This window comes from Bufo bufo, chromosome 1, assembly GCF_905171765.1.
Source record: "Bufo bufo chromosome 1, aBufBuf1.1, whole genome shotgun sequence".
NCBI lineage: Eukaryota > Metazoa > Chordata > Amphibia > Anura > Bufonidae > Bufo > Bufo bufo.
In genome coordinates, this window is record NC_053389.1 from 592,483,094 (window position 1) to 592,627,272 (window position 144,179).

The window sequence follows — 144,179 nt, forward strand, 5'->3', positions numbered from 1 at the left end:
AATACAACATTGCAGGATATTATACATGTCGGTCCAAGTTTGTAATCTATATGATTGTTTGTCCCTGCAGTTTGATCTATGTGGGAGAAACAACCATGGAAATTAGGGAGCGTATTAACAAACACAAAAGCACCATTAGGAAAAAAATGGTGGACAAACCCGGTGGCTAAGCATTTTGTTGACTGTGGACACTCTGTCAGCCAATTGAGATTTAGGGTCATTGACTCTGTTGACGTCCGCAAGAGGGGTGGTGATAGGGAAAAAGAGCTGAAAAAAAGAGCTGAAGTGGATCTTTACATTACAATCGTTACAACCCCAGGGACTCAACATTGAATTTAATGTAAACAGTGTAGATAGATAGGTAGGGTTCTATTTATGTCTGACTCAGCATAGACAATGTTTTTAGGTTGGATTATGGTTTATTTGGATTATTTTGTTTGATCACTAAGTTCACATGTCTATTTACAATATATATCTGTGTTGTGTATCTGATACATTGTTTCGTCCGGTTCCGTTGGAATTAAGTTTTTGTTCCCATATCCATTACATTTTAGACGGCCATGCTCTACATGTGTCCGACCTCATGGAACATCCATCTAGATAAAGTGGATATATTGCTTTGCCCCTGTGTTGTTGTCTGTGTGTGAGACATGATTTTGTCCCCATTGACACACACAGGCCGAACAGTTAGGTCTGTTGACAGGACCTTCCAGTTGGTTGTATCTTCATGTGTGCAGAGGACCTTGCGCCCAACACGTGATCATCATGTGACTTGATGACACATTATGCACGTGACTGACGGCAGCGCGTCATGGCGATAGCGCAATGACGTCATGGACATTCACACTGATTGGCCAGACGCCGAGGTGGATGGGAATATGTCTAGCGCTATTGGACGATGTTTTATATGTTTCAGGTACACATTTATTTCATTATATGTTTCAGACAGCCTGATTACTGAAGAGGCTGTTTCTAATTGCACTGATGCATTGAGTGGGCTGAGCCTTCTAACGATTGGCTCCAACATGTGGTGGGAGAGGTCACATATCTGTATGTAACATTGCCAGTTTTTACCTTTTGTATACTTGACAAAGGCTACTGTGTAGCCGAAACGTCGTACTTTGTTTGTGTGTGCACTCAAGGCTTCCAATAAATGACGCCCTGGATATGCTGCTGTGACTACCATCTTTCATTGATGTACAGTCCGGTCACGCCCCCTCTACTCAGTAATCACCAGCACACTGACAATACATTTAGCGAGAGATGTGATAGCAACACACTGAGCATGCTCGACCTCACAAAGGCTGAGAACTACAGGTCGATACCATGGTAATTTATAAGGAAACGCACTGGGTAGCAGAGGAAGAAAACTACTTTTATAACTACTGAACGGTAAATATGTGACATTTACCTTATATTAGGTAATTATTAGTGATGAATTAGTCTAAAACCTAAGTTATATTTATGGTCACCGGAATACCCCTTTAAAGAAACGCCTGAAACCAATAATGGAGTATCCTCAATAATAAAATAAAAATCACTATAAAGTCCTGAAGTTGTGTTCAGCGGTTTTCGTGGTATATGTCTGCATAAACTGAACATATATACAGTATGTGGTCTTACAGTTCCTAATGAGGTTGTCACATAGATTTCCCAGATGAGCAAGGTTAAATTCTGCTTTAAAGCTACACAGTTATATCACCTGCACATCTACACATCACCTGCTTCCCAGTCACTGCATAAAAAGGATAGGTCACTTGAAGTTGCTTTATCTACAGAGGATTTTTCTTTATATTAGGTTTAGACCACACAAAGCACATAGCCAAGCCACACCCACATTTGGCAGTCAATGGGTGCATGATTTTCCATTAAAATCAAGTGACCACAGATTACAGTGGGCGGAGCTTGGTCAGCTTGGTCTTACCCTTAGAGGGACTAGCTCTTTAATTTCCCCATAGATCTAACAATAGGGAGAAAGTCCTAATAGAATATGTATCCATCCCACAAACAGTCCAGAAAACATAAAATTAGGCACATTTTATTAATTCATATTTACAAATATAAAGATACAAAAAGTATTTTGGTACCAGCATCTTGTGTTTGACATTTAAAAATATAGGAATCTTTAAAAAATAAAAAAGGAGACCAAAATACTGCATTTATTTTACAATGTTCAAGCTGCAGGGACAGTTTCTATGCACAAACTCCTTCCTAAATGCGCACTTGAGACCATTCCACATTCCTGTCTATGTACATTTTAACAAGTCTCTTACATACCTTATGTTTGTAGTGTATATAAATGCATCCACAGGGCTACATTGTAGATTCTCAGGCAACAGCGTGTTACCTGTAGCAGCTCCAGATTATATTCCAATGTCCCTTTACCTGAAGAATCATTGTGGGCCTGCACTTAAAGGGGTTTTCTGGAATTAGTACTATGGCTTTTAACAGATATGCTCATGCATACATCTTCCCCATGCTTTTTTTTTTTTTTTCAATTTGGTCTCTCCTGACTTGTTTTCACCATATAGACAAATCCCTCGGGTTTGTTTCCATCCTGTCTGTAGCACTTCCTGTTGCTGTATCCAACCAAGCCCATGATGCACTTCTTTCACCGCTCTAGCGCTGCCCCGAACAACGGCAGTTTATAGCTCCTCCCACCCAGCTAGTTACATGGATACTCTCCAATCACTGCCTCTGTTGTTGCTCTGACCCACCCATGGATGTAACATAACAGGAAATAAGAAAAAGCTGCATGGACATGGTCCAGCTCAGAATAGAAGACAGGAGCAAAAAAAAGTAAAATAAATACTTTCCAAAATTACAGCTACCTTCATAAACAATTATTTTAAGGGATGTTGTTATTTTCTGTAAATTGTATCGGACATGTTGGAAAATGGCTTGCTGGACATCCCTCTAAATTCTACATATGGAACAATAACTTTCAGAGAATGACATATCCTTTAAACGTACCATTTGTTGCACGGACCATAGATCCTACCTATAGCCAGCAAGTGTTCCAATATTTTGCTTTTTATTAATTTTTTTGTGATTGGATTGCTATTTGGGGAAAGTGTCATGCATGAATAGATGTTTCTAATGATTTAATCAATGTTCCTAATTAATAGTTCAAGAAATATATTTCCCCACATTTATTGTTTTGTCAATAGAGGGGCAGACGTGATCAGACTACGCAAAGGTTGTTTGTGATCTGTTACCATGGAGGCGCATAGGTCTGCACTGCAGCTGTAGACACAAAATACAATGTTTTTAATGAAGACCATTTGTTGCAAAAATGTATATAGCCTGAGAGTGCTTTCCTCTGACTTGCATCAAAGATCTAGGCTGGGTTTCAGATTGAATATAATATCTGGGTGTTGATTCTGTCTACTAAACAGCCCATCAAAATACTGGAATACAGCTTATGTGGCGCACCAATGACGGCACACTTGGTCAATTCCAAATTTCAGGAAGTCTTCACTAAGTAAGGAGGTGTTACATTAGAAAAAAAAGCCTAGAGTTTTTCTAGACAAACGGGTAACTTCTAGCATGTACGGTATATAAAATAAATTAACGTCATACCAGATTTGGGTGACTAGCCTTCATGGCATAAATTTAACTGGGTACATGTGGCTTTATGATATATATATATATATATAGGAAAAGAAGAGACAATGCAGCAGCACCCTGCAAATCAGATAAAGTACAACAATGCCATAGTCACAAAAATAATGATTACAAAAATGATGGTGCTAATGCTACGCTTATTTATAAAGTGAGATGCTTGGCCAATGCATTTTGTACAAAACCATCTGAGCCCGTCTGCCAAACGTCAAGGCGATCTCTGTTAGACGGGTCCTAACACTAAATACTACCTGTTATGCGCCATAATGACCGCCATAACGAATGAATTTTATGGCGGTCATTATGGCGCATAACAGGTAGTATTTAGTGTTAGGACCCGTCTAACAGAGATCGCCTTGACGTTCGGCAGACGGGCTCAGATGGTTTTGTACAAAATGCATTGGCCAAGCATCTCACTTTATAAATAAGCGTAGCATTAGCACCATCATTTTTGTATTCATTATTTTTGTGACTATGGCATTGTTGTACTTTATCTGATTTGCAGGGTGCTGCTGCATTGTTTCTTCTTTTCCTCTAGGTCTTTGCCATGGCAGCGTGCACCTGCGCACTGGGAGGTGCTGACTAACCCCCTTTTTTTGCATATATATATTATATATACACACATACACACACACACACACACAGTCCAGCAGGAGTGCAACAAGCTGTCACTAATGCTTATTAAATGGAAACAGGGTTCTAAATGATACCACAAACATGCTATCCCTTATAAATCTGTTTCCTTCAACTTTTATCCCAGTAAAATAATCATGCTCTAAAAGTCAAATTTTCTATAAAAATTTTTAAAAGAAAATGCACCGAAAGGGAAGAGTTCTGCACTTCTTAATGGCCTCGACTGTACCTTTAAAGGGGATAATATCCGTATGCAAAATATAAAACAAAACTAAAAACCAAGCATAAAAAAAATACATAATCAGAAAATCAGTTATGTTCTCATAATAGGAAAGAATGTAAGCTGAGACTGAAGACCAATATTTACCTGTACTTTCCATAGGAAAGCATACTTTCGAGACCTACAAAATTAATGACAGTCTATCACAATGCATAACATGTCTTAGTCAGTTACTTATGTGGAAGGGTTAAAGTACCTGTATCTTAGAGGTGCTAGTTTTACTGGATATACAAAAAAAAAAACATAAGAATTTAACCCATTAATTTACAACAGAACAAAGACACCACCAAGACATAAATAAACAGCCAAAGGCTTCTGCCATGAAGTGCATGATATAGCTTCCCCTTTAAGGCTGTTCATATTTTATGGTGGTATACAAAACATGTACAGTAATATGACACATAATTGTATGAACACACAGCTAAATTACACAGCTAAGGGGAGATTTCACATCACCATTATTTATTTGTTCTTCTGATCCATCAGAACAGACAAAAAAAGAGATAAAAAACAGGATCCTGTAAAAAAAAAAAAAAAGAATGGATCCCATGCATCAGTTAAGCACATTTGGCATCAGTCTGAGCCATTTGCATGCAGTACTTTTTTTCTTCCCCGTCTACAAAAATGGATCTCTGACGGAAATGAATCAAACGGATGTCAAATGTACATAAATGATGCACAGATCCTGGTTTGTTTCTGTTCTTTTGACGGATCAGAGGAACGGAAAATGAAACGGTAATGTGAACCCAGCATTTCCAGTAAATATGCATATAAATCCAAAGTGTAAACTTGTACTACAAGTTATTTCTGAACTTTTTTGGGAACAGTTTTGGGAATCATTAAATTGCACTGCAAAACTTTCCGTTCCCATCTCCCAACAAAAGCCCCATCAATATAACATTTCTCTATCCCCAAAGTAAAACGCTAATGCTCATAAAAAGTAAGGTGGAGCCCAGGACCACAAAGATGGTCTGTTGAGCCCCATTATGTTTAAGTCACTGGGTGGTTATTGCTTCTAGACTGTTATAATCAAATGGCCTGGTGAAATCATCTGCTCTTAAGGCACATAGGTTCTATAAAAGGCACCAAACATATTATGTCCAGGGGTATAACTTAAAGGGGTTCTCCACGAATAATCAGCTTTTAGCAAGTGCCTGCAGCCTGTCTCTTTAAATAGAAGATTCATACTTACCTGCTCCCCAAACTGACTCTTCTGTGTCCATGTTCCAGTGCCTACGGCACCACATGGACATGGTCACATGCTCAGCTGCAGCCAATGACTGACTTCAGAGGTGACATGACCACAAGTGGCAAATCACAACGGAACATGGACACAGCAGAGGCATCACCGAGGACCAGAGCAGTGGGGAGCAGGTAAGTATGAATCTTCAGTTTAGCACTTGCTAAAAGCTAATTATTCCATGAGAACCCTGTGCCCCAGTGTAAAAGGTTTAACAGGGCACAATGGTCTGTCTTCCAGAAGCCACTTCCACAGAAGAAGTTTAGTCAGTACCATCATTAGACAGATGATAGTACCTTATTTCAGCTTGCTCTGATTATACAATTGTTAAGAAATCTTATTTTACTTGGGACAATACATTTGCTCTGTACATAATAAATAATTGTCCAGCAGAACATCCCCCATCAGATAAACCCAAAAAGTGAGTTGAAGAGCGAGCTGCATAGCTTCTTTGTGAACAAACAGTAAAAAGGATTTTGTAATACACTATTGCAAATATTGATATTAATTTGGGTCCAGCTCTTTCCGCTCCCTGGTGAGTCCTGTATATATGTTTGTGTGTGCAGATCTAGGTCTTCTCTTCTGGGGCCTTTGAAGTTGCCTTCTAGCTAGTCACACCTCAGGAACCAGAGATAACTGGCGTCATTAAAGAGTGTCATGATTATCAGATCCTGCACAGTGACATCAGAGGATGGGGGAATGGATATAGAAAGAGAAAGGTTCATAAGGTATGAAAAACCAGGGCTGGGCGTAATTTCTTGGGGTTCACCAAAGTAGTGAAGATTTGTCCTGTTTTTCTGCCTGTCCCAGTACCAGAGCTTATGCCATCTACATGAGTGTTACGTTTCAGGTTTATTTCCTTTTATTTTAGGAAACTGCTGTATATTGTATTTCTGTATGTCTTTTGTTACACCTTTTATTTTATATATACATAAGTATTGTGACTCTTTTTGTCATATTAAACTCCCTTTAATAAGTTCTGTCTTGTGTTCCTGAACGAATCCACGTACTAAGCTTGAAGCACACAAGGCACCTGTTTAGATAATAGTTTGGGAGGATATTGTAGTATTTAAATAATGTAAACTGGGATTATATTGAGATAGGAGGGAGTAACTGAAGAAGTCTTTCTGTAAGTGTGTGAGCTCTTGAAACAAACCTTAGTGGTGGCAGTGTTGAGGTATTACTGGGGAATATTAATAATTTAGATAGATCAGTTGTTTTTGGATTGGCAGCCCAGCCACACCCACACATCATGTAAACTCCAACGAGGGTGATCGTAACATGTACATTCTCCTGTTATTCAGTCCTAGGAAGTCTTTTGTATCGTATTTCATCTCATGTTCGAAGCCTTAGATGAAACATCCATGTTCAGATCTCATTTGACATCTGCATGTGTTTTTGTCTCAGGCCATTGTCAACCAGCCTGCAACTATGATCCACTCTAAATTATTGGACTTAAAAAAAAGTCTGTAAACATGTCTAATTGGCTACTAGAAATCAGAGTCTGTATCCATTAGTTCAGCATCCATCAGGTTTGCCCTGGAATGCATTGGGGGAAACCCTGCTCTTCTAGTCTGAGTTCTTTCAGTACGGTGCCCCACATTCCCCATGTTATATAATTGGGGATTAACATTCGAATGCTGGAAGGTTCCATCACGCTTTGGCTGTGGTATGAACTGAACATTACTCTGTTCAGCAATGGGAAACTCATCAGCAGAATAGGGATGAGACATTAAATTAGTGTGAGTATAACTTCTGTATCCATGGCGGTCATCCCTGGTCTCAACATGGTATAGATTTCCCTGTAGAGGAGGCCATCTCTGGTACTCTCTGCATGATCCTGGAAGAGCGTCTTCTATTTCCTGAGGTTCCCTAGACCTAGTCACTAGACCAGGTTTAGCAGGAAGCTTTGGAAGGCGTGGCACAGCAGTTGATATCCGATGTCGATAGCTTTCCATACCCCTTGATTCCTCCATTGGTCTGATCTCTTTCTTCCTTCTCCTTTTCTTCTTCTTAGTCTTCTTCTCTAGGCCATAAGGGTTGTCTGCCTCTACCAGCCACATGTTCTCTCTCTCTTCAGGGGGCACTAAAGAAGGATAAATGGTTTTAGGCAATGTTAATTTCTGAAAGGTATCATAGCTTAAAAGGGACACTGACAGGCCAAATCAGCATATATAGTTAGATATATGACATTACAGGTCTTATAGAGTCTTTTAAAAGCATATAAGTATCCCCCCTGTCCACCTTATAAAGAGCGAAATATAAAGTTTTATAACCTGCTTGTCCGGTCAGCAATCTGCCCAAGGGGCGGCGTTTCATGTGAAAATGCACCCAGCTAGCCGCTCCCAACTGCCGTTCTTAAGCCCCGCCCAGCTCATCATTATTCACTTCGCTGGGCGGCGGCTAGAACTCTCCCCAGTCCCGATCCTGCGCATGGGCAATTCAATCCTCTGGGACGCACTATTAACCCCTTTGACGATGTGAGTGAGCAGCGCTCTGAAGCGCTGCTCTGAACAGTGCATGGCTGAGGCTGAGGCTGCAGCTGCCTCCAAGACGCAGGCAGGCTGTGTGTGTACGCATGCGCGATCTAACCACGGCGGGGCGCAGGCGCAGAAGATTGGGCATGAACGATGCTAAGAGGATTGAATTGCCCATGCGCAGGATCGGGACTGGGGAGAGTTCTAGCCGCCGCCCAGCGAAGTGAATAATGATGAGCTGGGCGGGGCTTAAGAACGGCAGTTGGGAAGGCTGGCTGGGCGCATTTTCACATGAAACGCCGCCCCTTGGGCAGATTGCTGACCGGACAAGCAGGTTATAAAACTTTATATTTCGCTCTTTATAAGGTGGACAGGGGGGATACTTATATGCTTTTAAAAGACTCTATAAGACCTGTAATGTCATATATCTAACTATATATGCTGATTTGGCCTGTCAGTGTCCCTTTAATGCTCACAGAAAAGAACAAGGCAAATATTAAGAAATATTTAACACACGCACACAAAAAATAGTTTTGGCTTTTTGGGTACACCCATATATACCAGAATTTTATGTTTTAGATGTTTGAAAAGCTTCAAAAGATCTACACCATATCTGCGAAATTTGGTGTGGATGTATTGTGATTTAATGCTTACAATTGTTTATGGTTTGAAATACAAAAAAATTCAAAGTTTCAAAGAAAGAAAAACATTTTTGGGCTTAAAGGGATTTTCCATGATTACTATGGTTTTGAACTGATATGCTCATGTACAGTCGTGGCCAAAAGTTTTGAGACTGACACAAATTTTGGTTTTCACAAAGTTTGCTACTTTATTGTTTTCCAATCTTTTTGTCAGATGTTTCTATGCTATCCTGAAGTAAAATTTTAAGCATTTCATATGTTTTTTTTACTTTTATTGACGATCTCACGTTGACCCTTCTTTTTCAAGAGTTCTGCAATTAGCCTTGGCGTGCTGAATATCCGCTTCTGGGCTAAATCCTGACTGATGGCAATCTAAACAGTTCTTGGAGTTTATCACAATTTCTGAGCTTTTATTTGTCCACCCACTTTTTGAGGTTTGACCACAGGTACTCAATGGCATTTAGATCTGGGGAGTTTCCTGGTTATGGACTCAAAATTTCAATGTTTTGTTCACTGAGCCACTTAGTTATTACTTGCCAAAACATCATCCAAGAGCAACCTCTCCAAATAATCCAGTGATTAACACAGATTTTTCCAGCATGATGGGGCACCACGTCACAAAGGAAAAGTAATAAAAAAGTTGCTCTGTGAACAAAACATTAAAATTTTGGGTCCATGGCCAGGAATACCCCCATACCCCCCTTCATCTTAATCCCATACAAAACCTGTGGTCAATCCACAAAAAGTGCGTGAACAAAAAATAAATAAAAAAAAAACCCACAGAAATTGTGATAAACTCCAAGCAGTGACTGGGCAAGAATGGGTTGCCATCAGTCAGGATTTGGCCCAGAAGCTGATATCCAGCATGCCAGGATGAAATGCTGAAGGGCCAACACTGAAAGTCTTTGTATAAACTTGAAGTATTTGTCAAAAAACATATGACATGCTTATAACTGTACTTCAGTATACTATAGAAACATCTAAAAAAAATAATCTAAAAACACGGAAGCAGCAAACTTGTGAAAAACAAAATTTGTGTCAGTCTGAAAACTTCTGGCCACCACTGTACATCTTCCCCATGTTCCTTTTTTTAAAATTTGGACTCTACTGACACATTTCACCATGTGAACTAATCCCTCTGGTTTGTTTCCATCCTGTCTGTTGCTGAATCCAACCAAACCCATGATGCATTTCTCCTTTCTATACCATAGCTGCAGCACAACCTCTAACACTGCCCAGCTAGTTTATAGCTCCACTCAACTAGCTAGTTACACAGACACTCCCTATCACTGCCGCTGTTACTACTTTAATACGGCCTTGGACATGACATCATATGAAATAAGGTCGCATGGACATGGTCATGTGACCACAACCCAGAATGAAAGATAGGAGCAATAAAAGGTAAAATAAATACATTACAAAAAACTCTTTAATAACTGTAATGACATTATCATACAAACTATGAAAACATAAACAACACAATTAAATAAATCTATGTCTCTCTCTCTCTCTCTCTAATATATATATATATATATATATATATATATATATATATATATAATCAATGAAAAAGACCGGCACTCGCTGTTGATAATTCTTTCTTTGTATTTATTCAGTCACATGTACAGGCAATAAGTGACGCGTGCGTTTCGGTGCTGCCGCACCTTCCTCAGACTTATCCTCATACAAAGAACATTTCATGTTTAAATAGAGCGCCCAAACACAGAGAAATGACATCACACAGAAAACCACACCCACCAATCAGTGTTAAAACAAAAACATATGAGTTCCTTTAAATTCACTTTAGTTTGTTCCTTACTTCTTTCTTCCTTCATTATGTTCGCTGTAAATAATATATAGAAAAAAATCCATTTATTTTCTTACAAAGGATATTTTTGTCAAAAAATTATTATTTTCATTATTTTCTTTTTTATTTTTATTTTTTGTTTTAAAGTTTTTTATTTGTTTTTAATTGCACTATTGCAATACTCAAAAATATAACATTATAGAAAAATTATTATCCTGAGAAAAATATTATTATACCAAGGTGATCTATCAGAGGAAGCTTTGTACATTATACTCCCGGTTGAGTCCGTGGGGCTCAATCGTTCGTAATCGATGTATCCAATAAGCCTCCCTCTGCAGCAATAACTTGTTCCTATCTCCACCCCGACGTGGAAGGGGTACACTGTCTATAATCTGGTAACGCAACTGTGCCACTGTGTGTCTATGTGCATGGAAGTGGAATGGTACAGGAAATAATAAATTTTGCTTGCGGATGGTGGACTTGTGGTTACTAAGTCTGTCTTTCATCCTAGTGGAAGTCTCTCCCACGTACAATAGACCACAGGGGCACTTTAAAATATATATAACAAAACGACTGTCACAGGTAAAAAAATTTTTTATAGGTATGCGTTCGCCAGATTGTGGATGTGTAAAGTGTGTACCCTTAATCACACTAGAGCAGTGTACGCAATTTAAGCAGGGAAAAGTTCCCATTTTAGGAGTAGCCAGTACTCTCTGTATAGATGCAGTTTTACTACTTCCAATGTCAGCCCGTACTATCTTATCACGTATATTTGTGGCTCTTTTGAAGCACATCATAGGTGGTAGTTTAAACTCCACTACTTGTGGGTATGACTTTGACACTACATTCCAATGTTTATTTATTATCCCTCTCAATCTCTGAGACCATGGATGATACTGAATTACAAGTGGAATCCGTGGTTCTTTTAGGGGCTTATCCTGTTGTTTTATCTCAACTCGGTTCCTTTGTTCTTTTAATAAGTGATCGGGATAACCTCTCTCCTTAAATTTCTGGCTCATTTCGTCTAATCTTTCCTTACATAATTCAGCTGTGCCCACTATGCGCTTAACCCTTTGAAATTGGGAAAAGGGGAGGGATTTTTTTGTGGCTGCTGGGTGGTTGCTAGTATACATGAGTAAGCTATTTCGATCTGTATTTTTTGTAAATAGATCCGTGTATAACCCACCTGTGTCTCCCTTAATTACCCACGTGTCTAGGAAAGAAATTTTTTGTACATCAAAATGCAGAGTGAATTTCAACTCAGGCCAGACAGAATTGAGGTGAAGAGTAAATTGTTGAAGGGATCGAACGTCGCCGCGCCATACGCAAATAATGTCATCGATAAAACGACGCCAAAATTTGCAGTGTTTTCTATAGAAATCATTAGTATAGACGAAATCCGTCTCGAATTGTGCCATATAACAATTTGCGTACGGCGGTGCGACGTTCGATCCCATCGCGGTCCCACGCCGCTGCTGATAAAAAGAATCCTGAAATAAAAAGTAATTTTGTTCTAGAACAATCCTCAATAATGTCAAGAAAAATTCACATTCTGCATTGTTGTAATGACTTGGTTGTAACAATGTATCAATTGCTTTCAGACCTTTCTCATGTGATATTGATGTGTATAAATTACATACATCAAAGGTAACAAGTAAATCATCTTTTTCTGAATGCAGAGTTTTAATTTCCTGCAAAAAATGCTCAGTATCACGCAAGTATGATGGAGACAATTTAGTAAATGGCGTAAAGATTTTTTCTAGAAAAATTGCCAAAGGTGAGAGGATTGAGTCAGTAGATGCCACAATGGGAACAGAGTAGCCAGAGAGTACTGGCTACTCCTAAAATGGGAACTTTTCCCTGCTTAAATTGCGTACACTGCTCTAGTGTGATTAAGGGTACACACTTTACACATCCACAATCTGGCGAACGCATACCTATAAAAAATTTTTTTACCTGTGACAGTCGTTTTGTTATATATATTTTAAAGTGCCCCTGTGGTCTATTGTACGTGGGAGAGACTTCCACTAGGATGAAAGACAGACTTAGTAACCACAAGTCCACCATCCGCAAGCAAAATTTATTATTTCCTGTACCATTCCACTTCCATGCACATAGACACACAGTGGCACAGTTGCGTTACCAGATTATAGACAGTGTACCCCTTCCACGTCGGGGTGGAGATAGGAACAAGTTATTGCTGCAGAGGGAGGCTTATTGGATACATCGATTACGAACGATTGAGCCCCACGGACTCAACCGGGAGTATAATGTACAAAGCTTCCTCTGATAGATCACCTTGGTATAATAATATTTTTCTCAGGATAATAATTTTTCTATAATGTTATATTTTTGAGTATTGCAATAGTGCAATTAAAAACAAATAAAAAACTTTAAAACAAAAAATAAAAAATAAAAAAGAAAATAATGAAAATAATAATTTTTTGACAAAAATATCCTTTGTAAGAAAATAAATGGATTTTTTTCTATATATTATTTACAGCGAACATAATGAAGGAAGAAAGAAGTAAGGAACAAACTAAAGTGAATTTAAAGGAACTCATATGTTTTTGTTTTAACACTGATTGGTGGGTGTGGTTTTCTGTGTGATGTCATTTCTCTGTGTTTGGGCGCTCTATTTAAACATGAAATGTTCTTTGTATGAGGATAAGTCTGAGGAAGGTGCGGCAGCACCGAAACGCACGCGTCACTTATTGCCTGTACATGTGACTGAATAAATACAAAGAAAGAATTATCAACAGCGAGTGCCGGTCTTTTTCATTGATTCTACATTGGGACGCCATCCCATAGACTCGTGCACCGTGACCATATACAGCAGTGCCGACCTGTGATTATTATATTATATATATATATATATATATATATATATATAATTTTTGAAGAGAAACTATTAGCTCTCTAACATATCTGATTTCTTAAATATTTCAATATTCCCAATTAAATAACACAACATTCTGGGAAAAGGGCTCCATATTTGTGATGTTGCACATTGATAACTGGGCGATACTATTTTCTGTGGCTGTAGTCTGACTGCCAGCAGTGTCTGCACTTCACGGTCTAGGATACTGAAATACAGAACCTTGAAAGGAGCATCCAAGATTGCTTTGAAACATGGTCATCTAGAGGAATGGCCTTCTCATAAGAAAAGGACCAGTACAATATGCCCAACCCTTTTCTTCCCTACAGGATAAGTAATGCTGTTTGTCAAATGAGCTCTTCATGGACAAAAGAGATATTTTATAGTTGGGAGAACTAACTACTGTACCTTTCCCCCACCATGTCACAAGAAGGCACGAGGTTTGATAAAAAAAAAAAAAAAAGAATTAGCAACTCCCAATTTCTCAGCCTCCTTACTCTTGTTGGCATCTACAGGGGTAATTTGGCGGATTTAATATGGAGTTAAAGGAGTTATCCTGGAAAAGATAATGATGACTTATTCTCAGGATAGGTCACCATTATCACATCAGCGGGGGTTGGGTCCCGTCACCTCCTGCCGGTCAGCTGTATCAGGGACACGCTGGGCTCACTAGAGCTCTGCTAAGCAATAGTGGCAGTGCTTGGTATTGTAGCTCAATCCCATTGATTTGAATGGGGCTGAGCTGCAACAAGCCCATGTGACCGATGTACAGTGATGTTACCGGCCTAGGAAGGGGCTGCTGCGCTCAAGGCCTCTTCTAACAGCTGTTTGACGGTGTTCCATGGTCACACCCCCGCAGATTTGATACTGAAGACCTATCCTGAGGATAAGTCATAAATATCTTTTCCTGGATAATCCCTTTAATGTCTGAATTTGCACTTATAATAAACTAACCGCAGTAACTTTCTTTATGGGACACTAAAGACTGAGGCTACATTCGCATGTGTTCTGGAGGATTTTCCAATAGACACCTTGGACGCGTATGTTCAATAGATGTCACTTATTGGCATCTGACACCTGTAGGCTTCCATATTAAAAAGCCTATACCGCGCAGTGTTTTCTGGATGCCTCTGTATGGAATAGCACATTCTGCACAATCTGCTGCGCTATTCCATACAGCAAAAAAGCGAGGAGAACACATGTATTCAAGATGAATGGAGGCCAAAGGACACTCTTTTGGCTTCTGCCTGGTGAATGAGGGTCTATAGAACTGTTTAAAGCGGTTCTGCAGTTTGTTTAAACTGATGATCTATCCTCTGGATAGATCATCAGCATCTGATCGGCGGGGGTCCGATACGTGGGACCCCTGCCGATCAGCTGTTTGAGAAGGCAGCGGCGCTTCAGGAGCGCCGCTGCCTTCTCACTGTTTACCACTGGCCCAGTGACGTCACGACTAGTATCGACTGGCCTGGGCGCGGCTAAGCTCTGTTCACTTGAATGGAGCTTAGCCCCGCCCACGCTAGTTGATACTAGTAGTGACGTCACTGGGCCAGCGGTAAACAGTGAGAAGGCTGCGGCGCTGCTGGAGCGGCGCTGCCTTCTCAAACAGCTGATCGGCAGAGGTCCCGGGTGTCGGACCCCCGCCGATCAGTTGCTGATGATCTATCTAGAGGATAGATTATCAGTTTAAACAAACTGCAGAACCCTTTTAACATACAGTATGTGCCGGGAGCTTTCCAGTCATATATTGCAAACAGGTCACTGAAGCACAGTGTGAAGACCGAGCATTGATCTGGATTCTCAACAGTTTCAACAATGGTAACTCTAGAAAGATATTCATCTTCCTGGCACATGAGGAAGCCACATGATAATTGTGATGATGAAAAAGATCATAGCACAAATGGGAGTTGTAAATTACCTGGAGTTGCCACTGGAGTTACAGACACATCCTGTGGTAAAATGGCTCCTCTTCTAGCCACCATCTTTGTAACATGCTGCGCCCATGCAGAAGACATGTCAGCAGATGGCTCATTGATGTCAAAGTTTAAACCAGCTGAGGATTAAAAAGATAACACATAATGATACCAACTCCAACACAAATTGATAACCCAGGACAAGGAGATATAGCCACCCACTGGGACCCTTCCCCTGGCCTGTGATGAAAGTGTATTACTACAACACTTTAGTACTGGAGTCGTTTCACATTTTAAAGTGGTTTTCCGAGATTTTTATTCAAAGAGACCTCAAGGCTCCAGTGAGCCCTGAAGCCTCTCCCTAGGCCAGAGACGTCACCTTCGTCGGTCACATCGCCTAGGTACAGCTTACTCCCATTAAAGTGAATGAGGCTGAGCTGCAATACCTAGCAAAGCTGCTATCCAGTGGATGGCGCTGTGCTCGTAGGTTACAAAAGACTATTGGGAGCAATGTAACCTTATACCTTCTTTACAGGTGCTAATAGCTTACTGGCCACCCTTGGCCTCTGAAATAAACTGGTCCAGTGTGTGTATTTTAGCTGACTAAAAGCCACATACAGCCTTTTAATTGTAATGGTATTCTTACCAACCGGTCCTTCATGGGAGACTGTGTGCAGACTAAAAGATAGTTCCTTCTCAGGGTTGTTAAGCAACTCCTTCCGTTTGGAAAATGCCTTTGCAATCATCTTGCTTTTCTTGATTCTCTTAGGTTCATCGTCACTACGCCCCAAAATCCTGACAAGCATAGGATGACATATAAATCAAGGTTATTCCAACCAAACAAGTTATACTTCTTTGTAACACAGGTTTCTTCTATTACGATTGTGAAACTTAACCTTGAGTTTTTCCTACATATCAGACTAGAATGAAAGCTCGTAGATGGCTATCTCTGCCATTCCCAAGGAGATGAGTGGCAGGACACGTGTAACTGCAACTCCATTTATATGGGGGAACACAGAGTCCCTGTTTTCATGATAGGTGAGGGTCCAAATGGTTGGACCCCACTGATCCGACACTCATCCCCTATTCTGGATAGGGAATAAGTGTTTGTCATGGGATGACTCCTTTAAAGAGAACCTGTCAGCACCAAAATGGACCATAAACCGCCAGCAGTACCTTAACCGCCTCCGGACCGCCTAATGCAGGATCGCGTTCCGGAGGCGGCAGCGCTGCGCAGAGTCACGCATATACGCGTCATCTCGCGAGACGCGAGATTTCGCTCAAAGCCGGCCCGCGCATGCGCATCGCGGACCGGCAAAAGTTAAAGAACAATTTTGTCACCAGCCTGCCAGATACGATCATTGGCTGGCAGGCTGGCGATTTTCAAAAAAACGAATCACAAGCCATATAACAGATCATATTAGTAAATATGATCTGTTATATGGCTTGTCTGCTCCTCTGCTGGTCCTTTTCGTCGGTTGGATCCAGCAGAGGAGCAGACTTCACAGTGAGTAGCACCAACACCACACTTTAGCCCCAGATCACCCCCCTGCACCCCAATTAACCCTTTGATCACCCCTTTGATCGCCCCTGTCAATCACTAGTGAAAGACAAAAAGTGATCAGTGTAAACTGTCACTTTTTTTTCCCACTAGTATTGGCTGTTAGGTTTTAGGATAGTTTAGGCCCCTTGGTTAGGTAGTTAGCGATCGGTTAGCGCCCAGCCCACCGCACCGCAGTCACTGATTCGCTGATTAGCGTATCGCTAATTAGCATTTGTACTTTTATAGTATCTGTAAGTGATCAAAACTGATCACGGTCAGATCTATAATAGTATTAGTGTCACTTTAGTTCGCCCTCCACCCAAAACGCAGTGTTTGCCCGATCAGGCCTGATCGGTCGCCCACACGTGCGTTCACCCACGCCCGCCCCACCGCAGTGACAAAAAATATATATTTTTTGATCACTGCACATTCACTTTACAAGCACTGCGGCGATAAAAAAATCAGTTTTGATATTTTTTATCAACCGCAGCGGCCTCCGGTACTTTGCTAGCCTCCCCTTTGTAAGACAGGTTTGCTTTTTTTCTTGGGTAGTCTCAGGGAATACCCCTAAATTTAGTAGTCCAAAATGTCAAACAGGGGGTATTCTTCTGAAGAGGCCTACAGGATTCTGACCCAGTCGGATGAGGAGTGGGAACCCTCATCTGACGAATCTAGCGGGTCAGAATATGAACCTGTGGAAAGCAGTGGCTCTCTGACCCAAAGTTCGGACGAGGAGGTGGAGGTCCCTGATAGCACCAGGCGTACCAGGCCCCATGTCGCTAGACCACAGGTTATGCAGGATCCGCTTCAAGAGCAGCAGAGTGGGGCTGGCGCTGCCGGATCACGTGGTGAGGCATACACCAGCAGCGCAGCCCTCCCTGGACCTAGTACCAGCACTGCCGTACAACATGGTGACGTGGCGAGCACCAGAAGGGCAGTTGAAGCTGGTACGGTGGCACGTGCAATAGTTACCCCGTCGCAGCCACCGCAAAGACAGGCCCGTAGAGCCCCTAGAATCCCTGAGGTGCTGGCAAACCCTGATTGGCAGTCACCAACTTCAGCCGCACCATTAGTTCCCCCTTTCACCGCCCAGTCTGGAGTTCGGGTTGACGGCTCATATCGCTTCGGCCCTGGGATTTTTTGAGCTGTTCTTGACTGCGGAGCTCTTGGACTTAGTCGTGGCAGAGACAAACCGGTATGCCACACAATTTATATCCGCCAACCCGGGAAGCTATTATGCCCAGCCTTTCCAAGCCAGTCCAAGTTTCCGAAATTAAAATTTTTCTGGGCCTTCTCCTCAACATGGGTCTAACTAAAAAGCATGAATTGCGGTCATATTGGTCCACGAACCCGATTCATCACATGCCCATGTTCTCTGCTGCTATGTCCAGGGCACGATTTGAGGCCATCCTCCGTTTCCTGCATTTTAGCGACAACACCACCTCCCGTCCCAGAGGCCACCCAGCTTTTGACCGGCTCCACAAAATTCGGCCCCTCATAGACCACTTCAACCAGAAATTTGCAGATTTGTATACCCCCGAGCAAAACATCTGCGTAGACGAGTCCCTAATACATTTTACCGGGCGCCTTGGCTTCAAACAATACATCCCAAGCAAGCGTGCCCGGTATGGGGTCAAATTGTATAAGCTCTGTGAAAGGGCCACAGGCTATACCCACAAATTTCGGATCTATGAGGGAAAAGATCAGACCCTGGAGCCGTTCGGTTGCCCTGACTACCTGGGGAGCAGTGGGAAGACAGTCTGGGACTTGGTGTCACCCTTATTTGGCAAGGGGTACCATCTTTATGTGGACAATTTCTACACAAGTGTGGCCCTCTTTAGGCATTTGTTTCTAGAACGGATTTGCGCCTGTGGCACCGCGCGAACTAGTCGCGTGGGCTTCCCCCAACGGCTCGTTACCACCCGTCTTGCAAGGGGGGAGAGGGCTGCCTTGTGTAACGAAGAACTGCTCGCGGTGAAATGGAGAGACAAGCGTGACGTTTAAATGCTCTCCTCCATTCACGCAGACACGACAATACAAATTGAGCGAGCAACCCGTGTCATTGAAAAGCCCCTCTCAGTCCACGACTATAATTTGCTCATGGCAGGGGTGGACTTCAATGACCAGATGTTGTCTCCGTATTTAGTTTCCCGACGCACCAGACGCTGGTATAAGAAGGTGTCTGTATATTTAATTCAATTGGCTCTGTACAATAGTTTTGTTCTCTACAGTAAGGCTGGGAGAACAGGATCCTTCCTCAAATTCCAGGAAGAGATCATCGAGAACCTCCTGTATCCAGAAGGTTCCGTGGCCCCATCCACCAGTGTAGTTAGCCGTCTACACGAGCGACATTTCCCCAGTGTCGTTCCTGGTACCTCAACCCAACCGTCACCCCGAAAATGATGTTGTGTCTGTAGCAGGAGTGGAATAAGGCGTGACACCCGCTATTTCTGTCCTGACTGTCCTGACCACCCTGCCCTATGCTTCGGAGAGTGTTTCCGGAAGTACCACACACACAGGTACACCTAGCATAGGGATTGCATCTCACAGGACAGGCACACAGGGCTATTAGGGCCCTTTTACTCACAGCTGCTGCAAACCTCTCCTTTCACCTGGGATAAAGTGCATAACGTACTTCGCCACATCTTTGGGCGATTTGCGCTTTGCACATTGTCCCATGGGGAAGGAGAGGTTTGTTCTATAAAGGTAAAAAAACTAAACAAAAAAAAAAATACCAGTAAGGCTACTTTCACACTAGCGTTCGGAGCGGATCCGTCTGATGTTTCATCAGACGGATCCGCTCCGATAATGCAGACGTTCGCATCCGTTCAGAACGGATGCGTCTGCATTAAAACTTAGAAAATTTTCTAAGTGTGAAAGTTGTCTGAGCGGATCCGTTCAGACTTTCCATTGAAAGTCAATGGGGAACGGATCCGCTTGAAGATTGAGCCATATTGTGTCATCTTCAAGCGGATCCGTCACCATTGACTTACATTGTAAGTCTGGACGGATCCGCTCGCCTCCGCACGGCCAGGCGGACACCCGAACGCTGCAAGCAGCGTTCAGGTGTCCGCTCACTGAGCGGAGGCTGAACGCTGGCAGGCGGATGCATTCTCAGTGGATCCGCCTCCACTGAGAATGCATTGGGGCCAGACGGATGCGTTCGGGGCCGCTCGTGAGCCCCTTCAAACGGTGCGCACGAGCGGACACCCGAACGCTAGTGTGAAAGTAGCCTAAGTAAAAAAGTTAACGTTCAGTTAAAAAAGTTAAAAAAAAGTTTATATGTTCTGTTCAAAAGTTAATAAATTTATTGCATTGCGGCCTGGTTTTTTCTTTTTTGTTTTGTTTTTTTTACCTTCCAGGTGGACCAACCGATCGACTAGCTGCAGCACTGATGTGCATTCTGACAGAAGCATTGCGCTGCTGTCAGATTACATGCAAGTCGGTGTATGCGGCGCTGCAAGACGAGATTTCTCCTCTGCAGTAAAAGATACGTTTGCCGAGGCATATGAGCTGAGGAGGTGGCGGTGTTCATATATTTTGGCAAACACTTTGTATATATAAAAAAAAAAAAATCCCGGCAAGGATTTATTCATCCACATCGATTGATGTGAATGGAGAAATCTGGTTTGCCAGGGCATACGAGCTAAGTGGGTATGGATGTTGGGCGGAGCTCCTATGTCCTGGCAGACGCCTTTCCCCTCCTTTTTCTTTTTTTGGCAAAGATTTTTTCATCCACATTGATCGATGCGAATGAAGAAATCTGTGCCGTTCATTTTTTTCTTTCAGCCCAGAGGCTGAACGGAAAAAAAAAATCTCATTACCCTTATGCTCAATATAAGGAGAATAGCAGAAACTCCTAATGCTGGGCATACATGTAATGATTGCGGAGACCCTCAAATGCCAGGGCAGTACAAACACCCTACAAATAACACCATTTTGGAAAGAAGACACCCCAAGGTATTCGCTGAGGGGCATATTGAGTCCATGAAAGATTGAAATTTTTGTCCCAAGTTAGCGGAAAGGGAGACTTTGTGAGAAAAAAAATAAAAAAAATCAATTTCCGCTAACTTGTGCCAAAATATTTTTTTTTCTATGAACTCGCCATGCCCCTCATTGAATACCTTGGGGTGTCTTCTTTCCAAAATGGGGTCACATGTGGGGTATTTATACTGCCCTGGCATTTTAGGGGCCCCAAAGCGTGAGAAGAAGTCTGGTATCCAAATGTCTAAAAATGCCCTCCTAAAAGGAATTTGGGCCCCTTTGCCCACCTAGGCTGCAAAAAAGTGTCACACGTGGTATCTCCGTATTCAAGAGAAGTTGGGGAATGTGTTTTGGGGTGTCATTTTACATATACCCATGCTGGGTGAGAGAAATATCTTGGCAAAAGACAACTTTGTATAAAAAAATGGGAAAAGTTGTCTTTTGCCAAGATATTTCTCTCACCCAGCATGGGTATATGTAAAATGACACCCCAAAACACATTCCCCAACTTCTCCTGAATACGGAGATACCACATGTATGACACTTTTTTGCAGCCTAGGTGGGCAAAGGGGCCCACATTCCAAAGAGCACCTTTCGGATTTCACCGGCCATTTTTTACAGAATTTGATTTCAAACTCCTTACCACACATTTGGGCCCCTAGAATGCCAGGGCAGTATAACTACCCCACAAGTGACCCCATTTTGGAAAGAAGACACCCCAAGGTATTCGCTGATGGGCATAGTGAGTTCATGGAAGTTTTTATTTTTTGTCACAAGTTAGTGGAATATGAGACTTTGTAAGAAAAAAAAAATCATCATTTTCCACTAACGTGTGACAAAAAATAAAAAGTTCTATGAACTCACTATGCCCATCAGCGAATACCTTAGGGTGTCTACTTTCCGAAATGGGGTCATTTGTGGGGTGTTTGTACTGTCTGGCCATTGTAGAACCTCAGGAAACATGACAGGTGCTCAGAAAGTCAGAGCTGCTTCAAAAAGCGGAAATTCACATTTTTGTACCATAGATTGTAAACGCTATAACTTTTACCCAAACCATTTTTTTTTTACCCAAACATTTTTATCAAAGACATGTAGAACAATAAATTTAGAGCAAAATTTATATATGGATGTAGTTTTTTTTGCAAAATTTTACAACTGAAAGTGAAAAATGACATTTTTTTGCAAAAAAAATCGTTAAATTTCGATTAATAACAAAAAAAGTAAAAATGTCAGCAGCAATGAAATACCACCAAATGAAAGCTCTATTAGTGAGAAGAAAAGGAGGTAAAATTCATTTGGGTGGTAAGTTGCATGACCGAGCAATAAACGTTGAAAGTAGGTTAGGTCAGAAGTGTAAAAAGTGGCCTGGTCTTTCAGGGTGTTTAAGCTATGGGGGCTGAGGTGGTTTATTAAAGTGTAACTGTCATTTATTTTTTATTTTTTTGTAATGTATCGGGGCAGTGATACTGACCATTTTTGTGATATACTTTAATTACTGAAATCGTACATTTCTATTATAAAATAGCTCTAAAGTGGCCCATTTTGAGCCTTTGCAATGCTCCTCTGTCTTCTGTTTACATAACTGTGGAGACTTGCTCAACGCTGACTGTGTTATATAAACAGAAGACAGAGGAGTGTTGCTAAGGCTCAATGGGCCACTTTAGAGCTATTTTTCTAATAGAAATGTGTGATTGTAGTAATTAAAGTATATTACAAAAATGGTCAGTATCACTGGCCCTACACATTACAAAAAAAAAAAAAAGAATGACAGTTACACTTTAAAGCTGTTGACATCAGGTTTCTAATGATGTTCACTGTAAAACAACTTTTATTCCCCTGCAGGTCGTATGCAAATAAGGTTATTGAAGTCAAGCTCACCGCACCCACTTAATGGCCTTTTGGATTCTTTCAGGCGAGATTCTGCACATGCGCTGTATGATCTTGTTTCTGGCACCTGCGCATTGATCCCTGTTCTACTGTACTTGGCTTCAGCAAGTCAATGCACAGGTGCAGACTCACGTGGGCAAACGCTTCAGAGAATATTATCCCGCATCATAGTCAGTCACAAGATCAGAAACGCCTGCGCATTGGCTTGATGAAGCCAAGTACAGTACAGAGGGGATTAATGCGCAGGCAAACAAGATCATACGGCGCATGCGTGAAATCTCAGGATGGAATCTCGCCTGAAATAATCCAAAAGGCCATCAATCAAATGTGAAGGGGTGGGAAAGGGGTGCGGTGAGCTTGACTTCAAGAACCTTATTTGCATACGACCTGTGGGGGAATAAAAGTTGTTTTCCAGTGATCATGCACCTCGGACATCTTACACAAGAACATCATTAGAAACCTTGTTTCCGGCGCCTGCACATTAATCCCCGCTGTACTGTACTTGGCTTCAGCAAGTCAATGCGCAGGCACTTTTGATCTTGTGACTGACTCTGATGCGGGGTAATGTTCTCTGAAGTGCTTGCCCATGTGAGTCTGCACCTGTGCATTGACTTGCTGAAGCCAAGTACACTACAGTGGGGATCAATGCACCTTTGCCAGAAACAAGATCATACGGGACAGGCACAGAATCTCAGGATGAAATCTCGCTTTAAATCATCCAAAAGGCCATCAATATAATGTGAAGGTGCGAAAAGGGGGCGCTTTATGGTCCATTTTGGTGCTGACAGGTTCCCTTTAACCTCCCGCCACATTTGTTTCTACCCTTAGGCCTCATGCACACGACCATATGTATTTTGCGGTCTGTAAATTGCAGATCTGCAAAATACGGATACCATCCACATTCTTTGTGGACCCATTGACTTGAGTGGGTCTGTGGTCCACATTTTGTGACAAAGTATTGGACATATTATATATTTTTCCTGAACGGACATACGGATGTGGAAAGCACACGGATGACCCGTGTGATGAATTTACATCCTCAGCATGTTAATCTATTGCGCCTTCCCACTATGGGTTTCACCCTTTGACATTCTACTGTGGAAAGAGTGCCTAGTGTAGCCAGAACCAGAAAGAAGATTTTAAAATCAGCATGTTTCCAGTGTAAAATGAAATTGTGGGTACACTACTAGGTATCGCTGCTGTGCAAGCAAACTAAGGTGTTCATGAATGATATACAAAACATTGGCCCCGATTTACTAAGCTGTCAAGACATGCACCAGATTTATCACAGGAGCTCAGGCTGGATGATAAATGGAGTGCAAAGATAGATACTTTTCTATGACTATTGGTCAGCTTAATTTGAGACGACAGAATGTTACGGCAGAATTGTAGTGCAATTTTGGTAAAAATGGCGCATCTTAGGTCATGCACCTTTCCTATGAAGCTCCACCCCCATTCCTTTTTGAGCAAGTCCAAAAAAGTATAGCAAGCCTAAGTGTGAAAAATGCACCAGAATCGCCCCAATTTGCACCACTTTTTAGACAAATTCTAGGCACAGTCACATTAGTAAATCGGAGCCAATGAGTACAGCATATGCCATAAGTATAGCGAGTAAGAATCAGGCTATGTAATATTGCTAACTACTGAGCAATCAGTCTGCCCTCTTCTTTGTCTTATGATTTCAGACAATTACTGTTTCAATCATTTTTAAAAATATAAAAATAATTGAAACAAGAATGTGTGTTTTTAATGAACCTCTGATTTCAGACCTCACCTGCACCAGGCCCTCTTCCAAATAATAATTGTTGCTTTGGTCCACACCCATGTGCTCATAGATATGCCAGTTCCAAACATGGCAAAGAGGTTAATCTTCTCTACAAGGAGGCTGGGCCTGTTCTTTATTCCACACTCTGGAACTGGCTTGTTGGTCTCAGTGGCAATGGTCACATTGGCTTCACATCTGAAAAACAGTAGATTGCACATGTCCAGTGGAGGGCTCCTTGAGTAATGCTTTGTGAAACAAATACATATCAATGCAGATAAGTCCACTGCCCCCTCACAGCTTACCACCCACAGCACCGTCCATTGCATTGCCGCTGTGCTTGGTATTGCAACTCAGGCTCATTCGCTTAAATGCGCCTAGACAAGTGACTAATGAAGGTGACATCACAGGCCTAGGAGCAACCATGAACGCTGCAGTCTCTTCAAACATCTGGTCAATGGGGTTGCTGGGAGACAGACCCCAACCAGTCAAATTCTGATGACCTATCATGAGGATAGGTCATCAGTAGTAAACACCCATTTAAAAAACAAAACAAAAAAAAACGCTTTAACACTTTAAACTTGTTACGTTTGATGAATAGAATACTATTTCAGTAACTATATTCAGCCTTTAGAGGGGCTGTCTCACCTGGAATATTGGTGGCATACTGCTAGGATGGGCCACTAATGTCAGATTGGTGCGCGTCCCACCTCTGGGAGAGCGCACTGCGCTGCTGCCCTCCTTTCATGTCTATGGGATCACCAAAAATAGCCAAGCACTGCGCTCAGCTATTTTCATAGAAATTAATGGCGATCACACTGCGCAAGCGTGGCCACCGCCTCCATTCACTTCTATGGAACTGCAATTGAAATGAATGGAGGACGGCCACACACGCACAGTGTGCTCTCGTTCTCTTTGTTCTAGAGGTGGGACCTGCATCTGTCTGGCATTGGTGGCAGATCCTAGCAGTGTGCCACCAATGTTTCAGGTGAGGCAACAAAATGAGAGTATTCCATAGAGGCTTCCATTTACACTGAATAATGATGTCTTGCACGCTGGCTTGTTCTGTTACAATGCCTAACATTGTTATAGTTTGTTATAGTTTTTTCACTATGATATCATTTTGGCTAACTTAACCTCTTGCACACGACTATATGTATTTTGCGGTCCGCATAAAATGGATTCGCTAAAAATACGGATGACATCCGTGTGCATTCCGAATTTTGCGGAACGGAGCAGCTGGCCCTAATAGAACAGTCCTATCCTTGTCCGTAATGCGGACAATAATAGGACATGTTCAATTTTTTTGCAGAATGTAAATACTGACATACGGAAACGGAATACACATGGAGTAACTTTTGATTTTTTTTTGCGGACCCATTGAAGTGAATGGTTCTGCATACGGTCCTCAAAAAAAACGGAACAGACAAGGAAAGAAAATACGTTTGTGTGCAAGAGGCCTTAGGCTGACTATACTGGCCACTTTCACACCTGCATATTTTGGTCATTATTTTTAATGAGAAGCCAAAACCAGTAGTGGAACCTACAGAGAAAAGATATACTGGAAAGACGTTGAACCTCCTACATGTCTTAGACCCACTTCTGGTTTTGGATTACAAATACTGACGTGTGAAGGTGGCCTTATGGGCTACATAAACACAATGGATGACAAGTGAAGTCACCTGTTAAGTGCTATCACCCCAGATACATTCTGAATTGCCTAGTTAATTGCAATACTCACAGAACATATTCACGGAAACTCCTTTCCCATTCGGCTTGGTTGAAGAAGTCATAAAAATGACAGGTGAAGGTGATGAGCACAAAACCAAATGCCAAAAATCCAAATATTCCTGTATTGGAACAGATAATGAAGAAGAGCATTAGACATGTGGCAATGCTGGGATATAGAAGCACTGAGCTTCCATAAGCCCTCCAGTCTTCCACATATCATCCGGCTGGTTCATGACTCTATTAGTGCCTAGTATCGTTATGAATCAATGAAATACTCTTTCTAATGAATTAAAATCATTTTGTGTGAGCATTTAACTAGGCACCTGGGCTGATGGGGTCATAAACCATCCAAATCTCTAGGATCTTCAAATCTTACTACCGAGGTAAGTATAAATTGGTGTTGACAGATACACACGCCACTATAACATAATTTCATAGTAATTTGACCCTTTACATCTGTATTGTGCGCCATTAAATAGATGGATTTCTATGTAGCTTGGGACCAGTAATCCAGCCATGTGCTGGTATACTTTTCCTGTAACATATTTGATAGATCTAATGTTCTAATCCTGGCTGGAAATATGAGTATTACATCTGCATTATGAGACTTGTGTGTGTACAGGATTACCAAAGTCTGCTTAGCAGGCATTAGATGCAAATGCATTTTAAATGTTAACATATGTAGAATACTACACTGGCCATTTGCTATATACAATAAGTCTAATTTACCTGGCACAGTTCCAGGATTACAAGGTTTTATAGAATGGAAAAACAATGGGAGGAAAGGCAGGTTCCCAGCTGTGTGCCCTACTGCTAGTGCAGAAGTCCCTGGTCTGTGCACGTTACAATAGGACAGATAGTTATAGGATGTGTAAGTAACTTCATTGCCTGCTCATGCTCAGCGGCATACTTCATTGGAGGCAGACCACACAACTTCTACGAGGGCCAGTTCCCAAAAGGAAAACTGCATTTTCTTGCAGCCACCACGAGTCGCAGCTCAATGCATAGGGATTATTTTCAGCTTCCGTTCCAGTTAGAGCATTGGGGCCTCCGTCGCAGATTCCGCCAAAAAGAGCAGACAGAAAATTCCTGCATGCAGGACCTTCTTTTCCACTAAAAAAAAAGCAGACACCCGAATGGACCCCATTGTAGTCAATGGGATCTCTTCTGCTCTTCTAAATTCTGTGTAAATTCCTGTGTACCGAGCTCCCCCTAGTGGTGGCTGCAGGCAGTCAGCTTTGTAATAGAACAGAAGCAGATCTATCAATGTATTTTGCCAGTTTTAAAGGTGTGAATAATGAATACATTGAGAAATATGGTGTTCAGCATGAGTGCCGTATTTATGAAGCACCTATTGCACTTTTTCTGGCACAGAGGTTGGGATGAATTTTTTTATTATACTTTTTTTTATTAAAAATTTGTTCCACTTAATAAGTAAAACAAAAACAAATTTACTCAGGGCACTGCACTTTGCGGTGCCAAGGAGTGATCGTAACACATCTATTGGGAAATTTGGAAGACTGGGAGGGGGGCCTACGAAATTTGTGTACTCCCCTGCCCATGCTGTATATTGTACAGTGAAATCCCCTAACTTCTGTATTCAATTTAACGTGAAATCGGTATAAAAAGACTTACAAATGACGCTGAATGTAGATAGAGCTACACCAATGCAGTTTATACAGTAGGACACTGACTTAGGGTCTGTTCATATTGAGTATAGGGTATACATGATGCACATGCAGGACGTATAGCTCATAAATCTGCCACAGACCAATATATGTACACACCATATATTGTGTGAACAGAGTCTTGTCCCTTTTTTTTATATATATATGAGCTACTTATAACATGTACTCTCTGCATGATGCTACATCGTTACAAACTTGACTTTATAATGATTTAATTTGAATGGCAAAGCATTACCTAGCCGCAGCATGGTTTCATTGATTTTACTGGCTGCCTTCTCACTAAGTAGTCCAGGGTGATTGCTTTTGATGGAAAACAGAGTCATCACACCTATAAGAGAACTGCATGTTCAGTGCACTCCATTATCATCATATGGACAGCTCCACAGTGTGTGCGGAGAGACCGACAGCTAACAGGTTCACAGTCCAACACTACAGAGAGACCAACAGTAAATACAAGTCCTTGATTCATCTTATACTAACTGGTCAGAAAATCTCCTCTGTCGTTTTTATTGGTTAAATTTCTCTCTGGGTAACAACCACAACTATTGCCATTTCCTCCAGTGGTCTCACAAGCTTTCCCAAACACAGTGATATATACCCCCACCCCCCGCTCCTGCATCAGTCTATAACTAGGCATATTTGACATTCAGTAGTGAAGGAAAGAAAGGGGCAGACGGGCCTTTCACCTTACAGGGACATTTCCAGGAGGGCCGATGCACAGGGGGCCGTTGGCCAGGTACATAACGATCTGATGCTCTCAGCGTTAATTAATGCTATAAGCATCAGGTACATATGCACTTGGCCAGCAACTGCAGTATCACCATCCTTAGTATGGTGATAGGGCAGTATTTTATGATTCGCTGTGGTATCTGCTTTTCCTGGGGCGGTATTTTATGCTGCACTACAGTATTGCAGGCCCTGCCTACCTCTGTTGTTCCTGCTTACACACGGACTGTGTTGGCCCTGCCTACCTCTGTTCTTCTTTCTTACACACGGACTGTGTTGGCCCTGCCTACCTCTGTTCTTCTTTCTTACACACGAACTGTATTGGCCCTGCCTACCTCTGTTCTTCCTGCTTACACACGGACTGTATTGGCCCTGCCTACCTCTGTTCTTCCTGCTTACACATGGACTGTGTTGGCCCTGCCTACCTCTGTTCTTCCTGCTTACACACGGACTGTATTGGCCCTGCCTACCTCTGTTCTTCCTGCTTACACATGGACTGCGTTGGCCCTGCCTACCTCTGTTCTTCCTGCTTACACACGGACTGTATTGGCCCTGCCTACCTCTGTTCTTCCTGCTTACACATGGACTGCGTTGGCCCTGCCTACCTCTGTTCTTCCTGCTTACACACGGACTGTGTTGGCCCTGCCTACTGTCAACTTAGACCTGTCTACAACTTGGGGCCACTTTTTTTTTTTCAGTTCCCATTACGCCCCTGGGGAAAGATAAATGATGGCCCTATGGGAGTGCATTTCTACCTAGCTTTCTAAGGAACAGAAAAAAGAAACGAATAAATAGTACAATGTACAAAAAGCTGCCTGGGATAGTAACCCTCTCTTTGCAGAGTTGCTTTAAAGATTTATCAAAATAAGACAGGAAGCACAAAGCTACGTAAAATAAAAATATATACCGCCTCTCCTGCGCTGCCACAAAGGTACCTGCCACTCTGATCCCTACTGGGTCGACTGCAGCGGTTATGTGGTATTCCTCATTTACGTGACACTGCATCCAATCACTGGCCTCAGTAGTGACATTTCGTTCAGGTACACATGACCGGTGAGGCTAGGGATTGGCTGCCGTGGTCACGTGAACTATGAATGTGACATCATCAGTAAAGGCCCAACAGGAATCGGGAGCGGCACGGGAGAGGAGGGACATTTTAAAGGCAAGTAAGTTGTTTATTTTTTTATAGATATGTTAGAGAGAGAAAGATAGAGACATATAGCGAGATAGATAGATAGATAGATAGATAGATAGATAGATTAAAAAAACTGTTAGGCAGCTATTGTTTTAACAACTTCAGATATTCTCACCTCGTATAAGGAAGTAACCTCCAGCTACCAAGACAATTCCAATAGGGGCCAAGACAAAGCCAGCTCTATACCTGTAGTTTTTGTATCCCACAAAGCAAATACCGCTCACAGAGTCACCATCCACCTATTAAGACACAAGTGTAAATGTCTCATGTGTGTTCTTCATATTTTTTTTTACTTAAATGTAACATTTTACTAGTATAGTACACTTCAAAGTGACAGATTAATGACAGATTAATAAAAAAGACAGATTAATAAAAATTTTTGTAAAAAGACAAGGCCTTTAGGGGTTGTCTATGATTTGCCTTTTAAAAATGCCCCACCCCATGGGACAAGTGAAGGGAATTATACTTACCCGCTCTTATTTACTGCACCTCCAGTCTCCCCATGTGAACTTCCTGCAGGGACGGGGTCATGTGTGTTACTGCAGCCAATGACTGCCTCAGCGGCGACGTGCCCCCCAAGCAGCACGTTGCATACTGCCGAGTCACGTGCCGTTTGAAGACATGCACACAATTATACAATATGCGTCAAAGCATGGCATCTTTTTTTTCCCTTGAAAATAAAATTCTATGGGGGTCTTATTTGGGATTCATGCAATTCAGATCCGTGAATGAGGCCTAATACAATGTGTTCATTGAAAGACATGGTTGCACAATGCCACCTTGTGGTCACTGTAGAGAGTACACATTGAGTCTATGGGTACATTTATCATTACTCTACAATATTCCGCAGCGCTTAACAGACATTAGCATCACTCACTGTCCCCAATGGGGCTCACAATCTAAGGTCCCTATTAGTATGTCTTTTACATTCACACATTAGTTATAAAAAACGGCTGTTTGAAATGGCAAAGTGGCCCATTTTTTTAACAGATGCTTTATAAAAATAAAATAAACCCCCCCCTCAACTGTATAAGGGCCAATAGTCAGTGATACTGGCCAAAATAGGACTTCCTATGTTTTGACAGATGTTATTAATGGGTCAATAAAAAAAATAGTTGTTGAAATAGAACCATAGATTGCAATGGTTCTGAAAATGGCCGTGGGACAGCCATTAAAAAAAAAACTGCTGTCATATGGCTGTTGTGTGAATGGAGCCTTATTAAAACTAGTGCAGCCAAAAGGTTACCCAAAGAAACCTCATTTTGTCTGCTCTACTTTAATGCATTTCTCAGCCTAGTCTCATCCTTTTTGAAGCCAGTGAAATATGTTCGAGGACTTCATAAATAGTAGCCCATAGCAGCCACTGGAAAAGTGCATTGTAGCCTCATTTCTCCTCATTGCCTCGTGGATTTACAGTACGAGCCAAATACTGGCCACTATTTACTGCAGTCCGTTTTCTGCCTGAATCTTCTGAAATGCTAACAAAAAATGAAGAAAATGATTTTCATTACAGGTAACACTAAAAGGGTATTCTGGTTATAACGGGTTAGGCTACTTCACATTAGCGTTTTTTGCGGATCCGTCATGGATCTACAAAAACGCTTCCGTTACAATAATACAACCGCATGCATCCGTCATGAATGTTTTCTATAGCCTTGAACACCATTAAAAGTCAATAAGGGACACATCCGTTTTCTATTGTGTCCAATCAAACGGATCCGTACCCATTGACTTACATTGTGTGTCTTGCTCCGCACAACATCGTGGACAGAAAAATCGCTGCTTGCAGCATTATTCTGTCCGCTATGGGGACGCAAACAAACGGAACGGAATGCATTTTGGTGCATTCCGTTTCGTTCAGTTTTGTCCCTATTTACAATAAATGGGGACAAAACTGAAGCATTTTCTTCAGCTATTGAGATCCTATGACGGATCTCAATAGCTGAATTGAAAACGCTAATGTGAAAGTAGCCTTATGCAAAAAGCAGATGCTTAACCACCACTCCATGCAAACATCCAAAACCCCCACCGATCTGGCAGTTATCATCTATGCAGAGAGAGGTAAAAACTGCAGGTAACTCTTTATAACCGGAATATGCCTTTAATTAATGGTGAAAGTTATAGTAAATCATGTGGTGTGAAGCACAGCCCTTTCCGCTACGCCCCAGGCCCTTTTCTCGACATTTTGGAAAAGTGCCAAAAAGCTTAAAAAGTCACAAATGATGGTGCACATACGGAGTGCGTCATAATTTGCGACTCTTTATACTACAATAGCGGTGTAATGCCATTCGTAAATGTCTCCCATATTGGTTTGTAGTGTTTTTGCAGCTCGTGGCTGTTTTATCAAAGTGCAGCATGTTCTGGTATGAGACTTTTATCTGGCATATAGGGAAAAAATTTATGTTTTAATTATTACAAAATGAAAAAGGTTTACAACTTATGGCAGTTTTACAAGCGGTTAAAGACACCGCAACGAGGAGACGGCCTGCACAAGAGAACAGGGAGCACAAAGAGAAAGCACTATGGTCCATATAAATGGACCATGAGAAAAGCACTTGTTATATTTGTGCGGTGCTGCTGATTGCATCCCTGTACTATTACTAATTTGATAATACACAAAATGCTGAGATATTAGGTATTTAAAATGTAGTTAAACTGAAAAGCTGACGTCCAAGAAACACTAAAACAGAAAAAAAGCTGTAATATATCTATATATATGATGAATATTTTCACAGAAACAGCGCCTCTCTTGTCCATAGGTTGTGTCTGGTATTGCAGCTCAGCTCCAGTATGCCAGCCACAGACCACTGTAACAGAACTGCATTATGTAGTCTTCTTACCTGAGCCACAGCCAGGATGGCCACAGTCAGCACAAAGGGAATGGACCAAGTGATCAAATGGAAGTAGGAGGTCTTGCCAGAGAGTGGCTGGTGAGTGGTGCCCAGAGCTTTGAAGGATGTGTGCCAAGCGTATGTCAGCATGACAAACCAGATCACCCCTGACATCATGGAGTAGTAAACAATGACAAAGATGATCACACAAGAGAGAGTTTCATTTGATCTGAAAAAAAGCAGAAAGGATAAAAAGCATGAGCTTCTACATTATGTGCTTCATTTTATAGCCATATGCATGTCAAATCTGGCATCAGGATGAAGCTGCGGTGTGGTAACATGACATCACACAACCAGAAAAACAATGCAAGCATCAGTGACTTGTACAGATTGTGTCACCCAAGCAGAACATTCTCTCCAGCTGTTCTAGTACTATAATCCAATGAATGTCCTACAGGCTATGTCTGTATGTTTTTTTCCACATCCGATCCGCATTTTTTGCGGACCAGATGCAAACCCATTCACTTCAATTGGGCCACAAAAGATGCGGACAGCACACCATGTGTCCATTCCGCGGCACTCTCAAAAAAATAAAGAACAAGTCCTATTCTTGTCTGTATTACGAACATGGATAGGGCAGTTCTATTAGGCCCCTTTCACACGAGCGAGTTTTCCGCGTGGGTGCAATGTGTGACGTGAACACATTGCACCCGCACTGAATCCGGACCCATTCATTTATATGGGGCTGTGCACACGAGCGGTGATTTTCACGCATCACTTGTGCGTTGCGTGAAAATCGCAGCATGTTCTATATTCTGCGTTTTTCACGCAACGCAGGCCCCATAGAAGTGAATGGGGCTGCGTGAAAATCGCATGCAAGTGCGGATGCGGTGCGATTTTTACGCACGGTTGCTAGGAGACGATCGGGATGGGGACCCGATCATTGTTATTTTCCCTTATAACATGGTTAGAAGAGAAAATAATAGCATTCTTAATACAGAATGCATAGTACAATAGGGCTGAAGGGGTTAAAAAAAATATTATAACTCACCTTAATCCACTTGATTGCGCAGCCCGGCTTCCCTTCTGTCTTCATCTTTGCTGTGCACAGGAAAAGGACCTGTGGTGACGTCACTGCGCTCATCACATAATCCATCACCATGGTAAAAGATCATGCGATGGACCATGTGATGAGCGCAGTGACGTCATCAAAGGTCCTATTCCTGGGCATAGCAAAGAAGAAGACAGAAGAGAAGCCTGGCTGCGCGATCAAGTGGATTAAGGTGAGTTATATTATTATTATTTTTATTTTTTTTAACCCCTCCAGCCCTATTGTACTAAGCATTCTGTATTCAGAATGCTATTATTTTCCCTTATAACCATGTTATAAGGGAAAATAACAAAATCTACACAACACCTAACCCAAACCCGAACCTCTGTGAAGAAGTCCGGGTTCGGGTCTGGGTACCAAACATGTTCATTTTTCTCACGCCCGTGCAAATGCATTACAATGTTTTGCACCCTTGCGGAAAAAACGCAAACATGGAACGCAATCGCAGTGAAAACTGACTTGTTTTAGACCCAATCCGCAACGCCCGTGTGAAAGGGGCCTTATGGGCGGACGTTCTGCAAAATGTGGAACGTACACTGCCAGTATCCGTGTTTTGCGGATCCACAATTTGCGGACCGCAAAAAGGGCAACGGCTGTGTGCATGAGCCCTTAATCTGCAGACTGCTGATCCTGAATTAAAAACTTCAAAAGAGGTTTCTGAAATGCACAGAGCTTACGTGGGTTCTCCAAGTCTCATGGTGCCATCTCCACGACAAACTATTTCTTTCCGGGCGCCGTCCATGAATTGTGCTAGCCACCCAATGCTGCCCATGAAGAAACAGGCATTGACGTAAAAAAGGATGACTGCAGGGTATCGGTTGGAATTTTTCCAATCTGAAAGAAATGTAGCCTGGCAAAAAAAGAGAAATAAATTAGGAATCTTCTTATCAATCCACTAAGGTGAAGAATGCATGTAAGGCCTCATGCCCGACCGTTGTTTTGGTCTGCATCCGAGCTGCAGTTTTTGCGGCTTGGATGCCCGACCCATTCACTTCAATGGGGCCGCAAAAGATGCGGAGAGCACTCCGCGTGCTGTCCACATCCGTTGCTCCGTTCCGTGGTCCGCAAAAAAAATATAACCTGTCCTATTCTTGTTCGTTTTGCGAACAAGAATAGGCAGTTATATTAATGGCTGTCCATGCCGTTACGCAAATGGCGGAACGCACACGAACGCCATCTGTATTTTGCGGATCCGCAATTTGCGGACGTGTGCATGTAGCCTAAAAGAAACCTTAAAAAGGATAACCTACTTCACATAATGCGGTCACAAACAACCTACCTTTCCATTACCACAATTTTACTGAACCAGAAGTTTGGTTCTGTAGGTCCAGGTCTTGTGGAAAAGTAAGGCCCCTTTCAGCCGTGTGAGTGTCACCCTCTGTTCACTTTATGATGCTATGTAACCCTTTGAGGTCCGGAATGTATTGGATAACACTGGCGGCATTATGTCAGTGTCATCTAATCCATTCCAGAACTGTAAGGATTACGTAGCATCATAAATCAATATAATGCTATGTGACCCCGGCAGTGCTGGGAGGTCAGGCCGGGTACCTCACTGCGAGTCCGGAGGGTAACACTCACTCGTCTGAAAACATACCCATAGACACCTAACATGTCAGGGATACAGTTTGTAAGGGTAAAAAAAAAAAAACATATACCATGCAATATACTTGTGTTTAACATAGGCACCTATGGGTGATGGATGTCTCTCAGTAGCATACGTCTGAGGTTTCCATCGGGAGATCCTGAACGCAGTGTGATAACAGCCTAATATGAACCAGAATATGCAGCCACATTATGGAATCCTAAAACCCGTCTTACAGTGATCTACAATAATCAGTGTGCTCCACTGTCCAGCAGCTTACCAGAGTGAAGAAGGTGAAAAATATGGTGACAGAGCTGAATATGGCAATGTAGATGTGCATCTCCCGATGCTCCTCCTGAGTAAACAGTGGGTTCTCACACTGAATCCCACAGCCTTCCACATCCTCGTACCAGCTCTTAGGATTGTCAGTGCGGACCAGGGGGGCCTCACAACGACCTGAGCTGTTGAACTTGATGTTCTGCACCTCATTCTGCAAACACGGGAGAAGAGGCATTAAAACAAGCAGGACATAAATATGCCCTGCTGCATCATCACATTCACCGGACAGATGTCAGAAACATTTTCCAAATAAATATCCCTAAATAAATTAGAAAAAAAAAAAAAGGTGGCCGGTATAGCATACTGGATGTCCAGAGGCTGAAAACATGGGGCATACTCCTAGAGATTGTATTCTTTTCTTTTTATGTACAGCACTTTCAGTCCAAGTGATGGGATCCCACCAATGTTCCCCATGTACTGATCTTAAAGGGGTATTCCCATATAATAAGGTGATGGCATAACGGCAGGATATACACTTTAAAGGGCATCTGTCAGCAGATTTGTACCTATGACACTGGCTGATCTGTTACATGTGCACTTGGCAGCTGAAGGCATCTGTGTGGGTCCCATGTACATATGTGCCCCCATGGAGCAACGGGGGCGTTACCATTACACCTAAAGGCTCTGCTCTCTCTGCAACTGCCACTTTGCAACTTTGATTGACAGGGCCAGGCAATAAAAACATCATCACGCTTGGCCCTGTCAATCAGAGTGCAGAGGGTGTGGCAGTTAGGTGTAATGACAATGCCCTCATTGCTCCTAGAGGCTCATTTACATACAGTAAAACCTCATTTTTCTCAGCAATGCGGGCACATATGAACATGAGACCAACACGAATTCCTTCAGCTGCCAAGCGCACAAGTAACAGATCAGCCTGTGTCATAGAAATAAATCTGCTGACAGATGCCCTTTAAGGCCTCTTTCACGTGTTCTTATCAGTGAGGACATCTGTGACAAGATGGTCAGTGTCATCTATGAAGATGTCTGTTGGGTCTGTTGTTGATCTGCGTCATCCGTATTCCACATGAACAGCTAGGCTGAAAAAGGGATTTCCAGAGCTTCTCCTACCAATGGTCAGTGAAAATCAGTGACAGAACATGGGCATGTTTGATCCGCACCATGGACCAAAGAAGTGCGTGTATCATTGGATATGTGAGCTGTATGTGGAGGACACGGACAGCACAGGTCCGGGATTCACTGATGTGTGGAAGAGGCCTGGAGAAGCAGTTTTCCTCCTTCTGGAGGAGAGCTATTTGGCATACTTTTCATGTAGCAGAAGCTTAGAACAGAGAGCAGTTCTTCATATTACTGTATTATCAATCGGACTGATTTACGGTACGGCCACACGTGGAATAAATGGCACAGATTCTCCACAGCAGAAAATCTGCAGCATTTACAGTACAAGCAAAGTGGATGAGGTTTCAGAAAGTTTTTCAAATCGCCGCACGTTAATTTATGCTGTGGTATTTACTAGTTTTCAACCTCTACAATGAAAAACCTGAAAGCTGCAATTCCTTCAGACATGGTGCTACGTAGGCCAACCCTTTTCAGGAGTTTTTGTGGTGGCGGATTACGATCTGAACCGCTGCAGCAGACCCGCTACGAGAGGCTGTACCCTTTCTGTGTGACTGACCATTAATGTTTAAAGGGTTTCTCAGAGCGCTCCTATATTGATGACCTATCCTCAGCATGAGGATCAATATCAGATCAGCGGGGGTCCGTCACCCGGAACCCCTGCCGAATAGGTGTATGAGGAGACTCCCTTCTCTCTTCCTTCTCACCGCTGCTGTCTATGGCAAAGCAACGGCGAACAGGAAGAGAGACTGGAGATGACACGTGCGCACGGGGCGCGCCGTCTCCTCTTACAGCTGATCGGCGGGGGTGCTGGGTGTCAGACGCTTCAAACATCTGTAATTGTAATGTATGGTAATCTTTATTTTCTGGCTGGCAATCCCATTACATCCATTTGCCCCTAGGTGGTGCTGGCCCCACATAATATATATAGTGGGGTGTGTCTAGTTTAGAGGAGAGTAGATTAGAATGTAGTTGGTGAGAGGAGGAGAAGCAAGCTCATGGAGGAGAGACACAGGCTAAAGTCACCATGCAGCTGTGTTCCTTTCCTCTGGGCCCTGTTCAAGCCTAGAAGAGATATCTACAGAAGACAAGCACCAGACAGTGAGTCTATACATCAAGATGCAGAGAGCCTAACTATAGCTTATGGACCTCATTAGCACCAGTGACCAGGAGTAGCTTGTGCCTGGACACAACTAGACGATTTAAGGCCAGAATTGTCTTTATCACTAACTAAACCTTCCGGGTAGTAGTGAGAACCTAAACCTTTCTAGAAGAGTTTCCTGCCAAATAATGAAGCAGATGTGTTTGCCTGCCGTTAGGGGAACGCCCTTAAAGGATAACTCCTAGATAAATAGTTATTAGCATCCTTAGTGCCAGTGTGCTGTAAAGTGAATATAGGATTACCACCTGGATCCTTGCCTGTAACGTGTCTACTTTAAAAGGGACAACTGCCATTGCCTGATAATAGGATTACAAGTGAACTTATTACTTATGCTATGTAAGAAGCTTTCCATTGATGAACTGAACCAACTGTCCAGAGACTATTGGTTGTCAGTAAATGTTCAACTGGTTTGCAACTACCGACTCCTCATTCTTACTACCACTACTCTCAACATTTGCACCTAACGGTGCTGTCGTCACGAACCAGGGTCCCAGCCACAAGCACCCTAAACATCACCACCATCAAGGGCACCTCAACCAACATCTGGCTGGTGTTCCCTGCAACAGAGAGTGCCCCGGAAGATCTCCTGCTGTCTTCCCATCCACTGCACTGCCAGCACTGTGAGTACTAAAATTCTCGGCACCTCCTTCACTAGTATGCTCACGCCCATACCATTCTTAGGGAGCCCTGGCACGCTGCACATGTGATATTGATGACCTATTCTGAGGATAAGTCATCAATATAGCAGAGCCTGGAAAACCCCTTTAACATAAAAATTGGTTTGCAAATTTTTTTTTTTATGAAATCATTTTGGGAGTACAAGTAAATTAGTAGAGGAAACCTGATAAGTATTTCTTACCGGACAACCTTCAGGAAATCGATCTGTGGAGCATTTTAGAAAATCAGGCCAGCCCCTCTCACGCTCCACAATAGCACAAGGGCCCCGGGTAGCTAGACACAGGCCTTGACTTGGCAGCTCTACTTTGCCCGCCTCACACTTTGGCATGTACACGGCGCAGAGCAGGGGTTGTATCGCCTCCCAGCAGCGAGGAGCATTCCGTAAACCTGACAAAGAACAGAAACAAGTTTATATTTCACTTATCTTGAGCTAATAGTTCAATCAGTAGTGGAAATAGGGAGAATTATCAAAGCTGGCTTAGTAGCCCATAGCAACCAATCAGATTCCACCTTTCATTTTCCATATGGGCTCTGAGAAATGAAAGGTGGAATCTGATTGGTTGCTATGGGCAACTAAGCCAGTTTTCCTTTACACCACTTTTATTGTATGGGGCTTGTCACACGCAAGAACCTCATAGGGTTTCATATACATTTCGGACACAGACATTTATCCACTGTATGTCCATACATACTCTAAAAACTTCACGTAAAGGTATAAATATACCAGTGACGTAACGTGTGCCGACATTCATATGCTCAGAAATCTATCCTATATAGTGCCATACAGTACCCTCCTCCGAGCAGATAGAAAACATGTATGACGTATAAAGGATGAGTGCCCCATACTGTACATCCCACACCTTTTCTGATCCTTCAGGTCATCCCTTTATACACTAACAGGACCATATAGTTCCCTGTATTCCTCCACATAGTGAGGGACCGAGTCCAGGAAAGCTGACAATTTTCCTCATCGAGAACACAAAGTAAATAAACCTCAGAGGTAGTAGTTAGAAAGTATGTATAGTATAGTATAGTATAGTAGAGCAATCCCAGATCATACATCAGAAGTCAGTGTGAACAGGAGTGAAATAAGATAAGTTAAATGTTGAAGAGACATGTAAAGGAGAGTCTGGTACATCTTCATACATGTCATCTGATAAATTCCATCTGTCCAGTGGATAAGGTATAAATTTATGCCAAAATTTGCCTGAAAGGACTTAAGGGATATAAGAACTGCAATGAGGAGATATCGCCAAATCTGAGTTCTGGGGGCCTAGGACTGGCTGTCGGGTAAAAATGGGTGCCAGGCAAGAATAAGCAAACCAGTTCGGATCGGCCAACTTTGCTATTTTTTGGGAGGCAGACGAACCTGAATCTTTTCAGGTTCGCTTCAGACCAATCCACTAAAATAGCGAGTGGCGCCATTTTAGTGCACATTTCAAGAAAAAAGCACTAGGAAGGAAGAAGAGAGAGGAAGTGGAGGGGAAGGACTTGCTCTGAATGAGCCAATCAGTGCCGCAGCAGGTAGACAGGTGCCCTAGCAGACCAAGCAGAATATCATTCTGTGTTGGGCTGTGAATGAGGATGGTTGGGTCTTACAGTGTCTGCCAGAAATGCCACAAATGATCTTAGGGAGTCAGGGACAGTCATAAGTCACAATAAAGCTTGTATTCTACTGCCAGGGACAGTGAAGGAAACGGCTAGAATTACAAAGACGACAAATTGTGTGTCTAGAATAGGGACAAGCAGGGAAAGCTGTCAGCCAGGGAGTGAGAAGTGAGTAGCTGAGGCTGGGTGTACCTCCTGATACTTCTGCAGCTCCTGCAAACATCAAATGCATCTACCTGCAAGGAAAATACTTTAAACAATTTTTTGTGGGGGGGCCTCATAGAAATGAATGGAGGGCAGCTCCACGACTTTTGGGGCTCCATTATCGGTGCAGGTAGGTGGGACTCGCACCTATCAGACAATGGGCCCCTATTGCCTGAGATAGGAAAACCCCTTTAATGAAACCAGCACATAGGTGATCAGCGCACCAATACACATTAGGGTAACAATTTACCTATGAGTGTTAAGACGATAGTGAGGGTCTATTTCCGTTTATTCTATATCCACATAATTGGAATTTAATTGTTGGGGGGGATTGTTAAATTTTACCAGCATATAGACATGATTACTACAACAAAACACAGGGTAGTGCAGCAATCTACCTGTAAGTGTTAATGTGAAATTAAGTGTCAAGCCTCAATTGTCCGTTTCCATGAATTTCATTTCCACACGGTTTGAATTAAATTTTTGGGGGGATTGTTCAATTCAATTAAACAAGTATATATAAATGATTCACAATTGGCATGTAGTAGGCACTCAGTCCCACCTGAAATAACTTGGATTATAATCAGTAAGTGTCGTTAGTAAGTATCATTTATTATTTTGCATGTGGCAATAAAATGTAATAAAGTAAAGCCTTGTTCACACGTCAGTGTTTTGGTCAGTGATCTCCATCAGTGATTGTGAGCCAAAACCAGGATTGGAGCCTCCACAGACATAAGGTATAAGGGAAAGATCTGCCCCTGTTCTGTGTTTAGAGCCGCACCTGGTTTTGGCTCAAAATCACTGATGGAAATCACTGACCGAACATTGACATGTGAATAAGGCATAATAATGTAACAAGTTTGTCAGCAGGACCCTTGTTGTGTACTAAAAATGAAATAATAAAAAATAAGTCTTAGGCTATGTGACTGCACGTGTTTCATATCTGCATTGCTTCTACTTAGCCCACCACTGTTTCCCGAGTTGACCCCTAGCAGAAGAGGAAAACCCTCCTACATTCCTACAGAGATTCTAGCACGGTTCAAATGGAGGCACTACACCACATTGAGGTGACAACTACAAGGGTCCACGCCTATGGAGGTTGGCATGAAGGCGTGTTACACACGTAAAGTTCTCCATGTGCGTTAGTTTTCTGTCAGTGGCTCTTTGACTAGCAGATCAGTGTAGCATGCTACACCTCTGAATCCCCAAAAAAAAGGAAAACCCTTTAGAAGCCGGTGGGGGAAAAAAAAGATCACTGTATTTGCCAACAGTGATGGCCAGTTCGCATTGTTTGCCCGCGAACATATGCGGGCTGCCAACTTTTTTCACAAGTCCGGCGAGGCACAGGTAAGCCCTTACCTGCGCCTGTGCTGCAAGCCGGTCTGAAAACAAATGCGGTCACCGGGAGCAGGCAGTTCTGAGAACAGCCCGATGAAGGCCCCCGGTGGCTGTTCTCGGAACTGCCTGCTCCCGCTGACCGCACTTGTTTTCAGACCGGCTTGCGGCACAGGCACAGGTAAGTGCTTACCTGTGCCTCGCCGGACTTGTGAAAAAAGATGGCAGCCCGCATATGTTCGCGGGGCGAACAATGCGAACTGGCCATCACTGTTTGCCAATATTCCCATTTTGTGCTGTTAAGTCTTAGGCTGGGTTCATATCATGTTTTTCCCATCCATACAGTGGCATCTGTTTACCATAGAGTTCCATTGTAAAAAAAAAAACAAAAAAAATGTATACTTTTTTTTACTGGACTGTGCTGGATACAAGAATGTGGTGTGCTGCATTATTGTATCTTTTTTTTCCTAATGTATATGTCAAACGTAAGCATTAAATGTGATGTGAACCCACCCTTATCTGTCATGGATACAAAAAAAATGAAAGATAAAAACAAATTTTCCAGTTTGCATCAATATCCCGAAAAGTAATCATTTATGATGGTAGCTGTCATTTTGTAATGTGTTTCTTTTACCTTTATTGCTCCTATCCTCTGTTCTAGGCATGTCCATGCAGCTATTTCTTATTTCCTGTGATGTTATGTCCATAGGGCAGTGTCTATGTAACTAGCTGGGTGGGAGGAGCTATAAATCAGCCAGGCATTATCAGGGGCGGTGCTGGAGTCATGGCAGAGAAAGGAGAAGTGCATCATGGGTTTGGTTGGATACAATAATAGGAAGTGCTACATACAGGATGGAAACAAATGTTTACATGGTCTAAACGGGTCAGGAGAGTCCAAACTGAAAAAAAAAAGCATGTGGGGAATGTACATGAGGTAAGAAACCACATGAACATATCTGTCAAAAATCACTGTAATCCCAAAAAAACCCATTTTTATATACTCTATTTAGAGAATTCTAGGTTAATAGAAGCTTAGGATCCCTATTTCTTGGCCATAGTGGAAAGTGATTACAAATGGCATCTTTTGCTGTAGAGGACCTGAGGCAGATCATTCACTGATTTGAATGGACCCTGTGTAATGTTTAAAGGGAATCTGACTCCAGCAACCTCCCTATCCAACTGTTTACATAGACACTTGGCTGTGGTTCACCTCATTAAAAAGCTGTTCCTCTTGATGATCTGAGGCTATAGCATGCGCCATAACATGCAACTTTTTTACGCCACAACAGTGGCGTAAGGAGCTTAATAAATGTCCCCCTGTGTTTCTTTAGTTGATCTGAGGCTCTGTCCCTGAGTTATGATACATTTTCTTAATATGTATCTTAGGGCTTTGGTCCAATGAGGGCATGACCATTGCTCTTGTCACACCCAAGCGCCACTCCTATTGCCAGCCCCTCCCTGGCTGCTTTGATTGACAGGGCCAGGCAGTGGCAAAGCAGCGAGGGAGGGGATGGCGACAGGAGTGGAGCTTGGGTGCAACAAAAACAATGGTGACACCAACATTGCACCAAAGGCCTCATTCACATATTAAAAAGTATCATAACTCATGGACAGAGCCTCAGATCAACTAAAGAAACACAGGGGGACATTTATTAAGCCCCTGATGCCACTATTGTGGCCTAAAAAAGTCGCATATTATAGTGCATGCTATATGTGCACCATAACTTGCAACTTTTTAGGCTTCTCAACACTTTTCCTAGGTGGCGAAACGAGGGGGTTTAACAGAGGGGTGGGGCTCATAACTTTCGCTAGAAAGTGGCAGAAATTATAGCTGAAGTCTTCACCAGCCTGTAGGTGGCGTAGACTCCAGTATCTGCTGCACAGCAGGGCAGAGATGAGCCTGATTTGTTAAGAGGTATCTACCAGTGCCTCACGCAAGTGCAGGGAGATCAAGACTGGAATAAGTATTGATAAATGTCCCTCACCGTGTTTTAATTAGACGAACTTCACCTGTGTAGCAAGTCTATCAAAATGACTTTCCTCACGCAGTCACTCCCTTTCTTCCCTCGGGCACACCCTAAAGCTGGGACTCCTGCCTGATGGTAGTTGGACTGCCCTTGGTGTTTTGGATTTGGCGTGGATGCAAGGCAGGAGATGTTGGTGCTGTGGCCAACAAATGGTGTTGGAGTCAGTAACCAGGCCAGATGTAGAAAAATAAACATCTCATTTTACTGAAGTGCAAACTGAGGGTTGTAGTCCATCCAACAGTCTGAGAACACAATTCACAGTGCAGGTTTTCCCAGATAGTTTGTATGGGTATAGGTCAGGTTTGAGAATGTGGCACTCCTTCTATCCTCTCCAGAATCTGAGGCGAGCAATTTTTTAAATGCTAGCTGTAGTTCACTACTGCGGCATACAGGTTTAAGATACAACTGGCCAGGTCGTGTCTAGGTGTGGATGGTGTCTTAGAGACTTCCCACTCATAACAATAATGTCTATGGCTTTTGATAGCAGAGTACCTCACTGACTCTGTTTGCTCGGCCGTTACAGATCCTGGAACGTCCAGCTCAGTCCTCTATCTCCTTTCCTGGAGTACTGTCAGTGCCGGACTGGGACAAAAAATAGACCCGGGCATTTTTGACTGAGCAGCCCAATCACATGACCCCCAACAGGCCCCACCCCCTTGCAGTCTAGGGGCGGAGCCAAAATCGGAAGCACAATTGAGGGGCAGGGCCAGCCACCAGTAAGATAGGAAGGCTTCAGCCAACACACAAGCTTTGCAACAACCAACATACAGACCTTGCAACAATATAGGAAGCTACAGAAAAGTCTTATAATATCCTCAGTGGATCTCAACCCCCCCCCCCCCCCCCATCCTCCACACCCTGTACAGGTCAGTGCCCCCGAAATAGCACTCACACTTCTCCAGCAACTCTGGCAAATACCACCAATTCCGTACACAGGCGAACCACAACACCACCTCACTGACAGCTTTTTCCTGGTCTGTCAAAGACAATACTCTATTGGCTGGGAAGTCTGCTGTGATACGCAATTTCCTCTCCAAATTGAAAGCTTTGTTGGTAGCAGAGAATGCTGACACTCAGGTGGATGCTTGCAGAATGTGGAGCTAGCATACAGGTAATAAAATGTTATCAGAGGCAGAGCGTAAACGAGCGCCGGTCTGTCAGGTACTAGTGCAGTATGCATCAGCCTGCTCAGATGACCAACGCTCGTTTACATCTGCCTGCTCGGCCTCTGAGCAGGGCAATGAGAGGGAGAAGCTACCTCAACATGTGCATCGGGCATAACGGCCGTGCCCGGGAAATGGAATATCGGCCGTGCCCGGCCGAACACAATCAGGCTAACCAGGGGTCAAGTCCTGGGAAAAAAAGTGTGGCAACTCACCCAAGTGCCTCCGCGTGATGTCACAGCGCGCGGCGTTCGCAAAGGGCAGGGGAGGTCGGCTGGAGCAAGCAAGTACTGTATTTTTTGCCCTATTAGACGCACCGGCCCATAAGACGCACCTAGGTTTTAGAGGGGGACAATAAGAAAAAAAAAATTTTCATTACACCTCAGGTCAGACCACCAATCAGACCCCCAATGTTAATCAGACCTCATCTAACAGCCCCAATAAGATCCCCAATTTTAATAAGACCTCAGATCACACCTCAGCTCAGACCCCAATATGAATGACCCCCAATCAGACCTCAGATAAGAGCCCCATGCCTCATAGCAGCCCCCAGTGCCTCTCCAGCAGCCCCCCCAGTGCCTCTCATCAGCCCCCCCCCAGTGCCTCTCATCAGCCCCACCCCAGTGCCTCTCATCAGCCCCACCCCAGTGCCTCTCATCAGCCCCACCCCAGTGCCTCTCATCAGCCCCCCCCCCAGTGCCTCTCATCAGCCCCCCCCCCCAGTGCCTCTCATCAGCCCCACCCCAGTGCCTCTCATCAGCCCCACCCCAGTGCCTCTCATCAGCCCCCCCCCAGTGCCTCTCATCAGCCCCACCCCAGTGCCTCTCATCAGCCCCACCCCAGTGCCTCTCATCAGCCCCACCCCAGTGCCTCTCATCAGCCCCACCCCAGTGCCTCTCATCAGCCCCACCCCCAGTGCCTCTCATCAGCCCCACCCCAGTGCCTCTCATCAGCCCCACCCCAGTGCCTCTCATCAGCCCCACCCCAGTGCCTATCAGCCCCCCCCCAGTGCCTCTCATCAGCCCCACCCCAGTGCCTCTCATCAGCCCCACCCCAGTGCCTATCAGCCCCCCCCCAGTGCCTCTCATCAGCCCCACCCCAGTGCCTCTCATCAGCCCCACCCCAGTGCCTCTCATCAGCCCCCCCCCCAGTGCCTCTCCAGCAGCCCCCCCAGTGCCTCTCATCAGCCCCCCCAGTGCCTCTCATCAGCCCCCCCCAGTGCCTCTCATCAGCCCCACCCCAGTGCCTCTCATCAGCCCCACCCCAGTGCCTCTCATCAGCCCCACCCCAGTGCCTCTCATCAGCCCCACCCCAGTGCCTCTCATCAGCCCCACCCCAGTGCCTCTCATCAGCCCCACCCCAGTGCCTCTCATCAGCCCGTAATAACAGCCCCCCAATCATGTGCCAGTAATAACAGCCCCCCAATCATGTGCCAGTAATAACAGACCCCCCCCAATCATGTGCCAGTAATACCAGGCCCCCCCCAATCATGTGCCAGTAATACCAGGGCCCCCCCAATCATGTGCCAGTAATACCAGGGCCCCCCCCAATCATGTGCCAGTAATACCAGGCCCCCCCCCAATCATGTGCCAGTAATACCAGGCCCCCCCCCAATCATGTGCCAGTAATACCAGGCCCCCCCCAATCATGTGCCAGTAATACCAGCCCCCCCCCCCAATCATGTGCCAGTAATACCAGGCCCCCCCCAATCATGTGCCAGTAATACCAGGGCCCCCCCAATCATGTGCCAGTAATACCAGGGCCCCCCCCAATCATGTGCCAGTAATACCAGGCCCCCCCCCCAATCATGTGCCAGTAATACCAGGCCCCCCCCCAATCATGTGCCAGTAATACCAGGCCCCACCCAATCATGTGCCAGTAATACCAGCCCCCCCCCCCAATCATGTGCCAGTAATACCAGGCCCCCCCCCCAATCATGTGCCAGTAATACCAGGGCCCCCCCCCAATCATGTGCCAGTAATACCAGGGCCCCCCCCAATCATGTGCCAGTAATACCAGGGCCCCCCCAATCATGTGCCAGTAATACCAGGGGCCCCCCCCAATCATGTGCCAGTAATACCAGGGCCCCCCCAATCATGTGCCAGTAATACCAGGGCCCCCCCAATCATGTGCCAGTAATACCAGGGCCCCCCCAATCATGTGCCAGTAATACCAGGCCCCCCCCCCAATCATGTGCCAGTAATACCAGGGCCCCCCCCCAATCATGTGCCAGTAATACCAGGGCCCCCCCCAATCTTGTGCCAGTAATACAAGGGCGGTCCCCATTATGTGCCAGTAATACCAGGGCCCCCCCAATCATGTGCCAGTAATACCAGGGCCCCCCCAATCATGTGCCAGTAATACCAGGGCCCCCCCAATCATGTGCCAGTAATACCAGGGCCCCCCCAATCATGTGCCAGTAATACCAGGGCGGTCCCCATTATGTGCCAGTAATAACAGGGCCCCCCCATTATGTGCCAGTAAAAAAAACTAAGTATTGTATATAGTTAAAAAAAAAATTAACACTTATACTTACCTCTTTGGAGCGATGCGATGAAGGCCTGTTCCGGCCTGTGTCCCGACTCCAGCGCTGTACGGCTCAGGCGGCGCGATGACGTCATCGCGCCGCCTACGCCGGCCTCTGATAGGCTGCCGGCACTACTAAAACAGAAAGTCAGTCCTGCGTCTCAACACGGACAGTTACTTGCGCTGCTGCTGGTCCCGGGTTCGTGTGGTAGGTTTCACACTGGCAAAGTCAAGTTCATAGGTTTTGGAACCGCGCTGCTGGGAGCTATGTATTCCGGTCACAGGTGGATGATACAAGGGTGTCAGCCCCTCTCCTCGACAACCAAAGGATATGGTCCTCCCAGACCTCCTCCTCTACAGGGTTTAAGGGGATAGGCAAGATAGTGAAGCACCCTTGAGAAAGTTGTTCTAAAAGGTTTTATTCTACTTACAACAGGTCAGTAGACAAAAGGCATAAAAATACAAGATGATCGTCACGTTCCTGCCCGACCCGGGTTTCGCTACCTCGCTTCTTCAAGGGCGATGACTGAGCATGCTCACAAACGAGCCCTATAAATAGCCCAGCCCTCTCATTATTATTCAAGCGGGTGTGGTTCCCATCCGTATAGGACATTTTCAAAATAACAGTTTTACAACATATAACATAAAATCACACTGATGCAATCATTTTTAAAATACAAACATAAGAATATAAAATTATACACGGGAGTGGATTGTTACTCCCTATTGCCAATTTGTGTAAAGACCCTTTCGGGTTACCGCTGTTCTCAATAGTCAATATATACATTCAGCCTCTTAAAAAGAATCTATCCCCCACTTAATCCTCTCTTGTCCTAGGTGTATCCCAACTCAATTTATTATAGTAGTTCTATCCTCATATACATTCCATCCACTCCTCGGATATTATACCGGTATTCTCCACCAACTCCCGGAGCGTCATTCAGCTAATTTCCACTCCTCCTGGAACATCCCTCCACAGGACGCCATCCGATTCTGGGACGTCACACAGGTAATCTCCGCCCACTCTTAGAACGTCACTCAGGAGGGCGCCACCCACTCCGGTAGCGTCATTCAGGTGTTCTCGACCCCGCCTCCACCCCTGATGTTCCCATCACAAGGCATCATTATCCAATGGAGCAGCCAGGAAACCTGACGTCATCCAAAGGTCCTTAGGAGGCCAGGTAGAGAACAGCCGAACGTCGCCACCGGTGGGTCATTTTACAGTAAACATGGTTTAAGGTCAAATTCAATGTTAAGCCCTCTGGGTTGTAGGGTTCCTAGCTGGTAAATCCACTCCACTTCCTTTCTATTGATTTGTGCCAGCGAGTCCCCCCCACGCCAGTGTGGCTTAACAGTTTCAACTCCAGCGAATTTTAACCCTTGTGGGTTTTTTCCATGTGATAATTTAAAGTGTGCTGATACGCTATGGGTCATTAGGCCTTTTTTGATGTTCCGTAGATGCTCTTGTATCCTAACTTTCAGCTTCCTAATTGTCCGTCCCACGTACTGGAGCCCACAAGGGCATTCCAGTACGTAGATGATGCCCTCATTTTCGCACGAACAATTGTTCTTTATACGGAATTAAGCCCCATTCTTTTTAGACACTATCTGTTTAATATTCACCTGTCGATCTCTGGAGTTCCGATTTTTACAGCCTGCACAAAAGCCACACCAGGTAAATTTTCCTTCTTTTTTCTCCTTCACATTAACTGGGGGTATGGCACTACGTACGAGTTTCTCTCTAATGTTGGTCGCTTTTTTAAAAATAAAAGAGGGATTTGCAGGTATTATTTTTCCTATTGTAGGGTCGTTTTTTAAAACTCCCCAGTTCTTTTTCACCATTTTCTTAATGTTATCTGACATGGAGCAAAATTTGGTCACAAATGAAAATCTGTAGTCCCTATTTTCTTTTATCACTATTCTTTTTGTATGTTCCTTTTTTCCTTTTGTTTCCATCTCTACTTTCTGTATGCATTCATCTAAATTGGCCTCATCATATCCTCTCTCCACAAACCTATTTTTTAACACCCCACATTGCGTTCTATATTCATCCACCTCTGTACAATTACGGGCCATCCTCTTGAACTGTCCTTTCGGAATGTTCCTGAGCCATGGGCCGTAATGACAGCTCTTCATATCAATAAAGGAGTTCACGTCTGTTTCTTTAAAATAGGAGCTAGTAAGGAAACGCCCATTTTCAACCCGAATGCATAGGTCAAGAAAATTAACGCTTGTGTTGCTGATTTCCCCCACAAAACGTAGATTCCAACTATTGTGGTTCAATTGGGAGATAAAGGACTCGAGTCCCTCCTTTCCTCCTTCCCACACCAGGAGACAGTCATCAATATACCTCCTCCAGAAGGTCAATTTGCCTCCCGGAGTGTCCGCTCCTAGTGTGGGAAGGATGAAATTCTCCTCCCAGGCCCCCATAAAAATATTTGCGAAGCTGGGGGCGAATTTCGCCCCCATCGCAGTGCCAATGCACTGTACGTAATGTGAGTCTTTGAACCAAAAATAGTTGTAATCGAGACAATAACTGAGGCATTCCAAAATAAAATTGCCCTGCTGATTCCCCATTTTCGCATCATTTCTGATTCTATTTTCCACCGCTTCCATTCCCAATTTCTTTGGGATAACTGTGTACAAGGATGCCACATCAATTGTGGCCACCCATGTGTTCACAGTGGGGGGGTTAAGGTCTTTGATGAGCTCCAGCACAGACCCAGTATCTTTCAAATGGGAGGGGTTTTGCAGAACATACCCTTGTAAATAAAAATCAATATATTCCGTGACTCTGCACGTCAATGAATTGAGCCCCGAAATTATCGGTCTTCCCGGGGGGTCTACTGGATTTTTGTGGACTTTGGGCAGATGGTATACAGGGAGTGCAGAATTATTAGGCAAGTTGTATTTTTGAGGTTTAATTTTATTATTGAACAGCAACCATGTTCTCAATGAACCCAAAAAACTCATTAATATCAAAGCTGAATATTTTTGGAAGTAGTTTTTAGTTTGTTTTTAGTTTTAGCTATTTTAGGGGGATATCTGTGTGTGCAGGTGACTATTACTGTGCATAATTATTAGGCAAATTAACAAAAAACAAATATATACCCATTTCAATTATTTATTTTTACCAGTGAAACCAATATAACATCTCAACATTCACAAATATACATTTCTGACATTCAAAAACAAAACAAAAACAAATCAGTGACCAATATAGCCACCTTTCTTTGCAAGGACACTCAAAAGCCTGCCATCCATGGATTCTGTCAGTGTTTTGATCTGTTCACCATCAACATTGCGTGCAGCAGCAACCACAGCCTCCCAGACACTGTTCAGAGAAGTGTACTGTTTTCCCTCCTTGTAAATCTCACATTTGATGATGGACCACAGGTTCTCAATGGGGTTCAGATCAGGTGAACAAGAAGGCCATGTCATTAGATTTTCTTCTTTTATACCCTTTCTTGCCAGCCACGCTGTGGAGTACTTGGACGCGTGTGATGGAGCATTGTGCCGCATTAAAATCATGTTTTTCTTGAAGGATGCAGACTTCTTCCTGTACCACTGCTTGAAGAAGGTGTCTTCCAGAAACTGGCAGTAGGACTGGGAGTTGAGCTTGACTCCATCCTCAACCCGAAAAGGCCCCACAAGCTCATCTTTGATGATACCAGCCCAAACCAGTACTCCACCTCCACCTTGCTGGCGTCTGAGTCGGACTGGAGTTCTCTGCCCTATACCAATCCAGCCACGGGCCCATCCATCTGGCCCATCAATACTCACTCTCATTTCATCAGTCCATAAAACCTTAGAAAAATCAGTCTTGAGATATTTCTTGGCCCAGTCTTGACGTTTCAGCTTGTGTGTCTTGTTCAGTGGTGGTCGTCTTTCAGCCTTTCTTACCTTGGCCATGTCTCTGAGTATTGCACACCTTGTGCTTTTGGGCACTCCAGTGATGTTGCAGCTCTGAAATATGGCCAAACTGGTGGCAAGTGGCATCTTGGCAGCTGCACGCTTGACTTTTCTCAGTTCATGGGCAGTTATTTTGCGCCTTGGTTTTTCCACACGCTTCTTGCGACCCTGTTGACTATTTTGAATGAAACACTTGATTGTTCGATGATCACGCTTCAGAAGCTTTGCAATTTTAAGAGTGCTGCATCCCTCTGCAAGATATCTCACTATTTTTGACTTTTCTGAGCCTGTCAAGTCCTTCTTTTGACCCATTTTGCCAAAGGAAAGGAAGTTGCCTAATAATTATGCACACCTAATATAGGGTGTTGATGTCATTAGACCACACCCCTTCTCATTACAGAGATGCACATCACCTAATATGCTTAATTGGTAGTAGGCTTTCGAGCCTATACAGCTTGGAGTAAGACAACATGCATAAAGAGGATGATGTGGTCAAAATACTCATTTGCCTAATAATTCTGCACGCAGTGTATCACCGGCACCAAGGGGAACGGGATGGTAAGATAATTAAACTCTTTTTTAATTTAGTATTGGCTGCTCCATTGGATAATGATGCCTTGTGATGGGAACATCAGGGGTGGAGGCGGGGTCGAGAACACCTGAATGACGGTACCGGAGTGGGTGGCGCCCTCCTGAGTGACGTTCTAAGAGTGGGCGGAGATTACCTGTGTGACGTCCCAGAATCGGATGGCGTCCTGTGGAGGGATGTTCCAGGAGGAGTGGAAATTAGCTGAATGACGCTCCGGGAGTAGGTGGAGAATACCGGTATAATATCCGAGGAGTGGATGGAATGTATATGAGGATAGAACTACTATAATAAATTGAGTTGGGATACACCTAGGACAAGAGAGGATTAAGTGGGGGATAGATTCTTATTAAGAGGCTGAATGTATATATTGACTATTGAGAACAGCGGTAACCCGAAAGGGTCTTTACACAAATTGGCAATAGGGAGTAACAATCCACTCCCGTGTATAATTTTATATTCTTATGTTTGTATTTTACGGTTCAATCATTATTTTATTAAATCGTATAATTGAATAATGTTTAAATACATCCAATGAGTATACAAAACAGTAAAGTACAAGGTCAAGAACTGAACATACCAATAAGTCTGAGGTAGTATTACATTCAATAATTAGTCTTACGGAACAAAATTTCAAGTATTAGTACCGTTGGGGCTTCCATAGATGAATCTAAGAGCATACACGGCATTTATTCTCTAACTTCCAGACTAATAACCACATAAGACCGGGAAGACATCACAAGACATGACAGACCAAAACCAAGACATATACACAAGGAAGGGGGAGGGGGAGGGGTGTATAGGATAGGATAGGAGATTCTACTTAGTGTAGTATTTAGGAGCTATTACCGGGTACAATACCTGTTGTCAACCAATCATGGAAAGATGTGGAGGTACGAAATTGATTCCATGGGTCCCAAGTCCCCCAAAAGGCTGTAGCAGATCCTGAATCCCTAGCGCTTAATTCTTCCATATGAACTAGTGAGTCCAGGGCGTTAGACCAGGTCACTCTCAAAAGACTCTCTGTAGACCTCCATTGACGGGGAATTATCTGTCTCATAGCTAGGATAAATAATCGGAGGGCTCCCTTCTTAATCTGTGAGATCCGCCCTGAGAACATGGATAGAAGAGCTAACGCAGGTGAGGGTGTAATAGTAGCTTTGTATAAGAAATTATATAAGTCAAAGATCTCCTGCCACAGTGGGGCTACACCCGGGCAGTCCCACCAAATATGAGTCATGGATCCCCTTGCATTAAGACATCTCCAACATGCATCAGATACCTGAGGATAAAATTGGTGTAATCGCACTGGGGTCCTATACCATCTGCTAAGGATTTTATAGTTGAGTTCCTGTAAATTACAAGACACCGTTAATTTGTGAGTGAAGAGGAGAGATCTGGACCATTGGTCTACAGAGAAGGTGGCTCCCAGTTCCGATTCCCAATCAGACATGAATTTGAGTTTAGTTCCCTGGATGTCTGTGGAAGAGTCCTCTTTCTCCCCAGAGTTCAACATGGCATATAAATGAGATATAGCATGATCAGGAGCTGACCTCGCTGTGCACATCTTTTCAAATTCAGTTAAGGGGGGACATGACCGCGATCCAGGTATCAGGGATTTAATGAAGCTTCGCAACTGAAAGTAGAGGAGCCAACGCCCAGGGTCTGCAGGAATAATGTGGGAAAGATCCTCCAAAGGGAGTAAACCATTCTGTTTATATATGTCTATTAATTTGATTGGTTGTCTATTATGGTCTCCTAAAGCTGGGAGTTGACTCAAGCCTGTGGGGAGATCTGTATGACCCGTGAGTGTCGTGAGAGGACCAGGAGAATGTATAAGGCCAAGTTTACCCGCAAATTTAGCCCAGGACCTAGCCAAGGAATATAGAAGCATCGGGGATTGCGAATTAGATAATGAATTCAAGGAGGTAGGGGACAACCAAAAGATTCCAGTGGCTAAATGTGGAGCCATTTCATGCTCAATTTCTACCCATAGTTTAGTAGAGCGGTTGTGACATAGATCAAGCACACAATTCATGATTGTCGCTTTATAGTATGAGCTAAAATTTGGTAGTCCCGTACCCCCCAGAGCTTTATAACGAGATATTAAGCTATAACTTAGTCTAGCTCTGGGTGCTTTCCATACAAAAACCGATACCATTCTCCTGATCTTAGCAAAATAGGTTAAAGGGATTTTACATGGGATCGTCTGAAACAAGTATAGAAGACGCGGTAAAATGTCCATTTTCACCACATTAATCCTCCCAAACCAAGAAATCTGGAGTGAAGTCCATTTATGGAAACTGGATTCAATAGCTCTAAGCAAAGGTAGATAGTTAAGTTTAAAAACATGTGTCAAGTTGGCTGGGATATGTACTCCTAAATATTTAATATGTTGGGAGGTCCACTTAAAGGAGAAAGAGTCCCTTAAGGAATCTGCTTCCCGTTGGGGCATGTTTATGTTCAAAATCTCTGATTTCTGCACATTGACTTTGAAGTTACTAAGGCGCCCAATAAGATCAAATTCGCGAAGAATCGAGGGCAGGCTAATCCTGGGAGAGGTTAAGTAAATAAGCAGGTCATCTGCGAACAGGGACAGTTTGTGCTCTTTATTGCCCAGCTTGAGACCCGAGATGGAAGGGTTTGCCCGAAGAGCATTAGCCAGGGATTCCATCACAAGGGTGTATAAAAAGGGGGACAAGGGGCACCCTTGACGTGTTCCATTCCGGATCTCAAAAGGGGCAGAAAGAAGTCCATTAACACGAACACATGCTAAAGGGGAGGAATAAAGAGCTAATATCCTATAGATCATTTTGTCTCCTAGGCCAACGTGGCGTAGGGTCTCCTCTAAGAACCGCCAGCTCACCCTATCAAACGCCTTCTCAGCGTCTACAGCGAGAAGGCATAGTGGAATTTTGGTTTGTTGTGCTCTCGCTATTAACCCTAGCGTTTTAAGTGTATTATCTCGGGCTTCTCGTCTAGGTACAAATCCTACTTGCTCTTTGTGTATACAACCTGGAATGTGGGGATGGAGCCTCAGAGCCAAAAGCTTGGCATACATTTTGAGATCCACATTGAGCAAGGAGATAGGCCTGTAATTAGAGCATGACGCTGGGTCCCTGCCTGGTTTGGGGATGACTGTGATATGTGCCTGGAGTGCCTGTCGTGTAAATGGACAATCTGGTGCGATGGAATTAAAGGTTTCAACCAATAGGGGTGTAAGGTCTTCTCGGAGAATATTATAGAACCGTGAGGTCAATCCATCAGGGCCTGGGGATTTCCCATTCTTCAGGTTCTTGATCACTGACTCTAGCTCAGGGAGGGTGAAATCATCTTCCAACGTGGCTGTATCCTCGTCAGATATAGGTGTAGGGCCAAATTGGGTTATGTATTCACGAGTTTCATCACTAAGGGGTTCTCGTGAGAGAGCGGATGCTGGTAAATTATATAAGGATGCATAATAGGATTGAAATTCCGCTGTGATATCTACTGGGTTGTGTACAGAGCTTCCAGTACCTGTATTAATTGATGGCACGTGAGTCAGAGCAGTTCGGGGATGTAAGGCCCTAGCTAGCCAGCTTCCACATTTATTACCATACTCAAAGAACCCGTGTCTAATTTTATCTCTAAAACATAATGATTTTTGGTCTAGGATCTGCAATATTTGGTGTTGAACTAGAGAAATGTCTGATTTTAAGTTGTCAGTAGGGGAATTTTTGTTTAGGTTTTCTTTTATGGCAAGGTCAGATAGAAGAGATTTCAATTTGTGGGACCGTTCCTTCTTCAGTCTGGAGCCATGTGAAATAAACACCCCTCTAAGCACGCATTTGAGGGCCTCCCATTTAATAGGGGGGGCGGTCAAATCCGTTAGATGATCATTAGTAAAGTTGGTAATAGCTTTCCTGATGTCTGCTAGGCAGGCTACATCTGATAACAGGTTATCATTCAGTCTCCATGAGAAGGGCCGGGTGTAAGAAGGTTGGGAGGAAATAATGCCACACACCGGTGCATGATCAGACCACAGGCGAGTGTCAATAGAGCATTTAGGCCCAGAGTCCAGCAGTTGTTGAGATATGAAGATGTGATCGAGTCTACCATAGCTATTATGGATTGGAGAGTGGAAGCTATAATCCCTGACACCTGGATGCAAAATGCGCCATAGATCCACCAGGCGAAGTGCCATGAGCTCGGATTTAAAACTGCGCAGAGAACTCGGGGAGATCGAGGACTTACCAGATGAGGAATCCAGCAGTGGGTCCATCACCAGGTTGAAATCGCCTCCAAGTATGATTGGGGAACCATCTGCAAATTTGGATAGTTTTTTCAGGATCTTGGATCCAAAAGTTGTTTGTCCCTGGTTAGGAAAATAGACATTAGCTATAGTTATGACAGAATGATCCACAGAGAGCTTAATGAAAACAAACCTGCCCTTTAGGTCTATCTCAGAGGATAAAACTGTATAGCTAAATGATTTGTGGAGTCCTATAGAGACTCCCCCTGATCTGCTAGTGGGATTAGGACCATGAAACCAATTCTGATAATAACGGTTGGCATATTTGGGAACGGCGCCTGCTTTAAAGTGAGTCTCCTGTATCATAGCAATCATAACTCTCTTCTTATGGAGGTTGTATAGAATCTGACTCCGTTTCTCGGGTTTATTGAAACCCCTGACATTAAAAGTGCAAAACGATATGGGTGCCATTTTGAGGAATATTAGTGAGAGGGAAGCATAATCTCCCATATTCTGCCAGTACTATCTGAAATGTAGTAGGAGTATGGGGAAGGACACATGAGGGAAGGAAGACAACAAGGGGAACAATTAAACACAGAGCAGTGCACATATAAAGCATATAAATCTTATTTGGAAGAACCAACATCGTCGGTTCCAAGGGTGCTAGGTGACAACTGAGGTCTTTCGCAGCGGTGTGTGCTGCGGTCCCTAAGTGGGGTGGGGAGAAAGCAAGGACCAACCGTCTCCTTACTGGACTCCAACTTATAATAACGCAGAAATAACATTTGCTGAATATATAACAGGACAGGTGTGTGTATAGGTCTAGGAGACCTATACATAAGAAAATGATATGCACATAATTTCTATAACAGTATAGAACAATAAAGGCAACAGGAGGGTGTAGATCCCCTCAGGTGGGTGAGCGAGAATGTCCCAACAGTCAATCGTTAGGGTTAGGCTCACGTCTAGAGGTCCTCTTCTGCTTAGGTGAGGTCGTCTGCCATCTTTCCCTCTGTGGGATGGGAATGGGTTGCTTCGGACTAGGCCAATCTGGCAACTCCAGCAGCGGGATATCAAACGCTGCACAGAGGTTGGCGAGGTCATCAAGGGATCTGAATACAGCTGACCTCCCTTCTTTAGTAGCGGACAATTGAAATGGATATCCCCATCTGTAAGGAATGTCCTTGGCTTTGAGTGCTGTCAGTAACGGTTTCAGTGCTTTGCGTAGCTGCAAGGTACGCCTGGCTAGATCCTGTAGAATGATGACTTCTTTGTCAGCATGCATGATTTTGCTTGCAGATCTGGCAGCTTTCAAGATGGCCTCTTTATCTTTAAAGAAATGTATACGGCATATGACATCTCTGGGGCGATTAGGATCGCTTAGTTTAGGACCAAGGGCTCTGTGGATACGATCTATTTCAAGAGATTGTCCTGGTTCTCTGGACATCAATGTATTGAAGAAGGAAGTGGCCCATTTCTCAAGATCTTGTGGTAAAATATCTTCAGGAAGGCCCCTAATGCGTAGGTTATTCCTCCTATTTCTATTTTCAATATCGTCTAGATGTGTGATGATATCTTGGATCTGAGCAGAGTGTGTCTGGATGACTTGTTGGTGTGACTCCAGGACCCCCAGTACTTGTTCCTGCATGGATTCTGCCTCCTCCACCCTCTGACCCACCTGCTTTAAGTCATGCTGCAAGGCCTCCATATCTCTTTTATGAGAAGTTTCCAGCCTGGAAAATAAGGCATCTATTTCATGCCTGGTGGGGAGGGATTTGAGGTGAACCTTCCAGTCCCAGTCCTCATCCTCTCTCTGTGGGGTTATGGATGCCCCTGACTCCAAGATCGAGGTCTGGGAGCAGCGGCCTCTAGAAGAATGTCCCTGAGGTGCTGCTGAGAACGACCCTGTGTATGGCGGGGATGAAGCCGCCGACGAGCCGGAGCTTGCTGCCGCAGCATAGGATGCCGGCGAACCGGTAGGTGTACCCCTCAGCTGCTGTGGTGACTCTGGGGCTTGTGGGCCTGAATCTTCATGGCGCGTGGGGGACGCCGCTCTGACCTGTCTCGCCGCCATCTTGGGAGAGTTGTCTTCCCCTCGGTCAGCGTCTGTCTGGCTGGAGGGGACGAAGAAGCGGGAAATCGCTCCCGTTTTGCGGCGTGTCGGAGCGGGCGTCGATGAGGGTCTTCTCCTGCGACCTGTCATGTGGTCAGCGAAGCGGATGGTGTCCTGTCAGGCTTTAAAGTTGGAGTCGGTCGGGAGCCGAGGTAAAGCACGTCTTACCCGGCCATTGGTTAGCTCCGCCCCCCTATGTTTGTATTTTAAAAATGATTGCATCAGTGTGATTTTATGTTATATGTTGTAAAACTGTTATTTTGAAAATGTCCTATACGGATGGGAACCACACCCGCTTGAATAATAATGAGAGGGCTGGGCTATTTATAGGGCTCGTTTGTGAGCATGCTCAGTCATCGCCCTTGAAGAAGCGAGGTAGCGAAACCCGGGTCGGGCAGGAACGTGACGATCATCTTGTATTTTTATGCCTTTTGTCTACTGACCTGTTGTAAGTAGAATAAAACCTTTTAGAACAACTTTCTCAAGGGTGCTTCACTATCTTGCCTATCCCCTTAAACCCTGTAGAGGAGGAGGTCTGGGAGGACCATATCCTTTGGTTGTCGAGGAGAGGGGCTGACACCCTTGTATCATCCACCTGTGACCGGAATACATAGCTCCCAGCAGCGCGGTTCCAAAACCTATGAACTTGCCGGCACTACTAGGCCGGCAGCCTATCAGAGGAACAGGAAAGGGACACACCTCCCTGCCCTGCTCCTCCGCACAGCCTTCTGTTTGTATCGCTGTCCTGAGGACGGCGTTACAAACAGATCACTATGGAGATGAGCGCTTTGCTTCCACAATGAAAGCGCTCATCTCAGTGCCTGCCCCGCCGCCGCCGCACACACTGCGCTGGGGGAAATTTGACCAAACCTGTCCCCTCCAGCCCCCGCATTATTTCCTGGGGGGATCCGTCCCCCCGCTTCCTACACCCATGGTTCCCACCCGTTCCCCCTCGACTCGAGCCCTGAGGCGGCCCGGCCCACCGGGCAAATGCCCGGTCTGCCCTATGGCCAGTCCGGCCCTGAGTACTGTATTTTGCAGATGGTTCTCTCTTGGTAGATTATCCAAGATGGTTAGTCTCTGTAGTTTGACCTAGTATTGAGGAGTGAGGCAAAACACACCCTCTCACTTCCTCTGCAAACTACAAACTCTCTTGAGGACCATAGGACGTATTTGTCCCATGTTTTTAATTGCCTGTATCATCTGATTAAGAACTTAAAATACTTTTTTTTTTGTTTGAGTCAAAATATAAGTTCTTATCAACAAATGGATCTAGCTTTTTGCCAGTTATTTCATGAAATGGCTTAGTTACAGCAACTGAAGTGTACGGACTTCAGTTGCTGTAACAAAAAAAAAAAAAATTTGCTTCTTTTGGCTCTCCATTAAAAGTAACCTAAATAGTCACATTTGTCCCGTGTCATGACTCCTCCCCCAAAAATGACACAAGTGTGGAAATGCTTTTATTTATTGTTCAAATACATTCTTAAATGGAAAAAAATATAATTATTTTTATATTGATGACGGTAATCTTATGGTCCTCAAAGGGTTAAGCCTCATGTAGATGTCCGTGGAACACAGTCCGTGAGATACTGGACTGGCATTGCAGGAGGGCTTGGCGTCATAGCAACCAATGACGCAGTGCGCTCCTGCAATGCCAGTCCGGTATCTCACGGACAGTGTTCCACGGACGTCTGCATGAGGCTTTAGACTGAGCTAGAGGTGGAGCTAACCAGTCTACCTCCCAGCTTCCTGTAGGAGCTGTATCAGGGTTGATTAGCCTAAAGGGGTTATCCGCCTTTTTCTTACTTAAAATCTATCCTTGAGCGTCTCCGTACAGTATTACAATGTATGGGCTCCGATGAGCCGAAGTAAGTTATTTACGAAGTCGCGTGTGACTTTGTTGAATAACTTCGGTAGTCGATTTTTAAAGTGGAAAACCACTTTAAAAATTGAAACCGAACTCGGCTTCGGTTCCGACTAGTACCTCAGAACAGAAGCTGTTCAACGAAGTCACGCGCAATTTTGTGAATAACTTACTTTGGCTCATCGGAGCCCATACATTCTAATACTGTACAGAGAAGGTACTCCGTACAGTATTATTCCGAAGTTTTGAACGAAGCGACTTCGGATGAAGCATCCAAAGCTCATTTTGCTCAACACTAGCCATCAGCATCTGATCAACGGAGGTCCAAAGGAAAGATCATCAGTAGATAACCCCTTTAAATGACATAACAAAAACTAAACAACAAACAATTTGCAAGTACTCCTATCTCTGGGGTACTGCATAGAAATGAATCCAAATGAGCTCTCAACAAGCTCGGACTCTAATGCCACCAGATGTAGGGCAGCTATCCTATAAGTCAATGTTCAACCATTTAAATAGGCATTGAGACATGACTCAGATATTAAACAAGCCAGCACCACATCTGCTGACAGCTGTTTTGGAGTGATTGCTCCTCATCAATGCAGAGAAGAGGGTACTGGTTTACCTGGGTGAAAGGTCTAAGTCAGGAATTGGGGGGTACTATCTCTCCTTGGGGAGATAGTGCCTTAATTGGTGTGAGGAGACCTATAGGCCATACATGTTCCTGTGGAATTCTGGGAAGAAAGGGATGCCCGTACTCTCTGCTCTGCACTGATGAGGGGCAATCACCCTGAAACAGCCATCTTCAGATAAGATGCTGGCTTATTTAATATCCAAGTCATGTCTCAAGGCCTATTTAAAGGGTCGAACATACCTGTGTGAAGTTGGCACCCCATGTTCTTAAATTTCAAAAAGCAATACACCATTCGTTTGTGCTGGTTTGTGCCGCAAAAATTAACGTTTGTGCCACTTTGGTTTCCGAGATATTGCACGCTTGATTTGCTGAAACCCCGCCCACTTTCCACCCCATGTTTTTAACCCTGCTCTAGAACCCCCAGGTGTGCTGCAGCTTGCCCCCCTCCCGCACCCCCACCACAACTTTTTTTGGGGCACAAGCATATTATTTTATTTTTTTATGCATACGCTTACTGTGGCCGGGATTCTTAGTGTCCGGCCACTGTTAGCGCATCGCACACCCCACCGCTGATCAACTTCGGACGGTTGATCAGCGAGTTTGAATAAAAAAAATAATAAAAAATAAATAAAAAAATCAAATTTTTGGGCCTTTTTTTTTTTTTTTTGTCTGTTAGGTTTAGGGTAAGTTCGCGAACACCCGTCCCCCCACACACACACGCACACCAAATAAAGTTTATCACGCACACAAACACTCCCCTATGGCCCGCTGGATGTTCTCGGCTGAGGAGGCATACGCCCAGCTTGCCTCTGAGTCCGAGAGCCCCAGTGAGGACGAGGATGACCCCACTTTCCTTTTGTCATCCGCGTCCTCCTCATCATCTAGCGATGATGAGACCCCACACTACTGTGGCCCACACTAGTACGAGAAGCTCTGGGGCTCGTACTAGTTTTCCGGCCCACCAGTTAAGTCCACCAGAGCCCCCTACCGGTGAACTTGTCTGGTATACTCCAGAGCGTTTTGAGCCCGTGATTCCTGATTTTGTAGGCCAACCAGGAATCCAGATTTCCACAGTGGGCTTCACTGAATACGACTACTTTAGTCTTTTTTTCAGTGACCACTTTGTAAATCTGATGTTGGAGCAGACGAACCTGTACGCCCAACAGTTCATTGCTCAACACCCGGGCTCCTAATGCAGCATGTCCCCCCCCCCAAGGTGATCCTGCCTATGACCGCCTGTACAAAATCAGGCCGGTCATCGATCACTTAGGCCTGCACAAATTTGGCCCCAAAGTGATCGATGACCGGCCTGATTTTGTACAGGCGGTCATAGGCAGGATCACCTTGGGGGGGACATGCTGCATTATCTTCATAATGCAGGCATTTCCGGATGGCCTCAAACCGGGTACGTGTCATGGCCGTACTGTAAAGTGGGGTCTGGTAGAGGACGTCCCCACTCCAGTAATGCCTGACACTAGGTTTCTTGACTAGGCCCATATGCCGCACGAGGCCCCAAAACGTCCTCCTCTTCGCTGCACAGACCGGAGTCCAGCCACCGGGCCTAGCCAAAAAGGAGCTCGGTAGGGGGCTCCGGTGGACTTAACTGGTGGGCTGGAAAACTAGTACGAGCCCCAGAGCTTCTCGTACTAGTGTGGGCCACAGGGTCCCTAGCATGGCGGTCCCCTTGCTCCGCTTGGCGGTGTCTCCGCCGCCTTGGGGTCTCATCATCATCGCTAGATGATGAGGAGGACGCGGATGACAAAAGGAAAGTGGGGTCATCCTCGTCCTCACTGGGGCTCTCAGACTCGGAGGCAAGCTGGGTGTATGCCTCCTCAGCCGAGAACATCCGGCGGGCCATAGGGGAGTGTGTGTGTGCGTGATAAACTTTATTTGGTGTGCTTGTGTGTGTGGTGAACTTACCCTAAACCTAACAGACAAAAAATAAAAAAATAAATAATAAAAAAAAAAAGGCCAAAAAATGTGAATTAAAAAATAAAAAATAAATTCTAACTCGCTGATCAACCGTCCGAAGCTGATCAGCGGTGGGGTGTGCGATGCGCAAACAGTGGCCGGACGCTAAGAGTCCCGGCCACAGTCAGCGTACGCAGAAAAAAATTAAATAATATGCTTGTGCCCCAAAAAAAGTTGTGGGGGGGGGGTGCGGGAGGGGGGCAAGCTGCAGCACACTTGGGGGGTCTAGGGTCAGGGTTAAAAACATGGGGTGGAAAGTGGGCGGGGTTTCAGCAAATCAAGCGTGCAATATCTCGGGAACCAAAGCGGCGCAAACGTTCATTTTTGCGGCACAAACGAATGGTGTATTTCTTTTTGAAATTTAAGAACATGGGGTGCCAACTTCACACAGGTGTCGAACATTGATTTATCGAATAGCTGCCTTACATCTGGTGGCATTAGAGGCAGAGCTTGTTAAGAGCTCATTTGCATATCTTTCTTCCCAGAGCAGCAGGTATGGCCTATAAGTCTTCTCACGCCGATTAAGGCGTTTTCTCCCCAAGAAGAGATAGTACCGCCCAAATCCTGGGGTACTGCATGTGTCTATGCAAGCAGTTGGATGGGGAGGTCGCGGGTGACAGATTCCCTTTAACTTCTACTGCGGTGGAACTGCAGGAAATTTTACTTATTCTGGTCATTTGAAGTTATTCCCTATCCACAAAATAGGGGATAACTATCACGAGAATGGGCGACCTATACCACCCTGAATTGAACGTGGCTGGTTGCACATGTGTGTGTCTGTTCCATTCATTTCTATGGGAGTTCTGGAAATAGCTAAGTACAGCGCTTGGCTATCTCCATAGAAATGAATGGAACAGACACACACATGTGCAACCAGCCGTTCATTTCAGGGGGGGCTGCACGGCGTATGGGGCCACCATGCTAGTGATCAGTGGGGGTCTCAGCGGTCAGTTTTTGAAGCCAAAATCAGTTTTGGACCATAAGCGGAGAGAAATTATAAAAGGACAGATACATATTCTCCTCTTTTTTTAAATTCCCTCCTGGTCTTATGCTGACAAGGAAAAAGGGATGTTAAAAAGGACCAAAACAAAAATATTTATTGAGTCACTAGGTAGTGGGGGTAAACAAATATCGTTGTCCACGCAGGCTGGGCAGGTATTGTTATCATAGCCACAGGGTAAGAAACGCCATGGACCCTGGGCCAACCTATGCCCCAGCCATCTGGACAATCACTGCTGCAAGGTCTCTCTCATTAACAACTGGTCTGTAGCTAATACATGAAGTGTGTCCCGCTACAATGTCTGACCGTCACACAGGCTGAAAGAATGCTTGGACCTAATGAGATACTAGTACAGAGGCCCTAAGTACTGATACAACTCTACATATCTAAGTACTGGTACAGTTCTGCTTGGTACGGCGCTACACGTTTCAACATCAGAAACGATGTCACATCAGGAGCCCGTACTGTAACCAAGACTGCAACTTTGTTTCAATGTACATAGAGATAGAAGGTGCGCGGTCCCTGTCTAACAGGAACCACGCTCCATAGCACCGGAGCATGGTTCCTGTTAGAGAGGGACCGCGCACCATAGACTATCATATATACCCTGAAATGATAGTCTATGGTGTCGCACTGCGACATGCTGCGACTGCGATACGATTTTCTGCAACTGTTGCGTCGCAGCATGACGCAGTGCGACACCATAGACTATCATTATAAAAATTGTTGTGCGACACATGTAGTCGTGTAGCCCTAGCCTTACACGGGCAGATTATCAGGAACAAGCGTTTGTAGGAACGTTCATTCCCAATGATTGGCTACACCTTTAGGGCTTGTTCAGACGACCGTGCGAAGCCCGTGCTGTGGACTGCAAATTGCGGTCCGCTAAGCACGGGCACCTGCCGTGTGGCAGCCGCATAGGGATCTCGGCCCCATTCACTTGAATGGGTCCGCAATCCCTCCGTTCCGCAAAAAGATAGAGCAAGCTCTATCTTTTTGTGGTGCAGAAGCACGGAACTGAACCTCAGAAAGCACTCCGTAGTGCTTAAGTAGTGTTCCGTTTCGTGGTTCCGTTCTGCATCTCCGGATTTGCGGACCGATTGAAATGAATGGGTCCGCATCCGTGATGCAGAATGGCCACTGAACAGGACCCATGTATTGCGGATCAGCAAATGCGGTCCGCAATACGGGCATGGGCTTCACACAGTGGTGTGAACGAGCCCTCAGAAATAGGAATTGTCCACAGAAGAGAACCTCTTTAAGCAGACATTAGATTGCAGATGCTTTCACAGACCTTGGAAATAATTAATCCCAAATATTAAAAAGGAGGGGCTATTTTCAGCCACATTGTGATGGTCCTGAAGCTAGTGTTTGGCTTTGTAAAAGGGTTTTTTCCAAGAGTTTTGCAATATACCATACTTGCTGTATAGACTCTGCCACAGGCCAGACTGGATGTGGCTGCCATCTACAGGACCACCATTCGCGAGGGGTGCGAGGACCTAGATATCCTGTGAGAATACCCCTTTAAGTTACTTTCACATGCATTCCTTTTGAAAACACATACTGCAAAAAGGTATGCAATTCTATGCCGACTGCAAACTTTTTACAACACATCTGTCAAAACAGATAAAGTTGTCATCTGTTTCACGTGCGTTTTTTCCTTTTTTTTTTTCTTCATTCAGATCCAAATGTATAGGCTATGTTCATACAGTAAGGCCTCAGGCATACGACTGTATTTTTGGCCCTTGGCCGATCCACATTTTTTTGTGGATTGCACACAGACCCATTTATTTCTATGGGTCCGCAAAAAAATAAAATAAATTACAGCACACGGATGTCATCCACGTGTTGTCCGTATCTGTGTCGCTGGGCCACAAGTTATAGAACCTTTCCTATTCTTGTCAGTTTTGCGGACAAGAATAGGCTTTTTGACAGTGGATTCCCATTTTCTTGGCTGCAGCAGGATGCCTCAAGTACCACTATGTCACTGCCGGATCCGGCCCTGAATATTCCGGCAAAACGGATCCGGCATTGCGGTCTGGGCATGACAAATGCAATCAGTTTGCATTCTTTTTGACGGATCCGGCCTGCCGGAATCCTCTGCCGCAAGTGTGAAAGTACCCTAAGTGTGAAATATTATACAGACTGATACTGCACAGTATCCATCAATATCTGTTGCACAAACATGCATTAATGCATGTCAATGGGAAAAAATGCCGGCAAGTGTTCCGGAATTTTGGACGGAGATAAAACCGCAGCATGCTGCGGTATTATCTCCGTACTGAAAAGTCAAAAAAGACTGAACTGAAGACATGCTGACGGATTGCTCTCCATTCAGAATGCATTAGGATAAAACTGATCAGTTCTTTTCCGGTACTGAGCCCCTAGGACGGAACTCAGCGCCGGAAAAGAATAACGCTAGTGTGAATGTACCCTTAGTTTCTTAGTGGTGTTTTTCTGCACTTTTGCAGGTGTTTTTTGTGGCAAAAATGCCATCTTCAAATGTTAGCTGAAGGTTTATAGGTAGTATATAAAACAGGACACACAAGCGGTTTTTGTTTTTTGTTTGCACCTGGCATTTTAGTTCACAAGGTGACCCGTTTTTTACTTTCTGGCTTCTTAAATTCAACATGCTGTAGCTTCTTGCATTTTTTGAAAGTGTTTTCACATGACCTTCTCAATAGGGGAAAGATACCAATAAGAAAACGGTAGTGGTTAGACACATTGGGGGAGATTTATCAAATCTGTTGGCTTAGGCCCGTTTCACACTGCCATTACAGCATTCCGGCAGGCTCTTCCAGCATAGAATACCAGGAATCGGGTGGACAAAAACTGCTGCGTGCATATATTTGACTGGCGAATTCTCTGCATATTTGCAGGATTTTGACCGGATCGCTGCCATACCTCATTATAGTTAATGGGACTGGATGGCATTCTGGCAGTGTCCGGATCCGGCAAGCTGTTCCCGAACAGAACAGTCTGTTGGATCTATAAATGCTAGTCTTAAACTAGCCTTAGTTGCCCATAGCAACCAATAAGATTTCACTTTTAACTTTTCAGAGCTCCTTTGGAAAATGAAAGGATCAATCTGATTGGTTGCTAGAGGCCTTTTTCCTTTGCACCAATTTTGATTTTGAATTTCTCCAACTATGTGCAAAACACAAATGAAATAATAGCACAAAAACAGCCGCAAAAATGCAGGTACTAAAACAAAAACACAAGTGCTTATTCTAGCATTTGTTTTACTTTTACCAGAGTCAAATTCAATGTGTCATCAATGTGGTGTTTTCTGGTATTACTATACGGATGTGCTCATGTAGTTGTTTCCTGTTTCTGTATCCAACCAAATCCATGATGCACTTCTCCTTTCTCTACCACAACTCACCCCCCCTAGCAACACCCAGCTAGTTTATAGCTCCTCCCACCAGCTAGTTACATAGACACTCCCCTATCACTGCCCCTAGCAACACCCAGCTAGTTTATAGCTCCTCCCACCAGCTAGTTACATAGACACTTCCCCTATCACTGCCCCTAACAACACCCAGCTAGTTTATAGCTCCTCCCACCAGCTAGTTACATAGACACTCCTCTATCACCGCCCCTAACATCACCCAGCTAGTTTATAGCTCCTCCCACCAGCTAGTTACATAGACACTCCTCTATCACCGCGCCTAACATCACCCAGCTAGTTTATAGCTCCTCCCACCAGCTAGTTACATAGACACTTCCCCTATCACTGCCCCTAGCAACACCCAGCTAGTTTATAGCTCCTCCCACCAGCTAGTTACATAGACACTTCCCTATCACTGCCCCTAGCAACACCCAGCTAGTTTATAGCTCCTCCCACCAGCTAGTTACATAGACACTTCCCTATCACTGCCCCTAGCAACACCCAGCTAGTTTATAGCTCCTCCCACCAGCTAGTTACATAGACACTCCCCTATCACTGCCCCTAGCAACACCCAGCTAGTTTATAGCTCCTCTCACCCAGTTACATAGACACTCCCCTATCACTGCCCCTAGCAACACCCAGCTAGTTTATAGCTCCTCCCACCCAGCTAGTTACATAGACACTCCCCTATCACTGCCCCTAGCAACACCCCGCTAGTTTATAGCTCCTCCCACCAGCTAGTTACATAGACACTCCCCTATCACTGCCCCTAGCAACACCCAGCTAGTTTATAGCTCCTCCTACCAGCTAGTTACACAGACACTCCTCTATCACCGCCCCTAACATCACCCAGCTAGTTTATAGCTCCTCCCACCAACTAGTTACATAGACACTTCCCCTATCACTGCCCCTAACACCCAGCTAGTTTATAGCTCCTCCCACCATCTAGTTACATAGACACTCCCCTATCACTGCCCCTAACAACACCCAGCTAGTTTATAGCTCCTCCCACCAGCTAGTTACATAGACACTTCCCCTATCACTGCCCCTAGCAACACCCAGCTAGTTTATAGCTCCTCCCACCCAGCTAGTTACATAGACACTCCCCTATCACTGCCCCTAGCAACACCCAGCTAGTTTATAGCTCCTCCCACCAGCTAGTTACATAGACACTCCCCTATCACTGCCCCTAGCAACACCCAGCTAGTTTATAGCTCCTCCCACCAGCTAGTTACATAGACACTTCCCCTATCACTGCTCCTAACAACACCTCGCTAGTTTATAGCTCCTCCCACCAGCTAGTTACATAGACACTTCCCCTATCACTGCCCCTAACAACACCCTGCTAGTTTATAGCTCCTCCCACCAGCTAGTTACATAGACACTCCTCTATCACCGCCCCTAGCAACACCCCGCTAGTTTATAGCTCCTCCCACCAGCTAGTTACATAGACACTTCCCCTATCACTGCCCCTAGCAACACCCAGCTAGTTTATAGCTCCTCCCACCAGCTAGTTACATAGACACTTCCCTATCACTGCCCCTAACATCACCCAGCTAGTTTATAGCTCCTCCCACCCAGCTAGTTACATAGACACTCCTCTATCACCGCCCCTAGCAACACCCAGCTAGTTTATAGCTCCTCCCACCAGCTAGTTACATAGACACTCCCCTATCACTGCCCCTAGCAACACCCAGCTAGTTTATAGCTCCTCTCACCCAGTTACATAGACACTCCCCTATCACTGCCCCTAGCAACACCCAGCTAGTTTATAGCTCCTCCCACCCAGCTAGTTACATAGACACTCCCCTATCACTGCCCCTAGCAACACCCCGCTAGTTTATAGCTCCTCCCACCAGCTAGTTACATAGACACTCCCCTATCACTGCCCCTAACATCCAGCTAGTTTATAGCTCCTCCCACCAGCTAGTTACATAGACACTCCCCTATCACTGCCCCTAACATCACCCAGCTAGTTTATAGCTCCTCCCACCCAGCTAGTTACATAGACACTCCTCTATCACCGCCCCTAGCAACACCCAGCTAGTTTATAGCTCCTCCCACCAGCTAGTTACATAGACACTCCCCTATCACTGCCCCTAGCAACACCCAGCTAGTTTATAGCTCCTCTCACCCAGTTACATAGACACTCCCCTATCACTGCCCCTAGCAACACCCAGCTAGTTTATAGCTCCTCCCACCCAGCTAGTTACATAGACACTCCCCTATCACTGCCCCTAGCAACACCCCGCTAGTTTATAGCTCCTCCCACCCAGCTAGTTACATAGACACTCCCCTATCACTGCCCCTAGCAACACCCCGCTAGTTTATAGCTCCTCCCACCAGCTAGTTACATAGACACTCCCCTATCACTGCCCCTAACATCCAGCTAGTTTATAGCTCCTCCCACCAGCTAGTTACATAGACACTCCCCTATCACTGCCCCTAACACCCAGCTAGTTTATAGCTCCTCCCACCAGCTAGTTACATAGACACTTCCCCTATCACTGCCCCTAGCAACACCCAGCTAGTTTATAGCTCCTCCCACCAGCTAGTTACATAGACACTCCTCTATCACCGCCCCTAGCAACACCCCGCTAGTTTATAGCTCCTCCCACCCAGCTAGTTACATAGACACTCCCCTATCACTGCGCCTAGCAACACCCAGCTAGTTTATAGCTCCTCCCACCAGCTAGTTACATAGACACTCCTCTATCACCGCCCCTAGCAACACCCCGCTAGTTTATAGCTCCTCCCACCAGCTAGTTACATAGACACTTCCCCTATCACCGCCCCTAGCAACACCCCGCTAGTTTATAGCTCCTCCCACCAGCTAGTTACATAGACACTTCCCCTATCACTGCTCCTAACAACACCCAGCTAGTTTATAGCTCCTCCCACCAGCTAGTTACATAGACACTCCCCTATCACTGCCCCTAGCAACACCCCGCTAGTTTATAGCTCCTCCCACCAGCTAGTTACATAGACACTCCCCTATCACTGCCCCTAACATCCAGCTAGTTTATAGCTCCTCCCACCAGCTAGTTACATAGACACTCCCCTATCACTGCCCCTAACACCCAGCTAGTTTATAGCTCCTCCCACCAGCTAGTTACATAGACACTTCCCCTATCACTGCCCCTAGCAACACCCAGCTAGTTTATAGCTCCTCCCACCAGCTAGTTACATAGACACTCCTCTATCACCGCCCCTAGCAACACCCCGCTAGTTTATAGCTCCTCCCACCCAGCTAGTTACATAGACACTCCCCTATCACTGCGCCTAGCAACACCCAGCTAGTTTATAGCTCCTCCCACCAGCTAGTTACATAGACACTCCTCTATCACCGCCCCTAGCAACACCCCGCTAGTTTATAGCTCCTCCCACCAGCTAGTTACATAGACACTTCCCCTATCACTGCTCCTAACAACACCCAGCTAGTTTATAGCTCCTCCCACCAGCTAGTTACATAGACACTCCCCTATCACTGCCCCTAACATCCAGCTAGTTTATAGCTCCTCCCACCAGCTAGTTACATAGACACTCCCCTATCACTGCCCCTAACACCCAGCTAGTTTATAGCTCCTCCCACCAGCTAGTTACATAGACACTTCCCCTATCACTGCCCCTAGCAACACCCAGCTAGTTTATAGCTCCTCCCACCAGCTAGTTACATAGACACTTCCCCTATCACTGCCCCTAGCAACACCCAGCTAGTTTATAGCTCCTCCCACCCAGCTAGTTACATAGACACTCCCCTATCACTGCCCCTAGCAACACCCAGCTAGTTTATAGCTCCTCTCACCCAGTTACATAGACACTCCCCTATCACTGCCCCTAGCAACACCCAGCTAGTTTATAGCTCCTCCCACCCAGCTAGTTACATAGACACTCCCCTATCACTGCCCCTAGCAACACCCCGCTAGTTTATAGCTCCTCCCACCAGCTAGTTACATAGACACTCCCCAATCACTGCCCCTAACATCCAGCTAGTTTATAGCTCCTCCCACCAGCTAGTTACATAGACACTCCCCTATCACTGCCCCTAACACCCAGCTAGTTTATAGCTCCTCCCACCAGCTAGTTACATAGACACTTCCCCTATCACTGCCCCTAGCAACACCCAGCTAGTTTATAGCTCCTCCCACCAGCTAGTTACATAGACACTCCTCTATCACCGCCCCTAGCAACACCCCGCTAGTTTATAGCTCCTCCCACCCAGCTAGTTACATAGACACTCCCCTATCACTGCGCCTAGCAACACCCAGCTAGTTTATAGCTCCTCCCACCAGCTAGTTACATAGACACTCCTCTATCACCGCCCCTAGCAACACCCCGCTAGTTTATAGCTCCTCCCACCAGCTAGTTACATAGACACTCCCCTATCACTGCCCCTAGCAACACCCCGCTAGTTTATAGCTCCTCCCACCAGCTAGTTACATAGACACTCCCCTATCACTGCCCCTAACATCCAGCTAGTTTATAGCTCCTCCCACCAGCTAGTTACATAGACACTCCCCTATCACTGCCCCTAACACCCAGCTAGTTTATAGCTCCTCCCACCAGCTAGTTACATAGACACTTCCCCTATCACTGCCCCTAGCAACACCCAGCTAGTTTATAGCTCCTCCCACCAGCTAGTTACATAGACACTCCTCTATCACCGCCCCTAGCAACACCCCGCTAGTTTATAGCTCCTCCCACCCAGCTAGTTACATAGACACTCTTCTATCACTGCGCCTAGCAACACCCAGCTAGTTTATAGCTCCTCCCACCAGCTAGTTACATAGACACTCCTCTATCACCGCCCCTAGCAACACCCCGCTAGTTTATAGCTCCTCCCACCAGCTAGTTACATAGACACTTCCCCTATCACTGCTCCTAACACCCAGCTAGTTTATAGCTCCTCCCACCAGCTAGTTACATAGACACTCCCCTATCACTGCCCCTAGCAACACCCCGCTAGTTTATAGCTCCTCCCACCAGCTAGTTACATAGACACTCCCCTATCACTGCCCCTAACATCCAGCTAGTTTATAGCTCCTCCCACCAGCTAGTTACATAGACACTCCCCTATCACTGCCCCTAACACCCAGCTAGTTTATAGCTCCTCCCACCAGCTAGTTACATAGACACTTCCCCTATCACTGCCCCTAGCAACACCCAGCTAGTTTATAGCTCCTCCCACCAGCTAGTTACATAGACACTCCTCCATCACCGCCCCTAGCAACACCCCGCTAGTTTATAGCTCCTCCCACCCAGCTAGTTACATAGACACTCCCCTATCACTGCGCCTAGCAACACCCAGCTAGTTTATAGCTCCTCCCACCAGCTAGTTACATAGACACTCCTCTATCACCGCCCCTAGCAACACCCCGCTAGTTTATAGCTCCTCCCACCAGCTAGTTACATAGACACTCCCCTATCACTGCTCCTAACAACACCCAGCTAGTTTATAGCTCCTCCCACCAGCTAGTTACATAGACACTCCCCTATCACTGCCCCTAGCAACACCCCGCTAGTTTATAGCTCCTCCCACCAGCTAGTTACATAGACACTCCCCTATCACTGCCCCTAACATCCAGCTAGTTTATAGCTCCTCCCACCAGCTAGTTACATAGACACTCCCCTATCACTGCCCCTAACACCCAGCTAGTTTATAGCTCCTCCCACCAGCTAGTTACATAGACACTTCCCCTATCACTGCCCCTAGCAACACCCAGCTAGTTTATAGCTCCTCCCACCAGCTAGTTACATAGACACTCCTCTATCACCGCCCCTAGCAACACCCCGCTAGTTTATAGCTCCTCCCACCCAGCTAGTTACATAGACACTCCCCTATCACTGCGCCCAGCAACACCCAGCTAGTTTATAGCTCCTCCCACCCAGCTAGTTACATAGACACTCCTCTATCACCGCCCCTAGCAACACCCCGCTAGTATATAGCTCCTCCCACCAGCTAGTTACATAGACACTCCCCTATCACTGCCCCTAACATCCAGCTAGTTTATAGCTCCTTTTTTGCCAAAAATCTGCACAACTATATTTCTTGATGGATGGTTGATACCACCATTTTTGTGTAGAAAGTATAGAGAATAGTTAAAAAAATATCTAATAAAACGTACAGACCACTGCAAAAGATTTCAATCCATATGATGCAATGGTATCATCAGCAGAGTCCATTGGGTCAGATCAGCAGAACTATCTTTATGTCTATAGGAATGGATGAAATGCATTGGTTTTTTTGTTTGTTTTTTCAGGACAATGACCTTTTAATATTAGAACTGTTCCTATGCATGAGGCCCAGCATGTGTTTGTGCAGTTGGGTGTCACAGAGGGAATCTCCCCACTTAGGAACCTCTTCTATTTGCCAGAAAAGACAGCCGCTCTGTATTTCAGAGCTCTCTCATAATTACTTTTGTCAGTTGGGCAAAACAATGGGATTGTGCCCACAGGATAGTTTCCACTCACTGACAGCTAGCAGAAAATAGCTGAGACAACCACTGATCACCGATAGAAGGAAGGGACCAGGTCTTTAAATAGAAAGCTGAAATGGACAATCTTCATCTTTTTGAAGGGGTACTGTGCTTAGAGAATCACTTGAATCTCTAGTGATCACTGGGGGGTAGGAGGGTCTCAGGACCAAGACCTTCACCGATCAATACTTCGGTGGATATGTCTATGACATGTCAGAAGTACAGTTCTAGAAAATGTTCCTAGAAATGCTTCTATCGAGATCTATGGTTATAGCATTGAATATAAAAAGTTATCAAACTCTTTACATGTCGTTTCCAACTATGGTTTTCCTACATAAGTGAATGGGGTAGAGACTGCTGAAAGCCCATCACAAAACTGTGATGAATATGGTATGCTGTGATTTACAGAAATAATTCCACATTCTGTGAGCCTGATCATTAAAATCTTGTTCAGTGCCATGAAAAACAGTATATGCGAATATACCATTGAGGCCACCCTTGTAGCTCTTCATGTAAGAACATACACATGGTCCATTGGCCCACAGAGAAATAGCAGAGACCTGCCCTACCTTGGTCTGTTTTCCAGCCCATTAAAATCTAGGATTCCATGAAAACCACAGAAAGCACACGGATGCCACCCTAGTCCATTTTCCATGGACCTTTGCTAGGAGATGCTCTGGAGATTGGTCAAGCAGCGCATGTGAGGGCAAAAACCAGACAAGCAGAACAAAAACAGATGCAACACGGTCATGGATGAAAAATAAGCCTTCTTATCAGAGACCGAAAATGGACATGAAGTTCCTATGATCTGGAGATGTCTGAAATCAAGTAGCTTTCTGAACTTCTAGTCATAAATCCTATAGAAGTAAATTGTTGCCAGTTTCTTCCCAGCCGGAAATGACTTCTATCAGGAAACAATCGCCCATAACCTATGATGGCATCAATTTAATGGATATCTCAGGAGCTTTTTGATAGTTTTTTATGATGTATCTGTAGTCTACGGGTGATGGATGACACTATTAGGTAGCCGTCACCCATAGGCTATAATAGCTTCTGATTAAGGCCTCATGCACACAACCGTATGTGTTTTGCGGTCCGCAAATTGTGGATCCGCAAAAAATAAATAAACGGATGACGTCCGTGTGGATCCATTGTAATAATGCCTATCCTTGTCCGCAAACTAGAAAAAAAAAAGGACATGCACTATTTTTTTTTGCGGGGCCACGGAACGGACATACTGATGCGGACAGCTCACGGTGTGCTGTGCACATTTTTTGCGGACCCATTGAAATTAATGGGTCCGCATCCTATCAGCAAAAAAAAAACGGAACGGACAAGGAAGCAAAATACAGTCGTTGTCATTAGGCCTAACGGATATGAAAAGCTCATGAGGTATACGCATAAGGCTACTTTCACACTCGCATTTGGTGCGGATTCGTCACGGATCTGCACAAACGCATCCGTTCAGATAATACAACCGCATGCATCCGTTCAGAACAGATCCGTTTGTATTATCTTTAACATAGCCAAATCGGATCCGTTTTCTATTGTGCCAGATTGTGTGAGAGAAAACGGATCCATCCCCATTGACTTACATTGTGCGTCAGGACGGATTCCTTTGGCTCAGTTTCGTCACACGGACACCAAAACGCTGCAAGCAGCGTTTTGGTGTCCGCCTCCAGAGCTGAATGGAGACTGAATGGAGCCAAACTGATGCTTTCTGAACGGATCCTTATCCATTCAGAATGCATTAAGGGCAAAACTGATCCGTTTTGGACCGCTTGTGAGGGCCCTGAAAGTATATATTTAACATATAAGTTTTTTTTACAAGACCCTGTGGGATGGAACCTGCAGTCTGCTATGCTACTCCATACCTTCTTTTTACGTATATCAGCCAGAGGCCAAAAGGACATTCTTTTAGCCCCTGTCTGAATAATGGAGCTCTATGGGCACATTTAGCGTGTACCTTGAAGCGTTCCTTGCCTACATACATAACAATAAGACCTCTTGCACGCGACCGTATATATTTTCCGGTCCGCAAAAAACGGATCCACAAAAAATACGGATGACATCCGCGTGCATTCAGTATTCAGTATTTTGCGGAACGGAACAGCTGGCCCTTCATAGAACAGTACTATCCTTGTCCGTAATGCGGACAATAATAGGACATGTTCTATTTCTTTGTGGAACGGAAATACGGAAACGGAATGCACACGGAGTACCAATCAAAGAGGAAGCCGGCCAGCACTCGCTCCAAATTGCACGCTGCACGGGAGAGGAGCAACCTCCAACGAACAATGGAACAACAAATCCCAGCAGCTGTGTCTTTGCAAATAGGTTTCTTTTATTTCATTTAAGGTTCCAGAAAATGTCTAATAACCAGGACGCGTTTCAGCGTACAAGCCTTTCTCAACAGGTACCTGTTGAGAAAGGCTTGTACGCCAAAACGCGTCCTGGGTATAGGACATTTTCTGGAACCTTAAGGCTCCTTTCACATGGGCGAGTTTTCCACGCAGGTGCAATGCGTGAGTTGAACGCATTGCACCCACACTGAATCCGGACCCATTCATTTCTATGGGGCTGTGCACATGAGCAGTGATTTTCACGCATCACTTGTGCGTTGCGTGAAAATTGCAGCAAGCTCTATTTTGTGCGTTTTTCACACAACGCAGGCCCCATAGAAGTGAATGGGGCTGCGTGAAAATCGCAAGCATCCGCAAGCAAGTTCGGATGCGGTGCGATTTTTACGCACGGTTGCTAGGAGATGATCGGGATGGAGACCCGATCATTATTATTTTCCCTTATAACATGGTTATAAGGGAAAATAATAGCATTCTGAATACAGAATGCATAGTAAAATAGGGCTGGAGGGGTTAAAAAAAATAAAAATAAAATTTAACTCACCTTAATCCACTTGTTCGCGCAGCCGGCATCTCTTCTGTCTTCATCTGTGAGCAATAGGACCTTTGATGACGTCACTGCGTTCATCACATGATCCATCACCATGGTGATGGATCATGTGATGGACCATGTGATGAGCATAGTGACGTCATCAAAAGGTCCTATTGCTCACAGATGAAGACAGAAGAGATGCCGGCTGCGCAAACAAGTGGATTAAGGCGAGTTAAATTTTTATTTTTATTTTTTAACCCCTCCAGCCCTATTTTACTATGCATTCTGTATTCAGAATGCTATTATTTTCCCTTATAACCATGTTATAAGGGAAAATAATACAATCTACACAGCCTTGAACCCAAACCTGAACTTCTGTGAAGAAGTTCGGGTCTGGGTACCACATTCAGTTTTTTATCACGCGCGTGCAAAACGCATTTCACCCGCGCGATAGAAACTGAACGCAATCGCAGTCAAAACTGACTGCAATTGCGTACCTACTCGCGCGGGTTTGCCGCAACGCATCCGGACACGCTCGTGTGAAAGAGGCCTAAATGAAATAAAAGAAACTTATTTGCAAAGACACAGCTGCTGGGATTTGTTGTTCCATTGCACACGTAGTACCTTCCGTTTTTTTGCAGACCCACTGAAATAAATAGTTCCGTATATGGTCCGCAAAAAAAAAACGTAATGGACACGGAATAAAAATACGTTCGTGTGCAAGAGGCCTAAATGTGATATAAACAGGGAAGTCAATGGGTCTGGCGGGCGCCGGAGGGATCTGTCTTCTGGTGCTTCCAGCCATCTGTCATGGCTTCCATTAGAAGCATAAACCCTACAAGCGTGAACAAAGCCTCATAAATGTTGTTCCCCTCCTAATGTAAACCCATGATCATACTCATATCTCACAGTGACATGCCGCCCATAATAACGTCAGACTACAGAGAGCAAAAAGCACTTTTACACAAGTTTCCATTAACCACTCAGCAGGCTTGTGTGGCCTGCTCTCCCCAAAGCAACAGATCTAAAACCATAACATTCACATCATAAGATGCCCAAATGGTGGGATTGATTGCCACAATCTATCAGGACATTATGGTGGGAAGGCAGCCCCTTTAGTTTTTTTTTACCAGTAAATGGTCTAATAAAGATAAAATGTAGAGGGGTTGCTCATTTTCCAGTGCAAGTTACAAAATAAAATAAGTTATAGTAAACTGGGTGCCCCATCTCCACCACCGGAAGTACCAGCAGGGATCATCCTGCACTACATGAGGGAGAGCTCCACAATCACGTGATCTCATCCAGAGAGAAAAGAGCCACAAGTCAACACAACTGCACACAAGTGTGTGTATATATATATATATATATATATATATACACACATACACTATACATATACCATATAACACACTCACTGTACACATATTATACACCACACTCACTGTACACGTGTATACTTATACTACACACCACATTCACTGTATATGTGTAGATGTATACATTATACCACATTTACTGTACAAGTGTATACTTATACTATACACATATACATCACACACTAACTGCATGATACATGTATAAATATACTTTACACCACACTCACTTTATACATGTGTACTTATACCCCACACATTGTATACATCTGCATTACACTCACTGCATAATACAAGTATACATATACACCACACTCATGGTATACTATATACCACACTCACTGCAGACATTTATAAATATACTTTACAGCACACTCACTTTATACTTGTGTACCTGTACTACACACCACACTCACTGCATATGTAAAAATCTACTATACCCCACACTCACTGAATACATGTATACTTACACGTCACACTCATTGCATATACCGTATGTATAAATATACTATACACCGCACTCACTGTATACATGTATACTTACACACCACACTCATTGCATACATGTATAAATATACTATACCCCACACACTTATTGTACACCTATAGGTAGCCACTGTATTGTCAGAGGTAACAGGCCTTGAGGACTCTATATATGGACACCATATTAGGCAGATGTGTATATACCTCAGGATACAGCAACGTCAGACTTTCTCACAAACAAATAGCTGCTAATTAGCTTAATAAACATCTGGCCCTGGCCACCAGTGAAGTGTATGGAAATGCTGCCTCCTGGCCCAGGATCACACTCACCAGACCAAAGCAAGAGTTTATCATGAACTTCTTCTTGAGAAGAGGAATCCTCAGCCAGGCCAGTGGATGTCCATGTATAGGGCAGAGTAGATCCAAGGCACATATTGTACTTGAGGGCTTCACAAGTGGTGGTCTTCTTGCACCTATCCATGTAAAAAGACTCATTGAACTGAGCTCCTCTAGATCCAGATATGGAATCGAAAAACCAAAGCCCCATCATGCAGCAAATCCACAGCACCATGGAGGAGGACATCTTTAGAAGAGGGGGAGGATAGGAGCAGAGAAACCCTCCAGACTGTGCGCTTATTGCATTCAGTTTGGCTTTGCTTTGTCTCCTCTTCAGCAGGATGGGTGCACGTCTAGCCCCCTCTCTTGCACCCTGCCCTCCTCCATTTTGCTCTCTTCTCATTCAGAGCAGACGATCCTAAAAGCAGAAGTTTCAGGAGTCCAAGTTAGATCCAGCCCAGAAGTCCTAAACTCCCACACCAGAACATGGAGCTTGTTTAGTTACTACAACCCACTCTTGTGCCCATCCAGAGAACTTGCAGCAAAGGGATTTGTAGGGAGAGGAGTGAAAGAATGTAATCTGATCCAGGCAATGGCTGTGCCTCCTCCTCCTCCTCCTCCACTCTCTGCCTCCTAAGTTTTACATCTCACACTACTTCACACTTAGGAGAGTGTATTCACAAAAGAACCCTCTGAAATGTACCAGGAAAGTCCAGATTATGGCCCACCTTGAAAAAGAACTGCATTTATTTCGATCAGCCTCACTGTAGATTCAATTCTTCTGTAATCAATAAATAGGACATTGTCTCTTTTGATACATCTGCTCTCTGATACGTCTGTTAGTAAATATCCTGGAATGTAAAGATGATTTATGATCTGAACCCCAAATATGTATCAATTTTAGATGAGTTACAACAATGTATATTAGTAGATAGGACAGGAAAGGGATTTGCAGGCAGAGGAGTGGAAGAATGTAATCTGATCCAGGCTATGGCTGTGCTGCTGATGATTCCTCCTCCTCTCTCCTCCTTGCTTCCAAAGTTTTGCATCTCAAACTACTTCATACCCAGATTTCCTAATCCTGTAGATGGTGTAACCTTAGTCAGGCTGTCTAGACCTGCACCAGATTTATCACAGGGGCTCAGGCTGGATCATACATCTGGTGCAGGGATAGACATTTTTCTAGGACTCTATATCAACTATTGGTTTACTTCAGGGATGGCCAACCTGCGGCTCTCCAGCTGTTGCAAAACTACAACTCCCAGCATGCCCAGACTGCCTACAGCTAGCAGCCTATAGCCGGGCATGGTGGGAGTTGTAGTTTTACAATAGCTGGAGAGCCGCAGGTTGGCATGCTTTACTTTGAGACAGATGTTTATGCCAGAATTATGCCGCAAAATGGCACATGTGAGGCAACGCCCCTTTATTTAAAAAAAATCTCTGCCCCTTTTGGCAACCCCAGAAAAAAGTGCATGAGCCAAACTGCGCTAATTTGTGCCACTTTTTAGACAGATTTTTGACCCCCATTAGTAAATCTGGGCCACTGTCTTTTCAGCCACAAAGGGATCTAATATAGTCCAACAGGGGTAATAAATGCCAATTAAAATATAACTTTTAGGCCCCTTTCACAAGGGCGAGTATTCCGCGCGGATGCGATGCGTGAGTTGAACGCATTGCACCCGCACTGAATACCGACCCGTTCGTTTCTATGGGGCTGTTCACATGAGCGGTGATTTTCACGCATCACTTGTGCGTTGCGTGAAAATCGCAGCATGCTCTATATTCTTTTTCACGCAACGCAGGCCCCATAGAAGTGAATATGATTGCGTGAAAATCGCAAGCATCCGCAAGCAAGTGCGGATGCGGTGCGATTTTCACGCACGGTTGCTAGGAGACGATCGGGATGGAGACCCGATCATTATTATTTTCCCTTATAACATGGTTATAAGGGAAAATAATAGCATTCTGAATACAGAATGCATAGTAAAATAGCGCTGGAGGGGTTAAAAAAAATAAAAAATCATTTAACTCACCTTAGTCCACTTGCTCGCGCAGCCCGGCATCTCCTTCTGTCTCCTTTGCTGAACAGGACCTGTGGTGACGTCACTCCGGTCATCACATGATCCATCACATGATCTTTTACCATGGTGATGGATCATGTGATGACCGGAGTAACGTCACCACAGGTCCTGTTCAGCAAAGGAGACAGAAGGAGATGCCGGGCTGCGCGAGCAAGTGGACTAAGGTGAGTTAAATTATTATTATTTTTTTTAACCCCTCCAGCGCTATTTTACTATGCATTCTGTATTCAGAATGCTATTATTTTCCCTTATAACCATGTTATAAGGGAAAATAATACAATCTACAGAACACCGATCCCAAGCCCGAACTTCTGTGAAGAAGTTCGGGTTTGGGTACCAAACATGCCCGATTTTTCTCACGTCGTTTTGCGGCCGCTCCGTGCATTGGGGACTGCAATTTGCGGTCCCCAATGCATGGGCCCCATCCGTGCGGCAGCTGCGACGGATCCAGACCCATTCAACTTGAATGGGTCCGTGATCCATCCACATCGTTAAAAAATAGAACATTTTTTTTGCAGTGCGGAGGCAAGGACATAAACACCACGGAAGCACTCCGTAGTGCTTCCATGGGGTTCCGTGCCTCCGTTCTGCACCGCAGCTCCGGATAACAGACCTATTCAAGTGAATGGGTCCGCATCCGTGATGCAGGAAGCACACGGCCAGTGCCCGCATATTGTGAAGACAAAGACGACCCAGGGTGTCCCAAGGGAGGGGGGGGGGGACAGTGCCCACCCAATATAACCACAGGGGGCACCCGTGATGGGTAACTCGGTACAACCTCCCGAGTACAATAGCAGAAAAACAAAAGAGTAGAGCTCATAGTACCAAAGAATAAAAATATAAATTTTATTGAGACATGATTAAAAATACATAATTAGAGAAGCCAGTAAATGTGATGCCATTAACAAAGCAAATAGGGGCAGAGGAAAGAAGAGAAAAAGCGCCACCCTGGGGTAAACACACAGGTCAATGATACGAAATTACATATGGATCATAGAAGAATACTCAGTACAGTGACCAGCCTATGAACCAAGTACAAATGGAGATGCATAGGTGAGTCAATGGTCAGCAAGGGACCACCCCCTGACGAAGGCACGCCGATTATGTATTTTTAATCATGTCTCAATAAAATGTATATTTTTATTCTTTGGTACTATGAGCTCTACTCTTTTGTTTTTCTGCCTGCATATTGTGGACTGGCTTTTTGCGGGCCGCAATACGGGCCACGGCCGGCAACGGCTGTGTGCATGAGGCCCTATTTTCAGTACACAATAAAATATATCAATAGAAATAGCCTCCTCCAAAAATCTTTAACAAAAAAAACTGGTTGTAGGAGTAATTAGAACCATGCATTGTTACCACCTCCAATGTGACATTCGAATGTCCCTTGCTGTGGTCCAAACATGAAGGGAGTACCTGGGAAATGGGTCAAAGTAGTTATGGCATGTCCTATTATACCCTAATGTGCCCTACAGGGTGGCCGCTCTGTCCCTAGAGTCCTATGTACAGAGCACCCACCCTGATAAGAGCGACCCTGTCTGGAATCTTCCCCTGACCTACATACCCTAGATTGACCCTAACTCGATGTTCACACACTTGCCCATCAGAGGACAGTAGAGTGAATTGCGTCAAAACATGGACCAAAGGTACTGATCTGTGCTATTAAGACACCGACCCATGGTAAACATCTCAGGTTAGAGTCAAGTTAGGTTGTGTAGGTCAGGGTAATGTTAGAGACAGGGTCTCTCTTATAAGGATGGATGCTCTGTACATAGCTAGGGACAGAGCGGCCACCCTGAAGGGCACAATAGAGTATAATAGGACATGCCATAACTACTTTTGTCCCATTTCCCAGGTACTCCTTTCATGTCTGGACCAGTAAGGGACATCCGAATGTCACAGTGGATGTGGTAAGAACTCATTGTTCTAATTCCTCCTAGTACCTGGTTGTGGATGCCATTGTGCACCCTGTTGATATCTCTTTTTTGTTAAAGATTTTTGAAAGGAGGCTATTTCTATTGTTATATTTTATTCTGTTCGCAGAATACACGTTATGCTTTAATAGGCATTACTCATCCCTGTTGGACTATATTAGATTAGCTGGTGATATACCCACATATTGCATTTATTGTGGATAAGTTGATTTCACAAAGGGATCTACAATAGTGCTTTGTCCCTATAATAACAAGATGAAATGTACCAGGGAAGATATAGATTTAGTGCACATATATACATTCATTTTGATTACGAGTGATACATGGGAGTGGTGGATCCATTCAAGGAGCCACAACAGCGGGTTGATATGGCTCTATAGCATAATGTTATTGAGGGCTAGATTATTGGGAGCCCATGCACCTTACATTTGATCAAAATGGACAAGTTTAACCAAAACAATTATTTGGGTGAAATTTAACAATGATTGGTCTTAGCCAACCAATGCCAGGCTGTCACTATCTGAAAAGAAGTTGGCCATGTTTGAAATTTTCCGTCTATAGCCGGATGAAAGATCTTTCTTTGAAAGAATGTTCCCAGGAAGATCATTTGTCCTTTGCCCCATCTCATTGAACATGTATGGCCAGTTTGAACAACTGTAGAAACCAATGTGGACTAAAATGTGTATAGCTGTGTCTGCAAAACAATTGTTCATGGCCGTTTGGCCAACAGTTATCTCATGTGCACGGTTTGCTCTTCTTCTAACTAATGTGTATGGCCACCTCTGCTAACATATTAGACAGAAGGAGGTTAAGGGCTGAAGAATTGTTGAAGGAACAATCATCTGGTGAAGAATTATTTGCCAACCATACACATATTAGTTCACACTGGGCATACATGTTCAATGTCATCACACAAAGGAAAAATGATTTTCTGAAAGCTCCTTCATCTAAAAATTGGTTGAAAATTTCCACCGCTGTTGACTTCTTTTCAGATGATGGGTGAATTGGTTGAAATTGTTTGCCTTGATCAACTTTAAACTAAAGTGTTTGGGTACAGTACCTTTAGAAAGGCATGAACAGTAGTGGGGGGGATGAATGGTGGGAAAATGTACTAGTGGGATATACATTTAGGAAGTTAATAGTGGGTAATAAGTTACTCGGTTTGTAGCTGTGTGGTGCAGATTGAATGGAAGAGATGTCAAATCATAGACCATGTGTGTCTCCTGGTGAGGGCAAAATATTATCTTGGGAATATGGTACAATGAAGGTTACTGCAACAGAGGATTTGTTTGGATATCAAAGCATGCATGTTCAAAAAGTGGGTCTACCCATCCAAAGGTGGAGTATCAGAATAGGAAGCCGGAGGGGAAAGACAAACAATTAAAAGGTAAACCACTCGCTGCTCCTGCCTATCCCTGCTTTGCTCAGCTAAAATCTTTGCAGAGCACCTTAGGAAAGGAAACCTTTCACCGATGTGCTATGCCAGGCTTTAGCTGGGTGCCTTTTTTGGCAGTAAACAGCAAAACCAATAAACTTCTTTAAAAAAATTAGTTTTAGTGCATTTAGAAAAGTTTCAAATAAAGTTGAATAAAAGGCTAGTTAGTCTTTAAGAAAATGAAAATACTTAAAGGGAACCTGTCATCACCTTTATGCTGCCCATACTAACGGCAGTATGAAGTAGAGACAGGTGAGTTGATTTCAGTGGTCTGTCATTTATAAGTTAAAAGTAAGTAGTTGCCGAGAACCAACATCACATCATTGCAGACTGGGCCTGGAAAAGAGTCATGGCCACCAGAGAAGAGTCCTGGTTATTCATGAATTCCTGATCTCCCTGCCCATCTGCTGATGATTGACAGTCTTCTACCTAGTTTTCTCCCTTTCTCTCTAGGATACAACCTGCCAATCATCAGCAGATGGGTGAGTGCAGGAGATCATGAATAACCATAACTCTTCTCAGGTAGATTTGACTCTTTTCAAGGCCTGGGCTGCAATGATTAAGATGCTGGTTCTCGGCAACCACTGACTTTTAGCTCATGAGTGACACAGCGCTGAAATCAGCATTTCTGTCACTACTTTATGCTGCCCTCAGTGAGGTCAGCATAAAGTTTATGACAGGTTCCCTTGGCTGCCTCCATCTTGCGGACAACACAGCCACCCTTCACCTCCTGAGAACTGCAAATACCGGACATGGGCCGCTCCAGCTTCATGGTCACGCAAGTACCAATGGTGTAATCAGGATAGACTGTGCACCGCTTATTCCAGGAGCAATATAATGCTGTTATCTTATCTCTGCCTGGCCAAACATTGTCCTCTACCATATAGGGGCATACTGTCCATTTAAACTGTATCTAAATCTAATTGCATTACAATCTACGCAACATGGGTATTAAAAACTTTATCCGCTACTATATAGGGGCATAATGTTGATCTGATTACTGTATGTAGATCTAATTGCATTAATATCTATGCACTATGGGTATTTAAAAACAAAAATAAAAACATATATATAAAAATTTATAAAAAATTAAATAAAAATAAAAATAATATAAAATCATTTAAAATGAGTATCATTCCTAATTCAGGAGGTATATAACATCATAGGCTGGGTATTTTGTGTCCATTTGGATTCATGTAATAGACTTTTTGGCCTTACTTATTGAATATTTAATTGTCCGCTAGTTATCATCCTAACGGCTACATTATTATCTTATAAACATATATAATGAGTTTTTTCTCTTTTTCTTTGCTCTGGTGACAATTTTGGTGTAGGTATTTTTATGTTGACATGTCCCCTGAGGAGCCTGACATTAACTGGGCGAAACACGTAGGAACGATTTAAAGACATTCTTTAGGATATTTCTATAGTATCCACATTCATATCACATTTCTTTTTCTTTTTCATTATACGTTATTTGAGTGTTTGTTGTCACCCCATCTGGGGCATAACATTTGGTTGTTATTTTTTGTAGTTATAGTAGTCCAGGTCTTTATTTAGGGCCACTAGTCCAATAAATTGGAATACTATTCCGGGTCAGGGTGACCTAAGGTTTATCAGGAGGCACGAGACACGGGATCGCCCCTATCGGGGCGGCAATTCCGTTTGTAGGCAGGGCATCAGAGTCAAGGTCAACATTAGGGATAGGCCCAAACTCTCAGACACATTTGTCAACCCTCCTACAAACAACCTTGTATCAGTTTTTCTATTTTCTTTTCAAATTATTTTCTTTTGTATTAAACTATGGTTGTATTGGCTTTTAATATATAAGAATTAAAGGTTATGTTTTAGAATAGTGGTATTTCTGTGATTTCAGGTTCCCTTTAAGTAACAAATAGTTTAGGCTAGACAGAGTATTGTTATACAATAGGCCAAAATCAGAGGCTGAAAACAAGCCAGGTCACAAGTGAAGATCTGCAGTAGCATATGGTACATCAAAGCAGGTCACTAAAAGATAGGAATAGTGCTGATCAATAGCATGGTGAACTGATCCTGATTATTTAGCCTCATGCAAGTGTGACGTCTCCAAAGGAAAACAGGAAATACTTTGGGCTGGAGATTAAAGGGTGTCTGTCAGGAGATTTGTACATATGAAACTGGCTGATCTGTTACATCTGAGTTTGGCAGCTAAAGGCGTCTGTGTTGGTCTCATGTACATATGTGCCTTCATTGCTGAGAAAAATTATGTTTTAATACATGCAAATGAGCCTCTGGGAGCAATGGGGGTGTTGTCATTACACCTAAAGGCTCAACTCTCTGTTCAACTGCTGAACCTTCTGCACTTTGATTGACAGGACCAGCCAGTGTAAATGTGATCACACCTGGCCCTGACTTCTCTGAAAGTTGATACCTTTCATTGGTTATAATAGCTCGTTTTGTCTGGAGAGCAATCATTAGGAGAAATAAAATGACCGCCATCCTACTAGTCCACACAAAACCTGTCCTAATTACACAGGAGGACAAGTTAAAGAGCTGCGCCATCTTCCTCTCTTACTTGTCAGGGATTATGATTCTAAATACAGTTTAATATGATCTTCAGATGAATCTCAGTAGGAATGGAGTTCATTAGGAGACATGAAGTACAGAGAGGATAGTGGTGGGTGTAGATAATGAGCAGCAGCACTTGTATGCAGCCTCCATTACCACAGTCTGTCCTGTCTGTCCTCTCAGTACTTAATGTCTCCTCATGAACTCCATTCCTACAGAGATTCAGCTGAAGATCTTATCATCTGTATTCAGGATCATAATCCCCGACAAGCAGAGCAGAGATGAGCAGTTCTTTACCTCATTGTTGTAAAGTAACTTGTCCTGCTGTGTGATTAGGACAGGTTTTGTGTGTACTGATAGGACAGCGGCCATTTTATTTATCCTAATGATTGTTCCCCAGACAAAATGAACCATTATAGCTAATGAAATGTATATAGGAATATATTTATACTAAAGTAATATTTAAGTATTTCCATTTTCTTAATTCATAGAGAACCACTTTAGGACTGGTACCTGGATAAAAAGTAGGCAGAATTTTTGTGGAAAGTTTTTAAAGGGCATCGGTCAGCAGCTTTGTACCTATGAAACTGGCTGACCTGTTACATGTGCCCTTGACAGCTGAAGACATCTGTGTTGGTCCCATCTTCATATGTGCCCGCATTGCTGAGAAAAATGAAGTTTTATTGTATGCAAATTATCCTCTACGAGCAATGAGGGCGTTGTCATTACACCTAGATGCTCTGCTCTCTGTAACTACTGCGTCCTCTGCTCTTTGATTGACAGGAACAGGCAATGTAATAGTGATTACACCTGGCTCTAACTTCTTTTAAAGTGCAGAGGGTGCGGCAGTTGTAGAGAGAGCTTAGCCTTTAGGAGTAACAGCCAAGCCCCCATTGCTCCTAGTCAGCAATGCGGGCACATACTGTATGAACATGGGCACAACACAGATGGCTTCAACTACCAAGTGCACCTGGATAAAAAGTAGGCAGAATTTTTGTGGAAAGTTTTTAAAGGGCATTTGTCAGCAGCTTTGTACCTATGAAACTGTCTGACCTGTTACATGTGCGCTTGGCAGCTGAAGGCATCTGTATTATTCCCATGCTCATACGTGCCTGCATTGCTGAGAAAAATGAAGTTTTACTTATGCAAATGAGCCTCTACGAGCAATGGGGGCGTTGTCATTACACCTAGAGGCTCTGCTCTCTCTGCAACTACTGCGTCTTCTGCTCTCTGATTGACAGGGCCAGGCAATGTAATAGTGATTACACCTGGCTCTAACTTCTTTTAAAGTGCAGAGGGTGCGGCAGTTGTAGAGAGAGCTTAGCCTTTAGGAGTAACAGCCAAGCCCCCATTGCTCCTAGTCAGCAATGCGGGCACATACTGTATGAACATGGGCAAAACACAGATGGCTTCAACTACCAAGTGCACATGCAAGAGGTCAGGCTACTTTCAGACTGGTGTTACTCACTGGATCCATAACTACAGTGTACATCCGTGAGCTGCCGGAAGTCCGCCCCCGGCCCCATTCAATATAATTGGGAGCAGCGTAGATCCGGCCGCAGCACGGCAAATATGCTGGGAAGGCAGCCGGACAAATACCGCTGCACGCAGCCAGTGTGAAAAGTAGCCTAACACCATAATATAGAACATGTATGTCATAGAGGAGCTTCACTATCTGAAGACCACCTCTACGAGCAAGCGTGGAGAATCGTGAAGTATTTATATTTATTTAGATAACCAGCATATCATATTACATTTTCTCTGCTGATTGATGGAGGTTACTGGACCTAGACCTTCAGCATCAACTTTTAAAAAATGGGTCAACCCCTTCCCAACCCTGGGATTTTTGTTTTTTACTGTCCGCCTCCCGGGAGCCATAATTTTTTCTCCATTTGCCATATGAGAGCTTGTTTTTATGCGTTGCAAGTTGTACTTTCTATTGGCACCATTTAAAGGGAGTCTGTCACCAACTTTTCACGTTCTACGCTGCTTATATTGCCTTATTTCACACACTTGTTTTAGTCTTATTTTATAAAGCTGCAAAAACAAGGTTTTAATTATATGCAAATAAGGGCTCATAAGTGCCCAGGCCCCTCGGCGTTTTGCGCTCCTAACTCCTACCCAGCCTCGTAATCATCTTACATAATCCTCGCCAGCTCCCAAGATCCCGCATGTACATAGTTTACCGCCGGGCCCGAGCATGCGCACTCCGATAACCACTGAAGGCATCGGCTTGGTTTGCAGCAGTGCACATGCGCACGAATCCTATCAGTGACTGACAGCTATCTCTGTATACACAGTCATAGTGGGAAGGATGTCCATCACTGATAGGACCGTCTACCTGACTTCAAAGCCCAAGATGAGCAGGAATTTAAATGAATGAAATACAACTTATTCTTAAATGGGTTGTGTCACTTCAGCAAGTTGAATTTATCATGTAGGTAAAGTGAATACAAAGCAGTTACTAATGTATTGTGATCTTCCATATTGCTTCCTTTGCTGGCTTGATACATTTTTTCATTACATTATACACTGCTCGTATCCAGGGGTTATGGTTAGGGATGAGCAAATTGATTTTGGATAAAACATCCGAAGTTGATTCGCATGAAACTTCGTTAGACTACTGTACGGAGCAAGCGCTCCATACAGTATTAGAATGTATTGGCTCCTATGAGCCGAAGAAATTACTTCGCGAAGTCTTGGGAGACTTAGGGTAATATCCTCAGAAATTAACTTCTACTGTTAAAAACCTATTACCGAACTCGGGTTCAGTTCCAAGGTACCACTCGCTCCGTACAGTATTCTAGCAAAGTGTTATGCGAATTGACTTCGGATGTTTCATCCGAAGTCGATTCGCTCATCCCTAGTTATGGCTAATAGCTGCAGGGAACATATGAGGTGGCTGGGACGAGAGCTTTTTCCTATATTGTTTATTTTTATTTTTAATATGGGATGATCTGAATTTTTATATCTTTTATTTTCTTTTTACTTTTTCCAACTTTTTATTTTACTTATTTTTTTTTAAGTCCCCTTAGGGGACTTGAACATAGTTGGTCCCATATACTGCACTGAATTACCATTGCAGCCAAGGGGATATTCAATACAGTCTCCATAGCAGCACATTGCTGTGGTAGCCTGAAGCCTTTCTAATTAAAATGGAAAACTCTGTATTGCTTCCGTGGGGTTTCGTTCTGTGCTTCCACTCCATTCCGCAATGCATATCCGGATGCACACGGCCGGTGACCCATGTTTTGCGGAACCGCCGTATGCGACCCGCAATATGGCCACGGGAGCACTACGGCCGTGTGAAAGAGGCCTCATTGTTGCTTCTTCTGACACTTCTGTCTTGAGATGTTACTCCACTTTTTACACCACCCGTTTACAGCAGAAAGAGTGCTACAGTTTTTGTACGTTTTAAAAAGTCGTAGTTGATAAATCTGACTGAAATCAGCTTGATGAGCGAAGCACGGCTACTTTCCTACTCACTTTTCAAAACTGGAGGGAGTGGTGCAGAAATGCAAAATGTCGCAATTTTGTGACTTTTTGAAGCCAGAATTCTGGAGTGCAGTGCTTGGTAAATTTTTACCCCTAGTTCTACCTGTGGCCTCTCTGGCTTATTATATTCCAGTTATCACCATGCAACGTGCAGTGCCCTTGGTGGCCCACATTAGCACATTAACTTGCTTACTTCTCACAATGGCTTAACCCTTTTAGGACCTGGTGATTTTTCGTTTTTGCATTTCCATTTTTTACTCCCTGCCTTCCCAGAGATATAACTTTTTTATTTTCCTATTTGCATAGCCGTATGTGGGCTTGTTTCTTGTGGGACAAGTTGTACTTTCTAATGACACAATTTCATATTGCCTAAAATGTAGTGAGAAGCTGGAAAAAAATTCCAAATGGAGTGGAATTGGAAAAAAACCCTCTATTCTCTATTAGTTTAATTTTTACAGCATTCCCTAGACAGTAAAACTGGTGTATGCTCTTCATTCTCTGGGTCAGTATGATTACATTGATACCACATTTATATAGTTTTTCTTGTGTTTTAATACTTAAAAAATTAGAACTTTGGAAAAATTTTTTTTCTTTTGGTCACTATATTCTAACCCAAGAATATGTGACTTTCTACTGAGCTTTGTGAGGGCTCATTTTTGCGGGGCGATCTGTAGTTTTCAGTGATACTATTTTGGGGTGTTTGACTTTTTGATCACTTGTTATTCAATAATATATTTTTTTTTTTTTGGGGGGGGAGGTGAAGCAACGAAAAATGGCATATTATTAGTTTTCTTTTTTTTTGTTACAGTGTTCACCATATGGGATAAATACGATTATATTTTAATAGTAAAATAAATATTGTTTGTTTTTATTTATTTTGGGGAAAGAGGAGTGATTAGAATTTTCATATATTTTTTATATTTTAAAAAACTTTTACATTTTTAAAAAAAAACTTTTTGTAAGTCCCCCCTAGGGCACTGGAACATCCAATCTTCAGATCACTTTTGCCTTACACTGCAATGAATTATGATTGCAATTAGAGATGAGCGAATTTCATATTTTGAAATTTGTTCACGTTTCGTTTACTGGTAAAAGGTGAATTGCGTTATGAATTCCGTTACCACGGACCATAACGCAAATCTATGACGGAATGCATAACGGAATGCCTTTAGGCATTCCATTATTCATTCTGTCATAATAGAAGTCTATGGGCTGCAAAACTAATCCGTCCGTCCGGAAATGGAACGGATTCGTTATGCAGGGGAGTCCTCTCCTGCATAACGGAAACGGGACGGATTCGTTTTGCAGCCCATAGACTTCTATTATGATAGAATGAATAACGGAAAGCCCCTAAGGGGATTCCGTTATGCATTCCGTCATAGAATTGCGTTATGGTCCGTGGTAACGGAATCCATAGCGCAATTCACCTTTTACCAGTAAACAAAGCATGAACTGTGCTGTGACATCCCCCCCCCCCCCAAATATGTCTCTCTTTCTATTTATATTTGGGGTCGAGTCTACGGAAAATAGGATAAGCTAGCTGAGGGGGGAAGAAGCTTAGTAAGGAAACTAACTGCTGGCTGGTGGTGTGCCCTTAGCCATGAGCGCGGGTAGGCCTATAAGGGGGCAAAAAACTAAACGTAGGAGAATATATATATATTTTTATTTATTTTTTATTGTAAATTCAGAGAGCATGCAAGCTCAAAGGGCCAGATGACAAAAGGCTTTTGATATCTCAGCATGAGGATTAGGAATGTACCGGGAAAAACAGGAGGACTTCCTAAGACCTATTTTCTTAATGACATGTCCGGGCACCCCGTGCTTCGAAGCCGCGGAGGCAGCTCCGATTCTGAAGGAATGCCCGGATATGGAGGCAGGATCGAAGCCTAGGCCGGAGGCTAAGGACCGTACGTGGTAAATGAATTGAGAAGAGGTTAAAGGACCGTTCTTGAAAGGAAGCAGGGGACTGTCGGCCGGAGCGTCGCCCAATACTGTAAGAAGTTTTCTGAGGACTTGGACTGGGCACCAAGCGTTGAGAGTTTTGAAATACTTAATGATCACTGGAGGACCTGTTTGGGAGGTTTTTGAAGACGGGAGACGGAAGATAAAGTGGTTGTGCTGCCATTCTAGCTGGTCCTTTGATGGACCCCTGTTTCTAGAGGAGGTGCTGGTAAACTCTCCTGGTCTCAGGAAGCCGTAAAAACTTAAATGTATGGCGGCTTTGATGATGATGCTAGGGTATGGCCCAAAAAGATTCCCGTCTAGTGACAGTTTCCTGAAAAGGTCACCTGATACCGGCTGCCTGACGGGGCGGTCTCCTTACTAGATTTCTGAATACCCCTGAGGGTAGCTTTACCTGCGTGGGAAGAGAATATTGACTCGCTACCAGGGCACTCGAGCATGGAATAATGCTGTACTCCCGACAGGTACAATCTAATGGTGCTATAGGAAAGCTTGAGTTCCATGTGACAATAAGCCAGAAATGCCAGAATGTAGGAGATTTTGTCGGTGTTGTTCCCGGGATAAGAAAGCGAGAATTTGGTGAAAACTTTCCATGCGGTTCTGTAATTTCTGGCTGTATTGGCCGACAGGGATTTGTGGATAAGGGCCTTGGCGGCTGCGAGGTGCATGCTCAGTCCATTGTCAGTGTGTGGAAGGCTGGCGGGGTTAATCCTATTCGGTCTGCTTCTGGCACCACCTGAAAGAAAGCGGGAAAGTTGAATCGTGACAGAGCATTGGCTGATAGATTCTTGGAACCCTGAATATGTTGACAGAGGAAATGGAAGTTGTGACACATGGAGAGCCAGACCAGTTTGCGTACAAAGGACATGACTCTGGGGAATTTGGACCTACCTTTGGCGAGGATTTCTACTAAGGACTGATTATCAGTCACAAAAACAACTGGGGAATTGGCCCAACAACTGCCCCAAAGCTGAGTGGCTGCAACTATGGGGTAAATTTCCAAGAGGGGCGAAGAATGTCTGACAGGATTTCTGACAGCCATGGACCTGCGAACCAATGTTTGTTGAAAATTGCGGCGAAACCGCTGGAGGCTGCGGCGTCTAAAAAGACAGTAGGAAAGGCGGGATTCCATTGTGGCACAAACAGGGAAACACCGTTCTATTGGGACAAGAATTCGTCCCACATGGACAGGTCGGCTAGGGCCTGGGAGTCCAAGTGCACTGGGGAGTCCTGATCTATGGCCGTGGGCAATGGCAGAAGCAACCTAGAGATGAAGGCCCTACCTTGGGGCATAACTCTTGTGGCAAAGTTTAGCATGCCTAGCAAGGATTGTAACTCTGTTTTAGTGAGGGTATTAGAAACTAGCGATTTGGAGATGACATCTTTGATTTTTGTGAGCTTCTCCTCTGGCAGCTGTGCCTCCATTTTTACGGAGTCCAGGACTATGCCTAGGAAGGTTACAGCCGTGGCGGGGCCCTCTGTTTTTGAAGATGCAACTGGGACATTTAGATTTGAAAATAATTGTAAAAGGAACGCTAGCCTGTCAGGTAGACGACCCGGTGCTTTGACTAAGAGAAAATCGTCCAGATAGTGGATAACCATTGGGCAATGGCAATGGTTAACCAACATCCAGTGCAGCGCTTGGGCGAACTGGTCGAACAACCAAGGACTGCCCTTGGAACCGAAGATCAACCTGTTGGCGAAATAATACTTATCCTGCCACTTGATACCATAAAATTTCCAGAGCTGAGCCTGGACAGGCAGGAGCTTGAAGGCATCAGCGATATCGACTTTTGTTAACCAAGCTCCCCTGCCTCCCAGCGGGATCAGCTGAATGGCTTCAAACACTGAGGAATAACTCATAGAAAACTCCTTGGATGGAATTAGGGAGTTGAGCCTGGGTATATGAGAACCATGAGGAGCGGACAGGTCGTAGATTAAACGCTTTTTATTTGTACATTTTTTTGTGACAATCCCGATGGGACTGACTCTCCAGTAATCGAAAGGCACTGAGGAAAAAGGGCCGATTAGGAAACCTTTTTGAAGCTCGGATTGGAGCAAGGAAGTTACAGAGTCGGGATCCCTAACTGCGGATAAGAGGTTGTCCCCTTCCCAGGTAGACTGGGGCAAAGCTACTAGCCCTGTGTGGAACCCTTCTGTGAAGCCAGCAATGAGGAACTGGACGAAGGAGGGCTCGTGGTGGTCCTGCAGTAGAGTTGCGAGCAGCTCTACGTTAACCCCGCCTAGTCAGGACTGCTTGGATCTTTGGGGGCAGGTAGTTTGGGGGTGGACCCTAAAACAGATTGTACAAATATGGAGGGCTCGGCACTTATTGTAGTTGCAAGCCGCCAGATTGTAATTATTACATATCTGATTCCTGCCCAGCAGGACTATGGGTCTACCCAGCTTATCTAAATTTGGTACCTGCCTGGGGAGGCCTGACGAGCCAGGAACAGGAGTGGCCGAGAAGGTGGAGGCTAAATTAGGACACCAGTCAGATGTATGCAGTATAGACTGGCAGGAAGCGCAGGAAGGGGCTTTAAGACCTGTGAAATGCCGGCAAAAGAGTTCCATGTCTAGCACAGCCCAGTTGGTGACATGATTGAACTGTGCGATTGCTGCGGCGGCTTTGGCTGAGAAGGAGCGATGGTAATCGTAAAAGGCAAAGCCGCCATACCAGCCCAGGTCGGTGACCCTATAGAGGTACGTGTCCAGCTCCTCCCGTCTCCCCGGCTGGCCGGAACAGATGATGTCCCGGAAAAGGTTAAAAGCCAGGACAAATTCTGTGATGGAAAGCTTCTTGTTGAGACTGGCGTCCTTAGATTTAAGGACTACGGACACGTCGCCGCAGGCGATGGTCTTGTTCTCTGTAGTATCATGAGTGGTGATAAGTATGGAGGCCAGATTTATGTCTTTCCCTGCCAAAATGTCCTTCCTGATGTTCTCAGGAACGAAGTGGGCGGGGGAAATATAGGGGTTGCTGAGAACCCTACCTGGAGAGGGGCAGCGTGAAAGTTGAGGGGACTGGCGCGGGAGGGGCCGGTGGCTCGGCAGCCGGAGCCCGATTCTCGACAGCGAGGAGTCTAGACTGCATGTCGAAGACCACGCTGGAGATACCGTTCATTGAGGCATGTAGTTGCTGGAGGGAGGTCTGAATGGTGGACATGGACACCTGCTCTTCAGCGAAAGCTGAAGTGCCGGTGACCAAAAGTTTGTATAGCTCGGCCTTCCTGGCGGAGGCTGGGTGGCGAATGCCTCGGCGATTCAGCTTAGCAATTAGCTTTGGCACGGTCCAATTGCACAGTGACATGCGACTAGGATGCTCAGAGACCTGGGACTCTGGCATGGAGATGGCGTCTTCAATGTCAGACACGTGAGACATGACTAGGCTGTCTGAAATACTGAAGACCTGGAGAAGAAAAAACATGGACACAACAATTGATGGTTATGGAGAATAAGGCAGATGAAATATTAGTGAGACAGACGAGGGAACGGAGAAGTGCTGCCGAGCGAGTCCCGGAAGAGACAGTCTGGCTCTCCCAGGCAGCACGTCGGCATTCGGACGTCTGCTACTTCCGGGTGTGACGTCATCAGCAAGCGTCCTGCACGAGTCGGATTTTAGAGAAGCCGGGTGTAACCCCGGAACGACCTAGGGTTAACCAGAAATACAATAGAGAGAGAGTGCGATGAGTGGACCCTGGCGGGATTTGAACTACGTGGCCTGAAACGTGCAGGCGGTGGAGTTGGGAACGTGAAACCTGGCCGGCGGGGCAGGTTGACCCTATGGGAATTGGGGCAGCGAGACCTGGTTAGTGAGACAGGCAGTGACCTTGACTACGAGGCCTGATCTGGGAGGCCGCTTTATCCTGAAATTTGAGCTACGTAGCCTAGGTCGTAACAGGCGAGAAATAAGTGTTAAGGCTGGCCGCAGGCTAGCCTGGGTTTGTGGGAGGAGCCGGTACCTGTCTTAAGCAGTCTGGCTCTCCCAGGCAGCACGTCGGCATTCGGACGTCTGCTACTTCCGGGTGTGACGTCATCAGCAAGCGTCCTGCACGAGTCGGATTTTAGAGAAGCCGGGTGTACCTTTCCCTTCAGTCTGCAAGCTGTTCAGGTCGTTTTCCAAGATAACTGGTTTGTTTGGGGAGCGTGGCAACGTGTAGGAGGGTGTGTAGAGAGGGGGAAGTGTGCCGGAGGATCGCTTCTCCTCACTGCGTTCAGGCACATGCAATTCAGGTTTTGGCACCAATGGGCAGTATTGTCACATAGTTGGAGCTCATTGCCTGTCTCAGCATAACCTGTATCTAAGTTCATACAGGGGCTGCGAGTCATCTGGGCACAGCAGGTTAAACTCTGGCAGCTGGGTCCTGGTGCCATTACTGAGTTGATTACTTACAAGGTTGCTGCTTGTGCACATGTTTGACACTCATCACATACACTACATACATACCTTAGACACATAGTTCGCACATCAGGCAGTTTGACGAAAAAAAAAAAAAAAAAAAAAAGGGTACAAGTGGATTGTTAAATAAAGTAAAAAAAAATATAAAAAAATGAATTTTTTGGGATAAAAAAAAAAAAAAAACTTTATCCACCAAGCTTCGTCCATACACCTCTAGCATAGGTACATCCGCCAATACAGCTACACGCTCGCACGACATACACACCCCGTTTCATCTCGTAGACTAGTGTCATACGTCATACGGTCTGTTTTCCACAAATCCTATACTTACATACATCACCTACCACGTCTGTAGGTTCTTTAGCCCGCAGTATTCGTTTTTAATTAATCTGCCACGTCACAGATTCACACAAACTCGGGCTCGCTTCATACGTCAGTGGAAACGACTATCATACTCCCTGTCAGCCTCGAAGGCTTTTCGTTCAATCGTTTCACGCTGCTGGGGGGGGGAAGGGGAGGGGCTTAGATTCCGTCATCTTGTTTGTCAGCTTACGGGCAGCAGGTCGTAGGGTTAACAGGTTGTTTTTTTTCTCTTTTTTTTTTTTTGTTGTTTTGTGGTGTTTGTTGTGTTGTTTGCAGTGGTCTACGCCATCTGCAACTTCAGCCAGTGCAGGCTCCTGCATGTCTGTGCCACATGTTTTAGGGCACATCCGGTCACGGTCTGCACATTGAAGCCGGCGTGACTGAGCCGGGTGAATGTGGAGGCACTAGACCAGCTGCTGCGGCTTCATCCGGTTCAGCCGTTCCGTACATTCCTGGTGGAAGGGTTTTCACGGGGGTTTCACACTGGGCTCATCACCTTGCCCCAGCAGACTCATGAATGCCCCAACTTGCAGTCGGCTTCTAAACATGCTGGTCTGGTGGATTCACTCTTGGCAGTTGAGCTGGACAAGGGTTTCATCATTGTCCTTTCCAGTCCCCTCCTTTCTGCACTTGGAGGGTGAGCCCGGTGGGGGTGGTGCAGGGAAAATATTCCAATAAATTTCGTTTGATTTATGATTTGTCTGCTCCACATTCTTCCCACGTTCCTAGTCTCAACTCGTTGATTCCGTCCGAGGAATTTTCCTTGAAGTATACTTCCGTAGACCAGGCTATCCAGGTCATTCTTCAGACAGGCATGGGGGCTTGGCTGTCCAAAGCAGATGTCTCTGATGCGTTCAAACTGCTGCCCATTAGCCCATCTCTCTGGCAGTGGCATGGCATCAAATGGAGAGATGCGTACTATTTTGCCACCAAGTTGACGTTTGGTTCCTAGAGCAGCCCCAGTCTGTTTGACAGGTTAGCGCAGGCACTGGAATGGATTTTGTTGGAACAGGGTTGCCAGAATGTCATTCACTACCTGGATGATTTTCTGTTGATCGAAGAACCCTCACAGGCACCTGTTGACTTGCAGGTTCTCTTGCAGGTCTTCAAGGAGTTAAACATTCCAGTGGCCGAACACAAAACAGAAGGGCCTGCGCAGGTTGTCACGTTCTTGGGGATCTCTCTGGATTCACGTGCCATGTCAGCCAGTCTGCCACAAGACAAACTCGACAGAATCAAATCAGGTGTCCGTTCCTTGCTCATGTCTCAGGTTTGCACCAAGAGAGAATTGCAGTCTCTGTTGGGCATGTTATACTTTGCCATGAGGATCATTCCTCAGGGTAGATCATTCATTTCAAGATTGCTAGTCTTATTACAACAGACCAGTGATTTGGACGCATCAGTGCATCTTAATGCGAACGCCCGAGCAGATCTGTTCATGTGGGACAGATTTCTCAGTGGGTGGAACGGCATTTCCATGTTTATTCCGAGGGCCACTTCTGATTCTCCACATGTATTTTCAGACGCGGCTGCCTCGGTAGGTTTCGCGGCCATATTTGGCTCACATTGGTTCGCCGGCTCATGGCCGGGGTTTTCTCAGATGTCGGCATTGTTCGAGATCTATCCTATCGTAGCAGCTGCTATAGTCTGGGGGCATAGGTGGTCGGGTCACACGGTGGTTTTCCACACTGACAACATGGCGACCGCAGAGATCATTAACAAGGGCAGATCTAAATCGTTACTCATCATGTCTTTCATGCGTAGATTGACCTGGATAGCTCTGGAACAGGGGTTTCATTTTCATGCCCTGTTTTTGGACGGGGTCAGCAACGTTGCAGCTGATGCTTTATCTCGTTTTGATTTTTCTCGCTTTTTCTTACAGAACCCAGAAGCAGACTCAGTGGTCACCCCGGTACCGGACTGGCGGCTGCTGGTCTTGGATTAGACTCTCTGATGGTGGTCGCCAGTTCACTCATTACCAAGTCTTTGTCGGCCAGTACGTTGCGGTCGTACCGCCGAGCGTGGGTGGTTTTTTTTAAACTTTAAGTTGGCATATCCTAGAGGTGACACAGGTCAGGTCAAGTATATGGTGGCTTTCGTGTCTTATTGTCATTCGGTATTGGCTTTATCCTACAACACCATTAGGCTATATTTGGCTGGGGTGCAGCATTTTTTGGCACTTCAAGAGCCAGACAGACCCTCTATATTTTCAGCTCACCCGATCAAGGCCATCCTCAGAGGCATTCAAAAAATCCAGGTCACGGTCAAGTCGGTCCGTCGACCTATTAAGGGGGACACGTTTCGTAGCCTGTCGGAAGTTCTCACATTGTCACCATTCGGAGTCCTTCCCAGCCTGGTGATCAAGGCGGCGATGTACTTGGCGTTTTACGGGTTTTTAAGACCAGGTGAAGTGACACAGGCCAGACAAGGGGCGGTGGTTCTCCGCAAGGGAGATTTAGTCAGGATGGGCAGTAACTCATTTGCAGTTGCCTCACAACAAAACAAGGCAGGTAGGTCCCGGCCATGTAGTTAAGTTCTTCCAGACCACAAACGCATGGTGTCCAGTGACAGTCTTGGACAACCTCTTGTTGGCCCTTAGTCTTCACAGCCCCACCGACTCATTACTTCCATTCCCTGTTGGTCCACTGACGTCCAGCCAGTTCATCAAACATATTCGCATCCTGTTGACCAGTGTAGGATTGAATCCGGCTCAATTCTCGGGGCATTCTTTCCGCATCGGTGCGGCATCCGCAGCGTCCAAGCATGGAGTCCCTGTGCATATCATTAAACACTTGGGGCGCTGGCGCTCGGGGTGCTTTGTACGGTATATCCCGGAGCCACAAGCGGAGCTGGTCCAAGCATTCAGTACATTGGCAGAGTAGCACCTCAGGCCAATCCTTCCCTCACTGGTGGGTTTTGCCCCCTTTTTCAGGCATACCGACCTAGTGAGGCCAAGGCACACCTCAGGCCAATTAGGTAGGGGGGTGGTGGTTGGGCATCTTCCACTCGTTTAGGTCCTGACCACAAGTGTTAAGGCTGGCCGCAGGCTAGCCTGGGTTTGTGGGAGGGGCTGGTACCTGTCTTAAGCAGTCTGGCTCTCCCAGGCAGCACGTCGGCATTCGGACGTCCCCTGCCCACCCATTCCCATTCTTCATTCAGTCATTCAACCATCACATTCAGGGTATGCCCCCTTTTTCAGGCATACCGACTTAGTGAGGCCAAGGCACACCTCAGGCCAATTAGGTAGGGGGGTGGTGGTTGGGCATCTTCCACTCGTTTAGGTCCTGACCACAAATTAACGTAAAACCTACCGATGTGGCAGGTTGTCCCTATGCGAATTGACTATAAGGCCGGCTGGAGAGGCAGGCGGGAACAGAGGCCTGGTCTGGGAGGCCGCTTTATCCTGAAATTTGAGCTACGTGGCCTGCGACTTAACAGACGAGAAAATAATAAAAAACGTAAACCTACCGACGTGGCAGGTTGTCCCTATGCGAATTGACTATGAGACCTAGCTGGAGAGGTCGGCGGCAACAAAGCCACGGCCTGGTTGGCTGGTTGATCCTAAAATTTTTGAGCTACGTGGCCTGGGTCGTAACAGGTGAGAAACGTAAACCTACCGACGTGGCAGGTTGTCCCTATGCGAATTGACTACGAGGCCTGATTGTTGTGGCAGGCGGTGGCCGAGGCCTGGCTTGGTTGGGTGGGATTATCCGAGTGGAGAAGCGAATAGATAGAGAAGACGGGACCTGGCGGTGTGGCAGGCTGATGCTAGAGGGAGCAGAAGAGATTTGTTGGTGTGACCAAATACCACTAAAAAGGCGTGAAGCTGTGCAGAGGCGACATGTGGAGCCGCAGAGGAACCGTACCTTGAACTTAAGTGAGGTGGTAAATAGAGGAGGTTCACTGAACCTGGCGTGGAGGACAATGGGCCGCGAGGCTGGAAGCAATAGGTAACGTATACAAGAGTAAGTAGGTAGAGCAGGAAGTAACGTGTATCAAGGAGTGGAAGGGGGTCCGGCGTGCTCAAGCGGAGCGGAATCCCGGGATTTTAGGAAGTTTAGTACTTTTTTTTTTTTACATGGATACATATATACATACATACAACAAATTGTTTAGTTCTTTCTCTCTTTTTTTTATTTTTTATGTATAAACATATATACATATACCCATATATATATATATCTTTATTTTATTATTATTTTTTTTTAAACACTTTTTTTTTTAAACGGCCAAGAAATGCAAGGTAAATAACCATTAAATAATTTAACGTGGTAAGTGTGAATACATGCTCATAGTGACTTCTTTAAAACAACCCCAGACATGGAAATGACATGCTGTTTGTGGTTTCTGCTGTGCCTGCTTGTCTGATAGACATCGAGTGCTGTGGCTGGCAGAAGGAACCATCGCTGACGGCCTCCCCTAACCGGAAAGCAGCCCCAGGCCCAGTGGGGGCAGCCGGAGACTAACAGGCACAGCCGCCGAAATCACATAGCAACAGGGGCTCCGTCCGCCACCCCGCAAGCGTTGGGGCCAGAAAGCGCCGGCGAGCGCCGGAAGCAGGAGAAAACATGCCCTAGACATGCTGCGACATGGTCATGTGTGTGCAGGCCGGGGATGCGAACCCCATTGCTGGAGAACCAGGACGCCGAGCCCCGGACCTAGCGTCCCACATGACCCTGCAGCGCCGGCAATCAGGAAGTGCGGTGGAGGCCGGCCGGGAGCGAGGGCGGGCAAACGATGGAACACTGCGGCCGAAGGGTAAGGAACGAGGAACTGGAGAAAGGGGCGTACTTACCCTGCAAGCCAGACGGATGCGGCGATGGAGGCGAGGGACCCGACGGGCCCTGCTTACCTGGAATGGCGCGCTGTGATGGGGGGCATGACGCTCGTAGTGGGAGTTCAGGCACCGGAATCGCACGCAGGGTGTGAAACACCCCGTGTGAGTTATAAGCGCACCTGCGCCCCTCCCACAAATGCGGGCTGATTAACTCAGCCCTCTAATATAGCCTTCATATTCATATCCCTTTAACTTTTTCACATTTTTTCACATTGCACCCACAAACTTAAATGTTTTTTGGAATATTTAATAAATAAAAAATTGGAAAGTGTGAGGTGCATTTATATTCAGCCCCTGTACTCTGATACCCCTAAATAAAATCCTTGCACCTTGAGGCATGGGGGTCCTGGCAGAGTCTGGTGTGCTGGATACCTGTGTGAGTTGCTAGACATGTCCTGTTTGTTGTACCTCCGGAAGGGGGTCCCTGGGGTTCCCCGGAGGGGGAACTACAAGACAGGACATGTCTACCAACTCACACAGGTATCCAGCACACCAGACTCTGCCAGGACCCCCATGCCTCAAGGTGCATGGCAGCCCCAGGTGGCACTGCATACAGGCTAGGAAGTCTAGCAACCATGCTGGAAGATATCACCAAACATACCAGACAAGGAACACCAAGCTAGACATTACAACACACCAAATCATAACCCCACACCAAACATACAACACATGTAAGGGAGAGAAGACATCGCTGGAAACCTCGATGTCCCCCTAGGAGGCCCTTACTCTGGGAGATGAAACATGAAGACCAGGAGCATAACTCCAACACACACCATGGCTGGAGTACCACTGACTCCTGGCCTCTAGCCACAGGTAAGATGAAGCACTAAGTGACCATGCCCAACAAGGAGGTTAACCCCTCCAGCACCGGAGAGAGGAGGAAACAACTGACAGGGGAAGCGCACACACCAGCATAAAAAGCTACACGTTGCCGCAGGCAACAACATGCAAGGCAACCATGTCACGGCACACACCACAAAGGCTGTGACACTGCCCCCGCATGCTGAAACAGCAACACGTTGCCACAGGCAACAGCAAGCGTGGCATAAGTGTCACAGCGCACACCAAAGGCTGTGACAGCGTCCATCTAAACTGACAGCCCAGGCTAGAAGAGCACTAATTAGAGAAGCAGCCAAGAGGCCCATGGTCACTCTGGAGGAGCTGCAGAGATCCACAGCTCAGGTGGGAGAATCTGTCCATAGGACAACTTTTAGTCAAGTAATCCACTAATCTGGCCTTTATGGAAGAGTGGCAAGACGAAAGCCATTTTTGAAAGCAAGCCATAAGAAGTCCTGTTTGCAGTTTGTCACAAGCCATGTAGGGGACACAGCAAACATTTGGAAGAAGGTGCTATGGTCAGATGAGACGAAAGTTGAACTTTTTGGCCTAAATAAAAAACGCTATGTGTGGCGCAAAACTAAGGCTACTTTCATATTAGCGTTTTTTGCGTATCAAAAAACGCTTCTGTTACAATAATATAACCGCATACATCCGTCATGAACGGATCCGGTTGTATTATGTCTTCTATAGCCAAGACGGATCTGTCTTGAACACCATTGAAAGTCAATGGGGGGTGGATCTGTTTTCTATTGTGCCAGATTGTGTCAGAGAAAACTGATCCGTCCCTATTGGCTTACATGCTCCACACCACATCGCGGACAGAAAAACACTGCTTGCAGCGTTATTCTGACCGGAATGGGAGCGCAAACAAACAGAATGGAATGCATTTTGGTGCATTCCGTTTTGTTCAGTTCAGTTTTGTCCCCATTGACAATGAATGGGGACAAAACTAAAGCATGTTTAGCGTAATTGAAAACGCTAATGTGAAAGTAGCCTAACACTGCACATCACCCTGAACACACCACCCCCACCGTGAAACATGTTGGCAGCATCATAGAAGCTGGTCAGAGTTGATGGGACGATGAATGGAGCCAAATACAGGGCAATCCTGGTGGAAAACCTGGTAGAGGCTGCAAAAGACTTGGGCAGAGGTTCACCTTCCAGCAGGACAACGACCCTAAACATACAGCCAGAGCTACAATGGAATGGTTTAGATCAAAGCATATTCATGTGTTAGTTGGCCCAGTCAAAGTCCAGACCTAAATCTCGTTGAGAATCTGGCAAGAAGAATGGGTAAAAATTTCAGCCTCTAGACGTGCAAAGCTGGTAGAGACATATCCCCAAAGACATGCAGCTATAATTACAGCTGAAGGTGGTCCTACAAAGTATTGAACTCAGGGGAGTTGAATACAAAAGCACGCCACACTTTCCAGATTTTTATTTATTCAAATTTTTAAAACTATGTATCATTTTCTTTTCACTTCACACATATTTGTTACTTTGTGTTGAATTATCACATACAATCCTAATAAAATACATTTAAAAGGGTTTTCTGAGATGTTAATACTGATGACCTATGCCCTGGATAGGTCATCAGTATGAGATCAGTGTGGAACCGACACCTGGAACCAGGGGTGTAGCTAAAGGCTCATGGGCCCTGGTGCAAGAGTTCAGCTTGGGCCCCCCTTCCATCAGTGCTTTCCTTTGTGCTGCCTAAGGAAAAAATTTATACGCCCCCCCATGCCTAATTCTTAACCTAACCCCTTCCCACCAGCCAGAGGTGTAACTTGACCAGCATGCACTTTCTATAATACAGGTATCTTAGGTGACACAAGGGTCTTTGGGCCCCCTCAGTCTCCTGGGCCCGGTAGCGACCGCTACCTCTGCACCCCCTATAGCTACGCCCCTGGAACCCCTGCTGATCAGCTGCTTGAGAAGGCAGTGGTGCTCCTGTGAGCACAGCGGCCTCTCCATGCTCACCAAGCACAGCGCCGTACATTGTATAGCAGCTGTGCTTGGTATCACAGTCACATGGCTGAGCTGAGCCTAGGCCATGTAACTGATAAACCTATCATCAGGCCTAGGAAAAGCTGTTAGAAGGCCGTGGTGCTACTGCAAGCGCCTCTGCATTCTCAAACAGTTGATCGGTGGGGGTCCTGGGTTTCAGACCCCCACCGATCGGATACTGATGACCTATCCAGAGGATAGATTCCAGAGGATAAGTCAACGTTATTAACATCTCAAAAAAAAAACTTTAGGTTTGTGGGTGTAACTTGAAAATTTTTTGAAAAAGTTCATGGGGTATGAATACTTTTTTAAGGCACAGTATACAGATTGTTTGGACTGGTGGGTAGGTGGAAGTGGGATCTATTAGACCACAACCTTAGGCCTCATGCACACGACCGTTGTGTGCATCCGTGGCCGTTGTGCCGTTTTCCGTTTTTTTTTTCGCGGACCCATTGACTTTCAATGGGTCAGTGGAAAAATCGGAAAATGCACCGCTTTGCAGCCGCCTCCGTGATCCGTGTTTTCTGTCCGTCAAAAAAATATGACCTGTCCTATTTTTTTGACGGACAACGGTTCACGGACCCATTCAAGTCAATGGGTCCGTGAAAGAACACGGATGCACACAAGATTGGCATCCGCGTCCGTGATCCGTGGCCGTAGGTTACTTTCATACAGACGGATTCGAAGATCCGTCTGGATAAAAGCTTTTTCAGAGATGAGTTTTCACTTCGTGAAAACTCAAATCCGACAGTATATTCTAACACAAAGGCGTTCCCATAGTGATGGGGACGCTTCTAGTTAGAATATACTACGAACTGTGTACATGACTGCCCCCTGCTGCCTGGCAGCACCTGATCTCTTACAGGGGGCTGTGATCCGCACAATTAACCCCTTAGGTGCTGCACCTGAGGGGTTAATTGTGCATATCATAGCCCCTATAAGAGATCAGGGGCTGCCAGGCAGGAGGGGGCAGACCCCCCTCCCTCCCCAGTTTGAATATCATTGGTGGCCAGTGTGCGGCCCCCCCCTGCCCCCCCTCTATTGTAATATCATTGGTGGCCAGTGTGCGCCCCCCCTCTATTGTAATATCATTGGTGGCCAGTGTGCGGCCCCCCTCCCCCCTCTATTGTAATTTCATTGGTGGCCAGTGTGCGGCCTCCCTTCGGACCCCCTCCCCCCCTCTATTGTAATTTCATTGGTGGCCAGTGTGCGGCCTCCCCTCCCCCCCGATCATTGGTGGCAGCGGAGATTCCGATCGGAGTCCCATTTTAATCGCTCTGGGGCTCCGATCGGTAACCATGGCAACCAGGACGCTACTGCAGGCCTGGTTGCCATGGTTACTTAGCAATATTACAATATTAGAAGCATCATACTTACCTGCTGGCTGCTGCGATGTCTGTGTCCGGCCGGGAGCTCCTCCTACTGGTAAGTGACAGGTCTGTGCGGCGCATTGCTTAATGATCTGTCACTTACCAGTAGGAGGAGCTCCCGACCGGACACAGACATCGCAGCAGCCAGCAGGTAAGTATGATGCTTCTAATATTGTAATATTGCTAAGTAACAATGGCAACCAGGCCTGCAGTAGCGTCCTGGTTGCCATGGTTACCGATCGGAGCCCCAGAGCGATTAAAATGGGACTCCGGGGGGGAGCGCACACTGGCCACCAATGATATTACAATAGAGGGGGGGGGGCAGGGGGGGGGGGCCGCACACTGACCACCAATGATATTCAAACTGGGGAGGGAGGGGGGTCTGCCCCCTGCTGCCTGGCAGCCCCTGATCTCTTACAGGGGGCTATGATACGCACAATTAACCCCTTCAGGTGCGGCACCTGAAGGGTTAATTGTGCTGATCACAGCCCCCTGTAAAAGATCGGATCACAGCCCCCTGTAAAAGAAGCAGGGGGCAGTCATGTACACAGTTCGCAGTATATTCTAACTAGAAGCGTCCCCATCACTATGGGAACGCCTCTGTGTTAGAATATACTGTCGGATCTGAGTTTCACGATGTAACTCAAATCCGATGGTATATTCTAACATAGAGGCATTCCCATGGTGATGGGGACGCTTCAAGTTAAAACATACAATCGGATTGGAGAAAACTCCGATCTGATGGTATATTAACTCCTGACTTTACATTGAAAGTCAATGGGGGACGGATCCGTTTGAAATTGCACCATATTGTGTCAACGTCAAACGGATCCGTCCCCATTGACTTGCATTGTAATTCAGGACGGATCCGTTTGGCTCCGCACGGCCAGGCGGACACCAAAACGACTTTTTTTTCATGTCCGTGGATCCTCCAAAAATCAAGGAAGACCCACGGACAAAAAAACGACAAAAATAAAATAAGGCCTCAGATAGTCAGGGTGCTGGCACACAGTGCAGTTCTGACATGCATTCAGGATGCAGTTTTTTATTGTAGCTGGCTGAAATTAATAAAATCATTCCCGCTATGCAGAACACCAGGGTTTAACGAGGCTGCTAAAGTGGCTAAATTGAAAACTGCATCCTGAATGCATGGCAGAACTGCACTGTGTGCCAACACCCTCAGAGTGTCAGAAAGTCTGGGCAGCTTAGGGCTCTTTCACACTTGCGTTCTTGTCTTCCGGCATAGAGTTCCGTCGTCGGGGCTCTATGCCGGAAGAATCCTGATCAGGATTATCCTAATGCATTCTGTATGGAGAGAAATCCGTTCAGGATGCATCAGGATGTCTTCAGTTCCGGAACGGAACGTTTTTTGGCCGGAGAAAATACCGCAGCATGCTGCGCTTTTTGCTCCGGCCAAAAATCCGGAACACTTGCCGCAAGGCCGGATCCGGAATTAATGCCCATTGAAAGGCATTGATCCGGATACGGCCTTAAGCTAAACGTCGTTTCGGCGCATTGCCGGAGCCGACATTTAGCTTTTTCTGAATGGTTACCATGGCTGCCGGGACGCTAAAGTCCTGGCAGCCATGGTAAAGTGTAGCGGGGAGCGGGGGAGCAGTATACTTACTGTCCGTGCGGCTCCCCGGGCGCTCCAGAGTGACATCAGGGCGCCCCAAGCGCATGGATCACATGATCGCATGGATCACGTCATCCATGCGCATGGGGCGCTCTGACGTCATTCTGGAGCGCCCCGGGAGCCGCACGGACTGTAAGTATACCGCTCCCCCGCTCCCCGCTCCTACTATGGCAACCAGGACTTTAATAGCGTCCTGGGTGCCATAGTAACACTGAAAGCATTTGGAAGACGGTTCCGTCTTCAAATGCTTTCAGTACACTTGCGTTTTTCCGGATCCGGCGGGCACCTCCGGCAACGGAAGTGCACGCCGGATCCCAACAACGCAAGTGTGAAAGAGGCCTTAGCTGACTTGCTAGCTGTCTGAGCCTGATTCTCCCTGTGTGAACTGCGCTGTAGTGGTAAGATAGGGAGGACCTGTCTAGGTAGTGCCCAGACGCATGCTTGATTTAGGAGTTATTGAGAAATCTACCAGTGAGTGATCTAGCTTCATTGTACTAATCCCAAAGCCCAATGGTACATGGAGGTTCTGTAATGACTTCAGGAAATAAAATTGATGTGTAGCCCATGCCCCGAGCAAATGAACTGATTGAGAGGCTCGGTAAGGCAAGGAATATGACAACCCTTGATCTCACAAAGGGTTACTGCCCGATACCTTTGTCAGATGAGGCCAAGGAGAAGACTGCATTCCCCAATCCAGATGGGCTGTTCCAATATGTAGTCATGCCATCCGGGTTACTTGGAGCCCCTGCTACATTTCAGAGTTTGATGGGTCTAAGCATGAGGCCACATTGTGACTACGCCACTGTTTACCTTGATGATGTGGTCATTTTTAGTTCTGATTGGAAAAGTCACCTCAGTAAGATACAGGCGGTGATGGACTCCATTAGTAATGCGGGCGTTATCATAAACCCTGAGAAGTATGAGGTGGGTCTAGAGAAAGCTAAATACCTTGGCTACATTATTGGTAAAGGGCTGGTTAAACCCCAGATCAATAAACTGGAGGCAATATAGAACTGGTCTAGGCCCTTAACAAAGAAACAAGTCAGGGCATTTCTTGGCATCAATCGGAACTTCCGTGGGTTCATACCAAATTTTGCCTCCGTTTCTGCACAATTGATTGATTCAACAAAAGGCGGTAAGTCAGTAATGGTAAAGTGGACCCCAGAAGCTTTTCAGAGCCTAAAGTCTGCCCTTCCTGGTTCAGACTGATGCATCCGATACAGGCTTAGGCTACATGCACATGACCGTATGTGTATTGCGGATCCACAAAAAAACCGGATGACATCCGTATTCTATCCTTTTTTTGCGGATCCATTGTAACAATGCCTATCCTTGTCCGCAAAACGGACAAGAATAGGACATGTTCTATTTTTTTTGCGGGGCTACGGAACGGACATACTGATGCGGACAGCACACGGTGTGCTGTCTGCATTTTTTGTGGACCCATTGAAATGAATGGGTCCGCATCCTATCTGCAAAATAACGGAACGGACACGGAAACAAAATACGTTCGTGTACATGAGGCCTTAGGAGCTGTTCTGTCACAGGTAATGAATTGGGAGTAACATCCGGTAATGTACATGAGCAGAAAATTGACCCCAGCAGAGAAAAATTATGCCATTGTGGAATGGGCTTTGGAGGCACTGAAATATTATCTGCTGGGTAGGATATTGTATTGGTGACAGACCATGCTCCTCTGACCTGGATGAAGCAAGGATGAACAAGTAGAGAAAAGCAAGAGTAACCAGGTGGTTCCTCCCCTTGCAGAATTTTGATTTCAGAATGGAGCATAGGCGAGGGAAATTGCAGGGAAATACTGATGCATTATCCAGAGTACACTGCATGATGGCTAAAGGGGCCAGAACTCTGGGTATATATCACCCAGAATTCTTAGCTGGGTGAGGCAAATGAAGTCCAAAAAGCTGCAGTGTTTTCAGCAAAGTGTAGTTTGCTGAGACAGGTTTGGTTAAATTCTGGATTCTTTGGACTGGTGGGTAGGTGGAAGTGGGATCTACCATTACAGACTCTTAGGGCTCTTTCACACAAGTGGATGCCGTGCGTGGAATCCTCTGCGTTAAAGAGTGCCAAGCCCAGTTCCGGACAGCGAGTTAAATTCTGGATTCTTTGGACTGGTGGGTAGATGGAAGTGGGATCTACCAGCCCAGACTCTTAGGGCTCTTTCACACGAGCGGATGCCAGGCCTAGTTCCGGACAGCAGAGACACGGAGCATTAACATGATTATAATGCTCTGTGCCTCTCTGTGACCTTTTTACTACAAAATCACAGTGAGACGGCATCCGCTCGTGTGAAAGAGCCCTTATTCCAGCATGTCTATTTCCCCTAACCTGAGGTGATCTTAGCTGTGACTGCTGGGATCATTACTGGGGAATAAAATTAGGCCTCACATGGTCAGTGACTGTCAGAAAGCCTGGGCAGCTTAGCTGACTTGCTAGCTGTCTGAGCCTGATTCTCTCTGTGTGAACTGTGCTGTAGTGGTGAGATAGGGAGGACCTGTCTAGGTAGTGCCCAGACGGGCAGGATTTTTTGTTGTTGTTTATGTTACATTGATGCCGCTATTTCACCTTACCAAGTGAAATTATAACTTGGATGCTGTTTGGTTATGCTTCATACCAGAAAATAAACTGTTTGGAATGTTTAATCTGCTGTTTCTACTGAAGTCTGTCATTGCCGACCCCATCCTGAGTACACGATCCCTTACAATATATATAGAAAATAAAAAAGTAAAAGGGCACTCCTGAATATAGGATAAAAATGGTGTCCCAGCAGCTGTGGAGATGATCAAACTTCCAACAAATAGCAAAGAAATTCAACGTCACTCCCAAGGTAAGTTCAATAGTAGTGTCCTTTATTCACCCATGTAATGTTTCATTCCTCTTACTAGGACTTTTCTCAAGCAATACAAAGGTGTAATAGTGCAAGATATATAGATATGTAACGCTACCAAACCACAGGGGAAACATGTGAGGCTCACGGTGGACCGATGAGTGTAATAATTCATGTACTCACGGTTAGCAAATGCCTCCCTGGTCTGGAGTACAGTGGATGGGAAGACAGCACGAAATCCTCTGGGGCACTCTCGGTTACAGGGAACACCAGCCAGATGGAAGTTGAGGTGCCCTTGATGGTAATTGGTGTTTAGGGTGCTTGTGGCGGCTGGGCCCCTGGTTCGTGACACCAGCACCGTAAGGTGCAAATGTTGAGTTTAGTAGAGTTTAGTGGAAATTATGAGGAGTCAGTTGTTATCAAACAGTTGAACATTTACTAAATCAATTGTCTTCAGGTAGTCAGTACAGACACAGTTCATTTGTATAGTATGAGTGATGACTCAGAAACAAGTTCAATTGTTTTCCTTTTATCAGGTTTAGGCAATTGTCAGTTGAGGAGTTCTCTTTAGGAACGACTCTTTACAGGCAAGACTTCTGTAATTATTCTAAGTCCAAACTATAGCACACTGGTACTAAATATGCTGTTTTCTACTTATCTTGAGCTATCCAATAAGGGCGTTCCCCTTGCGGCAGGCAAACACTTCTGCTTTATTATTTGCAAGATGCTCCCCTAAAAAGGTTTAGGTTTTTCCACTATGTCCCGGAAGGCTTGTGTAGTGGATAAGGACAATTATGGCTTTAATCATCCAGTTGTGTCCAGGTACTCGGAAAGCTACTCCTGGTCACTTGTGCTGATGAGGTCCATAAGCTAGGGTCAGCTGTTACCCTCACTAGGCTTACTGCATATTTTATACATAGACTCACTGTCTGGTGCTTGTTCGCTGTACTCCCTTAGCCTGGCCATGACCATGGGATAGAAATAGAAGACTACATGGTAGATGATGCCAGTTTCTCTCCTCCATACACACTGTACTAACTAACTTAACTTCCTGTCTACTCTCTCTCTCTCATTCCTTCTGAGCTAGACACACCCAAGCTATATATATTATGTGGTGCCAGCACCACCTAGGGGCGAATGGGTAAAATGACAATGCCGGGCTGATAATAGGAAATACCATACAATGCAAATACATAGGCATATGTTTAAAGTGTCCCATTTACACACTGATGTGGGACACTGCAGATATACACATTTGAACCATAATTGCATAATCATTTCTAATTAGTGTACATAATTTTGCATGCAGTAACAGTATATACAGTGAAATGATATACAGTATAAATACGTGTAGGAAACAGACGGAGCAGCTGCCGGGCATAGTCTGAGAGAGCGTTCTTGACCAGTCACAGGAATGGGGGTTGCACAGGAGGAGGGGGTTGCAAATAAATTTCGGGAGGTCCCAGTCATTTCTAGTCATTGATAAGGTTAGTCATGTGACCATTGTGTACACACTTCACAATTAACAGATGTTCATGTGACCAACGTGTAATTACTACTGGGATCTATAACATGATATCAACGTCACAGGGAGAATTGATGCATTCCCATGGTGACCAAGTACACAGAACTAAAATTACAAAGGCGATCATCACAGATAGTGCTTTCAGGCAACCAGACCACTGCCCCACTAGCAGAGTGCATAGATGCTAGGTAAACCATGAATTAAACAAATGAGGATTACAGTATCCTTATATTAGAGGCTGTGTCATACACAATCACAATTGGGGATTGTGGAGACTATATTGGAGACTAATTCACAGGGGGGTTGCTAGGCTAAAACATTTGTGGCCTGGGCCCCTGATGTTTCTTCCCAGGCCCCAAATGTACTGCCTGCCTGCTAGATACAACTGTCTTGCCGTCCTCTGGATGGCAATACAATTAAATCTAATGCACTAGAAGAGCTGAAGGACCTGTGATAACATCACAGGTCATGTGGTCAGTAAAACAGGCAGTGGTTGAGAAGGACCTGCAACAATGTCACCATCATGTGACCAGTGCAGGAGAGAATGGCAGTGAAGAGGAGAAGAAGCTGTGGTGACCTCTGCTACATGAGGAGAGGTAAGTGAATGGAGAGGCAGAGCAATGCTGGGAGTTGTGGTTATTTACATGGGACTGAATGTTAGGGCTGAAGAGAGGGATGTTATTTACATGGGACTGTATGTTGGTAGGGTGACCAGACGTCCGGTTTTTAGACTCCCGGTCCTCCGTCCGGCAAAAGGCCAGGACAGGCGGCCAGAAGTCCTCCTTTTTTGTGGTTAACGGCGACTCTCGCCTGAGTGGAGCACTTTAAAAATCACTCACACATCTGTCACATGATCCGAAAACGCAGAGCGCACTGACGTCACCCGCAGCGCAGCGCTGCTTGCAGATTCGCGCCGCCTCCACTCAATTCAGGCACGGCGGGATTCGCCGGAAGTGAAGATAGAGGAAGACAGACTCTGAGGAGTGCTGCCTCGAATGCGAGTTATAAGTTATAAGAAAGTCTGTGAATGGCTACTGGGCTGGCGCTGCTGATTTCAGGTTAATTATAACTACTGTGGAAGCAAAGGGGGGAATAAATAACTACTGTGAAGAGGGGACTGAAAGGGGTTAATAAATACTGTGAATGGGGGACTGCTGAAAGGGGTTAATAACTACTGTGAAGGCCCTTCACAGTAGTTATTAACCCCTTTCAGCAGTCCCCCATTCACAGTATTTATTAACCTTTCAACAGTCCCCCCTTCACTGAAAGGGGTTAATAACTACTGTGAAGGGCCTTACCCTGTCCCCCCCCCTGTGTTTGTGGGGGCGTGGCTTCACAGATAAGGGGGCATGGCTTCACAGAGATGGGCGTGGTTTATCCATTTGGAGGCGTGGCCAGTGAGGTCTGGATTTTTTTGGGTGAAGCCAGTGGCCACCCTATATGTTGGAGGCGGCTGTGGGAGGGAGTGATGTTATTTACATGGAACTGTATGTTGAAGGCGGCTGGGGTAGGGAGTGATGTTATTTACATGGGACTGAATGTTGAGGGGCCGATATTTACATGGGATTGCATGTTGGAGGCGGCTGGGGAGGGGGTGATATTATTTACATGGGACTGTATGTTGAAGGCGACTGGGGAGCAGTATGGGGGCCTTATTGCTACTGAGGGTTCTGTAGAGAGTTTTATTACCACTGGGGGGAACAATAGGGGGCCTTATTTCTAATGGGGGCTCTGTGAGGGTATTATTAATACTGGAGGGCTCTTCTACTAATGGAGGCACTCTTGGGGAGCATTATCACTGTAGGGGGCAGTATTACTAATGAGGGCACTCTAGAAGGGAATTACTATGGGTGGGATGTTGAGTAGCACTATTACTATGGGGTGGACTATCTGTATGGCACTAATATTGCCATACAGAGCCTGGAAGAAGAGGACGTCGTCTGAAGCCCTGGTGAATTGCCGGCGTAGCTGCAAAAGAGCTATTGTGCTGCGCCGGCATTACTAGGCAAAAGTTTGAGCGGCGGCAGCGAAGAAGCGGCGGCGAGGGAATAGAGTGGCAGCGCTGCTGTGAAGAGTGAAAGCGGCGCTGAGTTCCTGAGGTTCGGGCTGCCGAAGTCAGAAGAGCCGGAGTGTTCCTGCCAGAAGGGGCTGAAGTTGCAGTGCGGTTAAAAAGAACTCACCGTTCAGATGGAAGAGCTCCTGGAGAAATTGATTCATCGCTCCGAGTCAAGAGGAGGGGAGGCGTGGCTTCAGCGATGCTTGGCTGATGGCTTGTCAACTGAAGACGAAGAGGCGGGATCACGTGACGTCGCTCGGCATAGTGACGTCACAGAAGATGCGACGGCGTCGGTGATGTCATCAGGAAGTGCTGCCCATGGCGCTGAATCCTGGGTGTCCAAAAGAATCAAGAGGCCAAGGAGGGCGTATTCCCCATCGGAGGCAAGGAACAAGAAAGGTGGCAGTGTGCGCTCCTCCCCTAGGTGTGCGGTATTGCAGCCTGGGGTTTTGAGTCGAGCACTGCAGCCGGCCTCCAGCGCATCCAGCACGGACCCAGGACCGGAGATTGGTGAGGAGACATGTGGGCAGAGCTTGTCTTTGCCTACCAACATAGGGACAAATGAGAATAGGTTGTTGCTTAGCTTAGCCAAATTATTTTCTGAATGGGCTACAGCTAGTGTGCTTGCTTCAGTAGATCAGCCTGCAGCAGTGTGGACAGATATTCCAGCTGCTGCAGGAGCTGATAATGTAAGTTTGAACAAATCATTGAATACAGTAGCATTGGATAATGGGGTTGGTATAAGTGAAACTTGCTTAAAGGAGGCTATGACTTGTGACGGCTCTCCTTTGGGGTTTCATTTATCACAATCTGTGAAGGAAAAAATTTGGAGAAGGGAATATATTGATATTTCATCATTACTTCCTTCCGCCAAAGAATCCTTTAAGATTGAGAAGAAAGTGTTTGAAAAAGATGAAGAAAGAAAAAGGGTTGCGCCAAGATCCTTTAATAATTTGCTGCAAGCCTTTTTAACCTCTTCCGGACATAGGGTGTACAGGTACGCCCTTATGTCCTGGTACTTAAGGACACAGGGCGTACCTGTACGCCCTGTGTATTTTCGATCACCGCGGCGGGGCGATGATCGGAACCCGGTGCCTGCTCAAATCATTGAGGGCAAATGCGCCGGGGGGTCCTGTGACCCCCCCATGTATGCGATCGCAGAAAACCGCAGGTCAATTCAGCAGAGTCAGGGCAATAAAGATACAGTCTTGTTTGGCTGTTAACCCTTGTTTTGTTAGTGGAAAAAATGGGTTAAAATGGAAAATTTGGCAAAAAAATTAAATTTTCAAATTTCATCCCCATTTGCCAATAACTCTTGTGCAACACCTGAAGGGTTAACGACGTTTGTAAAATTAGTTTTGAATACCTTGAGGGGTTTAGTTTCTTAGATGGGGTCACTTTTAGGGAGTTTCTACTCCAGGGGTGCATCAGGGAGGTTGAAACAGGACACGGTGTAAATAAACCGGTCCATAAAAATCAGCCCTCCAAAAACCAAACGGCGCACCTTTCCCTCTACGCCCCGCTGTGTGGCCGTACAGTAGTGTACGGCCAGATATGGGGTGTTTCTGTAAACGGCAGAGTCAGGGCAATAAAGATAAAGTCTTGTTTGGCTGTTAACCCTTGCTTTGTTAGTGGAAAAAATGGATTACAATGGAAAATGTGGCAAAAAAATTAAATTTTCAAATTTTATCCCCATTTGCCAATAACTCTTGTGCAACACCTAAAGGGTTAACAAAGTTTGTAAAATCTGTTTTGAATACCTTGAGGGGTGTAGTTTCTAGAATGGGGTCATTTTTGGGTGGTTTCTATTATATAAGCCTCACAAAGTGACTTCAGACCTGATCTGGTCCCTAAAAATTGGGTTTTTGAAAATTTCTGAAACATTTCAAGATTTGCTTCCAAACTTCTAAGCTATGTAACATCCCCAAAATATAAAACCCGAAAGAGAAGACGTAATCGGCGCAGGTGCACTGAGGGAGTGCTGAGGAAGCGAGCGTCCTTCTCTCAGAGCGCCTGCGCCGAATGAAGACACGTAAGGCGCAGGCACGGGATTTGAATTGCAGACAGGGCCAGCCGGAGGAGGAGAGCGCTCGCTGGCCCTGTCAATCAACAGGAAGAGGGGGCGTTTTTTTGAAAGGAGGATGCGGCGGCTACCAGCAAGTAACCGCCCTACTTGCTGGTAGCAAGGTAATTAACATATTATAAAAGTGCGGTTTTTAAAGAAACTAAACAACAGAAAAAGGTAAGAGCACTATATATCGAATAATCGCACTAGAAGGATTTTAATTAGCCCAAAAATGACTTTTGGGGGGTGACAGAAGCCATTTAATAGTCAATTTTTCTTTGATAAATGTTTGCCAATGGGGTTTTCTTGGTCGTGTTTTTATTTTGAATCATTTTTCTTCTTTTTTGAATTGGGTTGTTATAAAAGAGTTGGGTTCAGTTAATGTTCTGCATTACTTAGATGATTTTCTTTTTGTTGGTTCTTTTAATGATTGCTCTCGTTTATTGGAAGGTTTTATACAGATTTGTCAGTATTTTGGTGTTCCATTAGCACAAGAGAAGTCAGTATGGCCTTGCCAAGTGATAGAATTTTTAGGTATTATAATTGATTCAGTGAATATGGAAGTCAGGCTTCCTATGGAAAAGGTTGAGAAGGCTATATTATTGATTAGGAGAATCGGTTCTGTGAAGAAAGCTCAGTTCAGAGAAGTGCAGAGTTTATTAGGTGTGTTAGCGTTTGCGTCAAGGGTCATTCCTGTTGGTCGTGTTTTTTCTAGAAGATTATATATGGCAACGAAAGGGTTGAAATCTCCTTATGCACATGTTAGAATTACAAAGGTTCTCAAGGATGATTTAGCAGTTTGGGAAGATTTCTTAACTCATTTCATTTCATCGCTGTGCTTGGCAAGAGGAATTTAAAGAAGCAGGTTCCATAGGTTTATTTACAGACGCTTCAGGGTCATGGGGTTACGGTGCCTTTTTAAATGGACCATGGCCTGAGTGGTGGGTTAAGTTAGGCCTAAATAAGAATTTAGTATTATTGGAGTTATTTCCTATAGTGGTTGCTTTAGTTATTTGGGGTAAGGTCTTTAAGAATAGGAGAGTATTAATTTTTTCGGATAACAAAGGAGTGTTATTTGCAATTAAGTGTTTATCATCACATTCAGAAGTAGTTGTTAGATTGTTACGCTATTTAGTTCATTGTTGTTTAGAATTGAACGTTTGGCTTAAAGCTAAATATATTCCTAGTAAAGAAAATGAGATAGTTGATTCGCGTTCCCGCGCACAGTGGGAAAGATTCTTTTCTCTAGTGCCGCAAGCAGAGAAAGTGGGAATTCTGTGTCCGGAACGGGTTTGGGATCTTATCCGGATATGATCAGCAAGTTCATTCAGAAGTCTTTAGCGCCTCGTACATGGGAAGGATACTCACCGGCTTCGAGGAGGTGGTATCAATTTTGTATAGTTAGGAATGTTTCGTGTTTTTTGTTTGATTTAGACGTATTTTTTCAATTTCTTTGTTCGTTATTAGATGAAGGTTTTGGTCATTCAGTTTTACACTTGACCGTTTCAGGTGTTTCATTCTTTTATGAATTAGCTGGTTATCAGTCATTTTCAAACCAATTTGTAGTGAAACAATTTTTGAAAGGGGTTAGGAGATTGTTGAAGAGTGTAGACGTTAGACGACCAATCACATTTGAGTTGCTCGGTACTCTAGTGTCAGTGTTTGAGAAGTGTACATATTCAAAATTTGAAGCAATTCTTTTTAAAGTAGCTTTTGTTATAACATTTTTTGGGGCATTTCGGATAGGAGAGTTAGCTGCGGCCAATAAAAAGTCATTGTCACCACTGGAGGTCAGTGATGTTAAATTATATAGTAATGCAGTGTTTTTCTTTATTAAGAAATCAAAAACGGATCAGCTTGCAAAAGGAATATGGATTAAGTTAGCAATGTTAGCTGAATCACCATTGTGCCCAGTCAAGACGGTTAGAGAATATTTTGAGGTTAGGCCTCAGAGAGATGGTTCATTTTTAATTCATGAAGATGGTTCAGTGTTGACAATTTATCAATTCAATGCAATTCTTAAAAAGTGTTTATTGTTATTGAACTTATCTATGGAGAATTATTCGTCTCATTCTTTTCGGATCGGCGCTCCCACAGTTGCAGCTAGTTTAGGATTAAATGAGGCAATAATTAAAAAAATCGATCGCTGGGAATCTAACAGATAAAAGTTGTATGTTAGACCTAATTTGGTGCTCTTATTTTATTTAATCTTTTTTAGGTCCAGAGCAAATGGTCGTTTGGATTCTGGGTCATTCTTTCGTGTTTTGGGCGGAAAGAAGGGGTGCGGAGCGTAATTATTCTCAAAAAATTTGTATGGGTTCTTTATTTGTTTCTATTTTTTGGTTAGGTTTTAGAGGTTTGAAATGGTATCAGATTATTCCAATCCTGAAAGGTGAGTTGAGGTCATTACCCCAGCCGGATGTTTTAATTATCCATGCTGGGGGTAATGACTTGGGGAAAATTAGAACTTTAGATTTATTAGATCAGATGAAATCGGATCTTGATTATATTAAATCGTTACTCCCGGAAGTAACTTTAATTTTCTCAGAAATTATACCAAGATTAGTTTGGAGGGGTGATCAGTTTGGTTTTATGGAAAAAATTAGGAAGAGAAGTAATAGAAGTTTAGAAAAATATCTTCCTAAGTTAAATGGATGGTCAATAAGACACACTGAGCTAGAGGGATTTATTGTGGGCCTTTATCGAAATGATTTGGTCCATTTGTCAGATATAGGTCTGGACATATTTAACTCTGGTTTGCAGGATATGATTGAGAAGGCCGTGGTTTTTAGGGGGGGACATGCGGGTTAATTCCCTCATGTCTGGTGGGTTAGTCACCCAGCTTTGATGGGGGGACAATTGTGGACTTAATGAATATTTAATGAGTATTTATTGATTGGTTATTTAATTATTTATGGTTATTATTATCAGCAGTATTATATTATGTAACCCTTAATAAAGGACCACGGCCAATTTTCCACCACAATTTGGTTTGTGTTTTATTTTAGTTACGTTAAGCTTTGTAGAATAATTCTTATAGTTAAGTAATTGCTCATATGGCACCATGATAGTGGGCACAGAAGTGTATACTGAAGGCCCACCATGGTGGCATTGAGCATAATTGGAGTAGTAGTTGGTTTATTTTTCCATTTATCCCCCCCACCTTTTACCCCCTCCTTTTTTCCATATTAACGTGTGTTCTTTTTCAGTGTTTCTGAGGTAATTCTGACAAATGATTCTGATTGGTGCCTGGTTACCTACCTGTTGCTGAGGTACCTGTTTTCTGCCAGTGGCTGATTGGTGAATAATGTTCTAGGGCGGGAAATTTAAGTATTTAAGGACGGTCTCATCAGGTCCGGAGCTTGTCCGCCGCCCTCCCCCTTTTAAGAAGTCGTGGTCCTTGATTAGAGGGGGGTTAGTCACCCAGCTTTGCTGGGGGGACAATTGTGAACTTAATGAATATTTAATGAGTATTTATTGATTGGTTATTTAATTATTTATGGTTATTATTATCAGCAGTATTATATTATGTACCTCTTAATAAAGGACCACGGCCAATTTTCCACCACAATTTGGTTTGGTGTTTTATTTTAGTTACGTTAAACATTGTAGAATAATTCTTATAGTTAAGTAATTGCTCATATGGCACCATGCATTAGAGCAAAACTGATCAGTTTTGGACCGCTTCTGAGAGTCCATGACGGATCTCACAAACGGAAAGCCAAAACGCCAGTGTGAAAGTAGCCTTCGGGAGGCTGCCTCCAGCATCAGACCCATTGAAATCACTGTAAGAATAATAAATCACCTCAGAGAAGCAGCAATATATTATTATGCCTAAAATAATGTATGCACCTGCATGTTTCTAGATAGGGGATTGTCAGAACAGAGGGGAGTCAGCAGCTGAGGAATGTCAGAGTAGCACAGTAGTCATGGAGGCGCACAGATTCCTACGGTTACTGCCTCCAAGTGCCTCACGCATTATGTAGTAGGTACTATAGTCTGAAAATACAGTAGTATTTTGTCTCTGAGGGACCACCGGGCTTGGGGCTCTTCAATTGGCTATGGCTGAATTCACCCATGTGCATTTTTTGAACCAGAGCCAGGAGTTGAGCCACCACCACCCCCCACCCCATTCTTTTATATTCACTCAAAAATTGCATGTGTGATTCCAGCAATATCACGTGACGATACTTAGTATGGTCATTTTTGAAATGATGTTAATATGGTCTAGCCTCCGACCATACTGTATGTTTCAGCCAGACACATTATTAATACACTTGTGTGATTGACTGCTTCCTCATACTGCTTACAGTAATACAGCAATGTTTACAGCACTGTCAGCCGGCTGAGAGTTGTCCTACATGGAATACAAGCACTTTCTCAGCAGTAAGGATGGCGTATAGAAGGTATGCGTAAGGTCTGTTCTAGCACAACACATTAATGTCGTTCTGGAAACTATTTCAGCATTGAAGCATTCCTCCAGCCTGTATTACCCTCCTTACAGAATTCAGGCTGCTAACCTTCAGTATAGTGCATTACTGATATTTACTCACTAGAAACATAAGGTTTATTGAACTCTATGGTGGAGATTTACTAAGCAAAATACGCCAAAATTCTGAGACATGCCATGCGCAAAATTTATGATGTGTTTCAGACAATTTTTATGCCTGACTAGACGGTTTTGAAGTGTCTAGAAAAGGGAACGTGGCTAAGAGGAGATGTGAAATGCGCCAGATTTATTAGAGGCATGCACCACAATTTTAGCACAATATATTGCTGCAGAGTGTGCCAGCCAAGAGGCACAGAATATTTAAGACAGCATGTGCCATTCTGATAAATTTGGCACAGGTTAATAAATCTCCCCTTTTATACACAGTTGAGTCACGTTATTACAACCGCCAACTAATGCGTGTGCAGCAGATACAGCATCTAGATCAATACACAATATATCCAGTCCATTAATTGCGATGGTTTGTCGCTGCGTGTCTCAGACGTGATGTGGGTTCAGTTCACACGGAGTAAAATGCAATATACATGAGGCTGCGCGTTTTCTTCAGCACAACTTATCACAGGTATTATCACTCTCCCTCTCCCACATCTTCTATTTTAAAACATCCTGTGAAACATCAGAAAAGGTGCACTGATGGTGAAGCACCGTTTATACAATCCCCGCTGTAACTTTGCAAGTATACTCACAAGCACAGACGGAATGTCGGCACATCAGGTGAATATAGATCTACTTAGTTTTTTTCTGTTCCTGTCTTCGATGTTATCGTAATCCTACGGATATCAGAAATTCCTCCCCATAGTGAAGTACCGTAAGTGAAAGGACGCGGGAGTTTTATATATTTTATGCCTGTTTTATAGGAGCTTTGTGAGTATAATAAATCTATTTATATCTACTGTGACTAACGGTACGGGAGGAATTTCTGATATCCGTAGGATTACGATAACATCGAAGACAGGAACAGAAAAATGAAGTAGATCTATATTCACCTGATGTGCCTACATTCCGTCTGTGCTTGTGAGTATACTTGCAAAGTTACAGCAGGGATTGTATAAATGGTGCTTCACCATCAGTGCATCTTTTCTGATGTTTCATAGGATGTTTTATAATAGAAGACGTCTGTGAGACTCGATTCCACTGTGGGAGAGGCAAGTGACTCCATAAGCTCCTGATAGGTTGTCAAAGGTATCTGGAGCCATGCTGACTGCAGAGCATCACACAGCTGCTGGAGGAGGATTCATAACGCTCGAGGTGGTCCCACAGATGTTCAGTTGGGTTCTAGCCTGTGGAATTAGGGGGCCAGGGGAGTCCTTGCTCATGCTCTTCCAACCAATATCAGACATTTCTAGCCACGTCACATTGTCTTGCTAGAAGATCCCATCTGCCCCTGGGAAGACAATCAGCATAATCTGTAAGGGTGGATTCATAACCAAATCGGTTACAGTGTCTTCCACGTGGATGAGTGGACCCAGAGAATGCCACGGAAATATTCCCAAGGCCATAACGCTGCCACCACCATCTTGTGTTCTTCCAGCAATGGTTGCAGGTTATTTGTTCTCTGATGTTTCCCGCCTGACATGCCAACATCCATCCGATCGAGCAGCGAAGGGGCAACACCAGAAAGCAGAAACTGTGACTCATCGGGGAAGGCAACCCTTTGCCAAACAGAAGAAGTCCAATTCTGATACTGCTCCAAATAATTGAAGCCTTTTCTGCTGGTGCAACTTCATTAGCAGTGGTGCCGAGACCATCCATTGCAGCATGTGAACAGTCCACAAACTGCAAAGCTTCAGAAATACTGTCTCCCTTGGCCCAGTAATCATCCCTTTTTGCACCTCTGATAAATCACCCCTTTTATCCATTACAGCAATGAGGGATATGTGTGCAGAAAGCTTATCAAGACCTTCTATACCCACCAACCCAGCTCACCACACCTTATATACCCACCAAGCCAGCTCACCACACGTGACTTCCTTCATGAGCTACACAATGCCAACATCGAAAGTAGGAAGTGGTCATAAGAATGTGACCCGACTTTGCATCTTGTTATGTCTTCTAGGATCCCACAGTGTGGAGCTATCGCTCTGTGACTCCTATCATATTTATAGATTATTAAATCAATACCAAGTTCAAGATTTGGAGAAAATGTGAGTGATTCAACTTTTGGGAAGTCAATGAAGAGATTTTGTGTTCTTGATTTCCTAGAAGTTATCAATATATTAATAAAACTGGACATAGAATAAAAAGAATCACACAGACAACAATGGTAATATTTTTCATCTGTGTGCAAAGCTTCCAGGTATTTGCTGTAATTAAGATGCACCAAAAACATCATTATTCAGACAGGATATTAGGAGGTACCATAGTAATTCTCAAAGTCTGAATCACTACACAAAATTGATGAAGAAATTAAACATCCCTGTATTTTTCTACAGTTGACCCCATTCATATACCCCCACCCTCACTACTGTATCATTTTCCTGTAAAGTTTTTCCAAGATTTAAAATTGATGAATGTGAATCTGTGGTCCAACCACTAGGACTCTGAACATCCTGAGAATGAAGGGTTCCCCTTCGTGGCTTTACAAACCACAATGCTGCCCTCATTCATGAGATGTTTCTGTTATTACAGCTCTGCCCCATTTTAGGGAGCTGAGCTACAATACCAGACACAGAGGTTTTCATTACTGTCCCATTTTTTCCCCCCAGTTTGTTGGTGGAGACATGAACATATAGGTTAGGGAGGACTGCAGCTTCTTGAATATGCTTCTGTGAAGATTCTGGACTTCCTGGATATGTTGTTGTTGCTCTCTTGCAGTAATTTTAACGGAAATCATTCTAACTAATCTGCAATGGTAGGGGAAATCTGGAAGTGGGCAAATACTTTTTTTTCTAGTGCGGTACATTCTTCTCTCGTAAATGTGAGGTTTCTGCCACATTCCAGAAGCATACTGATAATTTTCTTTCTATGAAATTGACCATAGCATATGCAAGTCTTTGAGGTAGGGAAATTATTGTAAGCTCTGCTGAGGATCAGGGACTAGTGGGGATACATGATAAAATAATATTTTTAAAAACATTGTGTTTTATATGTGGGCCATATAACAAAACCTTTACAAACTCTTTCTAATGTAAAGCTCCGTTATTTAGATTTTGCAACATATTGCTAAAACCCCATCTCAGTTACAGACCTCTAAGCCTCACATTAGTAAAACCTTAATTGTTTTGCACATTCTACCACTGCATAAGGGCCCTGTGACAACTCGGGGTCACTTAGCTCCTCAGGATCACAGTCTTCTCCGTATAGACGTTTGGCACTCCTCAAGAAGCCACTCCAACACTGCAGATTTTGGTTCAAACTGGCCACAACCAGCTTTATTGTCACTTTTACAGCAGTCCAAACAAATCATAAACATAAATCCTCTGCCGTCTGGCCTCTGACAACAAAGTAATTCTCCCTCTCCATTAGGATCTGGGTGTACCACCCAGCTCCCCAAAACAGGGTGCCGGCTCTCAGGGGGGTGCAATGAGCGAAGCTCAGGGGGGTGCAATACAGGTGGAATCGCTCATTGCTGGAGGACTGACGCGCCCACATACTGCGGCGGGTAACTGGAGCGCATAGTTCCCTTCCCCGCCGCTGATCACCGCCATAGGCTTCAGGCCTAGTAGGCCTGAGGCCTGTGCGGTAGTGAAATCCCAGCGCAGGCCTGCGTGATGACGCCATCGCGCGCGCCTGTGCCGGGCAGGTGAGTATTTAGCTTTTCTTTTTTTTTTTTTTTTTTTTTATGTGCCAACTTTGGGGGGCATGGTGGGACACACAGGAGGACATGTGGGGAAAAAATATCATGGTGGGATACTGTGTGGGGGCAAATTATTATGGGAGGGATTACTATGTGGGGGTAAATTATTATGGGAGGGATTACTATGTGGGGGCAAATTATTATGGGAGGGATTACTATGTGGGGGAAAATTAATATGGGAGGGATTACTATGTGGGGGGGAAATTACTATATGGGGCAATGTGGGGGAAACTACTGTGTGGGGCAAATTACTATATGGGGGCAGTGTGGGGGAAATAACTGGGGAGCATTGTGGGAGAAACTACTGTGTGGGGACAATTACTGTGTGTGGGGGAAACTACTGTGTGGGGAAAACTACTGTGTGGGGGTGTCACAATGGGGAGTGGGGGAAACCCCCCACCGTACAATGTGGGGAAAATAAGGTAGCAGCTAGGCCTGGAAACAGGGAAAAGGGAGCTGGAAACCAAGTAAGCATCCCTAAATCCTATCCCTGACCTCCTGACTGTATGAGCCGCCCTCGATAGTAGCGGGGCTCATACTCTCGAACCTGGGCCCTACTGACCCTAACGGTCCCTGCAATATGGCGTCAGAAGGTGGAGACAACCGATTCCTCCAAGACAAGGAGGAACTGGAGTCTCCAACAGGCCTAGCATCAAAGGGGAAGAAAGCAGCCAGCAGTGGACAACACGACATGTAAGTGTCCAGTGGCAGAAAACACCACCGCCAACAGGAACTCGAGCCGTCCACCCCGCTACCACAGGATTCTGTTAATGCGCATAGGCCCAAACACACACACACCAGGCTGGACCCAGCACGGACACCAAACACAGAATCTAGTAGAAAACAACCTGGACCACCATGCGGCATGAACCATGGAGGCACCAGGCTGCGCTTCTTGTAGTTCCCCCTCCGGGGAACTCCAGGGACCCCCTTCCGGAGGTATAGGACATACAAAGGATATGTCTGGCATCCATGCTGACGTAAAACACCAAACAGGCCAGACATGAAACACCAAACCAGACATAACAACAAACCCCAAACATAAACCCACACCAAACATAAAACAAGTGAGGTAGGGTAACAGCAACAGACACTAAGGGGGGACATCAAAATACATCAGGTGACATCGGGTGACATTGATGTCCCATAAGGTGGCCCTCAAGGACTGGGCAGATGGAATAGCACCAGCTCCTCAAGACACTGAAGACAATCTGACCTCAGGCTCACAACTCAGAACAATAAGAGCCAAGAGGCCACACCCAGCTCCACTTTGCACACACCTTAACCCCATACACACCAGAAATGGGAAGGTAAACAGCCTTAAAGGGGAAGTGCACACGCATGCAAAACAAACAAAACGTTGCCACCAGCAACCATCATGCGCGGCAAAAGTGTCATGGCAAACTACCACCAAGCCGTGATGGGGGCAGTGTGGGGGAAATTACTGTGGGGGGAAGTGTGGGGGAAACTACTGTGTGGGGGCGATGTGGGGGAAACTACTGTGTGGGGGCAGTGTGGGGGAAATTACTGTGTGGGGGAAACTACTGTGGGAGGCAGTGTGGGGGAAATTACTATATGGGGCAGTGTGGGGGAAATTACTGTGTGTGGGAGGGCAAATAACTATGGGGGGATTACTATGGGGGGCAATGTGTGGGAAAATTACTATATGAGGGCAGCGTGTGGGGCGTTGCTATTAGGGAGACACTGTAGAGGTAATTCTACTATTTCTGGGGACACTATACAGGGATTATTACCTGGAGCACAATATAAGGTGTTAGTATTACTAGGGGCACTCTAGGGGACATTTTAGCTGCTGTGGACAATATAGGGACATTTGGGATAATTTATCAAACTGGTGTAAAGTAGAACTGGCTTAGTTACCCATAGCAGCCAGTCAGATTCCACCTTTCATATTTGACAGCTCTTTTGGAAATCCAGTTCTACTTTACACCAGTTTGATAAATGACCCCAATTATGTCTACTGGATGTCACAATTTTTTCATCAGTATAGTACCTGGGGCATTGGGGAGCACAACGGGCACAGTATTCGGGGTGGCAGCAGGATGATACTGTGGGGACATCAGGATGGGGAGGTTGATGGAAAAACTGAGAAATCTAACGTGTCTGTATTACAAACTCTGTAGAGACGAGATGCGGCTGAAAGAATTTGTCATGGCGGTCTAACGGAGGAGAAGAGGAAAGAGAAGGTCTACATGACAGGAGATGTCCCTGGATGTAAGAGGTATATTGTCAAGTATTGGGGGAAGAGGGGGTACCAGAGAAAGGACCCACCCTGGGTGCCAAACACCCTAGTCACGCCACTGACGGTGTTTACCCTACACAGGGTTCGAGGGTCTCGCCTCCCACAGGCCTTGACGCAGCCTGTTTCTTACCCAGACTGGGAGCCCTGATTGACGAGCTCAGCCCACATTTACCTGAGCTCCTCAGCTTGCTGCTAATTATCTAAATTACCAGCTTAGCTGCTGCAGACAGTGGGAAAAACCTATTTTCCCAGCCTTTCCTGTTCTCACCCAGGCTCCTCTGGGTGAGATACACCATTTCAATGGCCCTCATATGGCTCTCTGGCAGCGCTACTGCCACATATCCTACCCCCTGATAAAGACCATAGGACTTTTCACATTACATAACCCCCCCTCCAGGGTCAAAGGTCTTATGTTTGAAAAACATCTGGGGTCACCTCAGCAGTAGGCATACCATACCTTCTATGAGCATCTCCTCTACATGAGGTTGTTGACCTTTCTCTCTAGAAGGTCAGTCATCTGTTTTCTCTCCATCACTATCGCACAGCTCATCACCCTGGGCTTCTAGAAGTGCTACTTCAGCAATTGCAGACATACATTCGGTGATTAACTCTCTCACTACTGACAGTGCTGAGTCTCTATACTCACTTGGCTCTTTACATTCAGTATAACTAACCCTGAGCTCTGATACCTGAGGATCATCCCATTCAAGCTCATATGTTGGGGCATCCATCACAATATGTACCACATCACTCTTCATAACCACATCTTCGTTGTTACCACAGGCAACCTGGTCTACATCGCTTGTAACATCAGTGACCGGTACACACATTACATCTGCACCCACAGGACCAATCTTGCCATCCCCTTCGGTGACTTCCCTCTCAACCTGGGAATGAGTGAGCTCTGCAGGAGTCTCAGCTTCTACATTCCACTCACAACCTGCAGGGGGCAGAATTTCTACTAAACACACTTCTCTACCATAGGCATCCTCCTTAGCGGTGTTATACTCTAGGTTACTACCGACAACTGACACCTGTAAGCAATTTTCCACAAATATCTCTGGCTCATTACCAGCCAACAACACCACATCCATCAGCGTGCAGACCTTACTGATTTTACCATCCAGGTACTCAAATGTATTATCTTGAGCTACATTCACCCCAGTATGATCCTCCATAACCTGCAACATCTCACTGCTTGACTCAACTGGCTCTGAGGTGTCAGTACATGGGACACCAGGAGACATATAGGGTTCAGCATCACACACCTCCCCATCATCACACAACAGAGAATCCAGTCTGTGGCAGGCGCAGCAATATGAAGTGCCTTTTGCGCTGTGGCATTAGAAGAATTTTGATACCTCTGACTTTTAGTCTTACCAGACTGTCTATTACTCTGTAATTCCTCTAGCGCCGTTCTATGAAAACAGTAGGTTTAAAAAGCACACCAAATGTTTGAAATAACTTCTTTAATAACTTCAACTTGTCTTCGTAGGACAGGTCTTAGCTGGCCAGCTACACTCCCACCAAAATTACCTATAATTCTATGTTCTCAGTAGTAGGACATAAACATGAATTTGAGGAATTTTCCATCATGTTTTCAACTCTCAATTGTCTTTTATCACTCTCAAGTAGAACAACTAACTTCTGTATAGGACGTTCCAACTTGAGTGGAGTAGTGAGACGTTTTCCTTTTTTGTCAAGTTTTGAGTCTCCTATTTGTAACAACAGTCTTCTTACTAGTTTGTCTTCATACTTTTGAACTTATAGAACTTTGGCCAATTTCCATTGACTTCTAGGTAAATCTTCTTCTTTCACTAACACTATGTCACCAACTTGGACATTTCTTCTGGGTGTTTACCATTTACTTCTTAGCATCAGATGGGCTAAGTACTCTTTCCTCCATCTATTCCAAAACTGTTCTGATAGATATTGAGCTCTTCACCATCTGCTTTTAGCATATAAATAATCTTTGGTGAAGTTGCTAGGTGGTGGCTGGGCTGTATGTAATCAGACTTAAGGTGAAGTAGATGGTTGGGAATTAAAGGGTCCAAACTTGTTGGATCGTTGATATTATCAACTGTAAGTGGACGACTGTTAACAATAGACATTACATCATAGAATAGGGTCCTAAGTGAAGCATCATCTATTCTTCCGGCGTTCTTTTTCAAAACTGAACTTAACACATTTCTTATAGTTCTGATTTGTCTTTCCCAAACTCCTCCTGTATGGCTTGCACGTGGAGCATTCATATGAAAATCACACTGTTTCTCTAACAAATACTCAGTTACTTTTTATTTATCTATCTCTTTTAGAGATTTCTTCAATTCATTCTTTGCTCTGACAAAATTAGATCCTTGGTCAGATCTAAGCTCTCTGACAGTACCTCTAATATCTATGAAACATCTCAAGGCGTTGATGAATGCATCAGTTGACATATCCTCTAACATTTCCAGGTGAATTGCTCTGGAGCTCAGACATGTAAATATTAGTCCATATCTCTTGTACTCCTTGCGGTTCTGTTTGGTGATGAATGGGCCAAAACAATCCATTCCGCTATAAAGAAATGGTGGTGATGGGTTTACACGATCTGCCGGTAAATCTGCCATTAATTGTTCTTTGGCAGGTCTATGTGCCTTTCTGCAGACTACACATTTACTTATATACGTTGCTATAACTTTGCTTCCTTTCACTATCCAGTAACCACCTTCTCTCAAACAGCTTTGGGTAAAGCTTCTTCCCTGGTGCAAGGATTTGTTGTGGTAGTGATCAATAATCAATCTTGTGAAGGTAGAATTTTTGGGTAGAATTGCCCGATGCTTCACTCTGCCAGGTAACGATGCATTTTCCAGTCTCCCTCCCACCTTCAGTATACCACCCTGCAGAACAAGATTAAGCTTGTACAATGGGTGGTTGGAAGCCTTTTAGGTTCTTGACTAAGTCTCCTCAACTCTTCACTGTAGAATCTCTGTTGAATGCGTCTTATGACTGTTTCTTCAGCTTTCATTCTTTCTTCTACATTCAACAATTCCTTCTTTCTGATTCCCTTTGCCAAACGTTGAGTTCGAGCTACTGCATTTATGACCGTATTCCATTTTGAACATCTGGCTAGTCATCCATGTATGTCATCTTGACACTTGGGAGCAGTGCTCAATATTTGTACAACTTTTACTTCTGGATCACCCATAGACAATTCTGTGTTACCTTTACTGGGTGTGATTATGTATCCTAGGACAACTTGTGAGTCTGTCCAAAAATATTCTTAATCTATTTTCAATTCCAATTCTTCTTTCAGAAACTTGCTTACTGATGCTGAAACTACGGCTGCTGTCAGTTTAAGTCTTGGTATTGTCTGAATACTGGTAGGTGCAACTCTGGCCTTCCCCATAACCAGGGAACAGTGTATCTTTTCTTCTCCTATCACTCGGATGTAGGAGCACTGACCATAACCATAACTACTGGCATCCGAAACGTGATGAACTTCTGTCTGCATAATTCTTGTAGTATTCCTTTTGCTCTGAGGATTACTGGGGCCAAGAATCCCAATGGATCATATATAGAAGCCACTGCAGAAAGAATGGTGCGTCTAGTTGCAACTTTCTCTTCAATAGATACTTCAAAGAAGAACTTGTCATTCTCTACATTCCATCCCAATCCAAGTACGTTCTGAACTGGAAGATGATCATAATTGAGATCTACATTCTTCATGGTTGATGATTGTCACTGATGGATTCCAGTACCTCTCTGTTGTTTGAGATAAATTTGTGAAGACGCAGGTTTCCTCTTGCACATAACTCTTGGCTTTCTTTCACTAGTTTAATTGCAGATTCTGTGGACTCTAGACTTATGAGACCATCATCTACATAAAAGTTTTTCTTCAGAAAATTTGCTGCTGATGGGCAATCTTTTTCATTCTGATTGGCCAAGTACTTCATACCATAATTAGCACAACCTGGAGATGATTCTGCTCCAAACAAGTGTACTTTCATTCTGTATTCTGCTGGCTCTGAATCTGTATCTCTGTCCTCCCACCATAGAAACCTCAGGAAGTCTCTATCTTCATTCTTCATATGAAACTGGTGGAACATCTTTTCAACGTCACACATGACTGCTACGGGATACTTTCTGAATCTACAGAGTACTCCAGGCAGAGTGTTTGTAAGTAGTGTTGATCACGGATATTCTAATTGCGAATTTTTATTGTGAATATAGGTACTTCGAAAATTCAGAGATTTGAGATTTTTTATTGCAAATTTTCGTAATTGCCGAGTAAAAACATGATTTCTCCCTGCTTCTTGCTTGAGGGCCACTGACTCATTGGCCCACAAGCAAGAAGCAGGGAGGAATCATGATTTTAAATGGGAAAAATGATGAATATTCTAAAAAACAAATGATATAGCACTATATCGAATATATTCATTTTTTCGAATACTCGTAATATTCTAAATTAAGAATATATAGCAATATAGCGAATATTCGAAAAAAACGAATATAGAGCAATTTAGCTAATATAGTGCTATAATCTTCTTTGTCTAATAGTTGTAATTTTTTTCTCATCTGATGTTCAGATTGGAAAAAAAATTCAATTATTGAAAAAAAATATTATAGCACTATATTAGCTAAATTGTCTATATTCGTTTTTTTTTTATATTCGCTATATTGCTATATATTCTTGTTTTAGAATATTACGAATATTTGAAAAAACAAATATATTCGATATAGTGCTATGACTCATTGGCCCACAAGCAAGAAGCAGGGATGAATCATGTTTTTGCGATAACAATTTGTAGAATATAACGAATATTCGAATTCGCGAATATTCAGCAAATATTCTACAAAATATTCGCGAAATATCGCGAATTCGAATTTGACCCCTGCCGCTCATCACTATTTGTAAAATCTGGTCCTTTTAGTAGATGATCGTTCAGTGCAACACCATCGTACTTTGCTGAGCAATCAAATACCACTCTAATCTTATCTGGTTTCTTTGAGTGGTAGACACCTTGATGTGGGATGTACCACACTTCTACTTCTTTAGGCTGATTACTAACTTTCTCTGCATGTCCTTCTTCAAGGATGCCTCCCATGAATTTCAAATAATCATTCTTCAGTTTGGGATCTCTTACCATCCTTTTCTTCAAACATTTCAATTTTGCTAGGGCAAGATTTCTGTTATTTGGCAGATGAGGTCGTTCTCTGAAGGGTAAGGGCATTTCAAGATGACCTTGTTGATTCTGCTGAATACTTTCTTCTAGAGTGTGTACAAACTCTATGTCTTCTTGGAATACACTCTTTTCTTTAGAACTTATGTCTGCAAAGTCGGATTCAAGGATCGTGATCACTTTTGTTGGACTTACAGTTGGTAACTCTTGGACTGATATTCGATGACACAATCCTGTCACCTGTCTTGAGTTTGCGATCTGCTGTTTTCCTCCAACAACACCCCATCCTAGATCAGTTTGAACAGCGTAGGGTTCACCCTTTCCTCCTGTGATTACCTTTCGTGGTGCCAAGGCTTCGGGACAATCTTAGCCTATCAACAGTCCAACACCAAACTCCTTCAGCGGGAACATTTCATGAGATATGACAGATAGGTGTTCCCATTTATTGGCTGTTTCACAGGTAGGTATGCAATCTCGATCTAGAGGTATATCGTCTTTTGTATAAGCTGGAGGTAGATCTAATGTGAAGTTTGAATGAAGTCCTCTAACTCTCAGTCCTTTGACCCTTTGACTGTTCACTACTGTGCCTCTCCCCGTCATTGTGGTGAGTTTGAGCTTCACTGGTTCTGTAGCCACTTGTAATTTCTTGCAGATTTCTTGATCAATGAAGGTGACGTCACTCTGGGCATCCAGTAGTGCATAGGCGTATACGTTCTTGTTCTTCCTTTTAGGATTTGAAATGCAAACTGGTAGAACCATTGATGTGCCGTTGCTTTCTCCTTCCCTCACTCTGCAAGAGAATACCGATACTTTCTTTCCTTCCTCAGTATCTTTAAGTATTGAGGATTTATCTTTCTTTGGACGTTCTTCATGTAGTGGTGTAGGATGGTGTCCTTAGCAAACGCTGCATATGGACTTTTTTTACACTCCTTAGTAACATGGCCTTTTCTTAGACATCCGAAACACAGTTGGTTATCCAGTACTAATTTTTTCTTTTCTTCTGGGGACTCTATGGAGTGGTTCCCTCCACAGAACATACATTTTAGGGTAGTGTGAAGATTTGTCGGTTCTGTCTCTCTTCTGATCCCAGTAGTGAATTTGAACTTGCTCTTGTAGGTATCTGGACCTTTGGCTGCTGTATTGGTTGAAAAGCTATTTGCTCTGGCACGTCTTATCTCTCTTGCAGGCTTTCATCTAAGGATTTTAAGACGTAACATGATGTTACTGGATTACATGCTATCCATGCTTCCTCATTGACGATCCCAGAGAACTCTAAAACTTGGGAAGTTCTTACCTAGATCTAACTGTTTAGTCACATAGTGATTCCATTTAGAAGCCACTTCTTCAGGTAGCTTAGTTAGCATCCTGTGGTTTTCTAGATAGTTGTTCAGTACTTTCAGTCCTTAAACATGTGGGATGGCATTGCTGCATGCTTGCAGGAAGTCACCATACTTTTGGAGTCTGAAGTGTTCTTTAGGACCTATTTTAGGCCAGTTATTCAGTTTCTCTCTAAAGGCTCTTTGTACTAAGAAAGGATGACCATATCTTGCATTTAACTTTTCCCAAGTTTGCTTGTAGGCTTCTTCGTCCCGTCTATAGAAGTTACCTTCAAGAACTTCCTTGGCTTCTCCACCAACATATCTCTGAAGGTAGAATAACTTGTCAACTGGACTGAAGCAATGATGCTCAATGATCATTTCAGAGCTTGCCTTCCATTCTATGAACTTCAGTACATCTCCTGAAAATACAGTAGGTTCTGGAACGGGAAGTCTAGCTAGGACTGTTCTCTGTTGTCTTGCTGGGACAATGGTTGTAACATTCTTTTGACCGTTGCAGTGACATTTAGGAATATAATCATCCAGTTCTATTTTCTCATTTAGTTCTGAATTAGGGGAGTCCTCTTCTTCATTTTTTCCGTTAGAGATAGAATGTAAGTTCACACACATTTTTCCTAACACTGGACTAGGTCTCTCTTTATCTTTCTGAGCAGGGATGGAAGGATAATGACTTATTTCCTCACTAAGTGCTGGAGATTTCCTTCCATTCTCCTGGGCATATGGAGGAAAATAGGAGTCCGTTTCTTCACATAGTACAGATTTGAACCTAAGACTACTCTGATTCATATCTTCTTTGTGTACTCTAAGTCTGACTTCTATGATCTTAACTTCTTTTTGCCTTTCCAGACTTTTCATCTGTTGGCGCTGTGCCTCGATTTCAGCTTCCTTTTCAGCCACCAGTTGGCGCTGCGCCTCGATGGCAGCTTCCATCTCAATTTCTGCTCTCTTGACAGCAAGTTGTTCAGCTAATTCCTTTCTTTTGGCTGAAGTACTTGAGGAACCTGATACGGGGGCGACACTTTTGCTAGCGAAGGAAGTCCCAATTGTAACTGTGGTTCCACCTAAGGACCTAGCATAGTCTCTCATAAAGAGCTTGTTCATTCTCCTTCTTGCTTGCTTTAACTTCATCATAGTTTTCTGCAGATGATAGTTCTCTCATAAGCTTTACTAAATATTTAGTGACCGCAGTACATGTGTCTATGTTCCTTACAATGTCCTGAGAAGGTGTCGTAAGCGACAGCAGGTTGACATATGCTACCATAAGCTCTGATTCAAATTCTTCTACCGTCTCTACCATATCACTCAAGTTCCCTTTTATACTTTCTTGTTTTAACTTTCCACAAATGCCTTTAATGTATAATTTCCACTTCACATACATTCTGGCAAACTTTTTTCCTTTTAATGCTGCTTCTTGCTCCAAACTTTCCAGCATCTTTGGGGTCAGTTTTTTAGCACGTGATGAACGTCGCAGTTCATCTGTTTGGGCTATATTTGTTTGAGGCAAGACTAATTCTGCATCAGACTCTTCTAACTCAGACAGGTTCTTTTGCTCTTCAACTTCTACTCTATCTATCTTTGTATCCTCTAACAGTGGCATGGTTATACTAGGCTCAGACATTTTACTTTAAATGCTATAACAATCAATACGAATATTAAAGGGCCTTTCACTTTAAATGCAATATTGACAAATGCAGAAATAAATCACTTTCACTTTAAATGCAATAGCAATATATGCAGGCAATAAATGACTTTCACTTTAAATACTTTAGAGTCCGTGTAATACAAACTGTCCTTTGTTTTACTTTATTCCTAAAAAGGAAAATGTCTCTTTATGCCAAAGCCTATATGCAATGATAAGTAATAAAGGAAAGCTCTGACCTTATTCTGAAGAGCAGGAACAAATGTCAGTCTTAAAGGAGACTTGTCTTTTCTTGATGTGATGAGATGCTGTGTGCTGACTTGCGATTCTCTGTGCAGACTTGCTATGCTCTGTGCAGACTTGCGAAGCTCTGTGCAGACTTGCGAAGCTCTGTGCAGACTTGCGATGCTCTGTGCAGACTTGCGATGCTCTGTGCAGACTTGCGATGCTCTGTGCAGACTTGCGATGCTTTGGCTTGGATACGCTGCTGCAGGCTTTGGGCCTAGTTGCGGGAAACTAGCTGGCTGCAGTACGTGGCCTCTTCGTGGATAGCGGTGCAGACACTCTAGCTCTGGACTTTGGCCTCCCACCATGCGTCTATTTCTCTCTCTAGGGATCACAGGAGGGTTGGCGCTCTTTCTCTGACTATCTTGCCTTTGCCGTTCTGACACTTTAAGAGTCGACTGCAGTTTGACTAATGCACACATTCTATGGCCTCTATGGTAGCTCCGCTGAGGTGTCTTTGCTTGCTCACTCAGGGAACAGTTGCTGCGTGTCGGTATATGCTGGCGCTCTGCTGCTCTAATGCGCTCTTTTCTGTGCAAGTTGAGGAGCGCTATCACGTCACCCTCTGAGGGTAATAGTTCCACTGTAGGTTTAAAGAGCACACCAAATGTTTGAAATAACTTCTTTATTAACTTCAACTTTTCTTCATATATAACACTGCCGCCTCCGCAGCAGATAGTCCATGTACATAACACGTGTTGAAAAGATATCACAAAATGGCAGTATGCATAAGATGGTGTTTCAACTGTTCAATCTTGTCATTCAACATAAAATGGTGGATATATTTCTCCTTTGAGTATCTGTACTCTCACTTTAAGTTATTTAAGCACTTCATGATTTCTCTGAGAGGTATATCTGAGGTCTAACTAATAGTTCACTTGCTGAATTTGGTCGCAATTTGCAATATGCAGTTAGCAGTAACTATTTGCAGATTGGTTGAGTATAATCTGGTATGGTTGTATGCAATATGGAATTTGAATTTGGATTGTGAACTTTGTAGTTTTGCAATTGGTGGAACTGTAAGTAGACACACATATAACTGGTTCAGTATACAGTTCTAATTACCATATTAACAGTAGGAACATTATATAACTGTTTTTAAACACCTATTTTGGCCTCTCTGCTTCCATAAAACACAGCTCTTAGTGGAGTGAATGTCTGTTTAGCTTCTCTCTTTGGTGAATAATAATTTCTAGCAGCTCCTGCTAGGGAATTTCCCATACAGGCTGTTTGTGAGGCTGGCTGTGATTGGCCAAGACACCTGCTGTGTATGAGGCTGGCTGTGATTGGTCTACACTCCTGCCCAGCAACAACAGTTTAACTCTATGCTTCCTGTTGTTTCTGCTGTGTCATTGAGCTTACTTCACATCCATATAATGAATCTTAAAGGCATATTATCTTTTCTGCTTCTGTGAACACAATATATATAACAGTTATATGACATCCAAACATGGCAGGTCTAGCTGTATAAACATATAAGCTATATTAGCAACCTAGGACAGGTCTTATCTGGCCAGCTACACAGGCTCTTTTCAGCTTTGACACCTGCTGCACACACAGTCACCTTATCAGTGGCCTCCAAGGAGGTCCCTCCATGATCCATCACTGGTTCTGTACACCCTTCCAGCATACAGTCATATTTTCTCTTCCCACATCAAGCTCACCGACTTGACACTCATCTCGTCAGGTACAACTGACTCCTGGTTGCCACTATGGCAGCATCACTCTCTGAGCTGCTATCCATCACAGCAAAAGCATCACATGTCACATTTGTCATTATGAGCCCTGACCTCTAGGGGCACACATGAGCTAATTCCCACATTGGGCATTTCCTCAGTAACCGCATCTGCTTCAGATTTTGCACCATCCTGCTTCCTCTTAGGCCTCTTGCACACGACCGTTGTGCTCCTGTGGCCATATTGCGGGACACATACAGCGGTTCCACAATACACAGGGTACTGGCCATGTGCATTCCGCATCACAGATGTGGACCCATTCACTTGAATGGGTCCGCAAATCCAGAGATTCGGTGCGGTGCGTAACGGAACCCCACGGAAGCACTATGGAGTGCTTCCGTAGGGTTCCGATCCGTGCTTCCATTCTGCAAAAAAATATAACTTGTTCTATCTTTTTGCGTAACGGACTGATCACGGACCCATTCAAGTTGAATGGGTCTGGATCTGTCCCGGCCGCCGAACGGTTGTTGCCCATGCATTGGGGTCCACAAATTGTGGTCCCCAATGCACGGAACGGAACTAATACGTTCATGTGCAAGAGGCCTTACACGGGTTAGCATAGAATCCCTGAGTTTAGCCATCCCAAAGTTACCTCTTGTAACTGACAATTCAGGTAAAGCAGTGACTTTCTGTCCTGCAGACACCTGTGAGGGAGACATCTCAGTCGGCTTAGGCTACTTTCACACTTGCGGCAGAGTGACCCGGCAAGCAGTTCCGTCGCCAGAACTGCCTGCCGGATTCGTCAATCTGCAAGCAAACGGACAGCATTTGTAGATGGATCCGGATGCGGATCCGTCTTACAAATGCATTGCAAGAACGGATCCGTCTCTCTGCATGTCATCTGGAGAAACGGATACGTTATATATTTGTTTCACATTTTTACCGGTCTGCGCATTCTGGCCCTTTTAAACTCTGCAGCACCCAGCTTCACGTGCCATTTTCATTCCTGCATCCTCCACCATATGTGACAACTCGGGGTCACTTAGCTCTTCAGGATTGCCGTCTTCTCCGCTTAGACGGTTGGCACACCTTAGGAAGCCACTCCAACACTGCATATTTTGGTGCAAACTGGCCACGACCAGCTTTATTGTACCTTTTTTTACAGCAGTCCAAACAAATCATAAACATAAATCCTCGGCCGTCTGGCCACTGACTATGTAAGGGTGGGTTCACACTAGCGTTAGGGATTCCGTTATGGCTTTCCGTTATAACATGGCTATAACGGAAAATAACGGAATGCCCAGACAGAATGCAAAACGGAAGCCTTTAAAAGGCATTCTGTTTGCTTTCCGTCCTAATAGAAGTCTATGGGACAGCATAACGGATCCGTCTGTTTCCCGTTATGCAATACGGAAAACAAAGTCCTGTCGACAGGACTTTGTTTTCCGTCTTGCATAACAAAGTCCTTTCGACAGGACTTTGTTTTCTGTCTTGCATAACGGGAACCAGACGGATCCGTTTTGATTCCCATAGACTTCTATTAGGACGGAGAGCAAACGGAATGCCTTTTAAAGGGCTTCCGTTTTGCATTCCGTCATAATACAGGTCTATGGGCAGAAGAACGGATCCGTCCTTCGGTCTTATAACCATGTTATAATGGAAAGCCATAACGGAATCCCTAACGCTAGTGTGAACCCACCCTAAGTCATGTACCGGGGTGGGCTCCCCAGGATACAGTGAAGTCATGAACGAGGAGAGCAACCCCAACACCAACTTTTGCCAAAACAGAATTTTACTAAAATATGGCAATAAACACAACCACAAATGCTGGGAACATACAATAAATTTACATACACCCAGCCCGAAGGCTGAGACCCTTGTGCTACACACGGCGCCCTCCGATGGATGCAGGAGGAAAGTGCAGTAATTTACCTACTTGCGGGCACAACTAAACTGCCATACCTTACCTGTGTTTACCCTAAAAAAACAAGAACCGCTGTATGGGTGTGTGGTACGGGCTAGTCTGCGGTGCAGCACAACAGCTTACAATCTTACAAAGCTCTACAGTATTTCCCATCCCATAACTGGTCTTGTAGCATGTGCCTAAGTATTCCTCCTGAGCAAAACGCCAGCCTGGCTTGAGTTTGTGGAAATTTTATCAGCTCTCCAATGTGAAATGTCACTTTAAGTTATGGAGTCCTTGCAATGAACAGTAGTAACACTTGTGGCCTGACACAAACAGAGACCCTAACTAACCACAGGCCTGGTCTCTTTCTCTAAGCACCAACACTGTAATGAGGTGCGTGCATGATCTTACTGACCCGGGTCTGCTCTGCATCCGCTTGGGACTGAACAGAACAAATGCCTCTCCAACAAGCATGCGGTACCGCAGTGTATGTAGCTTTGCTCCTCAGCTCTCATCAGCGTTCCTGGAAGCAATCTTTGTTCCTCTGGACAGGATCAGGGTCTTGGACACGATCAGCTTTACTTAGCTGCAGCTCTGGTCATTGAGGGGTGCTCTTACACCTGGATGCCGTCTAATTCTCTACTCACACAGTTCCTCAGTCTCAGCTTCCTCTAAGATGGATGCTTCCTTTTCTTCTCCAGGCTCTGAAACCCCACCTCTCACGAATATGAAAATATATGCACTCTTTAGCTGTGTTTTGGAAAAAGTGGCATCTTGTGGCCAAACAGCAGAATGTCAGTCCAGATCATTAAATTTAATCTATACAAACAGTGTTCAGACAATGAGAGCTGTTTCCCCATCTCAGAACTACACAGTATTTCTCCCTCTCTATCGGAATCTGGGTCTAGCACCCAGCTCCCCAAAACACAACACAGTGATTACCCTACCCAGGGTTAGAGGGTCCCAGCTCCCACACGCCTTGATGCAGCCTGCTCCTTCCCCAGACTGGGGGCCCTGATTGTGGAGCCCAGCCCACATTTACCTGAGCTCCTCAGTTGGCTGCTAATTATCTAAATTACCAGGCTAGCTGCTGCAGACAGTGGGAAAAACCTATTTTCCCAGCCTTTCCTGTTCTCACCCAGGCTCCTCTGGGTGAGATACACCATTTCAATGGCCCTCGGCCAGCTCCACTGCCACAGTCCTTACAATATTATTCTTTCTATCTGTAAAGCACGCTGCTGTACTCTTGGGCACCATGGTCATGCCACTTGCCAGTCTTTTTTTAAACAGTTTTGATATTTGTATGGTAGATTGTCTACATGTCAAAACACCATCAAAACACCATCAAAACACGGATACCGGCCTTGTGCATTCCGCATTTTGCGAACTGCACATGGACGGCCCTATGACAAAAATGCCTATTCCTGTCCACGATGGCTAACAAGAATAGGATATGCTCTGTCTTTTTTGCGGGTTCACGGAACAGAACTACGGAAGCACACGGTGTGCTGTACACATCTTTTGCGGCCCCATTGAAATGAATGGGTCCGCACCTATTCCGCAAAATTGCAGAACGGATGCGGACCCAGAACTACGGACTTGTGAATGGACCCTTACTAGGACAACTATTTTGAGCTAAGTCATTCTAGATACCTTGTTCTGCGGCTGCCACTGCTCTGCTCACCTGTGTCACGGTACAGTGTGGGAGAAATCCACACCGAACACCGATTGGAAACGGGGATAACAACTAGGCCTGGATGTCGGGATAAGGGAGCAGGTCACCTCCTAATGCATCCCTAATCCTCTCCCTGACTCCTATCCGTATGAGCAAACCCAGATGGTAGGAGGGCTCATACACAGAAAACTCGGACCCTGAGTCGCCCTGAAAATCCCTGGAATAGAGACAGGGCTGAGACGACCTGTTCTTCCAAGATACGGAAGAACAGGAGTCTCCACCGGCCAAGATGCAAGGGAAGAGAAAGACAGAGAACAGCCACTGGATCAGCAGGTAAGAGCCCAGAAAAACCAGCACTTACCTGCCACAGCAACAACGACTGGAACCCAAACACCAAACAGGACGCAGCACAAAACAAAAAACACAGAATCCAGCAAACCAGTAACTGCCTGGACCCCCATGCGGAAAGGGTGCATGGTGGCCCCCAGCAGAGCTGCTCACTGAGTTGTTGTTCCCCCTCCGGGGAACCCAGGAGCCCTCTCACCGAAGGCACAAAATAGACAGGGAACATGTCTAGCATCCATGCAGGACTTTGCACACCAAAGACAGACCAGACATGGAACAACAACTAGACATACAGGGAGTGCAGAATTATTAGGCAAGTTGTATTTTTGAGGATTAATTTTATTATTGAACAACAACCATGTTCTCAATGAACCCAAAAAACTCATTAATATCAAAGCTGAATATTTTTGGAAGTAGTTTTTAGTTTGTTTTTAGTTTTAGCTATTTTAGGGGGCTATCTGTGTGTGCAGGTGACTATTACTGTGCATAATTATTAGACAACTTAACAAAAAACAAATATATACCCATTTCAATTATTTATTTTTACCAGTGAAACCAATATAACATCTCAACATTCACAAATATACATTTCTGATATTCAAAAACAAAACAAAAACAAATCAGTGACCAATATAGCCACCTTTCTTTGCAAGGACACTCAAAAGCCTGCCATCCATGGATTCTGTCAGTGTTTTGATCTGTTCACCATCAACATTGCGTGCAGCAGCAACCACAGCCTCCCAGACACTGTTCAGAGAGGTGTACTGTTTTCCCTCCTTGTAAATCTCACATTTGATGATGGACCACAGGTTCTCAATGGGGTTCAGATCAGGTGAACAAGGAGGCCATGTCATTAGATTTTCTTCTTTTATACCCTTTCTTGCCAGCCACGCTGTGGAGTACTTGGACGCGTGTGATGGAGCATTGTCCTGCATGAAAATCATGTTTTTCTTGAAGGATGCAGACTTCTTCCTGTACCACTGCTTGAAGAAGGTGTCTTCCAGAAACTGGCAGTAGGACTGGGAGTTGAGCTTGACTCCATCCTCAACCCGAAAAGGCCCCACAAGCTCATCTTTGATGATACCAGCCCAAACCAGTACTCCACCCCCACCTTGCTGGCGTCTGAGTCGGACTGGAGCTCTCTGCCCTTTACCAATCCAGCCACGGGCCCATCCATCTGGCCCATCAAGACTCACTCTCATTTCATCAGTCCATAAAACCTTAGAAAAATCAGTCTTGAGATATTTCTTGGCCCAGTCTTGACGTTTCAGCTTGTGTGTCTTGTTCAGTGGTGGTCGTCTTTCAGCTTTTCTTACCTTGGCCATGTCTCTGAGTATTGCACACCTTGTGCTTTTGGGCACTCTAGTGATGTTGCAGCTCTGAAATATGGCCAAACTGGTGGCAAGTGGCAAGTGGCATCTTGGCAGCTGCACGCTTGACTTTTCTCAGTTCATGGGCAGTTATTTTGCGCCTTGGTTTTTCCACACGCTTCTTGCGACCCTGTTGACTATTTTGAATGAAACGCTTGATTGTTCGATGATCACGCTTCAGAAGCTTTGCAATTTTAAGAGTGCTGCATCCCTCTGCAAGATATCTCACTATTTTTGACTTTTCTGAGCCTGTCAAGTCCTTCTTTTGACCCATTTTGCCAAAGGAAATAATAATATGCACACCTAATATAGGGCGTTGATGTCATTAGACCACACCCCTTCTCATTACAGAGATGCACATCACCTAATATGCTTAATTGGTAGTAGGCTTTCGAGCCTATACAGCTTGGAGTAGACAACATGCATAAAGAGGATGATGTGGTCAAAATACTCATTTGCCTAATAATTCTGCACGCAGTGTACAACACCAACCCGTACATACCAAACTACACATAGAATAGGGGAAGGTGACATCGAGATGACATTGGGGATACATCGATGTCCCACTAGGTGGCCCCACACATTAATTTCCACCACACTGCCATATAGTAGTTTGCCCTCACACAGTAATTTTTCCCTACCCAGTAGTTTACCCCACACTGCCCCCACACAGTAGTTTACCCCACACTGTAGTTTACCCCACAATGCCCCCACACAGTAGTTTTCCCGACATTGCCCCCACACAGTAGTTTCCCCGACATTGCCCCCACACAGTTGTTTCCCAGACACTGCCCCCACACAGTAGTTTCCCAGACACTGCCCGCACACAGTAGTTTCCCCCACACTGCCCCCACACAGTAGTTTCCCCTACATTGCCTCACACAGTAATTTCCCCCACACTGCCCCCACACAGTAGTTTCCCCCACATTGCCCCATATAGTAATTTGCCCCCACATAGTAATCCCTCTCATAATAATTTGCCCCCACATAGTAATCCCTCCCATAATAATTTGCCCCCACACAGTAATCCCACCATAATATTTTCCCCCCACATAGTAATTTGCCCCCATACTGCAATTTCCCCCGATGTACTGTCTCTTCACATGTCCTCCTGTGTGTCCCCCCCATGTTCCCCAAAGTTGGCACATAAAATAAAAAATAAATAAAAAAAACTAAAAGCTAAATACTCACCTATGTCCAAGCGCGCTATGGCAGACGCGCACTCTTCACTGTGCTCTGTCCCGGCATAGGCACGCACAATGACATCATTACGCTCGCCTGTGCTGGGATTTCACTACCGCATAGGCCTCAGGCCGACTAGGCCTGAAGTCTATGGCGGTGATCGGCGGCGGGGCAGGGAACTATGCTCTCCCGTGCCCCGCCGCAGTATGTGGGCATTCGGGTCGGCGTTGGGCCCCCCAGCGATGCTGGGCCCGGGGCTGCCGACCCGAACATCCCTATTGTAATCCGCCACTGATTGCAGGGTATGGGATTTTGACAGCCTGCCATAGTAATCAATCGGAACCATGTGATTTTGCCTAGGATGCTTTGATAAGAAGACATCCTTTTGTCTAGCCCCTCAGATGCTGCGGTAGCTATTAACTCCAACATCTTAGGGGTTCTATAACTGGGATCAGAGTCACCGCGGTTCTGGTCATTGCTTGTGGGTGTCAGCTGGATAACAGTCAGTATCATCTGCATATGGAGTGCGCTCAGCTAATGAGCCCGCTCCATACATCTATTACACGCAAATGATATACAGTTATGTAATTTTGTGTTAAGGGGCACATGTTGTTTTAATATATTTTATCAGGTGCAGGTGACCCTTCTATTCATAGATAAGTATAATACATCACCAACTGGTACTATATTATATATATACTGTATATATATTTTTTTTCACC

At 44.7% G+C, this 144,179-nt stretch overlaps 1 protein-coding gene across 1 annotated transcript; it reads right to left on the bottom strand.

Moving 5' to 3' along the window:
* Window positions 1-4,230: 4,230 nt before the first annotated feature.
* Window positions 4,231-79,461, bottom strand: SMO (smoothened, frizzled class receptor). Its single transcript, XM_040413483.1, has 12 exons — window positions 78,909-79,461; window positions 38,971-39,176; window positions 35,817-36,026; window positions 34,629-34,801; window positions 32,850-33,069; window positions 30,125-30,248; window positions 28,324-28,416; window positions 26,411-26,519; window positions 24,682-24,867; window positions 16,140-16,288; window positions 15,499-15,633; window positions 4,231-7,863 (listed from the first exon to the last, which is right to left on the bottom strand). The coding sequence occupies exons 1-12, from the start codon at window positions 79,315-79,317 to the stop codon at window positions 7,268-7,270; spliced, it is 2,610 nt and encodes an 869-aa protein (XP_040269417.1). The 5' UTR covers window positions 79,318-79,461; the 3' UTR covers window positions 4,231-7,267.
* Window positions 79,462-144,179: the final 64,718 nt, after the last annotated feature.

What these genes read in the sequence shown, in the direction of transcription:
- SMO (XM_040413483.1), bottom strand. Translation starts at nt 79,317, where the DNA reads ATGAGAAGAGAGCAAAATGGAGGAGGGCAGGGTGCAAGAGAGGGGGCT. An exon ending in CCATCCTGGCTGTGGCTCAG is followed by an intron (nt 30,249 to 32,849) that starts GTAAGAAGACTA and finishes GTGTCTTAATAG; the next exon opens with GTGGATGGTGACTCTGTGAG. An exon ending in AACTCCAGTGGCAACTCCAG is followed by an intron (nt 7,864 to 15,498) that starts GTAATTTACAAC and finishes ATCCTTCTTTAG; the next exon opens with TGCCCCCTGAAGAGAGAGAG.